Below are 144,179 nucleotides of genomic sequence, written 5' to 3'. Positions count from 1 at the left end.
ATGAAGTGAATGCAAAGAGATAAATAATAGAAAGTACACTTTTTTGATCAAAGAGAAGCCCTTGAAATGGATGGTTAAAATACTGATGCAAAACAATTTTGTGCCCAGAAGATGAAGAAGTAAATAATCATCATAAAACATCTCACACTCCCTCTGCCATTGCACTTAATTGCGCCAGGTAAGCACATACTACAGATATCAAATTAACAAAGGGCAGATGTCGTTCCAGTGGGTCCAAAAATAAGCAATATCACATAAAGCTGGTAAATATTTTTTCTCTCTAGCTGTACATACTTCAAAGAACAAATACAAATAGAAATCCCTTTTAAGTGTGTTCTAGAGCTGATCCATGACTAATACTTAAAGTAAACAAATACAGAATTTGCATTTTAGAAATAAATAAATATGATTTTGTTTTCAGTTCTGTTTGGTATCACGTCCAGGCATTTCCTAACTCTTGAAAAAAACAAGTAAACAGAGTGCTTGACTCACCTAACGGCTTTAATTCCAGTGCCTGGGAGTGTGTCTCAAAGCTGAGTGCTTCACCAGCTTGCTTTATTTAAACAGAGTTTATTTTTTTATTTATTTAATGCATTCTTATAAAGCGCAGACTTTACCCGAAGGTGTCAGAGCACTGTACAATAGAACCAGTTACGTTACATGAGAGAACTGTTACAGGAATGGAACAAAAAAAAATTAGCATGCCATAGAATCAAAGCGACGTAGGCATAAGGCACACAATCACAAGCACAGACTGTACAAGCAAAATTGTGAATATAAATGAAAAATTTTACAATGAATAAAGAACTTCCTGGTGAAAAATAGCAGGCCATAGAATCAAAACAATGCAGGCAAATGGAACACAAAATCAAACGAAGCAAGCACAGGATGTACAACCAAAAATATAAATATGTGTTACACATTTACAATGACTAAAGAACATCCTGGCGAGGTCTAAGAAGGGGGGAATTAGTTCTGAAAGTGTCTTTGGAATAAAAGAGATTTGAGGTCCGCTTTGAAGATCTGGATGGAGGTGATGGCATTGAGCGAAGGAGGAAGCGAGTTCCAGATTCTCACCGCATTACCTGAGAACGATTGTGCCATCAATTTTTCACTTTTGAAGGAGGGGGGCTCAAGAAGGAACTTTTCCGCATTCCGAGACGGTCTTGAGCCTCCAGACAATTTCAGTTTATTTGCCAGATAGAAAGGGGGGGAGAAGGCAAAGCTTTGTGGGTGATGCCTGCTGTTTTGTAGATAGCTCTAGCCTCGATGGGAAGCCATCGGAGAGAAGACAGGATAGGGGTGATGTGGTCACTTCGTTTGGACCCTGAAATGAAGCGAGCTGCTGAATGGAGGATGGATTTGAGGGGAAAGAGGTGAGATTTGGGAAGGCCAGTCAGAACAGAATTACAATAGTCCAATCTAGAGAGAACTAGCGATAGAACCAAGGTTTTTAGGTCATTCTCCAGGAAGAACCAACGAATCCCCCATAGAAGGCGCAGCTGATAACGTGTGCTCTTGGCCATGGAATTGATGTGTGAGATTAGGTTGAGTCTTTTGTCAAGTATGACACCTAAGGATTTAGCGCAGTCCACAATGATGGGTTTACTGTTGAATAGATTCAATGGATCCAACCAGGATTGAACAGGAGGCAGGGAGAGAGAGCTAGATAAGAGGAGGAATTCTGTTTTAGAGGGATTGAGAATGAGTTGGTGCACTAACATCCAGTTGTGAATAGCGTTGAGTGTAGAGCTGAGTAGTGAGAGATCATGAGGGGAAGACACCTTGAGGTATATGTGGGTGTCATCCGCATAGAGATGGTAGAGGATTCCAGATTTGCTTAGGAGATTCCCTAATGGTTCCAGATAAAGATTAAACAGAGTGGGAGCAAGGATAGAACCTTGAGGGACACCTTGACCAACCACCAGTGGAGACAAGAGACTGTTTGCAATCTTAATCATTTGGGATCTGTCCGAGAGGAAAGAGAGAAACCCTTTGAGTACTGTGCCTTCCACGCCCATTCTCTGATGAAGAATGTTCAGGAGGGTGTTGTGATTAACAGTGTCAAAAGCTGCAGAGAGGTCAAGAAGAATCATAAGGCGTGATTCCCCTGAATCGAGAATATGCAGCGCATCATCGATCTCTTGCAGCAGGGCTGTTTCAGTGCTGCAATTTTGAATAAAGCCCGACTGGAACATGTTGAGGAGATTATTGTCCATAATGTGTTGGGACAGTTGTTTTGCAACAAATTTTTCTGTGATCTTTGAAAGAAAACGGAGATTGGTGATGGGGCGGAAGTTATTGAGGTCATTTGCATCTGCAGAGTTTTTTTTTGAAGGGGGTAACCTGTCCTGTTTTGAGGACAACTGGGAGGGATCCTTGACTGAGGAAGAGATTGACTAGCCTGGTCCAGTAGGAAAGGGTGTTAGTATAGAAATCAATGGCGATGCCACTGGGTATGGGGTCAGAAGAATGTTTGGAGGGTTTGGTTTCGCTGATGCATTTGAGGAGATCAACCTCCGAGATGGCGGCAAAGTTCTGCCAGGTGACTAAGGCTTTTCGCTCCTCGATGGGGGTGGGGTGGGTGACCTGTTCCACCAGAGATTTTACCTTTTGTTCGAAGAATAAAGCAAACTCAGTTGCTTTCTTTGAAGCATCCTCAGGCTTGATGGTTTGGGGAGAACAATTTGAGTTTTTGATGAGGTCGAAAAGTTTTTTTGGTCTGTTTTTAGCTGAATCGAGGAGGGATCTGAAATGAAATGTTTTTTCCTGGAAGATGTGCTGGTGGTATTTGGATCTTGCTGAGCGTAAAAGAGAGAGGTTGGGGTTGGATGGAGAATGTCTCCAGTGCTTCTCCAAGATTCTGAGGTTTTTCCCTTTGTCATAGAGAGCTTTGTTGAACCAAGGAGCTGATGGGGTGGGTCTTTTCCTTTTGCTTTGCAGTAGAGCAACCTTGTCGATCTCGACTGCAAGAATTGAGAGGCAAAGGGGAGTGTGATCGTTGACATCCGTATTGGGGTCTAGACTAGGAAGTGAATGCATAGCAGAATCACATAGCATCTCAAGAGCAATGTTTTTTGTATTGCGGAACCACGTAGAGGCTCTTTTAGGTTGGCCAAGAGTTAAAATGTGAGAGAGGTGAAAAAAGTTGGGAATGAGAAAATGGTCAGACCAGTCAACACAGATGGGTGAAGCAGTGGTAATCTGGTCTGATTTGGATATCACAAGGTCCAGAATTGAGCCCTTGGCGTGTGTAATTTCCGAGCAGTGTTGGGCACGATCGTTAGCTGAGAGAAAAGTTGCAAGCTTGTTAGCAGCCAAGTCTTCCACTGAGCCCCATGTGGAGATTGAAATCACCTAGGAAGATCTGCTTGCCGCTTTGTAAATATTGGTCACTAATGAAGTCGATGAATTCCTCTATAAAGGAAGAGCAATTACCAGGCGGGTGGTAGAGGGGGACAATGGGATACAGCTGCAGTTTACAGCTGTGTCACCAAGGCAGCTCTCCTCCACAGTGTCTCACTCTGGCTGGTCGCAGTTTTTGATGAGTAGAGGACCCTAGGCATGTTGTTTCTGGTGGTCTCACCTGAGCAGCAGCCAGCGATGCCTTGGTAGGGCAGCAGAGCACATATAAAATTAATAAAATCTTGCATGGTGCCAGTCATGCACGCTGACGACCCTTTGGAAGCATGTTTAGGGCACATGTAGATGGCCCTGCCAGTTAGGTGCCATGGACCATAGAGCATCATACTCTCTCTCTGCCTGCGGCTTGCACCACTATAAGGAAAGAGCAAGGTTAATCTGCCTGCGATCACCACACTCATCAATCCCAACACAACACACAGGGCAAGGGTGGCATTAGTTGCCAAAAATCCAACAAGGAAATGTGCCTCCCCAAAATTAATTATTGCAGGCACACTGCTAGGTGATTTGGGCACAGTACAGCAAATATAGGAACTCTTTTTGTAGTCTTCTGAGACAGCTTCATCACAGGAGGCTGCGCCACGGCCCTGGCTAAGAGTGAGCTTCAGCTGATTGAATGCAGCCAGCCCCTAGCCCCTAGCATGTATACAGCAGGCTGTGGTTAGGCAGCACACAGTGCTGTGCACTGCACTCACCAGCCTCACACTGCTTAATTTCATGGAACACAGCTCCAAAATACATCTCGACTGTGTCATGCAGCGCCATTGGTCTCAGGAGGCATAATAAATGCATGACTTTTTTCATTTTAGTACAGTGATGCGGACCATCCCACTAAAATCTGTTAGCGTGGTACTTGACAGAGCTGCCAACAGCAGAGCATGTTGCATTGGCTCCACCGATCGAGGTCAAGAGAGAGGCACTGCTCAATGGCAGGCATCGGCGCAGAGATGCAGCTATCTGTTGTCACCAGTGTAGTGGTGGGGGAACGGGCCCTGTTCAAGGAGGAACTTATGGGGCTGGCTTAGGTCTTGGGGACACAAGCAGCGGATATTTTAGCAAGTCTGCACGCTGCTCTTTAATAATTCCCTGACGCTGCATCTGGCGTCAGGATGCATGGGTGAGTGTTGGCGTTGTTACATCAGAGGTGTGACCGTGACACATTTCTGATGGCCAGGAAGGGGATTTATTTTTATGGACAGTCCTCTTCTTATGGTCTACCAGTGGCGAGGGATAGAAATTTCTAGCTGCAGTGAACTGTCTGGGATGGGCCTCCTCCTCTTACTTAAGACCTGGGATGAACATTTTTGATGACTGGTAATTAATCTAGGCATTAGCCGTGTGAGGAGAATACCTCTGGTGCAGGGAACATAACTAAAAAGAAATCAGCACTAGCTATTGTTTGCATTAAAAGTGATATAAGTTTTAGAGAAATGAATGAATGAAAGAATGAATACGCACTTATATAGCGAATGGCTACCCAAGGGCATCCCAGCTTTTTGGTGTGATGCCTCACTCAGCAAGCACATCTCAGGAGAATAGGAAGGTTTTCAACTGTTTCCTGAAACTAAGGTAATTAGGTTCCTAGCAAATATTCTCAGGAATCCAGTTGCATAGTTTGGCTGCATTGTATGAAAACCGCTGAACTCCTGTTCGAACACGCTTAATTATAGACACTATGAGTGAGCGCTTATGCTTAGATCTCAACAACCTGTTAGGGTGATAAAGTTGAACCACGCCTGGATCAGAGGGGAGCCTTTTCCAGAGATGGCTTTGTGAATGATGCACATCACCCAAAACTAATTCTGGCCTGAATGGGAAGCCAATGCAGCCTATAAGAGCAGGTCTGGCTGACCTGCGTTTCAGGATGTTGAATAGTAGGCGGGCACCTCAGTTCTGAACAATTTGTCTGTTGGTAGTTCCCTGGGGAGCACCAAGGTACACTGTGTTTGCATAGTCCAGTTGCGAGAGTATCAGCGCCTGGACTAACACCCATCTTGCGTCGAAAGGAAGAAGAGGAAGAATCTTCCTTATCATCCTTATTAGTCCATAGCAACTAGCTGCGACTTTATGAACCTGTTCTTTTAAATCAAGCTTACAATCGAGCCAGATTCCCAGACTCTTGATCTTATTTTTTGGGGCAGGTGGAGGGCCCAGACAACTAGGCCATAAAGAGTCAATGCTGACAGGGACAGTATGCCCAAGAAGCATTAGTTCTGTTTTAGCTCCATTTAGCTTCAAGAATGACTCATCCATCCATTCAGAGATCTTCCCCAGGCATGATATAAGACCAGGCTCTGACTTTTTCTTCTTACTAAGGGAGACCGCTAGCTGTGTGTCGTCGGCGTAAGTGACGATTTGGATTCCCCAAGGATATACCAATTCAGCTAATGAACTCATGTAAATATTAAACATGGTGGGACTTAGTGATGATCCTTGGGGGACTCCACACTGCAGAGAGATATACTCTGATGCAGCTTCGCCTTCATAGACGCAGATGCTGCCGTTGTCAGTGCAGTTCCTGCTGCACCAACCTCCCTAAGTCTCTGAATCATAAGTTGATGGTTGACAACGTCGAAAGCTGTGCTAAGATCCAACAATATTAGAGCAGAGCAGCCTCTGTCATCCATGATCTTCCTGGTTTCTTCTATTACTACTATGAGGGCCGTCTCAGTGCCCTGTTGGCATCTAAAGCCTGTCTGAGAAGGGTACAGACAGTTATTGTCTTCCAAAAATGAAGACAGAACCGAATTGACATGTTTTTCAGCCAACTTACTAATTCCAGGCAGCAAGGAGATGGGCCAATAGTTGGCCCAGTCCTCAGGGTCAAGATTCATCTTTTTTAAGAGAGTCTTGACCCTAGCCTGTTTCCAGAGAGGGGGCACCACTCCACTAAGAAGGGAGGAATTCAATACATCCCGTATAACTGGAGAGACTATTTCAGGAATTAGATTTAGAATGGACGGAGGGGCAGGGTCCGTGGGCGAGCCAGATTTCAGTTGTCTAAGGAGTTCCTGCGTGCATGATACGGAAAGAGGGGAAAACTCTTCCAGCAAAGTTAGCTGTTTCAAAATAGCACTGTCATTAGTGGGGCTAGGATGTGAGAAGGTCTTATAAATCTTTTGTACTTTCAACGAAAAATAGTCTGCAATTTCATTACACGGCAGCTGAGGATTATCGAGGGCGAAGATAGGACTAGGGAGTGTAAGAAGAGATTTTGGTATTTTTTAAAATTTCGCGAGGGGAATTAGCTGCAGAGACAATCTTCTCATGATAATACCTCGATTGAGCAGTCTTAAGTTCTTTTTTGTACCGTTTAATTGCCTCTTTGTATTAAACTTTTCATCCACAGCATAGTCCACTCTCCATTTCCTTTCCAATTTTTTGAATGATTGTTTGAGTTCCTCAGATTCTGGGAATACCAAGCTTTTTTGTTAATTCCCATTCGATGAAGGGATTCTTTCCTGGGGAGCACCGTATCTAGTGAGCATTCAAGCCAGTTGTTATAATTATTATTGGCAATAATAGGATTGGCCTGAGGTAAAGGTACTGAGTTATTTAACTCCATAATCCACTTTCCTACCGGTAATTTAGACCAGATACAACTATATTTTCTCATTTTTACAGGTGGCAACAGGAGGTCGGATGGCGTCCATGTCATTGAAAGTAAAAAATTATCTGACCACGGGATCGAGATAGGGTCAGCCACCGTATGGTTCTGTACATTAGTGAAAATAGCATCAAGTAGATGGCCAGGTCATGGGTGGGGCCAGTCACTTTTTGTTTGAATTGAAATGTGTCCAGGCCTTCAATAAAATCAAGAGTGGGATTAGACGACAATTCATCAAAGTGTATGTTGAGATCACCCAGGATAGTAAAGATAGATAGAGGGCTTGCCAGATTAGCGACAATATCTGGGAGATTATTACAAAAATGAGATGCTACACCTGGGGAGGCGGTATATTAAAATGCCTGAAAAGGTATTAGTGGGGGAAAAACTAATTGAGAATGTTAAGCTCTCACAGTCAGATAGGGGATTATTGGTAAACCTACACCTACATTTTTTTTTATAGATAATAGCAATACCCCCCCTCCACTGCTATCTCGGTCTTGCCTAATGATGACATAGTTAGGGGGCAGAGCTCAGACAATGGTATAATGAGATTCCTTATTTAGCCAAGTTTCAGTAGGAAACAGTACGCCCAGGCTTTTGTCCTTAAATAAGTAAGTATATCTCAGTGGCATGTTTAGGTAGAGATTGACAATTAAAAAGTAGCATATTAATTTTGTTGTCATCATCCGTATTTCCAAGCCGTGTAAGAGTGGGGCGGAGTTTAAAATCACAGTGAGTGCACTAAGCACTCATACTATCTGGTGATATAACATGTAAACACTCACTTTTAGGCTTACTTCTGAGTTTGACAAGCTGTTCCCTGGTATACATATGGCTGACAGAGGGGGGTTCACCAGGGGTTCTGGCACAGACGGGCTTGCCTTTGGCGTGCCCACTGTACGGAAGTGTCATCAGCGGAATTTAAAGCCGATTGGTGGCGTCAGCGTCTCCAACTTGACGGCTGACCTGAATTGCTGCATGTTAGGTATTACCCCCTCGAGCCTTGAACACAGCTTGTGATCCCCCCCACAAGTTTAAAACACACACGTTGTTCCGACTCGCGGAGGGGGGGCGCTGGAAGTTGGAATAGTATAATTTACTATTCAAACTCCAGTCTGTGCGGACACTAAGGAAGGTGTTGGATTTTATATCCAACACCTCCCCCCCTCCGCAAGTCGTTCTTCTGACTTGCGGAGTAATGGTATGCGGAATCACAACACGGTCGCGGAGAAAAAGAATCGTTGTAAACGCTGTTTACTGTAACTAAAGGTGAGATGTCAAACGAGGGCGTGTCATCGGCAGAATTTAAAGCCGATTGGTGGCGTCAGCGTCTCCAACTAGACCGCTGACCTGAATTGCTGCACGTTAGGAATTACCCCTTCGAGCCTTAATCACAGCTCGGAATCCCCCCCACAAGTTTAAAACACACACAATAGCAAGCGATAAATTAAAAAGAGAAATTAGGGTCTTGAAACAAAATTTTATCTTGTATGGATGTCCACTTGTTTTTCACATCAGAATCAGACCTCCCATGAGTCAGGCATACAGGGAAACACTTTCCTCTGTGTCAGTTCAGTGTCAAACTGAAGGTCGAACACATTTCAAGAAGTGCTGCTGCTCGTTAAGTTCTGAAATAATAAAAGATTGTTACTAGGTGTGCGAAGGACCAGTATAATTCATGGTAAGGATGCAATCTGGTACTTATATGAGACATTTCAAAGAAAGCAGGTTAGTATTTGAAAAAGGCCATTTCAACAAGCTTAACAAAGGCGAATATTCTTGTCTTTCAGTTTGCATATAAAGTCTTTCTCAAATGAGGCATTACTGCAGAAGAAATGTGTCTTTATGTATGCTGCCATTGTTATGCCAGAAGAAGAAACCGAGTTGTTAAATGTCCTTTTTTATTGCTGTTCTTTTAATGCATATAGAACAAGTAGCGGGATCGCATACACAAAGCAATAACTTTAAAATAAGTTAAATAAAAGGTTAAGCGTTTAGTTAAATGTTGATTGATGTTAAAGAGAGGAATTAACTTGGGTGTACTCCCTGAACTGCTTAACTTTAGGAACACCTTAATTTATAAAGACATCTAACAGCAAGCGTGCAAAAATGTCATAAAGTCTCTTCAAAATTCAAAAGTGTATTTCATTAACATTCCGAACCTTTCATCTTAGTAAATCAGATTCTATCAGTGCATTGATAAGTATTTTTTTAAAAGGTGATAGTTTTCAAAACATTCATGCTTCTCCATCATCCTGGCAACAATGCCAATATTGAACAAATAGGAAAGTCAGTTCTTATCTGCACCCTTTGGGTGGCTGGGGTTGCTATCATACATGAACATCATAGTTTATCATATGAAAAATGGTAGAAGTTGTGTACAGTGCACATTCTAAAGTCATGTATTTCGAGGTCCTCTTGTAAGTGAACATGAAGGAAAAGGAGAGAATGGAAAATAAAACAGTTGCCTAGCATCACACAATTTGGTCAAGCAGGAAATCCAGGATTGTTCCAAGTTTTTCTGTTTCCACATTGTGCAATTCAATTCAACCAGTAGATGTACATGCTTCGCTTCCCTTACACCCACTTTACCCTCCCCCATCCGATCACTCCCTGCTGGTATCTCTGCAGCCTCCGATCACACCAGTGACCAAAAAATATTTGCAAGTATTCATGTATTTTAAGCTACTTGATGTGAAGAAAAAAGTGCAAGAGTATGCAAAATGCGTACTTTTTAAAATTTGAAAAAGTATGTTGGCAACATATTATAAAAAAAGTTGATAACTCACAGAAGTTATAGCACACGGACTGCAGTATCTAATGCTTATTTCCACCACACAGCGGATCTTTCATTGCAGCTGCACATGTTTTCGGCGGGGTCTCGGGCTCAAAATTCCACGGACTCAATAATTCTCGTTCCGGTGCCTACTTGACTCACGGGGTCACACTCTGCGACTCTGGGCAATAGCTTGCTTAATCTCCACTATGGCCCCTCGCGGCGGGATGCCTGGCTTTCACCTTGTGGACACCCTGCCGGGGTATCTCACAGGGGAATACCAGGACGGGTTCCCTAAGCAAGCGCTTAGATACCGTGTCGGTGATTTGCGCTATATAAATACATGTACATTTACATTTACATTTACATGTTTTATTTGTCTTGTGTATGTGATGGAACACAAGCTGCTGCCACCTGCTCTGCAATTGTTCTTTTGTTAGGGACACTTGCATTGCTGCTACTCATGCTATATGTTAGTGAAGCTCAGTGAGCTGCTTTAAATATGAACGGGCCAAACAGGATCTACTTTTTCTACCCCAACTGTTGAATGGGACCATGAAGGGGAGCACTACCCATAACTTCTCCTGTTTTTTTCTGTCTGTTTTATTTCTGTCTGTCTAGGCAAACGTATGCAGTACATTTCTCGACTCATCTAGACAGGATCTTGACAGCTGGGCTCCTGTCAGAGTAAAGCTTCCTCAGTTCATGGACCCCAGTTTTGTAGTCAGATGGCGAGGCTGAAGTAAGCTCCCTGTGGGAGTCCACACCTGGCCAGAATCACTAAGCCCTTGTGTTGCCCTTGCACCGCACAGGCAATACACAGGCTTAGGTTAGAGTTACTAAGTCATACAAAGCCTCCTTCCATGGATCTGCGGGCTTAGTGAATCCAGAATGCTGTTTGCTGCCTTGTGTTACTCTGTCGTTGGAGGATGCTCCATGTGTTGAGCATTAGCATTCCCATTCATCCATAGACTTGTTTATCTGGAAATGCATCAAAATGGTACACAACTTCCCAACATAGGCATAACAAGGAGAAATGTCTTTATTTTTCCTAGCTATTTATTCTTTGTATGTGTGCATCTTTATGTGTGCGCGTGCACACACACACACACATACACTGTCGTGTAGTTCCTAAGACCCCCCAGGACCTGCACATTTTGGATAACCTAAACTGAGGGCTTGGTGTGCAGACAGACTCTGGACACCCACACAGGATGAGTCAGCCCTTAGACGTGCTAGCTGTACAGTGCCACTACCACCCTTCTGTACTATAGAGTGGTAGGACGTTTCTGGCAACCACTGAACATGACAAACCTGATTTTTCAGGTATCGTGGAAACAATACAGTATCTTTCGCTCAGTCTCTGGTGCATGCTTTTCTCAGAATACACATAGAATGACGATTGGCACGGTTTCAATAATTATTTATTGGTCAAGCGTCAGTCTTGTATGAAACATGTTAGCTACGACAATCAAAAGACAGGAGCACACAAATGTAATTGCAGTACCAATATCGTAAAAAGTAGATACATTTCTACCATAGTTCTAATAAGATGAATAAAAACATATTATCTAAAATAATACCACACACACACACACCTCTATTGTATAGTCTCAATGGGTTTTAAAAATCACTCTACAGCCATTCTTCTGCCCTTTAAAAATGATGACAGCTCAGCCAACAAATTTAGTTCCTTTTTGGAACTTCACCAAAGCTCAAAAAGAACAAGAAAAACAGATCTGAGTGTGGCTTCCACAGGGACTCGGCTGTCGGTAATTGCCCCACCCCCTTGGTAGCCAGTCATTCATCCATCATTGTGTGTCTCTCAAATTTGTTCTGCCTCTTAGTGCTGTTGACAATGGATCATTGACCACATAAAGGACCATGTATTGAAAAAAGCAAATGGAAGATGTGAAACCTGTTCTGTTTCAATGATAATAAATTAGCATATGTTAATGGCACACATCTCATTTTTTGATGAAAGAAAAACATAGAGAATGCTTCCTAACTCAGCACACAAAAGCTGCTGCAGAAAACAAGGCAAGAAAACTTTCCACCCTGTGAGTACTCAACTCACAGATACACTAGTGAAATTAACTCTACAACCAAACTCTGCATGTCACGAATTACAGTTACATTTAACAAATGGCTAATGAGTGTCACAAATTACATTTAAAAGAACCCATGGCTGAGCCCAAGGTCAATCTCTGTACCAATTATATGCATTCAGTGAGACAGTTATATTCGTCTCTACCAGACCTAAATAAGTATTGGAAAAGCCAATAGTCCTGACTTTCGTGTGCTATTTGTGTTTGATATCACATTAAAATCAGACCTATTGACTTTGCTAATGATTTCTTTTTGGATGGACACACAAAGATGACTGCAGCTTTGCCTCTGCTTAAATGGGATTTAATCAGAATGGATGACCTGTAGGACGTTTAGAATTAGATGTTTAATGTACAACACCCTGCCTAACATGTGAGAGGCATGGTAGAAGTGTCAATTATAGATGAAGGGAGTGCACAGACGGAAATGGTGGAATGAAAGGGACAATAATGTTGGCTTAAGTAAACTTGTGTCTTTGCTGGGAGGTCTGAGAATATCATTTGACTAATTTGCATGGAAGGCAATTCATCAAAATGCCTGGGGTAGCAGAAGTGACATCACACACCCTTTGACCTTTGCTTTCACTCATATACACACACTTATACATAAACACATTCACACATACAGTCTCTCTTACATAAACACACTCACCCACAAGCATGCACACAACATACATTTAAAAGTATTTTTTTACTTACCTCAACTGCAAGAGAATGTCATATTTCAGTTAACTGCACTCCATTTTTTACTAATGAAATATTATTCACAATTAGTATAATGAAGAAATTGTCGGAAAACAGGGAGATTGGACCCCAACCGATGTCCATAAGAACAATCTGCCCCTGTGTTCCTGGCACTGATTTTGCTACCTCTGAGGACAGGGGTCAGTAAAGCAGTGTCAGGGGCAGCCGCGGTCTGTGGAGGGAGTTACGGTGGGGCAGGGAGGCGGCGAGGGGGCATATGGATCATTGCAGGTAAGTACACAATTTAATTAATAAAACGAAATTCGTAGCACGCACAGCATCGCATTTTGCCATGCAGTGCGCGCTACGTTTTATTAATTAAATTGTGTACTTACCTGCAATGATCCATATGCCTGTTTTTAGCACCCTTCACCCCACCCCTCCCCCTCCCCACCTCCCTGTCCCACCGTAACTCCCTCCACGGACCGCGGCTGGTCAGGGGTCACAAGGGGCAAGCCAGGGGGGTCGCAACTACGACCCCTGGAAACCCCTAAATGATGTCCATGCTAACTTGCAATTTCATACTTCCAGTTGTTGAAAGGTTTTCAATATATTTCTCTCTTTTTAGTTCCGCCAGGTTCAAAACATCAACTTTATTTTTTTTTAAATATAACATAAATTAATATACAAATAAACATTAAAAAACTTCATAAATAAATATAGAGCCCCAAACAATAATTTTGGAGGAAGCGCTGAATTTCTTAAGTTTTTCGGAGAATAGTCAATTAACACATGGTCAGGAGAGCAAGTAGATATGGTAGATATGGCCATGCTAATAAACAACTCTCCGTCTTTGCGGAGTCTCAAAATTCTTTAAAGCCCTCTCAATCAGGGGTCAGGGCGGGACACAGTACTGAATCCGCCCTTCTAGGAGACACAGAACAGAACACAGATTGGATGAAGGCGAGATGGCAGCACTGACTTTACTCAATCTCAGCACTGCCTTCGATACTGTGTGTCATGCCTCGCTTTTAGAGCGTTTGGCCAATCTGGGCCTCCAAGAACCAGCCTTATCCTGGATGGCATCCTTCTTTGAGGATTGTACCTTCCAGGTTTCCTCAGTCAGCGCCTTTTCCACACGTCATGCCCTTGCCTCAGGAGTTCCCCAAGGATCAGCCTTGAACCTGGTGCTATTTAACATCTATGTTCGCCCATTGGCTAACTTGGTGGAAAGCTGTGGCCTCCTTTTATTCTACGTGGATGATACGCAAATCATCTTCTCTCTGAAATCTGCCCAGGACCACAACCCTGAAGCCCTGGGTTTGGTAGCCAGGTGGATGAATAATAACTCACTCAAACTCAATGGGGACAAGACCGAGGTACTGGTGCTGGTAAGGAACCCATCCCCCTGGGGTCCACAGCTCTGGCCAGAAACCTTCAGCGCTCTTCCTGTTCCAGCTCACAAGGTTAAGAACCTTGGTTTTCTGCAGGATGAAAAGCTGTCCATGAGGCCTCAGGTGGCGCAGAAGGCCGTTGCCTGCTTCGTGTCCTGAAATATCTGCAGAAAATCACCTGGATACTCCCATTCCCAGCTAAAAGTATGGTTATCCAGGCATTTATTTTTTCAAGACTGGACTAGAGCAGTGTATTCTATCTGGGGCGCACAAAGTTTCCATGACAGGGTTGAAAGTGGCCCAGAATTCTGCCATTACGTTTTTCTACAGACTGCCAAAGACTGCTTCGGCCTCATCCCTCCTCCGGGAGCTTCATTAGTTTGGGGTGGAGAAACGGATTCAATTCACAATCTTGGGTTGTGTGCATATAGCAACATCAGAGGTCAGCCCACGATATCTTCACAAAATGGGGAAACCATATGAGCTGGCTTGTCCCCTCCGTTCCAGTGACATATCCCTGTGCACTGTTTCCAGAGTCAAACGAAATGTATTAGGAGGCCAGTCCTTACCACGCCAGGGCCACAGGCAGTTGAGTGCCTTACTGGTACCCTTGAGAGGTTTAACCTCACTGACAATCTTTCAAAAGCAGTCGAAGTCCTGGATGTTTTGAGTCAGTGGGGCCTGGTTAGACCCTACCTGCCACTAAAGCACCTGGAACACCTGCATGGGTAGCTGAGTACTATATAAGAATTTCTAACCTAATCTTTGACAGGGGAAGTAAAAGGTGAAATGCAGTGGTAGTTATCCATCCATGAGTTTTAATTATTGTTCTTGTAAGAAATGACCATCTTTTACATGGTCTTCCCCCCGATTTTTGCCTTCTGTAGCTAAACTCGTTTTTTGTTGGTATTAGGACTCTGCTAACCAGTGGAAAAGTGCTTGTGCACTCCCTTCCAAACATGGTAAATTTGGCATACACCTGATTGCTACAATTAATTTACTTATAAGTCCTTCTTATATGGTTCTACGTGTGCCCTGTCCCCCTGGGACCAGTGGTGGCACAATTACTCAATTTCTGTGACAGAGTCAACACACTGCAAATAGCCAGACCCACGGGCCCTTGGCAGGTGGAGAACAACTCGGTCACTATTGTTCCTGATTACACGGCAAGTGCAGAGACAGAGTGAATCATATTACTCTAATAAACAAAGGCACTGGCAACTTGGTCTCAAATATGCAATAATAGTCCTGGCAAAATGAACGTGATCTAGGAAGATAAGATATTCTTCTGTCTTTCCTCAAAGAAGACTTGCGATTGGCTGCACCCTAGAGGGGAGATGCTCTCCTTGGAACGTGGAGAAGCAGATGGGCATTGGATGAGGAAGAGGAGCAGGCACCGGGCCACCCACAGGCTCTGCAACCACCCATCCTTGGGGTAGCAGGCGACACAAGAAAAAGAAAAAGCACAAGTAGTTCCAGAGCTTGAGTGATCTGGAATGCCAGATGCTGGGACTGGGAACTTTGATTCAGACACATCAAACTCACAAGATGGCTTACTCCCATGAGGGGGTCCTTGAGGACATCCAGAAAGACCTTCAGTTGGACACTGCTTTGTCTATTGTTTTTGACTGTCACTAGCATCTTTGTGTAACGGCCTGGGAGGGAAGTTTTGGGGATATGTTATGAATGGTTAATCATGTTGTTTGCTGCATGTGTGCACCCACCCTCTCTCACCACTTTGCCGGGGATCAATTCAAAGACGTACATATGACATCACAGGAGTATAGGCTATTCACGTGGAATGTGAAAGACATGGGTACATATGTGAGGAGGCATAGGATTCACGCATACATGAAAAGGTGTCATATACATGTTGCATGCCTACAGGAGACACACTTCATGGAAGTGGAACTCACCAAACTATGGAGGATGTTTGACACAACCTATTCAGGGTTCTCAAGGAGAGCTCTTGTGTGGGCATCCCAGGAGTCCAGTACATAATCTCACATACATAGGGTTGGTATGTGGTGCAGGAGGGGCTACTAGATGACGTGCCACTGACGTCGGTGGCTGTGTATGTGCTCAACACAGGGCAGGCTTCCTTCTTTGCCTCCTGGATGCCATCACTCCTACGAGACAACACTGCAGATTCAATATGGTGCAGGGACTATAACAGTGTCCTGGACCTAACGAGGGATAGATCCATGCCCCCAGCCCCGGGCGCACAATCCTGTGATGCTTCTCAGTAGATATATCTTTGGGCACAGAACATGCAAGTGGGGGACGTGTGGAGGCTACTATAATCTGAAGATCAATCAATCAGTGGTTTGTAAAGCGCTGCTACTCACCCTTGAGGGTCTCAAGGCACTGGAGATAGGGAATGCTCACACTACTTAGCAGTACATTCACTACATTCACCGCTACATATTGTGTATTGGTCCCTCGACCTGGTACATACATTTGTACGGGCAGAGTGTCTGGGGCACTCTCTCTCTGATCACAACCCACTACTGGTCACGCACACCCAGGGGAGGCCCTGCCAAAGATCACAATGTGACGCCTGCTGACAGTGGTTCTAAACAATGAGGGGTTCTGTACACAAATGGACGAGACCATAGGGTAGTACTTCACAGAAAATGATGGCTCAGCATCCAATGCACTTGTGGAGTGGGGTGCCTTCTAGGTGGTTTTGAGGGGGATGTGCATGAAAAGGTGTTGAATTGGGAAGTGCTTAGAACAGAGGGCCATATCAAAAAAGGTCAGTGTGTATCACACCCAGCTGGATGAGCATTACTGACAGAAATGAAGGTCTATATGGCGCTTCTGCATAAATTGTACAACTTAGACTACAAGATATACCCTCAGCATGAAACAAGAGATAAAGCTGGTAGGCTCCTCATGTAATTGCTGCAAGAAGAGCGGGTTGGGCGGAACCTCACTACGCGGAATTCCGCGGAGTTGAATAAAACTCCATGAAATTCCATTCTGCCTTAGTCTTAAATGCTTTTAGAGGTGTCATGAGTGACGTACAGGAGTTTGGAATAATAGGGTATTTAAGGCTAGGCACACGCTTCTCGCTGTATTAGACACTTTATTTGGCTTCTAAAGAAATAACTCATTCCTATTGAGTCTTTACTTCTTAGTGTAGAGGGTGGGGAAAAGATGTGGAGCATGTGAGGGGCAGCGCCCCACCCATGACTTTTTATCTCAACTCTAAGGCAAAGCACAGCAAGATGCGCCTCCACAGGATTAATTTGAGTTGCCTCAAATAAGAGTGGGGCCACGCTCTGTGAAAAGACCCCCCCAGCATGTAGTTTAATTTAAGCCCCCAATCCGGGGCAAGGGAGGCCAAGGATAGGAGGCCATTGTGGGGCACTGGTATGGGGGAGATGGGCTATCCCTTCCCGAGGCTGAGCAGAGATGCTTGCGGATATATCCGGGAAGCTTAGCCTAGGCCTCCTGTGAGACCCACCTCCTAGTGGTTAGCTATTGAGCAGAGGCTTAGAGAAAACAAACACCACATGGGTCCAGCAGAAGTTGTCGTAAGGGCCCCCCTGACCACCCCCAGCAATTGCCACCTACCTGTCAGTTTCAGGCCAGTGCAGCATCTCTGAGTCCTTCTTCCTGGCTGCAGCTGCTGCTCCTCTAGGTTGACGACGTTCTCCTGATGCCTCCTGCAGCCAGTCTCTGGAATGGATTACCTCGACCTGCCTGTTCTTAGGACTTTGAGTTAGCTGCGCAGGAGTACACAGACCCCAGACTGGAAGTTCAGAACAGAAACTGAATCCTGCAGGTATGGTTTGTGACTGTCGCAGCTCTGTGCGTGCGCCCAGCCACCCGACTACTCAATTTCCTCTTATTCCGCTGTAACAACAACAAAAGAGTTTTTTGTTGGACTCCATGTCCCAAGCGGAACACGGAGTGGCAAAACTCCATAAACTCTGCCGGTAGAGCAAAGTTTACTGCCCCCTTCTAGAGAAGAGATGTTCCACAGACCCAGAGCTGCCATCCAGTCGGGATCGAGGCAGACAGTGAACTCCTAACAGTAAGTTAAATAAGGCATTGAAGGTTTAATTTTGGAGAGTTGTGTGGGTATTGCATGGGAGTCATACACGCAATAGCAATGATATATCTAGAGAAAGCATAGGGACTCCCTACAATCAACCCCTCACACAGACAGGAATTAGAGGCTCTCTAACCTTGGAGGAAATCAAGGGAGTTATCATGCAGGGCAAGGTGCTGGGAACGAACTGGGTTCCGATTGAGTTTTACGCCACCTTTCAGGCACAACTGGCAGACTATTTCAGGTATATGAGACAGCACTTGAAAAGGGATGTACGTTGTTACAACGCATGCTTTTACCACGCATGCTGTTACAACGCAAGTTTTACAACGCAAGCCTTTACAACGCATTGCTTTGTGGGGTGCTGGATAGTGAATAGTTTAATTTACTATTCCAACTCCAGTCCCCGTGGAAAGTAGGGAAGGTGTTGGATAGTAAATTAAAACTATTCTCTATTCAAGGGCGCCCCCCAGTGCAATGCGTTGTAATGGTTTTCGTTGTAAAACCTGTGTTGTAAAAGCACTGCGTGGTAAAAGTTGCGTGGTAAAGGATGTTTCCCCTTGAAAAGGGCTCCCTCTTGGACTCAATAAAGGAGGCTTTAACCATAGTGCTCCCAAAGCCTGGATGAGACTCCCATTGAGTGACATCCTATCTCCCTTTATCCTTACTAAATTTGGATTACTAGGCAAAGTGCTTGCCAATCGTCTGGTAGCGATGGTGGGCACATGGGTGCACCCCAACCAAAACAGTTTTATATCAGGTTGCAACAGGTTCCTTAACTTGCATAGGCTGTTCCACAATACGGACTGGGCAAGGCATATGAACAGGTATGAATGGGTCGCATTCCTGGATTTTGAAGAGGCGTTTGATATTGCGGGGTGTCCATATTTCATAGCGTTACTCAGGGGAGTTAGCATGGGACCGAACTTCCTGAAGTGGGTATCACTTCTGCATAGAGCACCAGTGGTATGGGCATGCACGGGGTGATATCAAATCCTATCTGGATTGGTAGGGGAACAAGACAGGGCTGAGCCCTGTTTCCCATTCTCTTTTCCTTAGCAATGGAGCCACTGGACTGGCATACTTACTGAGAGAGCATGCGCCACAGTGAGGCCTAATGGTACAAGGCCTCCCACATTTCATATCACTTCATGCTGGCGCTGCGTTATTCTACCTTCGAGCTGACCCACGGGCTCCACATCAACTGAGACAAATTTTATTTATTTCCTCTGGCCCCATTGACAGACACCATACCATCAGCCCTCCCAGAGTAGCACTGCAATGGGAGTTTACCACTATCAAGTATTTAGGGGTCCAGGTTTACCATGTGGAAGCCAATTTGGTGGATGTTAATCTAGGCAGGGCGGTGGCCTCAATTTACTGATCAATTCCCTTACTGGACAAGATTGCTATTGTCACCGATGGGAAGGGTTGCTGTCTCAAAATTGCTGATACTCCCAAGGATCTTTATTATTTCCCGGCAGTGGTCCTGCAGAAGCATTGTTTCAGGGAGTTACAGCCACAACTGACAGAGCTAGTGTGGGTGGAAGGCAGGCGCTTGGTCCCACTCAGCAAGCTTGACGCCCCTCTAGAGGAGGGTGGTTTGGGGGTATTGGAGGAATTGGGTGGGCAGCCCCTCCTTCATCGGTTACTAGAAGCCACCCCACCCAGAGACAGTGTATTAATGTGCACGGCATCACAGATCTGAAAAAGGTATGTCCATGGGCCCACCAAGATGACACCCTAGGCTCTAAGCCTTCCCATTTGGGTGATGCCAGAATATGCTTTATCCTGCCCTGACCAACGTGTGCCTGCCACAGCAACTGTGTTTGAGGTGTTGCTGACTGGCAGGAGAGTCACAGGAAGGCCATTACCTGAAATTATGAGGAGTTACGGTGCCACTAAATCGGGGGACTAGTGGGCTTAAATAGTTGGGAGTTCTGCACTGGCTACTGATATATCGGACAAGTTATGAGGCCGCTGCTCGAATCCGACCAGTCCAGTACAACAATCTTCACTGCACTTACCTGACCCCTGAGAGACTAGGGAGAATATAGTTAGGGGCAAGGGCACTTGTCCCAGGTGTGGGACAGGCAACACAGGTTTTCTATATATGGTTTGGTCATGTCCAGTGATAACCCATTGTTGATACAGGTGACACAGAGCATATAAGAAGCAACTACTTGTCCCCTCCCACTGGATCCTGTACAATATTTTCTGGATGCCAGATCCACTGCCAAAAAAGCAAGGGGCCTCCTGCATTTCCAGAGCTTGGCCGTGATCTTGGCAAAAAGATGTATATCCATGACTTGGATATCTGATTTGACCCCACCTATGACCAGCTGGCAGGCTGAGATGGTGAATTGGGCAAGTGTAGAGCTCACTGTTCATGGGGCTTTGCATGCAAGGGAGGGTGGGGAGGACTAAGCATGGGCGTAAAATCCGCTCCGCTCGCGGATTTTTCGGATTTTCGGCAAATCCGCAATCCGCGAACGCTCGCGAATTTGTCGAAAATCCGTGAATCCGCTCGCGGCGGATTTTTTGCTTGGTTGCGGCGCGCGGCGTGGTGCACGGCGTTCACTTTCCGTCATTTTAGCGTTTGCCGAGTTGTTTTTCTTTGCGAGTGACGCGCCATTTTAGATCTTGCTGCGTGTTCCCGCGGGAGTTTGTCGCCCGCGAATACGTACTCGCGGCTTGCCACCTTGCACAGCACACCTCGCGAGAGTTCGCAATTGCGAACACGTAGTTGCGGCGGAAAGGAACAATCTCGCACTTGCGAAATAGAGATTTTGCAATTTCGCACAAGAAAATCACCAGCAAACAGGATAAACCTTCAGAAAATTATGATTTTTATCAGAATCACTCCTCAGGTTGACATTTGCATGGCTTTTTTTTTTTGCAAGGAGTCCATTTTGGGGGGGGGGGGAGGAAGGAAGTGCCCCACAGTCTCCAACTTCCTGTTCCTGTCCAGCAGGCTCCTCCCAGTGCTTTGTCCATCTCCTGGTCACTTTCATTTGGATCTGGAGCTGGAAGGATTACTTTTTGTGGGTGCTGCTGGATATTTGGATTTGAGGCCTTTTTGACTGTCTTTGGATCACTTTTGGATTAGAAATCAACTTTCACAAGTAAGTTTGTTTGGGGCATTACAGTTGCTGCAAGTAAAATTTTGGAACTTTTTCAGAACATTAAATAAATTATATTGTGGGTAGCCACAGTATCCAGTAGGACCAGGGTTGGTTAGGGGTGCATGATACAACTGTTTTGTTGAATTTAAACACCATTTAGGCCATGGATGGGCTGGGATTGTGCTGATTTTTGTCTTTTTTTTGGGACTGCTGGTGGGGCCCTTTGCCCAGGGGTGGTGAGTGTTGCATGGGCCTAGTCTTTCTGTGGGGTGTCTTCTTAAATTTAAACATAATTGAGGCCATGGATGGGCTGGGATTGTGCTTATTTTATTGTTTTTTGTCGTTTTTGGGGGGCTGCTGGTGTGGCCTTTTGCCCAGGGGTGGTGGGTGGTGCATGGACTGAGTGTGCCTGTGGTGTGGTCTCACTCTCTTTAATGTAAACATCATGGATGGCATTGGATTGTGGTGATTTCTGGCTGTTTTTCTGTTTTTTGGGGGTGTACTGTTGATGTGGACTGGCCATGTGGGTGGTGGTGGTGGCCATCTTGAGTGCTGGCTGCTACAGGCAACATGTGCTTGGGGTGTAAGGGGCCATTTTGAGGAGAGGCAGTGTCTGAGGCCTGCACTTATTTTGCCTACTTTTCATCCATTATGCCCAGGGGTAGTGAGTGTTGCATGGGCCTAGTGTGTTTTTGAGGGGTGTCTTCTTGAATTTAAACACCATTGAGGCCATGGATGGGCTGGGATTGTGCTGATTTTATTGTTTTTTGTCGTTTTTTTGGGCCTGCTGGTGGGGCCCTTTGCCCAGGGGTGGTGAGTGTTGCATGGGCCTAGTCTTTCTGTGGGGTGTCTTCTTGAATTTAAACATAATAGAGGCCATGGATGGGCTGGGATTGTGCTTATTTTATTGTTTTTTGTCGTTTTTGGGGGGCTGCTGGTGTGGCCTTTTGCCCAGGGGTGGTGGTGCATGGACTGAGTGTGCCTGTGGTGTGGTCTCACTCTCTTTAATGTAAACATCATGGATGGCATTGGATTGTGGTGATTTCTGGCTGTTTTTCTGTTTTTTGGGGGTGTACTGTTGATGTGGACTGGTCATGTGGGTGGTGGTGGTGGCCATCTTGAGTGCTGGCTGGTACAGGCAACATGTGCCTGGGGTGTAAGGGGCCATTTTGAGGAGAGGCAGTGTCTGAGGCCTGCACTTATTTTGCCTACTTTTCATCCATTATGCCCAGGGGTAGTGAGTGTTGCATGGGCCTAGTGTTTCTGAGGGGTGTCTTCTTGAATTTAAACACCATTGAGGCCATGGATGGGCTGGGATTGTGCTGATTTTATTGTTTTTTGTCGTTTTTTTGGGCCTGCTGGTGGGGCCCTTTGCCCAGGGGTGGTGAGTGTTGCATGGGCCTAGTCTTTCTGTGGGGTGTCTTCTTGAATTTAAACATAATTGAGGCCATGGATGGGCTGGGATTGTGCTTATTTTATTGTTTTTTGTCGTTTTTGGGGGGCTGCTGGTGTGGCCTTTTGCCCAGGGGTGGTGGGTGGTGCATGGACTGAGTGTGCCTGTGGTGTGGTCTCACTCTCTTTAATGTAAACATCATGGATGGCGTTGGATTGTGGTGATTTCTGGCTGTTTTTCTGTTTTTTGGGGGTGTACTGTTGATGTGGACTGGCCATGTGGGTGGTGGTGGTGGCCATCTTGAGTGCTGGCTGGTACAGGCAACATGTGCCTGGGGTGTAAGGGGCCATTTTGAGGAGAGGCAGTGTCTGAGGCCTGCACTTATTTTGCCTACTTTTCATCCATTATGCCCAGGGGTAGTGAGTGTTGCATACTTGCATGTCCGTAGTCTTTCTGTGGGGTGTCTTCAATGTAAACATCAAGGATGGCATGGGATTGTGCTCATTTTTCTGTGTTTTGTCGAATTTTTGTGGTGTATAACTGAACTGATGTTCCTCTGTCTTCCATTGCTTTTAGGTGCACAAGAAGACTCAAGAGAACCACCAGTGCCAGGAAGAAGTCCTGCAGCGGTGTGTGCAGCATAACGTCACGCGACGTCACGTCTGGACACAGAACCCTCTGCAACTCGTGCAACTGCTGCCTGCTGACCTGCTCTGAAGAGGATGGCCCCAAAAAAAGTAACCCGTAGCTCCTCTAGCAAGAAAGGTGCCAGTAAGGAGCAGAAGAAGCAAGTTACCAAGGAGACTGGTGTGCCGCCCGCCCCTTTTTTTGGGAGTAAAAAAAAAAGTATGCCTGCAGCAGCAGCAGCGGGATCTGCTGGGGACCAAGCTGGCAGCACCCCCCCCGCTCCATTGGGCTCAGTGCCACCACCACCACCACGCCAACTTAAGTCCAAGCCCTTGAGTGCTGCAGAGGCAGCCAGTATAGTTCTTCAATCACCATCGACCAGTGATGTTGGCTCATCGCAAGAAAGCAGCAGCAATGTCCCTCAATCAACACAGGTTGTTGTAGCTCATCTGACGAGTGTTGAACAACCACAGCCGCAACAACAATCACATGTGCAAGTACAAGCCCAAGTACATGTGGAAGGAGAGGCAGCGCAAGGAGATGCGCAAGCAGAGGTGCATGGAGGGTCACAAGTGCCCACAATAGTTGTTCCTCCCGAAGTAGGGGCACATCAGGAAATCGACAATCAAGGCGAGGTATCATTTGAGGAAGCCACTCCTCCTGCTGATCCTTCATTGTCTTCCACAACCCTAGCAAGGAAGAGATCAAGGGTGGTGTCTACATCCTCTTCAAGCACACCTCCTTCTGATGATACGGATCAAACTTGGGAACCAGCACCACAGCCGTCTGAGAGTGAGGCACACCATGATCCAACAAAGGTACTTAAGCGTAAAAGGAAGCTCGTCCAAAGTCTCAGACTTATGGAGTGTGATGAGGCTCAACAAGAAGTGGCGGATACTGCTGCTGATGAAGACTCTGCCAACGACGACCCAGTCATCATAAAGGTCACTGCAGCCCCAGCGGGCATGCAGCAAACAGACATTTTGACCCTAGCCCGAAGAGCTGCTGCGCGTGATGATGATGATGATGATGTTGTCGATGAGGAGGCAGTGGAAACACCACAATCATTGGAGTTAAGTAGTACACCAACTCGTCCCGCTTCCATATTTCTTTCTGGCAAGAAGAGACCTGCGTCAACCTCGACCTTAATTAGTGGCGGTGAAAGTGGAAAACGTACAAAAGTTGGCCAATCCAGATCCTCCACTTCATCTGGCATTAGCTTCATGACCACCACCACCAGTATCGCCGCCTCCTCCAGGTCCCACAGACACTTCAAGTCCCCAGTTTGGGACTTCTTTACTGTTTGTCCCAAAAATCCAAAGTTTGCCATTTGTACCCTTTGTAAGCTTGCAGTTAGTCGTGGTAAGTCAGGTAGCAACTATGGTACCGGCGGCCAGAGTGGTCATCTTGAGAGAAAGCACGCTGTCCAATGGTTTGCGCACCTAGCTGCGATCAAGAAAGGCCAAAATCAAGGAAACGTTGATGTTTCATCTGATGTTGACGAGCAGGAAGAAGACGTGTCAAACACTTCCCTTACACCCAGTACCCCTGTCAGCAGCACACCCAATGTGAGGCACACTAAGAGTGTTGGAGCGAGTGAGACACCAACGCACAAAAGTTCACCAGCGAGCAAAATTGGGTCAACGAAGTCATTATCAGCCCGTAAATGCTTGGTCCAGGGCAACATTAGAACAATGCTTACTTCAGACGTGCCATATGAACGCAACCACCCACTGACGCGTCTGTATAACACTAAGCTGGCTAAAATGCTAGCTGTGGACCTTCTACCTTTTTCTTTTGTAGAAGCGGTAGGTTTTCTTGAATTAGTTGCAACGCTCTGCCCTAAATGGAAGGTTCCGAGCCGGTTCTATTTTGCCAGAGTTGCGGTTCCAGCACTACATGAAGATGTGCTGCAGGCGATTGGGGCAGCTTTGCAGAAGAGTGCTGTTCACACAATACATCTGACAACAGACATGTGGACCAGTGGCCCAGGCGATGATTACATGTGCATCACTGCACACTGGGTCTCTTTTTCAGGTGTTATAGCAAAGCTAAACGCAGGTGTTGACCCGGACCAAGTTTTCAAAGCTGCTCGGAAACATGCAACACTAGCCATGTTTGGCTTGGAGAAAAGTCACACAGCAGAAAACCTTTTGGAAGAGTTTGACAAAAAGGTCTTGACAATGCTATCCCCCCTAAAATGCAAGATTGGTTATGTTTCCACGGATAATGGCGCCAATGTAGTTAAGGCCATGTTGAAGGGTGACCATGTTAGAGTGCCGTGTTTGGCGCACTGTATCAACCTGGTAGTTCAAAAATTCTTGAGTGATAAAGAGAGTCCAGCGTTCGAGGTAATGGCCACCTGCCGCAAAATGTGCAACCATTTCAGCCATTCTTTTAAGGCCCGGAAGCATCTGCGGAGACTGCTACTTGAACGTGGAATGACAGTGAAAGCACTCATCCAGGAGGTGGCAACACGTTGGAACTCAACCTTCTACATGCTTGAGCGTCTGTATGAGCAGTATACGGTACTCAATCACTATTTCTTGACAGAGGCTACATCTCAGAAGGAGGACCTGCGGATGAGTAAGGCGCAATGGGCCATAGTTAAAAGCCTGACAGACATGCTTCGTCCTTTTGAGTTCTTCACGCGTGCAGTCAGCCAGGAGGACTGTAATTTGGGAAAAGCTATCCCATTGTTGTGCATACTGGAGCACCAACTGATGGCGGTTTCTTCTGAGTTTCAAAAAGATGAAAAAAAAAAACCATTTCATTTTGTCTGAGAAATTATTACATCGCCTACGTGGTGATGAACGTCTTAAAAACATCAACTCAGATCAGCATTACATTTGTGCTACTATTCTGGATCCACGCTACAAAAAGGCGCTGGCAGACAACGCATTCTTTCCTTTCGCTGATGCAGATGTTCAAAAGTACAAACATTGGTTAGCCTGGTCAGCCAAGAGGTTTGAAAAAGAACGGCAGGTTATTGAAGGAGAAGCCAGTACATCAGCATCAGCATCAGCAGGCCATCCGCAGTCACAAGAATCCACTTCTGCACCTGTGGCTGGGGCACAAGTGACCTCTCAGCCGTTAAAGACACCGGCAACTGGATCATCTGCACCACACACAATGACAACACTAACAGTGGCTGGGGAGGAGGATTGGCTAAGTTTGATGGGGTATGGTTCTCGAAAAAATGTCACAGGCACAGCAAAAAGTAAGCAAAGTGGAGGAACAGTTGATGACCTTGAGTCGATGGTGCAGGACTATCTGAATGACTCAACAGAGGTCTTCCTTAATGATGAGCCATTGCAGTATTGGCATGGCAAAAAACAATTGTGGCCACAGCTCTTCAACCTGGCTATAAACTATTTGTCTTGCCCACTCGCAAGTGTGTCTTCTGAACGTGTTTTCAGTGCTGCTGGTGGCATTGTAACTCCCAAACGGAGCCGCCTCTCGCCCAAAAATGTGGAGCGGCTGACAATGATCAAGATGAATCAGCACCTCATACCACCAGATTACAAAGTACGAGAAAGCACGCCGCATGAAGACGAGGAGGACAGCAACGTAGATGAGGGGATTTTTTCTCTGTTCGGTGCCACTGACCTCATCCAGCCTGAATTCGCAGAGTTTGATGACGAAATCTTGTTCTTATTCCCTGACACCGAGCCCTGAAAATGAGACAATCAATCAAGAACTTTCTTTTTCGTCCTTATTCACTTTTATTCCTGTGTGCTTTGTGTCTCTCTTTCTTTGTTTTGCACAGTTAATTTAATTCAAACTTTAATCACCTAATCCCAAAAACAAGACCATCATCAGAACTGTCTTCACTTGTTTGCTTATTGATTTGAAGGTGCCGCAGTCTACATTCCTCAGGTTCACAAGTTCTGAAGAACATGCTCCTCTATCCTCCTCCTCCAGACTGCGATTTCCCTCCAAGCAGAGTGCTGGATTACGCACAATGAAGAAAGACTCAGCACTTGTGGGGGTGTTGTACTTCTTTGCGGGTGAGTTGACGGTTTTGGGCCCATTGCTGTGAAGCTCTAATAATGGACAAAAGTGTTTTGGACCAAATATGAGGTGGAAATTTCTTGCCGTTTTTGCTGACTTGCTTGCCTTTGAGGTGCTCTTTGGCGGGGTTCCGGGGGTTTGTGTGTAATTTTTGGTGTCTGTCGAAGCACTGCTGCGACAGTCTAATCTTGATTGCATTTGCTTTTCAGGAAATCCGTGGTGGAAAACAGGAGTTATGATGATTGATGATGATGACGACCTAGCTGCACAGCGCCGCGTTTGGACCGAAGGCCGAGAGACATTGTAAGTATGAGATTTAGCTTTTCCGCTGTTTGGGGGTGTTGTGTCGGGTGTTTTTTTGCGGGTGGGTTGGCGGGTCTTGCCTGGGGCATTCCTGGGAAGGTCTAATACCGGATACAAGTGTTTTGGACAAAATCCATAAGGAACAGCCTTTTTTTTGCCATTTCTTCAGACATCTTGCTCAATGTAGCGTTTTGGGGGGCTTCCTGCTGTTCGTGGGTGGGTTGCGGCCGGGGTCTCTGTCGAAGCACTGCTGCGACAGTCTAATCTTGATTGCATTTGCTTTTCAGGAAATCCGTGGTGGAAAACAGGAGTTATGATGATTGATGATGACCTAGCTGCACAGCGCGTTACTTTGGACCGAAGGCCGAGAGATATTGTAAGTATGAGATTTAGCTTTTTCGCTGTTTGGGGGTGTTGTCGCGTGTTTTTTTGCGGGTGGGTTGGCGGGTCTTGGCTGGGGCATTCCTGGGAAGGTCTAATGCCGGATAGAAGTGTTTTGGACAAAATCCTTAAGGAAAAGCCTTTTTTTTGCCATTTCTTCAGACATCTTGCTCAATGTAGCGTTTTGGGGGGCTTCCTGCTGTTCGTGGGTGGGTTGCGGCCGGGGTCTCTGTCGAAGCACTGCTGCGACAGTCTAATCTTGATTGCATTTGCTTTTCAGGAAATCCGTGGTGGAAAACAGGAGTTATGATGATTGATGATGATGACGACCTAGCTGCACAGCGCCGCGTTTGGACCGAAGGCCGAGAGACATTGTAAGTATGAGATTTAGCTTTTTCGCTGTTTGGTGGTGTTGTGTCGGGTGTTTTTTTGCGGGTGGGTTGGCGGGTCTTGCCTGGGGCATTCCTGGGAAGGTCTAATACCGGCTAGAAGTTTGTTGGACAAAATCCATAAGGAAACACCAGTTTTGGCACTTTTTGTAAGTTAGGGTTCGTTAGGGTTAGCCCTAGCAGCAGGATTGCATGTGTTTAGGGGGGTTCTATTGCAACGCGGTTCTGTTGTTGTAGAGCACTGTTGGAGCGATGCTGGCTATGGATACTTTTGCTTGCAGGCAAGTGGTTTGAATACAATCCACGGTCTGTATTTGGGTCTACTGTTACTTTCAAAGTACGTTTTGTAACCATTTTTCTGCTAGGCATCGTTTTTGGAGATATGATTGGGTTCTTCTACATTTTTGCGACTGGCTTTAGTAAGGGTCTTGGTGGGAGCATTGCTGGGAAGGTCAAATTTTGTTCTAAAACACAGTAGTACACCCACCTTGAGGGGAAAGATCCGCTATAATATTTTGGCCATACTTATTGATCCTTAAAAAGGTGACTCAGACAGAGCACGCAATTTCAAAAATATTGTACTGTCTATTAGGGAAATCAAAGTGTCACTTTTTGAACCACACAGCGTACATACCTTTTATTTATTTATCAGTGGTATTGTAATAGCACTTCCTGTTTTCCGTTCAATAATTACAGGCCGGGTTTCAGTCAACATCCGCCAGGCAGGCAGTGGACAGGGTGTCTCTTCTGTCAGTGGTCACCACCACATTGATGGACGAAGCGTCAGCTGGAATGGAGGAGTGCCGCCAATAAGAGGAATTGTTTGCTGCATGCAACTTACTTACCAATTTCAACAGGACAACTCCAACAACATACGCAATACAGATACAGTATCCATTGTTGTCTTTTATTCTATGAGTGTGACTGCATGTGCTTACCTTTAGTTTGTAACCAAAGATTGTCTGTAAACTCTGTATCTTCAATTATTGTTTGTCCATGCTCTGCTTTTTTTTTCTTCTCTCAACAAAACCTACCCAAAAAGAAACCCCCATTCCCATCCATTTTACAAACCCTAACCCTCTTCCCCCGGGCTGTGTTGTTTTGCTTGATGTCTGACTAAAATGACATCAATAATTCCACACACTTGCTGGGGAGGATAAGGTGATAGCAGCAACAGGCTGGTGAAGGAATACGAGGATATCTTCTAGACTTACTCAGCTTCAGTACTATATCTTCTAGTAGTAGTAGCCAATGTCAAATAAATTCAACGCAAGTACTAGTTATACTTGCAATACTTTACCATTTGTTAGGCTACATTATGGCACTGTTCTAGTGTACTGTCACCTGCTATTTTCTCGATCGTACCGTAACCGTTGTAATGCTACAGTAAGGAGTACAAACAAGGTTTCGTTTTCTTTTTTTCCATAGGCATGCAACTGCCACTGTGTCACACCACTAGTACCACCGCAATGAGGAAATGTCACCCGCCCAGGAATGACAACGTTAATCCCCATTTCACCTGGAGCCAGCCCTGGGCCTAGCCCTAATTTCTAACACAAATTACAGGTAAGATAAGCGTTTGGTGGGAGGTAGTATAATGGAGTATTATTTCGGAGTAGACAAGAGATTGACGGTTGTACTACTAAAGTCCTACGACTGTTCAGGAAAACAAAGTTACTGTTACACCCCCGCCCCCCACCCACCAGACTGAAAAGCAGTAAAAAACAGGTATGGTCAGATAAAGTTGAAAAATATATTTATTTATCCCTAACAAAATAATCTCCCTCACCCACCCTAACCCCAACGATTGTCTCTGAAACGTCCCAAAACGATCCCAACTCCCAAATCCCACCCCCCAAAAGTCTATAAAAAAAGGGCAAGGGACACTCCACTACTGGAGGGTGCTGGTGCTGGTGCATGATGCGGCATGGGCATCATACTCCTTGCGGAGGGTGGCAAGCTCGGAGCGGAGGCCCTTAACCAAGGTCTTATACCTCAGGACCTCCTGCTCCAGGTTGGACATGCGGACTCGTAGGCGGCGTTGGCGTTCCTTGCAGCTCCTGTGGGGGGCAGCTGGTATTTCGGTTGCTTGGCGGTGGCGGTCGGCTTTCTTAGCCCGGCTCGGTCCCGCTGGCTTAGTCACGGAGGAGGATGCAGTGGTCACAGTCGAAGATGTTGCCCCGCTCGACTGCGTGTCCTCCTCCTCCTCCAGGGCCACCAGCCGCCGATACTCGGCGACTGTGGCCTCCAGCCTCCGTTGCCGGGCCAATCTAGCCTGCTCCCTCCTTGTTGTTGATTTGGAAGGAGCAACTATATGAAGAAAGAAAGACATAGTCTGTAACCAATGCTCCTTATTAATAACACAAAGTGATTGAGCCGAAAGTTGGGTCACAGAGTACAAGTAGCAAATTGAAAGCACAGTACATAACTATTGAGGACAGTATCTATGTAACCTCCCACTTCTGCATCCTTGCTCTAACAGTAGTGGTAGTTTAATGAACTAATTCTACGACCACTATGGACTTCCATTACAGTCGACTATGACAGTACACCAGTCTTATTCTTCTTCTTCTCTCTTGTTTAGGGAAATGGGTACGTTATCTTATGCAAGCCGGCAGAATGACATGGACACAGCACAGTGAAGTTGCACCCGAGAAAAAAAGTTGCACACCATGATGATGGAGACAGACTTGCGTTACTGTACCGGTCCAGTACATGCAGGTGGTGAAGCTATTACTTTTCTATTACGGGTGGCACTGAGAATACTCTGTTACAAGGGCTACTGCTTAATTAATTTACCTTTCACCCTACAGTGCAAATGAGTACTAGAAAAGGAAACTGAAGAAGCTAACTAATTTGATTATCTATCACTTCACATGGGACGTATTTAATGACAGATGAGATGACTTTAGGTGCTTTGCTTAATATTGAGTGAACAGTGATACACCCACACATGAATGACGTACTACAAGTAAACTAAAGTTATTAAGAGAGGTACGGAGTGTCCACCGTAATAACCAGATATATGCTGTGAATGCAAACGCAATACAAAGTACTGCTACTATTCATGGTAGTATTGGACACATTTACAATTTCTTTTCCTTGCCTTCCCTGCACTGGGACGGACGTGCGGGTGCGGTGGTACATGCTCTTCAAGGTAACACTTACTTCACCTGGCGACCATCTACTCTCTCTAGATACACATGTGCTATGTAAGAGTCAGAGAATACCATGCTCCAGGCATCCATTCAGTCAAAGTATACGCACACATACAGTTTCTGTTTCACCCACCCAGGCTGCTGTCCTTCCACCCATCCTTGCTTCATCATTGACCCAGCCATGTACCATACCATATTCTTTCCTTCCCAGCCACCTCTGGGTCCAAGCAAACACATATCGTTCTTCTTTGCCAGCCATCATACAAGTTCGCGTCCCACTTACTTACACCCTTCTTTCGCTTTTCGTTCATCCCATCCATCACGTTCGTCTAAGAACTTATTGGGATTCTTCTCACCAAAAACTTCACAGCTAAGTCGAAGTACATTTCGAGGAGGCTACTACCTGGTTGATTTGTAATTGTAATACACCCGTGCAGAAAGCACACTATGCAGTCTTCAATCTCAATAAGTAAGGAATATATAGCTTACCTGTTTCCGCCACCACCGTTTGATCCCCCACAGGAACGGCCACCAGCTCTTCTAACGCCGCCTCCTCCCCAGAGGCCTCCGAGTCCAAGTCCAACACAGCCACCTCCGCGCTGGCCCCGTCACCAGATGTTACACCTACAAAGTACATTTAAGAATGTTAGAATTCACCACTCACTACTATATAATATTTGGTCTAGGAGAAATGTTAAAAAAACAGAATACAATGTAATAATTTGTGACTGTCTACTCCATAGTAAAAATGTCCCATTTTCCAGGGAAGGCTGTTGTCTTGCTGCACTTTTATGCACAACTGATGAATGCTTGCTTTTGATTTTTAACACGCACCACTTTTTCTCCTAACAGACAGAAGCTTGACTCCTGAGTCCTAAGAACACGACCAGGATCAAGTTCAAACTAGGTGAGAGTTCGGCTCGACCACAAGAAATGTGTCCAATTAATCGTCAGCACTAACCACTTTTCCGTTTACAGTTAAATAGTTTTATGACAAAGTAGATTTTAATAAATGTGTTTACTTTTAATAAAGCTTTTACACTTAAATAGACTCTGTGGTTTTTGTTCCTCTAGACTAGAGTGGATGAGCTAAAGGTTTTGGAATTTTTGCAAGCATGAGTGCCTCTGACACTTCTTGACTGTGCTGTGACTCCGTACTACTCTCTTGTCCTGCGTACGATAATCTAGAGATCATTGGGGATCTATAATCGGTGACTTCGGGAGCTGAATGACTCTGCCACACTATCTAGTCAGTAAGGAGACAGTGCATAGAGGTATTGCTGAATATAATGGGAGTCCAATGGAATTGCCAAATGTCCAATCTTAGTTAGCTACACAGACAGACTAATTAGAATAGTCTAGTAATACCACAGGGAGTCATATTCGAGGCAGGATAAGAATTTATATCCAGTCTACAAGAAGATCAAAGACGATTTAGAAAAAATCGAATGAGGAACGCTAGGAAAAAATATGTACTGTTTATTAAAATGTAAACTTACTGGGGCCAGCAAAGGAGCCCTCGCCTGCCCGATCCTGGCCTGCATCCTCAGCACCCTCCTCCTGTGTCCTCTTGCCCTTGGGGGGAGCTGATGTACAACATGAAAGAAAGAAAAACCAGAAAACATGGATGAGATTTTTCAACCAAATCAAACATTTCAAAAGAACAATAACAACATATTTTGGAAAAATAGCAAATAGATAGACAACTATTCCACGGGATCTATCTCATGTGGTATACTACGTTATTCGTATTGCCTGATTTGCGGAACGTTGACTTAGAAAGTTCCTATGTAACTCAATAAACAGACTACTAAAGAGGTTTGCCTAGGCCTGGCACTGCAGGCAGCAGTGCGCAACACGTGACAGACAAAGTCCATCCTGCTTGCAGATGAGTGAATACTCAAACTATCAATCCACCCGCCACCACCGCCACTATTTCTTCTGATAGCCATGTGACTGTCTAAAGGAAGGACTGGACTTCAGTCTGTTGGGGCTGATTTATAAGTCCCTTGCGGAAGTTGCGGCTGATTTTCCTCCATTGTTGCGTGCCTTTTCTGACGCAGCGGCAGAACAAAAGACTCGCCATGGTGTTGGTGCGGCGTATATATATTAAAAAAAAAAACACATATGGGCATATGGGCGATGCATCACGTTGTAAAGCCCTGCGCCATCAGGGGGCGTTCCGGCGCAAGGGAGGGCGTACCTGCGCAGGAACGAATCCTAAAAGTGGCTGAGGGAAATCTACAAGATGTCAATCAGTCACTTTTAGGACAATGATGCATGACTCAAACCCTGCGCGCTTGAAGCCGACGTACGGCTTGATGCAGCATTGGGGAGATAGGGTACCCCAGAGCATTGCTGGAGCTGCGCCATCGTTGGCACGCAACTCCAGCAATGCGCTGCCTTTACGGCACAGATGCGTAAGGCTTCTGTGACGTTTTGGGCCAATGGGTGGTGGTGGCATGGCACACAATTACTGCCGCATCCCTGCTACTTTGCAGGGATGCGCCGGTAATTGAAAATATGACCCTTACTGTCTAGCATTACGCAGTTCTTTTCTTTACAGTACACTCATACATAATTTCTCAGGCCAATGAAATGCTTCTGAACACAACATACAAAACAAAGAAGCATAGTAGCAAGCAAGGCTACTGAGAAGGAGAGCAGTGCACCTGAAAATGAAATGCATAGAAGATTTTGAAATATAATTTACCTCAATGTAATCGGCAGCATTATTGCTCTTGGTAAAGAACAAAGATTTGCAAATAACAGAGCAGGATAAAACAGAGTAGTAAATGTACTACTACTACTACTCACCAAGCCCGGGGACCTCTACGCCGAGCGCGTCCAGCAAGTCCTGCTCCCGGTCCATGACATCGGTCCAGCGGTGGGTGGCCTGGTTATATGTGCGCCGGACCCCAGAGATCTTGTACATGGCCCGGCACACCTTCTCCCACCGCTGGCGGCGCTCCCGGATGCCATAGCCGGTCGCGATCTTGCCGCCTCCCAGGATCGTCTTGGGGAGGCGGCGCTGGACGTGGAAGATCAGTGCCGCCACTTCCTCCGCGCTGAAGATCTCCCTCGGGACCACTTGCTCCCCCCTTAAACGCCCGCACGGGAGCCGGGCACGGGGTGCGGGACCCTTCCCCTTCTCAGGGTGCTTCCCGGCTCCCTTTACCATGGTCTGGGCCGAAATAAACTTAAATGATAAAGAAGAAATAGAATAGTGAAGAAGAAAAGAAAAGAGTTTAAAAAAGTAGTTTAAAAGTAACTAAAAGCTGCAGAAAACACAAAAATATAGAGCTAGAAAAATAGAGGGTTAGATAATAAGTAAAATTAGATCAAAAAAACTTCAAACAAGCAAAGGATGGCAGAGATTGAGAGAGGATAGAGAAAGCATGCCCAGAACCATAGCAATGAATGAGAAACAAGATGGCCGCGCCCGTTCACGACCGCGTGGGTAAGTTCGCGCGAGATTTTCCTTGCGAGTACGCGTGAAATTGTACTAGCGAGCAGCACACTTTGCGAGATTACACATAGCGGGCGGAAACGGAATTACGTCACGCCAACAAGATGGCCGCGCCCGTGTACGACCGATAGGGTAACTTGGCAAACGAATAGCTAGAAGCGCCTCGCGAACACGCGCAAGATCACGCGAACATACACGTCGCAACAAAAACAATTTTGTATTCGCACGTATTCGCGGCTTCCGAAATCGATCTCGCACGGATTCGCGCCCCAAAAAACGCGCGAAATTGCAGAAAAAACGATTTTAGCTAAAATGAAAGCAATGAGCAGGTGCAAAAGTTCAAACTTAACATTAGTAACATTCAAGGTAGTGCTTCCTGATGGGCCCCTCCAGAGTTTGCAACTATTCTATGACCCTGCTATGACCCAAACAGCAGGCTCATAGAATAGCACCATAAAGGTCCTGTGAAAAAAAAATGTCACTGCAACAAAAAGCAAATTACAGATAAGGAAGGAAGCAGGTGCCAGCCAGACTGGAACTTTCAAAATTACTGACACATTAATGAAACACAAATTAATTGATGGCAGTTGAAGAAGGGCAGGTGTGCTTGCTTTTTTCAACCACCATAATCTACAGTGATAAATAAACCTAATAGGTGCCAGTGAGGATGTACTAGAGGGTGGCATGGGTGTCCCAGAGGGTGGCAGTGGTGAAACAGAGGGTGCTGTGAACCTGTGATGATAAACCAGACGTAGAAACAACATAGTCGCGGCCGTTGCAAGCCGAAAAGTAAGTTCGCAATTGCGAACTTGTCCCAAAATCGGCGCGAACACGCGCCAACACAAAAAACGGAAAAATCCGCAAATCCGCTAGAGTTCGCGGATCTTCGCGGATTGCGAATCCGTAAATACGCAAGTTCGCGGATTGCCAATCCGCAAAATCCGCCCATGCTTAATAAGCATGGGCGTAAAATCCGCTCCGCTCGCGGATTTTTCGGATTTTCGGCAAATCCGCAATCCGCGAACGCTCGCGAATTTGTCGAAAATCCGTGAATCCGCTCGCGGCGGATTTTTTGCTTGGTTGCGGCGCGCGGCGTGGTGCACGGCGTTCACTTTCCGTCATTTTAGCGTTTGCCGAGTTGTTTTTCTTTGCGAGTGACGCGCCATTTTAGATCTTGCTGCGTGTTCCCGCGGGAGTTTGTCGCCCGCGAATACGTACTCGCGGCTTGCCACCTTGCACAGCACACCTCGCGAGAGTTCGCAATTGCGAACACGTAGTTGCGGCGGAAAGGAACAATCTCGCACTTGCGAAATAGAGATTTTGCAATTTCGCACAAGAAAATCACCAGCAAACAGGATAAACCTTCAGAAAATTATGATTTTTATCAGAATCACTCCTCAGGTTGACATTTGCATGGCTTTTTTTTTTTGCAAGGAGTCCATTTTGGGGGGGGGGGAGGAAGGAAGTGCCCCACAGTCTCCAACTTCCTGTTCCTGTCCAGCAGGCTCCTCCCAGTGCTTTGTCCATCTCCTGGTCACTTTCATTTGGATCTGGAGCTGGAAGGATTACTTTTTGTGGGTGCTGCTGGATATTTGGATTTGAGGCCTTTTTGACTGTCTTTGGATCACTTTTGGATTAGAAATCAACTTTCACAAGTAAGTTTGTTTGGGGCATTACAGTTGCTGCAAGTAAAATTTTGGAACTTTTTCAGAACATTAAATAAATTATATTGTGGGTAGCCACAGTATCCAGTAGGACCAGGGTTGGTTAGGGGTGCATGATACAACTGTTTTGTTGAATTTAAACACCATTTAGGCCATGGATGGGCTGGGATTGTGCTGATTTTTGTCTTTTTTTTGGGACTGCTGGTGGGGCCCTTTGCCCAGGGGTGGTGAGTGTTGCATGGGCCTAGTCTTTCTGTGGGGTGTCTTCTTAAATTTAAACATAATTGAGGCCATGGATGGGCTGGGATTGTGCTTATTTTATTGTTTTTTGTCGTTTTTGGGGGGCTGCTGGTGTGGCCTTTTGCCCAGGGGTGGTGGGTGGTGCATGGACTGAGTGTGCCTGTGGTGTGGTCTCACTCTCTTTAATGTAAACATCATGGATGGCATTGGATTGTGGTGATTTCTGGCTGTTTTTCTGTTTTTTGGGGGTGTACTGTTGATGTGGACTGGCCATGTGGGTGGTGGTGGTGGCCATCTTGAGTGCTGGCTGCTACAGGCAACATGTGCTTGGGGTGTAAGGGGCCATTTTGAGGAGAGGCAGTGTCTGAGGCCTGCACTTATTTTGCCTACTTTTCATCCATTATGCCCAGGGGTAGTGAGTGTTGCATGGGCCTAGTGTGTTTTTGAGGGGTGTCTTCTTGAATTTAAACACCATTGAGGCCATGGATGGGCTGGGATTGTGCTGATTTTATTGTTTTTTGTCGTTTTTTTGGGCCTGCTGGTGGGGCCCTTTGCCCAGGGGTGGTGAGTGTTGCATGGGCCTAGTCTTTCTGTGGGGTGTCTTCTTGAATTTAAACATAATAGAGGCCATGGATGGGCTGGGATTGTGCTTATTTTATTGTTTTTTGTCGTTTTTGGGGGGCTGCTGGTGTGGCCTTTTGCCCAGGGGTGGTGGTGCATGGACTGAGTGTGCCTGTGGTGTGGTCTCACTCTCTTTAATGTAAACATCATGGATGGCATTGGATTGTGGTGATTTCTGGCTGTTTTTCTGTTTTTTGGGGGTGTACTGTTGATGTGGACTGGTCATGTGGGTGGTGGTGGTGGCCATCTTGAGTGCTGGCTGGTACAGGCAACATGTGCCTGGGGTGTAAGGGGCCATTTTGAGGAGAGGCAGTGTCTGAGGCCTGCACTTATTTTGCCTACTTTTCATCCATTATGCCCAGGGGTAGTGAGTGTTGCATGGGCCTAGTGTTTCTGAGGGGTGTCTTCTTGAATTTAAACACCATTGAGGCCATGGATGGGCTGGGATTGTGCTGATTTTATTGTTTTTTGTCGTTTTTTTGGGCCTGCTGGTGGGGCCCTTTGCCCAGGGGTGGTGAGTGTTGCATGGGCCTAGTCTTTCTGTGGGGTGTCTTCTTGAATTTAAACATAATTGAGGCCATGGATGGGCTGGGATTGTGCTTATTTTATTGTTTTTTGTCGTTTTTGGGGGGCTGCTGGTGTGGCCTTTTGCCCAGGGGTGGTGGGTGGTGCATGGACTGAGTGTGCCTGTGGTGTGGTCTCACTCTCTTTAATGTAAACATCATGGATGGCGTTGGATTGTGGTGATTTCTGGCTGTTTTTCTGTTTTTTGGGGGTGTACTGTTGATGTGGACTGGCCATGTGGGTGGTGGTGGTGGCCATCTTGAGTGCTGGCTGGTACAGGCAACATGTGCCTGGGGTGTAAGGGGCCATTTTGAGGAGAGGCAGTGTCTGAGGCCTGCACTTATTTTGCCTACTTTTCATCCATTATGCCCAGGGGTAGTGAGTGTTGCATGGGCCTAGTGTTTCTGAGGGGTGTCTTCTTGAATTTAAACACCATTGAGGCCATGGATGGGCTGGGATTGTGCTGATTTTATTGTTTTTTGTCGTTTTTTTGGGCCTGCTGGTGGGGCCCTTTGCCCAGGGGTGGTGAGTGTTGCATGGGCCTAGTCTTTCTGTGGGGTGTCTTCTTGAATTTAAACATAATTGAGGCCATGGATGGGCTGGGATTGTGCTTATTTTATTGTTTTTTGTCGTTTTTGGGGGGCTGCTGGTGGGGCCCTTTGCCCAGGGGTGGTGGGTGGTGCATGGACTGAGTGTGCCTGTGGTGTGGTCTCACTCTCTTTAATGTAAACATCATGGATGGCGTTGGATTGTGGTGATTTCTGGCTGTTTTTCTGTTTTTTGGGGGTGTACTGTTGATGTGGACTGGCCATGTGGGTGGTGGTGGTGGCCATCTTGAGTGCTGGCTGGTACAGGCAACATGTGCCTGGGGTGTAAGGGGCCATTTTGAGGAGAGGCAGTGTCTGAGGCCTGCACTTATTTTGCCTACTTTTCATCCATTATGCCCAGGGGTAGTGAGTGTTGCATACTTGCATGTCCGTAGTCTTTCTGTGGGGTGTCTTCAATGTAAACATCAAGGATGGCATGGGATTGTGCTCATTTTTCTGTGTTTTGTCGAATTTTTGTGGTGTATAACTGAACTGATGTTCCTCTGTCTTCCATTGCTTTTAGGTGCACAAGAAGACTCAAGAGAACCACCAGTGCCAGGAAGAAGTCCTGCAGCGGTGTGTGCAGCATAACGTCACGCGACGTCACGTCTGGACACAGAACCCTCTGCAACTCGTGCAACTGCTGCCTGCTGACCTGCTCTGAAGAGGATGGCCCCAAAAAAAGTAACCCGTAGCTCCTCTAGCAAGAAAGGTGCCAGTAAGGAGCAGAAGAAGCAAGTTACCAAGGAGACTGGTGTGCCGCCCGCCCCTTTTTTTGGGAGTAAAAAAAAAAGTATGCCTGCAGCAGCAGCAGCGGGATCTGCTGGGGACCAAGCTGGCAGCACCCCCCCCCGCTCCATTGGGCTCAGTGCCACCACCACCACCACGCCAACTTAAGTCCAAGCCCTTGAGTGCTGCAGAGGCAGCCAGTATAGTTCTTCAATCACCATCGACCAGTGATGTTGGCTCATCGCAAGAAAGCAGCAGCAATGTCCCTCAATCAACACAGGTTGTTGTAGCTCATCTGACGAGTGTTGAACAACCACAGCCGCAACAACAATCACATGTGCAAGTACAAGCCCAAGTACATGTGGAAGGAGAGGCAGCGCAAGGAGATGCGCAAGCAGAGGTGCATGGAGGGTCACAAGTGCCCACAATAGTTGTTCCTCCCGAAGTAGGGGCACATCAGGAAATCGACAATCAAGGCGAGGTATCATTTGAGGAAGCCACTCCTCTTGCTGATCCTTCATTGTCTTCCACAACCCTAGCAAGGAAGAGATCAAGGGTGGTGTCTACATCCTCTTCAAGCACACCTCCTTCTGATGATACGGATCAAACTTGGGAACCAGCACCACAGCCGTCTGAGAGTGAGGCACACCATGATCCAACAAAGGTACTTAAGCGTAAAAGGAAGCTCGTCCAAAGTCTCAGACTTATGGAGTGTGATGAGGCTCAACAAGAAGTGGCGGATACTGCTGCTGATGAAGACTCTGCCAACGACGACCCAGTCATCATAAAGGTCACTGCAGCCCCAGCGGGCATGCAGCAAACAGACATTTTGACCCTAGCCCGAAGAGCTGCTGCGCGTGATGATGATGATGATGATGTTGTCGATGAGGAGGCAGTGGAAACACCACAATCATTGGAGTTAAGTAGTACACCAACTCGTCCCGCTTCCATATTTCTTTCTGGCAAGAAGAGACCTGCGTCAACCTCGACCTTAATTAGTGGCGGTGAAAGTGGAAAACGTACAAAAGTTGGCCAATCCAGATCCTCCACTTCATCTGGCATTAGCTTCATGACCACCACCACCAGTATCGCCGCCTCCTCCAGGTCCCACAGACACTTCAAGTCCCCAGTTTGGGACTTCTTTACTGTTTGTCCCAAAAATCCAAAGTTTGCCATTTGTACCCTTTGTAAGCTTGCAGTTAGTCGTGGTAAGTCAGGTAGCAACTATGGTACCGGCGGCCAGAGTGGTCATCTTGAGAGAAAGCACGCTGTCCAATGGTTTGCGCACCTAGCTGCGATCAAGAAAGGCCAAAATCAAGGAAACGTTGATGTTTCATCTGATGTTGACGAGCAGGAAGAAGACGTGTCAAACACTTCCCTTACACCCAGTACCCCTGTCAGCAGCACACCCAATGTGAGGCACACTAAGAGTGTTGGAGCGAGTGAGACACCAACGCACAAAAGTTCACCAGCGAGCAAAATTGGGTCAACGAAGTCATTATCAGCCCGTAAATGCTTGGTCCAGGGCAACATTAGAACAATGCTTACTTCAGACGTGCCATATGAACGCAACCACCCACTGACGCGTCTGTATAACACTAAGCTGGCTAAAATGCTAGCTGTGGACCTTCTACCTTTTTCTTTTGTAGAAGCGGTAGGTTTTCTTGAATTAGTTGCAACGCTCTGCCCTAAATGGAAGGTTCCGAGCCGGTTCTATTTTGCCAGAGTTGCGGTTCCAGCACTACATGAAGATGTGCTGCAGGCGATTGGGGCAGCTTTGCAGAAGAGTGCTGTTCACACAATACATCTGACAACAGACATGTGGACCAGTGGCCCAGGCGATGATTACATGTGCATCACTGCACACTGGGTCTCTTTTTCAGGTGTTATAGCAAAGCTAAACGCAGGTGTTGACCCGGACCAAGTTTTCAAAGCTGCTCGGAAACATGCAACACTAGCCATGTTTGGCTTGGAGAAAAGTCACACAGCAGAAAACCTTTTGGAAGAGTTTGACAAAAAGGTCTTGACAATGCTATCCCCCCTAAAACGCAAGATTGGTTATGTTTCCACGGATAATGGCGCCAATGTAGTTAAGGCCATGTTGAAGGGTGACCATGTTAGAGTGCCGTGTTTGGCGCACTGTATCAACCTGGTAGTTCAAAAATTCTTGAGTGATAAAGAGAGTCCAGCGTTCGAGGTAATGGCCACCTGCCGCAAAATGTGCAACCATTTCAGCCATTCTTTTAAGGCCCGGAAGCATCTGCGGAGACTGCTACTTGAACGTGGAATGCCAGTGAAAGCACTCATCCAGGAGGTGGCAACACGTTGGAACTCAACCTTCTACATGCTTGAGCGTCTGTATGAGCAGTATACGGTACTCGATCACTATTTCTTGACAGAGGCTACATCTCAGAAGGAGGACCTGCGGATGAGTAAGGCGCAATGGGCCATAGTTAAAAGCCTGACAGACATGCTTCGTCCTTTTGAGTTCTTCACGCGTGCAGTCAGCCAGGAGGACTGTAATTTGGGAAAAGCTATCCCATTGTTGTGCATACTGGAGCACCAACTGATGGCGGTTTCTTCTGAGTTTCAAAAAGATGAAAAAAAAAAAAACATTTCATTTTGTCTGAGAAATTATTACATCGCCTACGTGGTGATGAACGTCTTAAAAACATCAACTCAGATCAGCATTACATTTGTGCTACTATTCTGGATCCACGCTACAAAAAGGCGCTGGCAGACAACGCATTCTTTCCTTTCGCTGATGCAGATGTTCAAAAGTACAAACATTGGTTAGCCTGGTCAGCCAAGAGGTTTGAAAAAGAACGGCAGGTTATTGAAGGAGAAGCCAGTACATCAGCATCAGCATCAGCAGGCCATCCGCAGTCACAAGAATCCACTTCTGCACCTGTGGCTGGGGCACAAGTGACCTCTCAGCCGTTAAAGACACCGGCAACTGGATCATCTGCACCACACACAATGACAACACTAACAGTGGCTGGGGAGGAGGATTGGCTAAGTTTGATGGGGTATGGTTCTCGAAAAAATGTCACAGGCACAGCAAAAAGTAAGCAAAGTGGAGGAACAGTTGATGACCTTGAGTCGATGGTGCAGGACTATCTGAATGACTCAACAGAGGTCTTCCTTAATGATGAGCCATTGCAGTATTGGCATGGCAAAAAACAATTGTGGCCACAGCTCTTCAACCTGGCTATAAACTATTTGTCTTGCCCACTCGCAAGTGTGTCTTCTGAACGTGTTTTCAGTGCTGCTGGTGGCATTGTAACTCCCAAACGGAGCCGCCTCTCGCCCAAAAATGTGGAGCGGCTGACAATGATCAAGATGAATCAGCACCTCATACCACCAGATTACAAAGTACGAGAAAGCACGCCGCATGAAGACGAGGAGGACAGCAACGTAGATGAGGGGATTTTTTCTCTGTTCGGTGCCACTGACCTCATCCAGCCTGAATTCGCAGAGTTTGATGACGAAATCTTGTTCTTATTCCCTGACACCGAGCCCTGAAAATGAGACAATCAATCAAGAACTTTCTTTTTCGTCCTTATTCACTTTTATTCCTGTGTGCTTTGTGTCTCTCTTTCTTTGTTTTGCACAGTTAATTTAATTCAAACTTTAATCACCTAATCCCAAAAACAAGACCATCATCAGAACTGTCTTCACTTGTTTGCTTATTGATTTGAAGGTGCCGCAGTCTACATTCCTCAGGTTCACAAGTTCTGAAGAACATGCTCCTCTATCCTCCTCCTCCAGACTGCGATTTCCCTCCAAGCAGAGTGCTGGATTATGCACAATGAAGAAAGACTCAGCACTTGTGGGGGTGTTGTACTTCTTTGCGGGTGAGTTGACGGTTTTGGGCCCATTGCTGTGAAGCTCTAATAATGGACAAAAGTGTTTTGGACCAAATATGAGGTGGAAATTTCTTGCCGTTTTTGCTGACTTGCTTGCCTTTGAGGTGCTCTTTGGCGGGGTTCCGGGGGTTTGTGTGTAATTTTTGGTGTCTGTCGAAGCACTGCTGCGACAGTCTAATCTTGATTGCATTTGCTTTTCAGGAAATCCGTGGTGGAAAACAGGAGTTATGATGATTGATGATGATGACGACCTAGCTGCACAGCGCCGCGTTTGGACCGAAGGCCGAGAGACATTGTAAGTATGAGATTTAGCTTTTCCGCTGTTTGGGGGTGTTGTGTCGGGTGTTTTTTTGCGGGTGGGTTGGCGGGTCTTGCCTGGGGCATTCCTGGGAAGGTCTAATACCGGATACAAGTGTTTTGGACAAAATCCATAAGGAACAGCCTTTTTTTTGCCATTTCTTCAGACATCTTGCTCAATGTAGCGTTTTGGGGGGCTTCCTGCTGTTCGTGGGTGGGTTGCGGCCGGGGTCTCTGTCGAAGCACTGCTGCGACAGTCTAATCTTGATTGCATTTGCTTTTCAGGAAATCCGTGGTGGAAAACAGGAGTTATGATGATTGATGATGACCTAGCTGCACAGCGCGTTACTTTGGACCGAAGGCCGAGAGATATTGTAAGTATGAGATTTAGCTTTTTCGCTGTTTGGGGGTGTTGTCGCGTGTTTTTTTGCGGGTGGGTTGGCGGGTCTTGGCTGGGGCATTCCTGGGAAGGTCTAATGCCGGATAGAAGTGTTTTGGACAAAATCCTTAAGGAAAAGCCTTTTTTTTGCCATTTCTTCAGACATCTTGCTCAATGTAGCGTTTTGGGGGGCTTCCTGCTGTTCGTGGGTGGGTTGCGGCCGGGGTCTCTGTCGAAGCACTGCTGCGACAGTCTAATCTTGATTGCATTTGCTTTTCAGGAAATCCGTGGTGGAAAACAGGAGTTATGATGATTGATGATGATGACGACCTAGCTGCACAGCGCCGCGTTTGGACCGAAGGCCGAGAGACATTGTAAGTATGAGATTTAGCTTTTTCGCTGTTTGGTGGTGTTGTGTCGGGTGTTTTTTTGCGGGTGGGTTGGCGGGTCTTGCCTGGGGCATTCCTGGGAAGGTCTAATACCGGCTAGAAGTTTGTTGGACAAAATCCATAAGGAAACACCAGTTTTGGCACTTTTTGTAAGTTAGGGTTCGTTAGGGTTAGCCCTAGCAGCAGGATTGCATGTGTTTAGGGGGGTTCTATTGCAACGCGGTTCTGTTGTTGTAGAGCACTGTTGGAGCGATGCTGGCTATGGATACTTTTGCTTGCAGGCAAGTGGTTTGAATACAATCCACGGTCTGTATTTGGGTCTACTGTTACTTTCAAAGTACGTTTTGTAACCATTTTTCTGCTAGGCATCGTTTTTGGAGATATGATTGGGTTCTTCTACATTTTTGCGACTGGCTTTAGTAAGGGTCTTGGTGGGAGCATTGCTGGGAAGGTCAAATTTTGTTCTAAAACACAGTAGTACACCCACCTTGAGGGGAAAGATCCGCTATAATATTTTGGCCATACTTATTGATCCTTAAAAAGGTGACTCAGACAGAGCACGCAATTTCAAAAATATTGTACTGTCTATTAGGGAAATCAAAGTGTCACTTTTTGAACCACACAGCGTACATACCTTTTATTTATTTATCAGTGGTATTGTAATAGCACTTCCTGTTTTCCGTTCAATAATTACAGGCCGGGTTTCAGTCAACATCCGCCAGGCAGGCAGTGGACAGGGTGTCTCTTCTGTCAGTGGTCACCACCACATTGATGGACGAAGCGTCAGCTGGAATGGAGGAGTGCCGCCAATAAGAGGAATTGTTTGCTGCATGCAACTTACTTACCAATTTCAACAGGACAACTCCAACAACATACGCAATACAGATACAGTATCCATTGTTGTCTTTTATTCTATGAGTGTGACTGCATGTGCTTACCTTTAGTTTGTAACCAAAGATTGTCTGTAAACTCTGTATCTTCAATTATTGTTTGTCCATGCTCTGCTTTTTTTTTCTTCTCTCAACAAAACCTACCCAAAAAGAAACCCCCATTCCCATCCATTTTACAAACCCTAACCCTCTTCCCCCGGGCTGTGTTGTTTTGCTTGATGTCTGACTAAAATGACATCAATAATTCCACACACTTGCTGGGGAGGATAAGGTGATAGCAGCAACAGGCTGGTGAAGGAATACGAGGATATCTTCTAGACTTACTCAGCTTCAGTACTATATCTTCTAGTAGTAGTAGCCAATGTCAAATAAATTCAACGCAAGTACTAGTTATACTTGCAATACTTTACCATTTGTTAGGCTACATTATGGCACTGTTCTAGTGTACTGTCACCTGCTATTTTCTCGATCGTACCGTAACCGTTGTAATGCTACAGTAAGGAGTACAAACAAGGTTTCGTTTTCTTTTTTTCCATAGGCATGCAACTGCCACTGTGTCACACCACTAGTACCACCGCAATGAGGAAATGTCACCCGCCCAGGAATGACAACGTTAATCCCCATTTCACCTGGAGCCAGCCCTGGGCCTAGCCCTAATTTCTAACACAAATTACAGGTAAGATAAGCGTTTGGTGGGAGGTAGTATAATGGAGTATTATTTCGGAGTAGACAAGAGATTGACGGTTGTACTACTAAAGTCCTACGACTGTTCAGGAAAACAAAGTTACTGTTACACCCCCGCCCCCCACCCACCAGACTGAAAAGCAGTAAAAAACAGGTATGGTCAGATAAAGTTTAAAAATATATTTATTTATCCCTAACAAAATAATCTCCCTCACCCACCCTAACCCCAACGATTGTCTCTGAAACGTCCCAAAACGATCCCAACTCCCAAATCCCACCCCCCAAAAGTCTATAAAAAAAGGGCAAGGGACACTCCACTACTGGAGGGTGCTGGTGCTGGTGCATGATGCGGCATGGGCATCATACTCCTTGCGGAGGGTGGCAAGCTCGGAGCGGAGGCCCTTAACCAAGGTCTTATACCTCAGGACCTCCTGCTCCAGGTTGGACATGCGGACTCGTAGGCGGAGTTGGCGTTCCTTGCAGCTCCTGTGGGGGGCAGCTGGTATTTCGGTTGCTTGGCGGTGGCGGTCGGCTTTCTTAGCCCGGCTCGGTCCCGCTGGCTTAGTCACGGAGGAGGATGCAGTGGTCACAGTCGAAGATGTTGCCCCGCTCGACTGCGTGTCCTCCTCCTCCTCCAGGGCCACCAGCCGCCGATACTCGGCGACTGTGGCCTCCAGCCTCCGTTGCCGGGCCAATCTAGCCTGCTCCCTCCTTGTTGTTGATTTGGAAGGAGCAACTATATGAAGAAAGAAAGACATAGTCTGTAACCAATGCTCCTTATTAATAACACAAAGTGATTGAGCCGAAAGTTGGGTCACAGAGTACAAGTAGCAAATTGAAAGCACAGTACATAACTATTGAGGACAGTATCTATGTAACCTCCCACTTCTGCATCCTTGCTCTAACAGTAGTGGTAGTTTAATGAACTAATTCTACGACCACTATGGACTTCGATTACAGTCGACTATGACAGTACACCAGTCTTATTCTTCTTCTTCTCTCTTGTTTAGGGAAATGGGTACGTTATCTTATGCAAGCCGGCAGAATGACATGGACACAGCACAGTGAAGTTGCACCCGAGAAAAAAAGTTGCACACCATGATGATGGAGACAGACTTGCGTTACTGTACCGGTCCAGTACATGCAGGTGGTGAAGCTATTACTTTTCTATTACGGGTGGCACTGAGAATACTCTGTTACAAGGGCTACTGCTTAATTAATTTACCTTTCACCCTACAGTGCAAATGAGTACTAGAAAAGGAAACTGAAGAAGCTAACTAATTTGATTATCTATCACTTCACATGGGACGTATTTAATGACAGATGAGATGACTTTAGGTGCTTTGCTTAATATTGAGTGAACAGTGATACACCCACACATGAATGACGTACTACAAGTAAACTAAAGTTATTAAGAGAGGTACGGAGTGTCCACCGTAATAACCAGATATATGCTGTGAATGCAAACGCAATACAAAGTACTGCTACTATTCATGGTAGTATTGGACACATTTACAATTTCTTTTCCTTGCCTTCCCTGCACTGGGACGGACGTGCGGGTGCGGTGGTACATGCTCTTCAAGGTAACACTTACTTCACCTGGCGACCATCTACTCTCTCTAGATACACATGTGCTATGTAAGAGTCAGAGAATACCATGCTCCAGGCATCCATTCAGTCAAAGTATACGCACACATACAGTTTCTGTTTCACCCACCCAGGCTGCTGTCCTTCCACCCATCCTTGCTTCATCATTGACCCAGCCATGCACCATACCATATTCTTTCCTTCCCAGCCACCTCTGGGTCCAAGCAAACACATATCGTTCTTCTTTGCCAGCCATCATACAAGTTCGCGTCCCACTTACTTACACCCTTCTTTCGCTTTTCGTTCATCCCATCCATCACGTTCGTCTAAGAACTTATTGGGATTCTTCTCACCAAAAACTTCACAGCTAAGTCGAAGTACATTTCGAGGAGGCTACTACCTGGTTGATTTGTAATTGTAATACACCCGTGCAGAAAGCACACTATGCAGTCTTCAATCTCAATAAGTAAGGAATATATAGCTTACCTGTTTCCGCCACCACCGTTTGATCCCCCACAGGAACGGCCACCAGCTCTTCTAACGCCGCCTCCTCCCCAGAGGCCTCCGAGTCCAAGTCCAACACAGCCACCTCCGCGCTGGCCCCGTCACCAGATGTTACACCTACAAAGTACATTTAAGAATGTTAGAATTCACCACTCACTACTATATAATATTTGGTCTAGGAGAAATGTTAAAAAAACAGAATACAATGTAATAATTTGTGACTGTCTACTCCATAGTAAAAATGTCCCATTTTCCAGGGAAGGCTGTTGTCTTGCTGCACTTTTATGCACAACTGATGAATGCTTGCTTTTGATTTTTAACACGCACCACTTTTTCTCCTAACAGACAGAAGCTTGACTCCTGAGTCCTAAGAACACGACCAGGATCAAGTTCAAACTAGGTGAGAGTTCGGCTCGACCACAAGAAATGTGTCCAATTAATCGTCAGCACTAACCACTTTTCCGTTTACAGTTAAATAGTTTTATGACAAAGTAGATTTTAATAAATGTGTTTACTTTTAATAAAGCTTTTACACTTAAATAGACTCTGTGGTTTTTGTTCCTCTAGAGTAGAGTGGATGAGCTAAAGGTTTTGGAATTTTTGCAAGCATGAGTGCCTCTGACACTTCTTGACTGTGCTGTGACTCCGTACTACTCTCTTGTCCTGCGTACGATAATCTAGAGATCATTGGGGATCTATAATCGGTGACTTCGGGAGCTGAATGACTCTGCCACACTATCTAGTCAGTAAGGAGACAGTGCATAGAGGTATTGCTGAATATAATGGGAGTCCAATGGAATTGCCAAATGTCCAATCTTAGTTAGCTACACAGACAGACTAATAAGAATAGTCTAGTAATACCACAGGGAGTCATATTCGAGGCAGGATAAGAATTTATATCCAGTCTACAAGAAGATCAAAGACGATTTAGAAAAAATCGAATGAGGAACGCTAGGAAAAAATATGTACTGTTTATTAAAATGTAAACTTACTGGGGCCAGCAAAGGAGCCCTCGCCTGCCCGATCCTGGCCTGCATCCTCAGCACCCTCCTCCTGTGTCCTCTTGCCCTTGGGGGGAGCTGATGTACAACATGAAAGAAAGAAAAACCAGAAAACATGGATGAGATTTTTCAACCAAATCAAACATTTCAAAAGAACAATAACAACATATTTTGGAAAAATAGCAAATAGATAGACAACTATTCCACGGGATCTATCTCATGTGGTATACTACGTTATTCGTATTGCCTGATTTGCGGAACGTTGACTTAGAAAGTTCCTATGTAACTCAATAAACAGACTACTAAAGAGGTTTGCCTAGGCCTGGCACTGCAGGCAGCAGTGCGCAACACGTGACAGACAAAGTCCATCCTGCTTGCAGATCAGTGAATACTCAAACTATCAATCCACCCGCCACCACCGCCACTATTTCTTCTGATAGCCATGTGACTGTCTAAAGGAAGGACTGGACTTCAGTCTGTTGGGGCTGATTTATAAGTCCCTTGCGGAAGTTGCGGCTGATTTTCCTCCATTGTTGCGTGCCTTTTCTGACGCAGCGGCAGAACAAAAGACTCGCCATGGTGTTGGTGCGGCGTATATATTTAAAAAAAAAACACATATGGGCATATGGGCGATGCATCACGTTGTAAAGCCCTGCGCCATCAGGGGGCGTTCCGGCGCAAGGGAGGGCGTACCTGCGCAGGAACGAATCCTAAAAGTGGCTGAGGGAAATCTACAAGATGTCAATCAGTCACTTTTAGGACAATGATGCATGACTCAAACCCTGCGCGCTTGAAGCCGACGTACGGCTTGATGCAGCATTGGGGAGATAGGGTACCCCAGAGCATTGCTGGAGCTGCGCCATCGTTGGCACGCAACTCCAGCAATGCGCTGCCTTTATGGCACAGATGCGTAAGGCTTCTGTGACGTTTTGGGCCAATGGGTGGTGGTGGCATGGCACACAATTACTGCCGCATCCCTGCTACTTTGCAGGGATGCGCCGGTAATTGAAAATATGACCCTTACTGTCTAGCATTACGCAGTTCTTTTCTTTACAGTACACTCATACATAATTTCTCAGGCCAATGAAATGCTTCTGAACACAACATACAAAACAAAGAAGCATAGTAGCAAGCAAGGCTACTGAGAAGGAGAGCAGTGCACCTGAAAATGAAATGCATAGAAGATTTTGAAATATAATTTACCTCAATGTAATCGGCAGCATTATTGCTCTTGGTAAAGAACAAAGATTTGCAAATAACAGAGCAGGATAAAACAGAGTAGTAAATGTACTACTACTACTACTCACCAAGCCCGGGGACCTCTACGCCGAGCGCGTCCAGCAAGTCCCGCTCCCGGTCCATGACATCGGTCCAGCGGTGGGTGGCCTGGTTATATGTGCGCCGGACCCCAGAGATCTTGTACATGGCCCGGCACACCTTCTCCCACCGCTGGCGGCGCTCCCGGATGCCATAGCCGGTCGCGATCTTGCCGCCTCCCAGGATCGTCTTGGGGAGGCGGCGCTGGACGTGGAAGATCAGTGCCGCCACTTCCTCCGCGCTGAAGATCTCCCTCGGGACCACTTGCTCCCCCCTTAAACGCCCGCACGGGAGCCGGGCACGGGGTGCGGGACCCTTCCCCTTCTCAGGGTGCTTCCCGGCTCCCTTTACCATGGTCTGGGCCGAAATAAACTTAAATGATAAAGAAGAAATAGAATAGTGAAGAAGAAAAGAAAAGAGTTTAAAAAAGTAGTTTAAAAGTAACTAAAAGCTGCAGAAAACACAAAAATATAGAGCTAGAAAAATAGAGGGTTAGATAATAAGTAAAATTAGATCAAAAAAACTTCAAACAAGCAAAGGATGGCAGAGATTGAGAGAGGATAGAGAAAGCATGCCCAGAACCATAGCAATGAATGAGAAACAAGATGGCCGCGCCCGTTCACGACCGCGTGGGTAAGTTCGCGCGAGATTTTCCTTGCGAGTACGCGCGAAATTGTACTAGCGAGCAGCACACTTTGCGAGATTACACATAGCGGGCGGAAACGGAATTACGTCACGCCAACAAGATGGCCGCGCCCGTGTACGACCGATAGGGTAACTTGGCAAACGAATAGCTAGAAGCGCCTCGCGAACACGCGCAAGATCACGCGAACATACACGTCGCAACAAAAACAATTTTGTATTCGCACGTATTCGCGGCTTCCGAAATCGATCTCGCACGGATTCGCGCCCCAAAAAACGCGCGAAATTGCAGAAAAAACGATTTTAGCTAAAATGAAAGCAATGAGCAGGTGCAAAAGTTCAAACTTAACATTAGTAACATTCAAGGTAGTGCTTCCTGATGGGCCCCTCCAGAGTTTGCAACTATTCTATGACCCTGCTATGACCCAAACAGCAGGCTCATAGAATAGCACCATAAAGGTCCTGTGAAAAAAAAATTTCACTGCAACAAAAAGCAAATTACAGATAAGGAAGGAAGCAGGTGCCAGCCAGACTGGAACTTTCAAAATTACTGACACATTAATGAAACACAAATTAATTGATGGCAGTTGAAGAAGGGCAGGTGTGCTTGCTTTTTTCAACCACCATAATCTACAGTGATAAATAAACCTAATAGGTGCCAGTGAGGATGTACTAGAGGGTGGCATGGGTGTCCCAGAGGGTGGCAGTGGTGAAACAGAGGGTGCTGTGAACCTGTGATGATAAACCAGACGTAGAAACAACATAGTAGCGGCCGTTGCAAGCCGAAAAGTAAGTTCGCAATTGCGAACTTGTCCCAAAATCGGCGCGAACACGCGCCAACACAAAAAACGGAAAAATCCGCAAATCCGCTAGAGTTTGCGGATCTTCGCGGATTGCGAATCCGTAAATACGCAAGTTCGCGGATTGCCAATCCGCAAAATCCGCCCATGCTTAGGGAGGACCCACTGGGACATTGAGATGTTTACCTGTTAAAGTAAGGCCCAAAGTCAGACGAGCGACCCGGTGAATGTAAACTTGGAGCTTTAGCAGACATGTGGAGGAGGAAGGAGACGCAGGTACACCCTGCAGGTGTCCAACATCAGTCTGCCTTGTAGACTGGTGCAAATGTTGTAGAAAGCCTGTCCACTTGCTGTGAGTAAGGTTACAATTGTTGTGATCTTTCCGCAGAGCGATCTGATGGATTATCGGGACCTGGGGAGGCGAGGTGGGGGGGAATGGAGACCACATGCACTTTCTTTATTTCAAGTCATCTTTATGAAAAATGCGGTCATTGTTACTGTTTTCGCTTCTCCCTGGTCAGATATGGTGTCATTATATTGAATGCCAGGATTACCAGATATCCCCTTAGGAGGGAATACACACATTGGAGGCGAGGCCTTCAAATTCCGCCCTGTATTTATTGTTTTCTGGGCACAATAGGACTACCAATAGTTTCCCTATTGTCTAACAGTCAATAGCCTTGTGACATTAAAGTGGACTCTGTAAACGTAAAAACCAATAAAAATGTTTGCAAAAAAGGACATGCTAGAGACACATGCAGATAACCATGCACTGGCCACATGTGCTGCCCTTAGGACACACTCTGCAGGATAGTAGGGAGCATCTGGACCCTTGATGCAGCTATTGACAGTAGTAGGCATCCAGGCCCATTAAGCACACGTGGAGAGGAGCATGGCCACTGACCCCCCCCCTTGAGTTTGTGCAAGACTTTGTCACCTATTCCTGGACCTGAGCAGAATCTAGTGTTCCTTCCTTTTGCATGCATCATTGACATTGACTAATCAACCAGATTAGGGATGAAAATTGGGTTTCTGTAATATTGCTGCTAAAAAATAAACCTTCCTTTTTAATACGTATTTTCCATCCCTAGGGTATGCCCTACATTCCCTATGGGCAGGGTATTTAAGGGAAGGGTATTTAAAACATTAAACATGTATAATTGATTTTCTACAGGTCCTGCTAGTGAAACATTTCTAAAAAATGTTTTCACTGTGGCAAGGCTGCCCTCCCATAGTCTAACACTGGTTTACCCTATTACATGTAAGAATGGCTAAAATAATTTTTGGAGCAGCTAGAAAAATATTTCAAAGACTCATCTTAATAGTAATTATAAGTCCAACTTAATGATGAAGTCATATTTTAATTTACTATTTGGAAATTACATTTTCAGAAAGCTGACATATTCCTGCCTAAACCTAAAACTAGCCTACTGCCAGTGTCCAGGTGTTACTTTACGCCTGGTGGCTCCCTAGAGTGAGATGTGTATTTACTGCACACAGTGGACAAAGGTCCTGGGTGTCGGGTTGTGTTTGTTTACCAGACAGGATGGCTGGGAAGGAGCTATGCCCCTGCCCTGGTTACATTTGAGAAAGGGCCTGCCCTGGCACACAGGGAAGAACCAGGCACCAGGCCTGATCCTGCCTTTATTTTTCTTGTTCGGCTGGAGCCAAATCTAGAGGAGAGTGGGCAACTGACCAGAACCAGTCAGGAGACAGAAAAAGGATTGTCCCCCACCCACAGACTGGCACTGGGCATAAACATGGCATCCCAAGAAAAGTAAATCAGAACATTTCTGGACCTGTGAAGCCTCAGAAGAAAGTCTGTCCTGCTGCCTGAAGCTTGGAGGAAGACTGGACCTGCTTGTCTTCAACCCAGGACCCCGGAAGTGACTACATGGGTTGTTTGTCTGACATGCAGTGTTAACTACAGAGATCCAACAAGGTTCCAGAGGCCTTTTTTGCTTCCCAGCTGACCAAGTCTAATTGGACTTGATCTAGTCCCCTTTGCTGGCGTCTGTGGAGTGTGTCCGGAGGCCTGACCTCCAAAGGCTGTCATCAAGTATCTGGACCCCTGACTGGAGTCAGAGTGTATTCCCCTCTGCCTGATTGAAGGTTTAACTGAAACCTGTGTAGGGTGATGCAAAGCCCCAAGGAGCTGTGTAGCTCCAAACTGAAAACTTCACCAGACCTGATGCAGAGCAGTGTAGAGTGATGCAGAGCCTTGCTGCCGTTCGCAGCTCCCGTCTGAAAGCTTCACCAGGTCCAATGCAGAGTGTCGCAGAGCTCTGCAGGGAAGCACCACGCAGTTCCCGCACCAAAGTAAGAAGGTAAAAACTCCAACAAAACAAACCTGGTCCTGTATCTGGCCCATGTTCCATTGTGGTAGCCTAAACTTGTGACTTTTTCCCAGTCCTGCAGGATCAGATAACAGCAGTTGCCGCTTTACGCCCCTTAGTCACATTTTTACCTAAAACTTTAAAAACTCCTATCTTCAGTTCTACTTATTGGATTTGGATCATGTTGTTCTCATGTACTATATCTTACAAAAACATTAAGATTTTTCTTGTACTGTGTTTTCACTTTCTTACGGAATGAGTTCTGCACAAATATTTAAACATTGACTCCAAAGCTTTGATCCAGGCTACGAGAGGCTTCTGCACAGGTATATTTAGTGACTTTTCTGATTCAAGGATTGTGATTATTATTTCCGGTGGGTCCTCACTTGCTCAACTAATACTCCAGTTCTCATCTCCTGTATGATACTGGCCTGTTGGTCTATCCAGAACTTTCGATTGAAATATAATCTGAATGGTTAGTAATACAACAGTAACACAGTTATGATGCTGAGATGGGAAACAGGACCTCAGAAATGTAAACCATGCACGCTTTCACTAAGGTACATGCAAATAAGTCTTGTAAATCGCTTTTATGAAACATTATTTTACATTCACTAGACTGTCACGTCACTTCCGTTCCTGTCTGAAAACAAGCATTGAGGGGGAGGTGCCTCTAAAACAAATTTTACATGTGTAATGAATCATAATAGCGCAAGGCTTTTTGGTGGGCAAGGGTCAGCATATGTGTACAGTGCTCAGTGCTTGTTCTGTACTGGCAGGTAAAAAAGAGGCTGTTGGGAGGGTGCTCTATGTGGAGCGGCAGCCAGCCAGCATGAGCTGCAGCTGGTGCTCATAATATGCTTGATGATGCAAACATGCCAGAACAACACCCTATGGGAAGATGTCAGCTTCAAAGCCCGCAGACATTTTAGCATTCCCATGGTGCCATGGCAAAACAGTATGAATATCAGAAATGGACAACTTTAGAGCTAAGCAAAACCAAAGGGGATGATGGACGGAGTGTTGAGCATTGCAAGCACTCACCCCCAGTCAACTGATCTGGGTTTAATCCAACATCATTCTTTAGCTCACTCTGCCACCCCAGTTCAGACATGGCCGTATGCAAATCAGTCTGACGCTGTGCCTCATGGGAACAGTCCAGCCCGAACTGCCAAACCATGTCTTCCCTGGACTGGAAACAAGCATCCTGGCAACTTTAGAGCTAACCACAGTGAAAAATAGAGCTGGCACAAAATACTGACAGTTAAGGCTCTTCTCCCTAGGCCCTGTGCATTTCAGGACCTTGACCTTATGTTAGAAAATGTATTTAAATAATTAAAAAACAGGCCTGGTCTGTTCAACATCCACTCATACCACATAAGCCGGACGTGCGTAAAAACAAACAAACAAAAAAATTAATATGACCTTGTGTAATGTAACTGGTGCCGATGTAAAGCGTTACAATACCTTCGGGTCAAGTTCTAAAGCGGCAACAAGAAAATAAAATTTGAAAGATTTGGCCAGTTATGTGGTACAGTGCTGCAAGTCACCTTGCTGTGCTGCGCTGCATCACAGGGAAAGGGCAGGAATGCACAATATTTAAAAGAATACAACACATTCCTTTCCCTCCGATGGTACCATTTTGGCTGACTAGAGCCAATGCTGGCCACCAAGGGTGCCTGCATTGCATGCAGGATTGTTTTTGTGCAGAGAGGGGCGCTTTCCTGCACAAAAACAATCCTGAGAGGCAAATTCCTCTTTCTATGTGTGCTACAGAATGCACATATTTCTCCTCATTAGGCCTCCCTTGGGAAAGAGAATCTTTTTTGCGTGTTTCCAGGTTTACCATTTCTGGTAAATCTCGAAATGCATCAAAAACTGTGAGAGTTGCGTGGGAAGACCCACCCAACGTCCATGGAATGCTTCCCTAGGACACAGTAAGGCAACGCAGCAATTTGCGCTGCGTTGCGTGACTCAAGGTTTATGTAGCCACTCAGGACCATGCAAGGTGGCCTTGTATGGCTTTATAAATCTCATTTTTGAGTTGCACCGCTCTTGCATCACGTTGCATGGTGCAAGGGCGATGCAACTGGGCTCGTAAAAATTGTCCTTTTGTTTCCCAGAAATTATTTATTTTGCATAGAATGAGTTGCTCCTTATAAGTACAAGAAAATCAATCCTGCATAAAGTTTTTGCTTTGGGCTACAGACAAGCCTCAAACAACGTATCCATCCATAAAATTCGGTGGAATGACTCAAGTATGGAGGACATTGCAAACCTGCCATTGCGAAAAGGCGTGTGGTCAAAACCAGCCCACTTGTGTCTTCATTCAGAGCAAGTGACCTTGGCTACTCCAGTTTTTGAGAAAGGAAAAATAAATAAAATAAAAATGAAATTGGAAAAAAAATCTTTGTGTGCTTTGAGTGACAAACAATGCTGCTGAATGTACATTGAACAATGCAGCCTGAGCAAAAGGGGTGACGTGGGATAAAAGTTAATAAAAAGGCTGTGCCTCTAGAGACATTCGAATATTCATTGCTTTAAAAGTGCATTCATCACAACCCACAAACTCATAAGAATGCCAGTGGTGCATGATCACACAACAGGATAAAATAAGGTCTTTAACATGGCTGCTGACCCTGATCATGGCTGGAAAGATGTCGCATATTGATTTGTTGAGGAAAAATAAAAGGCACTCTCTCCTCCCGTTTACTTTCATCTTCTGTGCCATAAATCTATCTGTAAATGTTTTAGCTGTGTTTCTTTCAAAGGCAGGAAAAAGAAGGTTACCCAGGCATGTCGGCATTGGGAATTACTGGGTCTTTTACATAACATGCCTCCATGCTTTACATCTGATTTGATTGTTCTTGACAATCGTCTTTTACCTTTTTCTTTTAAATTAAAATACTTTAAAACAAAAGAAACGTGAATAAACAGAGCAATAGTACAATATGATTCGGCTCAATTCATTACACTATGGATGGGCACGTGAAAATTGAATTTTAATATTTGTTTATCCTTCATTTTTCTCTACCCCCTTGTGTTTTCATAATGACCCTATTCCATAGAAACTGAAGTTGTGTCAAGATCAAGTACACAAGTGTGCACATACTCCAGAAATAACTATGGGTGCTCTGTGAAAACGTAAATCCTGTTTCTACCATGTGTCTATATTCCCATGCAATATTGTGTTAATATTGCTGTATATAAGGAATGTGTAAACATTTTACAATCCAAAATAGATGTTGTTTTATAGTAGCTTGAATCGTCCTGTTTCTTTGAATATGCTGGCTATGTTTCATGGTTCAAGTAGGGCTCGGGTAGCCAAGATACTCAGGGCTGTACATACACACATTTCCTAGAAGCGCAATCTCACGTTCAAATCTGGCAAGTGGGAGCAGGATTTTAGGAGAATAATGAGGCTAGTATAATGAGCCTGGGTGAAGGATATCTTCTCCCTAGGATGATCAGTGGTTCCTACGGAAGAAGATCTTGCCATATGCTCATTAGATAGGTGTTTGCTCAGAATAAGAAGTTTCTGTCACATGATTAAGTTCTATTGAGTTGTGTTGAAAAATATTCTATGTATTTTAGTGTCACTGGCCTTTTCTAGTAAGAGTTCTGATCAGCTGAAATGCCACTTGTCTTTGATTCTTTTTTTGTTCTGCTTACAATGTTGCATTACATGGTAGTTGGACTTTAGGCTTCTCAGCGTGTTTTATTTTTAATAGCTGGCTGCAAACAGCTTCCGATATCAGATACCACATGTCAGCACACAACACACATAATACAACATACACAACACTTAAAATTCAGAAAGGGGCCTTGGGGCAACCCTCTTCAGCAATTGACTTGATTTAAGTGATCACCCATTAGGCATTGGCTCATAGTTTTGGATTAGCCCAACACATTCTGTGGATGTTTATGTTTTGGCTGTTTACGTTTGAAATGGTGGCTAATTCCGTTTTTGACTCTTCCTTGAAGCTGCAGCAGTCCCTGGACACAAATATACACCCATGTTCATTACTAGAGCACTGGGAGGTGTGAGTGATCGGCAGAAGCAGCAGGCGACCACTGTAAAAAATGCACATATGGGCTGGCAGCCATGCATTTATGGTTGTAAATAGGGCTTGCCTTGCCAATCACAATAGGGTTTCCAGCCCCTGGCTCAAAAAACATTGCAAAATCCTCCAGCTATCAATAGCACTTTGATATGTGGACAAGGGTTCACTCGAGAGCTCCCTTTTTTTGTGCGATGCTCGAATCCCACACTTTGCACTGCTGTGGGCCACACTAGCCTACCTACAAACACTAAGGGGCCCATTATGATGTCGGGCGGATTGCCCCCGCCAGGCTGGCAATCCGCCCAACATCCGCATTTGTTTTCCCCCCCGCCATATTAGTATGGCGGGGGGACTTCGGCGGACGGAAAGACCGTCCGCCGCTTTTCCGCCCCGGTCGCCTTGCGGCTGGGGCGGAAAAGGAATAATATGGTGGCGGTGTCTATCAGACACCGTCAGCCATATTATGATGGGCCCCCAGGGACTCCGAGGGTGGGGGATGCACATGAGGGTACCTATGGTACCCCCCAGCAGTTCCATGCACAGCATGGCAGGCACCGCGCGGTGCCTGCCATGCTGTGCATGGAAGTGCACAGCATGCTTTCCTGCCATTGTGGCGGGCGGTGCTAAGTGCACCGCCCGTCACAATGGTAGGAATGCGGGAGGCACCCGCCACTGTGGCGGGCGCATCCTAATGCTGCCGACGGGACCCCCGCCGTTATGGCGGGCGGTCCCTACTACCGCAAGGATGGCGGGCAGGCAAAGTCCGCCCGCCATCCTAATGAGGCCCTAAGCTTTACTTTCCGGAATCAAATAATTGGAGGGGAGGATGAAAGGGAGGGGAAGGACCAGGACAGGAGAAGCCTCTCCCACTGTGACTACTCTTGCACTGGCCTTTACAAAAGATTACATCAGTGGCACAATCTGGAAGTTTGTGAAGAAGAATCTCCCCCCCCCCACACTAAACATTTTTGGCAGAATTGCCTTTCTTCCAGCTTTCTCCCTTATTGTGAAATTCTGAAACCAGTCCACAATAGTCGAGGTTGTGCTGATTCTTTCAGATGAGAAATGGGAACTCTCTGTGCCCATACAATTGTAAAATCAGACTGAGGACATATTTTGATAAAGCTCCGCTCTGATCAGGGGAAATCTATTCACCAACACCGGTCCCGTTCGCATGGGTGACTGGGGTGTCCCAGGTGCTCACCAACGGGCAAAAATGCCCCACTGAAGAGAGAACAACAGACTGAACGCTGGGAGTGCAGCAGTTTCGGATGTGGGAACTTCTGTTGTTTGTTTTTTGCTCACCTGCCGCCCAACCAAGCCAGCACCCGCACAGCCAAAGGAACCCCTGGTGAGACGAGGGTCACAGGGGCAGCGCGCGCACCATGCACCGTCTTGCACGGTGCACAGTCAAAATATTGATTCCTAATTATCGACTTACATTAATATCGAGTTTAAAATATCGAAGGTGAAGAATATCGAGGTCAAGAATATCGTTAGATAGAATATCGACCCTAAGGTAAGTAATATCGATTTTTTTTATATCGAAGTTAGTAATATCGATATCAATTATATCGATGTTACTAATTTCGATGTTACTAATATCGATATTTGTTTGTTGTTATGTATTTTATTATGTATTTTATATGTATGTGTTATATATTTTTTTAAGTATTTTATTTGTTTTGAATTATATGTGTGCTATTTTTTGTATATTAAAAATGTTATTTTTAATTTAATTTTATGTTTTTGTACTGGAGCGGGTTGTGGGTTTTAGGGGAATTGGGTGGGAAGTAATTTAACTGTAATTAAGTAATTATTTATTTTTTATTGGTATTGATAATTTTTTTATTTCTAATTAATTATTAATTGGTAAATACTTATTTAAATTGCTAATTCATTTTTTTAATTGGTAATTAAGGTTTGTAATTGGTAATTACATTTTGTAATTGGCAATTAATTTTTTTAATTGATAATTAAGGTTTTTAATTGGAAATTACATTTTTTATTTGGCAATGAATTTTTTTAATTGGTAATTAAGGTTTTTAATTGGAAATAAAAAAATGTAATTGCCAATGAATTTTTTGAATTGGTAATTTTTTTTTACAATTGATAATTGATATTTTTAATTGTTAATTACTTTTTATTAATTGAAAATTTATTTTATTAATTGGTAATTAATTTTTCATAAAAAATGCTTTTTATTTAAAAAGAAAGTTATTGTTTACCATTTTTTAATTGTTAATCAATTTTTATTTATCAATATGTTTTTTGTTTTTAAAAATATTTTAGTGTTCAATATTTATTATTTGGTCATTTATATTTATTAATTCATATTTATTGGTATTTATTTTTAATTTAGTGTTAATTAATTCAATTTTAAATATGTTTTTAGTAATTATTAATGGGTATTTGCAAATGATGTAGAGTTATTTAAAAATTAAATTTTTTAATATTTTATTTACAACAATTATTTATAAGTATGTTATATTTAACTTCTACGCTATCCAATGCTTTCCCTACTGTTGCACTCTCTGGAGTGGGAATAGTAATTTTTACCCCAACGCTATTCAACGCATCCCTACTTTTGCACTCTCTGGAGTGGGAATAGTAAATTTTACCCCTACGCTATCCAACGCTTTCCCTACTGTTGCACTCTCTGGAGTGGGAATAGTAATTTTTACCCCTATGCTATCCAACGCTTTCCCTACTGTTGCACTCTCTGGAGTTGGAATAGTAATTTTTACCCCTACGCTATCCAACGCTTTCCCTACTGTTGCACTCTCTGAAGTTGGAATAGTAAATTTTACCTCTACGCTATCCAACGCTTTCCTACTGTTGCACTCTCTGGAGTGGGAATAGTAATTTTTACCCCTACGCTATCCAACGCTTTCCCTACTGTTGCACTCTCTGGAGTTGGAATAGTAATTTTTACCCCTACGCTATCCAATGTTTTCCCTACTGTTGCACTCTCTGGAGAGGGAATAGTAATTTTTACCCCTACGCTATCCAACGCTTTACCTACTGTTGCACTCTCGGGAGTTGGAATAGTAAATAGTAATTTTTATCCCTACGCTATCCAACGCTTTCCCTACTGTTGCACTCTCTGGAGTTGGAATAGTAATTTTTACCCCTACGCCATCCAATGTTTTCCCTACTGTTGAACTCTCTGGAGTTGGAATAGTAATTTTTACCCCTATGCTATCCAACGCTTTCCCTACTGTTGCACTCACTGGAGTTGGAATAGTAATTTTTACCCCTACGCTATCCAACGCTTTCCCTACTGTTGCACTTTTTTGAGTTGGAATAGTGATTTTTACCCCTACGCTATCCAACACTTTCCCTACTGTTGCACTTTTTGGAGTTGGAATAGTAATTTTTACCCCTACGCTATCCAGTGTTTTCCCTACTGTTGCACTCTCTGGAGTTGGAATAGAAATTTTTACCTCTACGCTATACAACGGTTTCTCTACTGTTGCGCTCTCTGGAGTGGGAATGGTAATTTTAAGTTCTATGCTATCCAACATTTTTATTACTCTATTTTTTTACTGATGGATTTTGAATAGTATTTTTATTTATTTAGTTATTTAAATTTTTTTGTATACATTTAGATAATGTAGTATATAATTAATTTTAAAAATATTAAAGGTATATATCTTTTTTTATTTAATAAACGTAATTCTTTACTTTTTATTTATATTTTTGTTATATGTTTGTAAATATATTTGTAATTTATAATATTTTTTATTAATTTATAAATTATTAAATTCATTATTACAACTTATTAAGTATGTATATATTATATATTTTATGTATATGTTTAATTAATGTATTATTATATATGTATTATTTATTCATTTTAAACATTATTAGATATTTTTAATTATGTTTATTTTATTTATTAGTGTTATTTACTTTATTTTACATTTATATTTTTACAGAAAAAACCCGATATTTTTAACATCGATATTTTTAACATCTATATTTTTTTCCCATATTTTTGTACTTACCATGTTGTAGATAGGATGTCGATATTCTTGCCTTCGATATTTCTGCATCGATATTCCTGTAGGTCGATATTTTGTAGGTCGATATTTTGACAGTGATTCGTCTTGCACACTCTGGGGGGACTACAAACCCCGGAGTGCACTGCTACTTTCACCAGCAGCCGCGAGTGAGGGGGAGGCGTGGCCAATGCGCTTATAGCGCAGCCTCTCCCACTGCGGTGTGGGACGCGCACAGGATGAAGCCCGGACGAAGCACTGACCAAGGACGGGCCAACCCTCTGTCATCTTGTATATTCCATCAACTGATCATTCCCCCTATGGTCAGTGCGCATTTATTCTTTGCCGCGCACTGGACATTATGGGGAAGCGAGTGGGAGCACCCCCACAACGACCTGTTACCTCCAGCATAGATAGCATGCTGGAAAGGGCTGTAAGTATTGCAGCTAACGAGATTGAATTAACTGAGAGGCGCCTTTCGCTTGGCATTGGGGTTCATCCGATGATAGGCCCCAAACCAGGGGGGGATCATGCTACCACCTCACTTCTTTGTAGTTCCAGCGCTCGTTTGCACAATGGCTGCATTAATGACTCTACTATTGACATTGAGGTTATTGATGGTGTAGACACTGTAGCCCATCCCACAAAACTGGCTCCTAATTCAGCATTGTGGGGACTGAGTCAGTTTCTGGGGCAAAGCAAAAGAGAAAAACAGCGAAAATGGTTACTGCAAAGAGGAAACAACCAACTCACGTAAGCTCATCCCGTGCTACCTTGAGCTCTTGGATACATACCCCAGCCTCTGCTAAGACTCCTGAAGCACCTATCCAAACATCAACCAAAGAGCCTGGCAAATCCATTGGAACACAGACTGAGGCAGGCTCTCCATTTTTAGAGAGTAATAGTAACCAAGGGGACCCATTTACTACTCTTGTTATAGATAGAGTGTTTGGACGCATCAGAGACCTACTGGACAGTAAATTTGAGGTCTTGTGGAAATGATTGGAACGTTTGAACATGTTTAGTGTTAATTTAAATACACAGTGTAATTCTATTGAGCCGGCTAATAACAGGTTGGTGCCATTGACCAATGTATCTAATTCTAACTCTGATATCTTGATCAAAGCTCCAACCACTGCCCCTACTATCGGTACCTGTGTAACCTGCGATAAAGTAAACAGCGAAAATGGTTACTGCAAAGAGGAAACAACCAACACACGTAAGCTCATCCCGTGCTACCTTGAGCTCTTGGATACATACCCCAGCCTCTGCTAAGACTCCTGAAGCACCCATCCAAACTTCAACCAAAGAGCCTGGCAAATCCATTGGAACACAGACTGAGGCAGGCTCTCCATTTTTAGAGAGTAATAGTAACCAAGGGGACCCATTTACTACTCTTGTTATAGATAGAGTGTTTGGACGCATCAGAGACCTACTGGACAGTAAATTTGAGGTCTTGTGGAAATGATTGGAACGTTTGAACATGTTTAGTGTTAATTTAAATACACAGTGTAATTCTATTGAGCCGGCTAATAACAGGTTGGTGCCATTGACCAATGTATCTAATTCTAACTCTGATATCTTGATCAAAGCTCCAACCACTGCCCCTACTATCGGTACCTGTGTAACCTGCGATAAAGTAAAAGATTGCTTTGCTCCAAAGCGTAGCAGAGTAATAAATAACGTAGCTGCCACTGGTCGTATTGGTAGCCGTGGCCATAATCGGTCAGTGACAAATCCACAACTGACCTGTGATCCCCCTACTAACTCTACTGGTGCACTAGCCTTTGGTATTCTTAAAAGCACCAGATGAGGTGAGGGTGGTTTAGACCCAGAGATCATTCTAAACACAAAGTGCAGTCAGGAGTCATTGGACCTACCACCACCAGCCTGTCCCTTTGTAGTGGTCCTGGCATGTGAACAACGCCTTAAAGAAAATCAGGTCGAAACACAGGACCAATTTTGTAATAAAAATATTGACTGGCTGTCAAAACATAAGGGATTTAGAACATCATGTACTAATAACATCATTCTGATGCGAAGAGTGGGATGGGTGAATGAGTCCCCAAAAAACATCGAGGGGGCCTGTGTAATTCTTAACTTCCGAAACCCATCCTTTGTGAAATCCATAGTAATGGCTCAGGAGACCCACCACAAAGTTTCAACCCAGAATTGGGCTTTGTCTTTGGGTTATTTTTACAAGCCAAATCTGGGAACCTTATACACCGTAGCTCCAGTCTCCATGTACAACAGGTTTCTGGCCCTGTCTGACATGGATAATAAGGATTGACTGCGTCCCATTGCGGTGTTTTCCAATGTAACTCCTTTATCCTCTGACCCTCTAGCTTGGGGCCCCTGTATTCACATTACGCCCACTTCCCGATCCCAAAATCTTAGTTCGGCCCCTGTTTTCCAATCGCGCCTACCCCTGACCCTGATTTCGACTTAAAAATACTAAATTGGAACGTCGCCGGCCTGGCTTTCAAAATTAATTTACCAGACTGGATAGAATTTTTCCAAAGATATGACATCCTAATGTTTCAGGACACATGGGCAACCAGAAATTTATTTCTGGGGGAGTTTGAGTGTCTCAATTCTCTTGCTTCTATTCCAAATCTGGGTCGCCCGTCAATTTGGATAAACATCGCTGCAGGTGGAAGTGTTAAGACCTTGGATACCAATAACGACAAATTCCAGGCAATTATTTATAAAAGAGTGGCTTCCACATGTTTATCAATTTTTATAATGATGACTTTCAGAATCTACCAAATGTAAATGTTGCTAATTTATTCAAATATATAAGCACTATACAGAACTCAAATGGTTTTCCCAATTTGGCAGGGATCTGCCTGGGGGGCTTTCAAAATTAATTTACCCGACTGGATAGAATTTGTCCAAAGATATGACATCCCAATGTTTCAGGAGATATGGGCAACCAGAAAGCTATTTCTGGAGGGGTTTGAGTGTCTCAATTCTCTTGCTTCTATTCCAAATCTGGGTCGCGCGTCAGTAGGCTTGTCAATTTGGATAAACATCACTGCAGGTGGAAGTGTTAAGATCTTGGATACCAATAACGACACATTCCAGGCAAATATTTATAAAAGAGTGGCTTCCATATGTTTTATAATTTTTTATATTAATGACTTTCAGAATCTACCAAATGTAAATGTTGCTAATTTATTCAAATTTATAAGCACTGTACAGAACTCAAATAGTTTTCCCAATTTGGCAGGGATCTGCCTAGGGAAAGATTTCAATACCAAGATCCTTAACGGTAGCTAAACTGCCACCCATCAACTTAGCAATACACCTATTTGTAACAGGGGGATTGAATTAAGGAATTATTTGTGTATGCACAACTTTGTGGACGTAATGGAGAATGTGAGAATTACATCATACCTACCTACATGCAGAGGCAGGGGCCCCTCCTCTATTATTGACTATGTTTTTATATCCACCTTATTAGAAGACTGTCTATCCAAAGCTGGGGTGGTCGATACTATTTATGGAGATCACAATCCTGTAAATGTAACCTTGAGACTCGTCCCTGACCAACATTTAGTAAAGAGTGTGCGCAAGAGATCTGTCCCCCTCTACTGATAACCTTAGATTGATTTGGTGTGGCGTTGATAACACAGTTTTATTTGGCAAGTTGGTAAAAGTGCATTCGGATCTTGTAGACATTTGTTTGACTTTTAAAGAATATAACTTTGTTGTATTTGGCGCCTTCACTTAATTATGTGAGGGCATTAAACACATGCTCTTCAGGCCCGTAAAGGAAACACCCTTAGGCCCCAGATGGTTCAATAGCGATTGCTCTGCAGCTAACAGAGACCTTAGAGGTCAATCGCAAAAATTCCCAGAGACCAGGTGGCTTTTAAATTGTGTAGACCGCGATACAGGGGTGCTATTAAACTAAGAAAAGATGACTTAGTTAAAGAACACTGGAACAAACTAGCATGTGCCGCTACATTAAAGGATGGGAAAGGTTTTTGGCAGGCAGTCAAAGCCATGAGGTCTATAGGACACCCGTTGACTCCAACTAGTTGTAATATCAGTAGCGAGTCATGGGAGAATCATTTCTCTAAGATCTACTTAGCTCCAGCCCAAAACATGGTTTTAAATGAGAAGTTGGCAGCTATTAGGATCCAGATAACCCTTTCCGAAGTAGAGGAAGCAATACATCAGAGTCTAGGCAATAAGGCGCCAGTACCAGACGGCTTGCCAATTGATCTTATTAAACATCAGCCTGAATTTTGGGCGCCTCTTTTATTGAATGTATTAACAATTTATCGGTTTCATCAATCCCTAAAACATGGTCGACTAGAATCATCGTGACAATTTTTAAAAAGGGCGACCGTTCTAATCCAAGTTGTTATAGGCCGATCTCCCTGATCGACAATACATTGAAAATTCTAGGGAGGATCCTGTTTAACAAGATCAGGGTATGGGCCGAGGAGGGTCACATTCTCCATCCTTGTCAGTTGGGGTTTAGGAAAAAAGTTGGCCCTGTTGAGCAGTGCCTCAGCCTAAATCTGATTATAGGTAAATATACAATAGCTAAAAAATCTTCTATTTACCTGGCATTTATGGATACCTCGGCCTTCGATTTTGTTATTAGGTCTCAGCTTTGGTCTATCCTTCTAAAATATGGCCTGGATGATGTTTTAGTGAATTTTTTAGCCTACTTACATAAGGACATGCAAGCCAAGGTGCGAATCGGGAAGGGCGGAGAGGTATTGAAGGCCATCAGAGTTGGCAGAGGGGTCAGGTCCTGGCCCCCCGCTTTTTATCCTTAATATTAATGATTTGAGTGAATCATTGATATCACTCATCCCTGATGTTCCTATTATTAATGGTAACTTGCTCCCGACCCTTCTCTATGCCGATGATGCGGTTTTAATGGCACGCACCCCGAACGCCCTACGCATATTGGTGCAGGGCTTTGTAGATTTTATGGCAAGCTTGGACCTATGCACTAATTTTAAGAAATCGTTTTTAATGGCTTGTGGATCAAAGAAGTATTCAAATAATGCCATCGTTTTGGATTCAAATTGTTTACAGAGCACTTGCTCTTTCCCCTATTTGGGGCTGGTTTTCGCAGGGAACGGTCTATGGGCGGAGCACGTAACACACTGCGGTAAAAATTTCTCTAGATCGATTAACAACATATTCACCTTGCCCCAGCCTGGAAAGACACAGGTCGTTTCTGCCATCACCAAAATGTATAAACTACAATGCATCCCCACTGCCACTTATGGCACAGAAGTTTGGGGTTTTAGGCAGTGTGATAGCATACAGGGGGAAGAAAACTGATTTTGTCGTAAATTATTGGGCGCCTCTTTTTCCTCATCACAGTACGCTTGCCAAAGTGAATTGAAACTTCCTTATATAGAAGATTATATTAAAGCTCGACATGCTTTATTTTGGCTCGCGGTTTGGAAGAACCCCGCGGCGCAGCTAACAAGGGAAATAATAATTGATTGTCTTACACTGGCTTGCTGCTGTTAGGAAGAGTCTGATTAGCATAAACCATGAGCAGACATTTTTAAATCCAACCGACTCAGATGGTATAAGCAAAAAAAGCCTACAGAAGGCTCTTTATACGGTATACAGCAAAATTAGACCTGAAGCAGAGGTACAAAAACCCTTAGTAGCTAGATATATGACGATTGAGAAAACATCCCATCTACCCTGTAGTTATCTTTTAAGACCAATAGGCAGATGGGAGAGGGGTCTGCTGTTTAGACTAAGGGTTGATACTGTGAAATGTTTGCTCTGTTTCCCATTGGGGTTTAATTCCAATCTTGACCAACTCTCTTTCCCCTGCAATGCCCAATGTAAACAAACAACAAGGCACTTTATATTCTTCTGTCGTTTTCATTTAAAATACACTAAACAGTTTCTGATACCATTTTTTAAGACCATACCGATGATCAATTAAAAGGTAGCATATGGACACATTCTTGCTCTGGAAGACGAGGAGCTATCCTTTCCGAGTAGGAATCATTCCTGAAAGTGGCAGTACGTTCCCGCAACTCCATGTATACCTACTGATTTACATTCTTTGCTAAATTCACTTGTTTATATTGTATATATATCCAGTGAAGTTTCTCTTTTTTAATGTACTTGTATATATGATGAATTGTTGTATGTATTTGATGAAGGTAATTAATGAATCTCGCCGTGTTTTTTAATTTAATTGCTTTTCCCACCCCTCTTCTTTTAACTGATCCTAAAATTGTGATATTTGAGATTCTGGACTTGTGCTTTTATGGATATTTATTGTATCCGAATAAAGATTTTGAATTGAATTGAATTGATAAAGCTCCTGTAATACCCAAAGACATTTCAGAGTTCTTTTCAAAATGTATAGGAACCCCAAACAATCTCAGATTTGACCTAAAGGAACAATTTTCCAAGTCTTCTATTTTTACCTTAGTAACTTCCACAATTTTTGTAATAGAAAGTCAAGACCTTGAAGGCAAGTCTGGGTATCCTTTAGCAAAGACACTCTCTGATTCTGCTCTGTGCACCTCTGTCTTAAAGTTTGATGCTTTTTATCAATATGTTCCAGTTTCAGCTCCATGTTGCCACAATGCCCCTCTGTATTGTGTTCATATCTTGTATTTGAGGAACGATCTTTAAAAGCAGTGCATAAATCACATTCATTGCAGGGGTTGTATCCAGGGCAAGTTTTCTCTTCTCCAAGCACGAGATGCCTATGCCGGTGTATACATCTGGGTAATATGCGGAAGAGTCCAATACAGACTTTTTGTTGAAGCTCAGCCCCGACATGACTATTCGGAGGCTTCCAGGAGCTTATCATTTACAGGCACCATCGCTGCACTGTGGAAAGGTTGCTCAAATAGTTTTGCTTCTAAAACATTTCCCAATTCTGAAGTTTTATTGTTTTCAGCTGGTAACAAATTCTGGTTATTGCTCTTTCATTTACCAATAAAGTATTGTGAAGAAGGTTGCACAAAATTAGAAGTGATGTCATGCACCTCTTTATTCCCATCAACTGAGTTTAATTCAAAGCAATACTTTTTACTCGGCAGAGAGGTTTGAGACAGAAATTGAGCTGGGTTGGCCATATCCTTTAATCAAGAATCTGCTTCCTCTAATAGGGAAGGCTCATGAGTGCTTAATGCCTAAATAGTTTCCTGCTCTAAGTAGGTCTTCTTCTCGGTAGTAGTTGTGAATGCAAGTAATTGAGCCCCTGAACATAGAGGTGTAGCAGATATTGATAAGGGCAGGGGCTTTGCCTTCATCATAGTTGCAGGTGGGAGGCATCACCTGAAAAGTCAGAAGGTAGGCTTAACAGTTTGAACCAATTCTGCTTGGGCTTAGAGACAGAAAAAATAGCCTTGTAGTTATGTTTCCCCATGGCCTTACATACGCTACGTAGGCAACCAGATGTATCACCCAACTGCAGCCACTGGGCTGAGTCTGAGTTTACTTAAGTATTGCATTTTGGACTGGAAAAAGATTGAACTCCTCTGCCTGGTTTAATCCCCTTTATTAAAAAAACTGCTTTTATTTTGGGCAAGAAAAGACAAGATTAAGTACCTGTGGGTTTGGGGGACGTGGCTAAGTCACAAAACATGGCAGATGCACCTAGCTGAGCTCGTGTGCCAGCCCGGGCCTTACTAGCCTTTATGCCCAACTGACTGCCCCTGAGCCACTGTCAAACATAATGCGGCGACTTACAGAAATCAGCATCCCTCCCTAAGCCCCCGCCTGGTTCCAGCTGTGTCGGCCCTATGACCGACATCAGTGACACCTACAAAATGATGGCCAGGTGCTGAGGCAGTTTTCTACTGCGACAGCATCACCTCTGGTTGAACATCTGGGGACAAAGGGGATTGCCAGATGGCTCAACCCAACTCTGCGGGGATCCCGAGGGTGCCTGCATCACTGCTGATCCAAGATGCTGTTGGCCTATTTGTCTGAGTTGCAGGTGAGCAGGATGGACAGGTTGCCCAAACCATCCCACATGAACTCCTGGTCAGAGCTATGAATGCAGCCTAGCTGCAGCATGGTGTGAAACTGACCCTTGCTTGTCCTATGCCTGCTCCTCTTTCATGGACCCCATACCTGTGAAGGCTGTGAGGGGTGTAGCAGGTTAAATGACCCTTGCGATGTGAGCTATAAACAACCAGAGTGCCTCTGATGTCGCTGGGCAAGGCATCCTTAGGCCACCACCCCTTTTTACTTGGTTGCACAATGGTGAATCTCCTCAATGAGGAAAGCTGTGAGCACACCTACATGCTGACAGGCCCCATGGGATGGATCATTGGGCAGACACAAAATATTAGACACAGCATCATACCACTTTTAAGTACAGTCGGAATCAAGATCCTTGTAGGTACTTTATACCCATCAACCCATGACAGCGGGCAGCCTGCATTTATGTTCATTCATTCCAGCTGCTTCTGTCCCCATCCTCGGGGTGATGCGAGTTGGACTATACTTCATGGATCAGCTGCTCTAATGCCCAAGTGAAGCCGGGAGCTCCTTCTGTATCATCTGGCACTGCCTCTCCTGATGTCCTCTTGCCATTGGTTGGATCAGATGCCTTAACCAGCCCAGACCTTAGAGCCACATCCTGCAACATTTGAATGAATTCTAGCAGCTGTTATGGATACAAAAACGACCTTAGAAGCATGGCCCTCCTCAGAGATGATCAACGTAAATTGTCCAACACACTACAGACAGCAACAATGAAACTTTGAGACCTTCAACCACAAACAATAGATCCCTGAAAACAAATTGAGGGCCTCTCCTTTAGAGTTCGCTTTCTGAAAGGACTAGCTGAAGACATAGAAGAAAGATCCTGAAGGAACAATATCCACATAGTCGGATTACCTGAAGGAATGGAAGGAGACAACCTCACTCAGTACATTGAGAACTGGGTTTTATAGTCTGTCACTCTTAAGTTCCTCTCAAGCTGGTAAACAGTTAAGAAGGCCTATCACGCCATTGGCTACGGCGCCAATGTAGGTGGAAGCGGGTCTCCGGAGCTCCTCCGCGCCCGCCTCGCACCACACCACATCCTGCACCCCGACCCGGACCCCGGACCCCCAGACACGCGGGGGAGGACCCACGGAGCACGAGGGGGTGACACCAGGGACCCGAGAGTCCCACTACGGGGCTGTGGGGAGAGTTCCCCGTGAGGCGGAGGACCCGGCGCGAGGAGCGTCCAAAATGGCGGCCATGGTCCCGACCTGAGGTGCCTGACGGAGGGGTGCTGTTGGCGACCGGGGGCACACATTGCGGGAGTTTCTGCCTGACCTAGCGGCGGAAGGCCCCCGGGGGCTGTGTTAGGTGAGCGGCGCCCCCTACAAGTGCATCGCGGCTGGGTCCCGAGAGCGGAGGCCGGACGGACTGCCAGACCCCAAGATGGCGCCGACGGAGCCGCGCTAACAGTCGGCAAGGAGGTCCCTGAGGCAGCGAGGCGCGCTGTGGTCGCCCTGCGGCGACGGACATTCCCCTGGCGCCCCTCCCACCCTGACCAGCGGGGCGACCGAGTTCCAGGTGGCCTGGGGGTGAGCAAACTCCGGCGGAGTGACCGGCCGACCGCCCCAGGGGGGGGGCACCCGAGAGACTGGGAGCCGGGGGCACTGCTGAGACCCTCGCGCACTGGCCACTGCCCTGGGCCTGACGCCGATGGACGGGCGGAGGGTCCGTGGCGCCCAGGTGGAGGAGGGCACATCAGGCGACTGGAGAGGGGGTCCTGCTGCCCCACCATCCTGACGGGGAGAGGCTTGCTCCCTTCGGCGTCTGAGGCACTGGATCCTCACCTGGCGGAGGCTCGGGGCACGGCGGGGCCACAAGGCGGAAGAGGGCCAGGGAGAAAACGGCGAACACCCTGCCTGGCTGAGACCTCTGTGGTGACACCTGGACCAGGGGTAGTGAGGCACTGACTCTTGACCGGATACGCCTGGCGCTTGGGGGTGCGAAGTGAACCAACCTGAGGCACCCTGGTGGACTGTTGCTACCTGTCCAGAGGTGCAGGGACCCTGAGCCCCGGTGTCCTGATGACCTAGTGGAGGGGGACTCGCCCCCTGTAGTGAGCCCCAGCTGACGAGGGCGAAGAGGGGCAGTAGCGCTGGGGGATCGGAACTGGGCCGGAGAAACACCCGGACGTGACCCGAATCACTGGTGACCACAGCGGGGACACACACGCCTTGCAGCCCGGCACCATGACGCGGGGCAGCAGAAAGAAGGGCTTCGACGCCTTGAAACTGGACGACCCGGGCCATCTCGTAGAGGAGGATGCATCGACGTCTGGAGCGGGAAGCTCGACCTGCCCACGAGATCCGTCACTGGGCGACATCATGCAGGCGATAATGGCGTCTCGAGAGGCTCTTGAGAAGCGGATGGACACCATCGGATCAGACCTGCCCCTGTTGAAGGACGACCACAGGAAGCTGAAGGAGCGGGTGGCGACCTCGGAGGTAACCCTGAAAGACCTGCCCGGGGACGTGGAGGCACTGAGAGCATCATTGGCCGAGGTGGCGCAGAAGGTTCGAGTACTGGAGCTCAGGGCCGAAGACAGTGAAGGGCGCTCCAGACGTAACAACCTCCGCCTCATGGGGGTTCCTGAAAAAGTGGAGGGCCAGGACGCGGTCACTTTCCTGGAAGATTGGCTGCGGACGGCGGTGGCCCCTGAGGGTCTCTCCCCTTTCTTTGCTCTGGAGCGGGCCCACAGAGTACCGGCGCGTCCCCCCAAGTCAGGAGGGCCTCCACGACCCACAGTACTGCGTCTTTTGCACTTCAGAGACAGAGACCACATCCTCCGAAGAGTCAGAGACCTGCCAGACCTAAGGATTGATAACAGCAGGGTCATGATCTTCCCGGACTTCACCAGGGACGTGCAGAAGCAGCGAGCATCCTTCCTGGCGGTCAAGCGAAAGCTGAGATCACTACAGCTGCCCTATGCTATGTTGTTCCCGGCTCGACTGAGGATCATCGCCTAAGGCTGCACACATTTCTTCCTCACACCGCAGGAAGCCTGGAGTTGGTTGGATGCCAGGGGGGAGTCGAGGACAGATGCCCTTCCGGAGACCTCGCCTAGGGGACATTCTACTCAGACGACGCCGACGCGGGGAACTGGCTCCCCGACAAGATGGCAACAGGAGAGAGCTGAGGCGGTCCTAGTAGTAGTGGCCATCAGCCAGGGAGACGCCTGCCCATCCGGGAGCGCATCGGAACAGTCGAGGGCTAGTGCTCCCAGTCCTGGCTCCAGTAGTGAACACGATCTCTCAGAGTCAGACCTGCCGGTGGTAATTCCCCAAACAGCAGACGGAGTGCTTGGCTGAGGCGAACAGAGGGACACTGGACTCGTGTGTAAGGTACTGGGTGCGACCTGAGACTGCTGTCATAAGCTGAGCGTAAAGTCTCGGGACGTCCCCTAATTGTTAATGGGCAACCGGGGGGGGGGAGGGCCGGGGGACTCCTCCTGAAGGGTCCGAGGGGGGGGTGGGGCGGGTGCAGGGGGCTGCGGACCTGTTTGGGTCGGTGCACTGGCCACCCTAGCCCTATTTCATTGAAGCAGACTTCCTAATTGAGTTTGGATGGGGTTCCCATGTTGGTTGTCTTTCCTGGGGTGTGGGAGTTGGGGAAGTTTAGTTGTTCGGGTTGTTGGGGGGGGATGGGGGGGGGGATCCAGGCGTGCCAGGGGAATTGCTGAGAGAATGGATGAAGTGCGATGGGCTCTGCAATGGGACCCGACCTAGGTTACAAGTGTCTCACGTGGAATGTAAAGGGGATGCACACGATGCAGAGGCGCTACAAGATCCACTCCTATTTAGTCAGGCGGGGCATTCACTTCGCCTTCCTCCAAGAAACACATCTGCTAGACAAGGAGGGTAAGGCGCTACAAAAGAGGTGGAGGGGGCAGGTCTACCACACTGGATACTCTGCATATGCCAGGGGGGTGGCCATCTGGGTACGGGCGGGGGTTCCTTTCCACCTAATTGACCCGGAGGGGAGGTATGTCATGGTGAGGGGCAAACTAGATGGGAGGGACCTTACACTGGGCTGTCTCTACGCCCCGAACGTGGACCAACCTGCATTTCTCTCCTTGCTGTCCAGCAAACTGGCCCAGTTTCTAGTGGAGCCCTTGCTCCTTGGAGGGGACTTTAATAGCGTCACTGACATTGCCCTGGATAGGTCACCCCCCCCCCCTGCCCACTGCACCAGCTGGCAAACTAGCACTTGCGCGCACTGCTTGGCAGCACCACTGGGGTCTGATCGACTCCTGGAGGGCTAACCATCCTTCGGTCAGGGACTATTCGTTTTTTTCCGCTCTCCATGAGCTACACGTTCGCATCGATGCCTTCCTGTGCTCTCAGGGCGTGCATGCTGAGGTTTGCCACAGTGAATACCTCACACGCACGATCTCGGACCACAACCCGTTGCTTTTGGAACTGGGCTGGTCCCAATACCGCCCGCGAATCCCTGCCTGGAAGCTACGCCCGGAGGCACTGGAAGACCAGCTCTTCCGCACTACAATAGCCTCAAGCATCGAGGAATACTTTCAGATCAATGAGGGCACAGCGGGCTCGGCCACGATTGAGTGGGACGCCTTCAAGACGGTGGTGAGGGGTCAGTGCATTGCGGCGGTGTCGGGTGTTAGGAGGACGTTGCTAGCAGACATCACGAAGGAGGATGAGAAATTGAGAGACCTAGAGAAAGCGAGACCTGAGAGGCCAGACACACATGAGACGCTGCTTGAGGCACGGGAATCGGTGGCGGCAACAGTGGAGCGCCTCAGGTGCTTCGACTACAAGACCTACCTCACACGCGCGCACTCGGAGCGCGACAAGTCGGGAGCTCTTCTGGCCTGGCTGGCCAATCCGGCTTGTCGGAGCTCGGTCATTCTTGAGCTCAGGGACCACTCGGGAGTGGCGCGCTTTGACCAAGGAGGAATTAATGAGGTATTCTACGATTACTACACAGAGCTCTACCGCAGTAGGATCCTGCCATCGACGGAAGAATTCCAGGGTTTCGCAGACGGCCTAAACTTGCCCGAGTTGGGTAGGGAGGACGCGAAACTGCTCGGGGGCAAAATTGAGGAGAGGGAGGTGAAGGTCGCCATCAAGGGCATGGCGAGGAACAAGACGCCGGGCTCAGACGGGCTCCCAACGGAATTTTATCTAGCGTATATCGACCTCCTGGCACCCAAACTGACGCGGGTTTATAATGAGGCGAAGAGGCTGGGCAGCCTACCGACGTCTGCTGGCGAAGCACTCATAGTCCCCCTACTGAAACCGGGCAAGCAGCCGTGGGACAGGACAGCATATCGCCCGTTGTCCATGCTCAACCTAGACTACAAGATCTTGAGTAAGATCTTAGCGACGCGCCTACTCCCCCACATGGCCTCACTGATCCACGCGGACCAGTCCGGCTTCGTCCCGGCCCGCAACACGGCGCTTAATGTGCGACGACTCCTACACGTGTTGGAGGCTGACACCTATGACGGGGATGAAGCGGCGGTGTTTGCAGTCGACATGGAAAAGGCCTTTGATAGCCTGGAATGGCCTTATCTCTTCCATGTTATGCGCACGATGGGGCTGGGGGACGACTTCGTAGATTGGACGGCGCTGCTATATCGAAATGCGACGGCGAGGGTCAGAACTGGGAGAATCGTCTCTGACATGTGTGCAGTGAGCAGGGGCACCCGCCAGGGATGCCCTCTCTCTCCCCTATTGTTCGCCATAGCTGTCGAGCCACTTGCGGCGAGGGCCCGACTGGGACGGGCGTATCAGGGACTAGATGTCTATGGACAGGTCCACCACATAGCCTTGTATGCGGACGACCTGCTAATGTTTCTGGCGGACTCGGCTGACTCTCTGCGGGGTGCTAAGGCCCTCCTACAATCACTGAGCAGGGTGTCAGGCCTTCGAGTAAATTGGGAAAAGTCATACCTGTTCCCAGCCCGACCGCGCAGACTATGCCAACAGCCCTCGGAGGGGGTGACGTGGGAGGAGAGGAGCCTGCGTTACCTCGGGACCTCGATATTTCATGACGAAGCGGATATTCTTGAGGGGAATGTCGGGTCGGCCATTAGACACACCAAAGAGAACTTCGAGTTTTGGAGTATGCTCCCGTTGTCACTCATGGGGAGAGTGGCACTTCTTAAGATGGTGACCCTGCCACGGCTGCTTTATTTCTTTAGGACCCTCCCGATCTGGATACCGGCCAGCTTCTTCCGGCGGTTAAGATCATTGGTAATCGACTTTCTGTGGGGGACAGGTAGACGCAGAATGGCGCTCAGCACACTTCTCCGCCCTAGAGAAGAGGGTGGGCTTCCGGTACCTGACTACGAGCTGTACTATCTAGCGGCTCAGCTGCAGTGGTTGACGCAGTGGGTCGCACGAGCCAGGAGAGGAGGTGATGGCTCCGGAGAACCGGCGGGCCCGGTTCAGGTCTTATCCTGGATTGTTCTGGGGCTCCCGATGGGAGATTTCCACCTTACGCAAGAATTTGCGACAGCCCGGAAGTGCTGGAATAGATACCGCCAGAAGGGCCGCATTGGGGTGCCGTACGCCCCTGAGATCCCGCTCCAGCTGTGCGGGGCACTGCCGCATGGGGGCTCGTGGCACGGGCTGGGGGATTGGGAGCAGCAGGGACTCAAGTGCATGGGGGACCTCTATGAGGAGGGGACGATGCTGCCTTTCGACCTACTGAGAGACCGCTTTGAGCTGTCAGGGGGAGACTTCCTCCTTCACGCGGCGCTAACGTCGGCAATCCGCAAGCACTGGAAGACGGGTATGACGGAGCCGCCACTGTCTCTAGGATGCCAGTACGTGGTGATGATGGCGGGGACGGTCAAGGCAGTCACGCGCCTATACAGACGCATGCTCTCGGAGACTGTTGCTCCTCTGCTGGCCCTGAATGCAAAGTGGGAGGCGGATCTGGCGATGGAGATCCCTGACGAAGCATGCACTGGCATAGTGGCACGGACCCGAAACGGAACGCGCAATGCTAGATTTCAGCTGATGCACTTATATGTCCTACACAGGGCCTACCTGACACCTGACAAATTACATAAATACTTCCCTACCCACCCGGCGGCCTGCCCGCGTTGCCCAGCACCCTTGGCTGATTTCCAGCACATGTTCTGGTCCTGCCCAGAATTGGGTCCCTTTTGGCGGGAGGTGGTAGATGCCCTGAGGGAGGTCACGGAGAGAGACTTGAACCTATCCATGGCACACTGCATCCTACACTGGTTCCCACACACATCAAAGAACAAGATTACTAGCAAGTTCTTAGACCTGGGTCTGCTCCTGGTGAAACGGCCCATAACATCCCAATGGAAGGCTAACAGGGGCCCTGTGGTGGAGAGGTGGAAGGCTGACCTGCTCAAATGGGCCCGGTGCAAGGGAGAACTATGTATGCAAGCTGCGCTTAGAGCAGATAACGACGCGGCACTAGAGAGGGCCAGGGCGTGGGAGGGGCTGACCTTGGACCTCGCACTTTTGGGCCTGGAGGAGGAGGACACCCCGGCACATAGCCCTGCCCCGACGGCTCACTTGCCCAGAGAGGTGGCGACCTAGGCTCCCTCCCTTGCTCCCCTACTTCCTGAGTGAGGACTACGAACCAATTGTTAGTTACTCCTGAAGACCTACTTCGGGACTGCATTAGTCGGGATGACTGACCTCGCATTGGTGATGAGCTGGCACGCCAGGGAGGGTGGGGGGATGGAGTTGGGAGAAGGGGGGTTAGTTCTGGAGGGGGGGAAGGACTGGTGGGGGGCAGGGTGGGTTGGGGGACTGTGGAGTTCTAGATCAGCCGTGTAGGAAAAGAGTACATACTGATTTCACTGGACACCGCGATTCGGTGGGAGAGCAAGAGGATTGACAAAGCAGCACTGTCTTACCCCAGAACACTGATGTCTACTGCTCCGTGTTATTCCAACCTACGCACATATTTACCTACTGTTCTGCTGCTCGACCTCCGGGGTGTGAGCTGAAGAGCTGTGTAGCATGACTGTTGTACATCTATAAGGGGAATGTTCACCAGTAGAAATGAAGCATACGATGTGATTGTACCAATAATGTTGCTGCAATAAAAAGATATTTACAAAAAAAAAAAGAAGGCCTATCACATGCTGGCCAAGTCCACCCCTCCTGGCACGACTCCAAGACTGATAGTGCCCATGATCCTCATTTACAGAGACATCCAACAATTGTGCCAAGAAAGGCACTTCCTCTTCAGATTTGAAAAAGCCATGATCTTTCCAGATCACACCATAGCCGTATGACACCACAGGTCAGTTTCACGGGGGGCACACATAGACTGTGGGAGATGAGACTTTGATACACTCTCCTATTCCATGCTAGACTTATTTTGTGGCTAATTAACAGATTTCTTTTTCTTCCTTACCTCAAAGGAGGCTCCGACTGGGCTGAACACTTTAAGGCAGCTGACCCACCCAAGAAGTGTAAGGGATCACAAAAATCCTCATCCTGGTTCATGACACATCAATCAAAGAAATGTGCAGAAGATCCCACAGACCTGACTTTCCCTTAAATGTTATATGTCCTCCAATAACAGCGAGAGGCCATAACCCCTGCACCATCCTTCAGAAGGTTGCTCGCCCCAGGTATCTCGGAGCTTCACAACCTCACCCTCATGAATTCGACTCCAACTCCAGCAGCAACACCGTAACGATTTTGCCCGCTGTCACACAACAAACATCAGATAAACTGCTCTGACTGATTTACATACAGTGCAATTGCCTTGGTAAACTCGACTATACTAGTGTGCACCAGGTAGCTCACAAAGTAGCATCAAGATATACTCAAATTCAGCTGTAATATAAGGTAGCCCCAAAGGGAGATTAGCTGTCACCATTGACACCTCATCGACTTGGAACTGGGCCAACAGGAGGCAAGCTCTACATTCCATAGGTCTTCGACCCTACTACCAGATTGGTCACATTAACCACTCCACATACATATTATTTCCAGCATGGATTCCGCCTTACGGCTAAATTCTGTGTGGCATTAGCTCCCTAAATGATGTTCTACTTTAGTTGTGGTTTGTTCAGACTTGGTCAGAGAAATTTGTTTCAGGTCCAAGTCTGAGGGAAGGGGGCAATGGCCAAGCAAGAGTTGCCACTATCTAATGCTCACATGAATCTCACAACCGAAGTCCTATCTTGTTCACAAGTGGCTTGACCTAGATATGTCCATATAACATGGAGATTATCATATATAAGTTCTTGTCCTGGAATATTAGGATAATATCCACCATCACTAAATGTTACAAAGTGCACACCTACTTGCGCAGTAGAAGAATATATATTGTCATGATGCAAGAGACTCGTATGACTCATTAAAAGAGGGCAGAAGATGCAAGCTAAATAGTGTGGTCAAATTGCAGCAATGAGGCGCTCCTCCTATGCCACAGGGACTTTGATATGGTTTGGGCAAGGGGCCCCATTCAAGATCTGTAATCAAGTCATAGTTGATAATGGGAGGTATGTAGGTATAGAGGGTAGAGTGAATATTAGACCTCTACTCTTAGTCAGTATCTATGCACCCAATAACGGCCAGATAGTTTTCTATGCCTCCCTTTCTTCAGTACTAGCATTGTAGCCTAATTTCCCTCTGATCTTGAGAGGGGTCTTTAATAAGATATAGGACCTACACCTAGATTGCTCTCACCCCTCATTACCAAATGCATCATCCCACAATATAGCAAAAGTCTAGCTATGATAAGTCAAGACCCTCACAATTTTAGAAAAAAGGGCCATAGAGATATCTTGGGCTGATGTGGCTTATATTGCAGCAAACACTCTTTAATAGCCCTGCTACGTATTGGGATAGATTCTTACTTAATTGTAGGCATGTGATTATTTGCCTATCTTTGTAACTCCATAGAGTGGCAGGAGGCCAGCAACAAACGTAGACTACATTTAAAGTTCTCCCTCCAACGTCAAGCGGTTTCTCTGTCTTGTTTTTATATTATGCTCCATTAGTGCTGCTGCTCAGACAGGAGCTGTCTGAACATCTTTAAATCATACAGACTTGCACCCGAGTAAACAGGTGCACTGCGAGGTGTATGTCACATGAACTGGAATACGGAGGAAAAGAACGCCATGTCTGTCATGTCGTCACCGGACCTGTAACTAATTAAACATCTTTTTTTCAAAACTCCCCATGAGGCTGAATGCATGCTTCGCAGCACGTCTTGAGCATGGTGACCTCTCTCTTTTACAATACCTCCCCTACGAGTTTTTGTGCTGCCAGCCGCACCCGAGAACTTCACAGGTCTTTAGGAGACCAATCACTTATTAACAAGGCTTTGTTTAAATACTGATAACACCTGAGGCGATTGATCTGTGTGCAATCACCATGCCATCCTGTTTTTTTCCCCAACTCTCTGCTGGAGCAAGGCAGCGCCGCAAAATGTGCTAGTGTTTTCCCGTTTTTACATATAAATACAGACTAAGGGAAACTTGTTTTCCGTCTGTATTTATATGTAAAAATCCGTTTAAACGGAAAACCGGGAGCCCTAATAATAAACCCTTTTAGATATGTGGCACAAAAAATATCCTCAACCCTGAGTATACTTTTATTACTCAGCAATGCGCAATATCCATTTCCGTTTAGACCATTTTGTAGCACACACTAGCCTTCTTCCTGGCATACACATAACTGATTACCTAGGTCTCACTATATCGGATCATAAACCGTTACTGATCCATGCTAATTGGATATGAGGTACTACACCCATCCCTCCGTGGAAACTACAAGGCAACATACTTAAAGACCCAGCCTTTCAGGAGTCACTTAGGGCGTTTTTAGACTCATGTTTTAGAAAGAATGTGTGTTAATACATAAGCATGACAGCGGACCCCCTAGCACAGATCACACCTAACCTGTATATCTCCAAATACTGAAATATGAAATATACCTGAAATATGCACTCAATATCAACACCTGTTGTCATGTCAGGGTGTGGTCCAAAACAGAGGACTATACAAATGTAAACACACAATAAGGTGCAACAAATTATGTCTGTAAACAAATAAACTTGTCCACAGGAAGAGTTTCCAATATATGTACACATCTTCTTTTTATTCTGTATGTTGTTTCAAAACTGTTGTATATATGTTAAAGTGAGTGATTTGAATTCTTATATAGATTGATTTGAAATCTTACATATCGCACAAATGCCCAAGGGCGTCTAGGCACTGGACGAAAAGGTTGCCAGAGGAAGAGTAAGAGTAGAGGTTTAATTGCCAAAGAGCCATATCTTTAGTGATTTTCTAAAGGAGAGCAGAGTTGGGCTGTTTTTTTTATGTCAGTCAGGAGCGAGTTCCAAGATTTAACTGCCCCCAGAATAAATCTTTTTCCGCCCCAACAAGCTTCCTTGAATCTGGGGGTCTGTAAGAGTTTGCTCTGCGATGATTGTAGTTTTCTGACAGGTAGATTCCTGGGTAGGTGTTGCTTCAGGTACTGAGAACCAACCCAGTTCAATGGCTTGAAGGCTAGACATAAGGATTACAATTGTATTCTTTTTTCAACTGGGAGCCAGTAAAGCGTTCTCAGTCCATGGAGGATTGGCTGGAATTTTGAAATGGCAACAGCAGTCTGGCCACTGCATTTTAAAGACACTACAGCTGAAGTAGATGCTGTTTTTGGAGGATGTATGACATTACAACGCATGCTTTTACCACGCATGCCTTTACAACGCGGTATTTACAACGCATGCCTTTACAACGCATAGCGCTTTGGGGTGCTGGATAGTGAATAGTTTAATTTACTATTCCAACTCCAGTCCCCGTGGATAGTAAGGAAGGTGTTGGATAGTAAATTAAATCTATTCCCTATCCTAGAGCGCCCCCCAGCGCAATGCGTTGTAATGGTTTGCTTTGTAAATACCGCGTTGTAAAGGCACTACGTTGTAAAAGTTGCGTTGTAAAGGTTGTACACCGTTTTTGGATGCCCACGTAAAGAGTATTACCATAATCAAGTCTGGACAGATGCTGTCACTAGTGTTTTCATGGAATTCAGTAGTATGAAAGGGCGATTTTTCCTGATTATCTTTAGGATAAAGAAGATAGTAGAGGTAATATTGCTGATCTGGTGTTTAAAGGTTAGAATATCATTGAATACGACCCCCAAATTCTTCACCTTTTTGACTGGGACTGGAAGATCTACCAAACTAGCTGGTCGCCACCTATGCAACCATAAGGAGGTGTCTGAACCCAAGAGGAGTACCTCCGTCTTTCCCCCATTCAACTTTAGGCAGAATCAAGCTCATCCACTTGTTCACCTGGGTCATACAACAGTTAAAACGGTCTGCTGTTTCCTCCACATTATCATCCACCTAGGTTGGCACAGAGAAGCCAAACTGCCTGATTATTTTAGCCAAGGGGGCCACATAAAGGTTGAACAACGTAAGGCTTAATGGGGAGCCTTGTGGCACACTGAGGAGGAGGTTCCGATCTGAACACACTGAACCCTGTCGCTCAAATATGATACAATTAAAATAAAATAGACGAGTATGTGCGGAACGCCATCTAATCCTGCCTTAAATTCTCCCACCTCCGCTCACCTTCCAGTTAGCGCCAGGATGCTTCTTCCGAAGCGACAGTCGCGCTTTATAAATACCGATTCCAATTCCAATTCCAATTCCAATTAGCTAAGGGCTGTCTCTGAAAGCCTTTTGATCAGTACATCATGGTTCACGGTGTCAAAAGCCACAGATAAATCTAATAAGATCAGTGTGGTCTTGCCACCAGTGTCAAAGACTTCTCCGAGCTCTTCAGCTGCCATGAACAAAGCAGTCTCTGTGCTATGCCATCCCTCTCATATTGAGAGGGATCTAGCAGATCCGCAGACGAGATGAAGGCTGTGAGTTGGGAATTCAGTACTTTTCCCAGTATCTTTGCTGGGAAAGGTAACCTGGAGATTGGTCTGTAGCTGCTGGGATCACTTGGATCCAGATTAGGTTTGTTTAAAAAGTGGCAGGATTGAGGCTATTTTCCAGGAGTTGGGAAAAATACCTCAGCTGGTAATCTCTTCGAATACTGTCCCCAGTTGTTCAATGATACGATCAGGAGCCAGGTGTAATATTTTAGGGGGACATGGATCCGATGGACTCCAGAATTTGATTTCCTAACCACCTGGGATATCTGTTCTACATTAGGTGGACCAAACGAAACAAACAAATTAGACGGTAAGGAGGATGTGACAGCAATAGTGATTCCATTTGGATCCGTATCTCTATCAAAAAGGACCTGTACACAGTCTCCACCTTGTTCTTAAAAAGCTGTGCTAATGAATTACAGAATTCATCACTGCTCTGCATGCTAATGGTTTCTGGTAAATTGGCAAGGTTTTTTACTGTTGCAAAGAGTTCTTTACTAGAGTTTTTAGCCTGCAAGATTTTTACTGAGTACTTGCTTTTTTCTGCTACTATCTGTTTCTTGTAGTCAGACAACGTTTGTGTATATTTTATTTTTTCCAATGAGCTATAATCAAGTTCAAGTCAAGTCAAGTTTAAATTTGTATAGCGCACTACTCACCCAGAGGGTCTCAAGGCGCTTGAGGGAGGGGGGGGAGCTTTACTTGTCAAATATCCAAGTTTTTAGTTGTTTCCTGAAGGAGAGGTGGTTCTGTGTAAGGCGGAGGTGGGTGGGGAGAGAATTCCAGGTCTTGGCCGCTAAGTAGGAGAAGGATTTTCCTCCCATGGTGGATCTATGGATGCGTGGAATTGTGGCGATGGCTTGATTGGACGATCGAAGTTAGCGGGTCAGGGTGTAAAACGACAGGCGCGTGTTGAGGTATTCGGGTCCTAGGTCGTAGAGGGCTTTGTGTGCGTGGGTGAGGAGGCGGAACGTTATTCTCTTGTTGACGGGGAGCCAGTGGAGGTCTTTCAGGTGACCAGAAATGTGAGCTTGGCAGGGGATGTCTAGGATGAGTCTGGCTGAGGCGTTTTGGATGCGTTGGAGTTTTTTCTGTAGTTTGGCTGTGGTTCCGGCGTAAAGGGTGTTTCCGTAGTCCAGTCGGCTTGTGACCAGTGCATGGGTGACTGTCTTTCTTGTTTCGGTGGGGATCCAACGGAAGATTATTTTGAGCATGCGTAGGATGTTGAAGCATGATGATGAGACGGCGTTGACTTGTCTGGTCATCGTGAGGGAGGAGTCCAGAGTGAAGCCCAGGTTACGTGCGTGGTCCATTGGTATGGGTGCGGTTCCCAGGGCCGGTGGCCACCATGAGTCGTCCAAGGCGGAGGGGGATGATCCTAAGATGAGGACTTCCGTTTTGTCCGAGTTCAGTTTTAAACGGCTGTTCTTCATCCAGACGGCTACTTCTTTCATCCCTTCGTGTAGGTTGGTTTTGGCGGTGTTTGGGTCTTTGGTGAGGGAGAGGATCAGCTGGGTGTCGTCTGCGTAGGAGATAATGTTGAGGTTGTGTTGGCGCGCAATGGATGCGAGGGGACTTATGTATACGTTAAAGAGGGTGGGACTAAGTGAAGATCCTTGGGGTACGCCGCAGATGACTTCGGTGGCCTCTGATCTAAAAGGGGGGAGGCGGACTCTCTGGGTTCTTCCGGCGAGGAACGAGATTATCCAGTCCAAAGCTTTTCCTTGTATTCCGACGTTGCTGAGGCGTTGTATAAGGGTGGTATGACAGACTGTGTCGAAGGCTGCGGAGAGGTCAAGTAGGATGAGGGCAGCTGTTTCTCCGTTGTCCAGTAGAGTTCGAATGTCGTCTGTTGCTGCGATGTGGGCGGTCTCGGTGCTGTGTTTGGCTCGGAAGCCGGACTGTGAAGGGTCGAGGGATTTGTTGGATTCGAGGAAGGCGGCGAGTTGACTGTTGACGGCTTTCTCAATGACTTTGGCAGGGAATGGGAGGAGCGAAATGGGGCGGTAGTTCTTAAGTTCAGTGGGGTTTGCTGTAGGTTTCTTCAAGAGGGCGCTGAGTTCGGCATGTTTCCAGCTTTCCGGGAAGGTAGCGGAGTTGAGGGAGCAATTGATGACGTCTCGGAGATGGGGTGCGATAATGGAGTCTGCTTTGTTGAAAATGTGGTGGGGACATGGGTCGGTCGGCGATCCTGAGTGAATAGTGTTCATCAGGCGGATGGTGTCTTCAGTGGTGATTGGTTTCCAGGCGCAAAGGTTGTTGGAGGGGGGTTTGAGTTCAGAGGTGGGTGGGGTGGACTGGTCTCCAAAGCTGTTATGTATGTCAGCGATTTTGTTGTGGAAGAACGATGCTAGAGAGTCGCAGAGGTCTTGGGAGGGAGTGATGTCGTTGGTGCCGGCGGTGGGGTTGGTAAACTCTTTGACGATGTTGAATAGTTCTTTGCTGTTGTGGGCGTTGTTGTCGAGTCGATCGTTGAATGTTGATTTCTTGGTGGATCGGATCAGTTGGTGGTGTTTGCGGGTGGCGTTCTTGAAGGTGGCCAGGTTGTCAGTGGTTGGCTTTTTTCGCCAGGCTTTCTCGAGGGTGCGACAGATCTTCTTGGATTTCTTAAGTTCATCATTAAACCAGGGGGCTTTTTTGCTGCCTTGCTTGATTTGATGGTTTTTCAAGGGTGTTAATTCGTCAGCGCTGTGGGTGATCCATTGTGTGAGGTTGGTGGCTGCTTGGTTTGGGTCCGATGATTTTGCAGGAGGGTTTTGGTGAAGCGATGTGAAGAGCTGGTCGGTGGTAATTTTGTTCCAGTTTCTCCGGGGAATTGGTTGTGGGTGGTTGTGGGTCGTAGTCTTTTTGTAGTTGAAGTGAACGGTGCACAGACATAATATCGACTCCAAAATATCGTTTGGACAGAATATCGAGTTTTAAATATCGTTTGGACAAAATATCGTCAGTCAAAATATCGTTTTTAAGGTAAGTGAAGTAATATCGACTGTAAATAATATAGAAAGTGAAAATATCCAAGTATATAATCTAGATAGTAAAAAATATCGTTTTTTAAATAATATTTAATTATTTATAGTGTTTTTATGTTATAATATGTGTGAAAAGTGTCATTTTATGTTATAACTATTTTTAATTAATGATTTTTTTTTAAATATTGTGTAATTTTATTCTGTAGCGGGTTGTGGGTTTATAGGGGAATAGGGTGGGAAGTAATTTAATTATGATTAATTAAATATGTAAATTTATTAATTGGTAGTAATAATTAATTAATTGGTAATTAAATAATATTTGTTAATTATTTAAAATGTAATTGGTAATTAATTTAATTTAATTGATTAATTGCTAATTATGTAAATTAAAATAATTTATTTCCTGTAGCGGGTTGTGGGTTTATAGTGGAATAGGGTGGGAAGTAATTTAATTATAATTAATTAAATATGTAAATGTATTAATTGGTAGTAATATTTAATTAATTGGTAATTAAATAATATTTGTTAATTATTTAAAATGTAATTGGTAATTAATTTAATTTAATTGATTAATTGCTAATTATGTTAAATTAAAGGGGTATTTTTAGGGTTCAGGGTCAGTTTTTGGTTTTTGGGTAAAGGGGTATTTTTAGGGTTCAGGGTCAGTTTTTAGTTTTTGGGTAAAGGGGTATTTTTTGGGTTCAGGGTCAGTTTTTAGTTTTTGGGTAAAGGGGTATTTTTAGGGTTCAGGGTCAGTTTTTAGTTTTTGGGTAAAGGGGTATTTTTAGGGTTCAGGGTCAGTTTTTAGTTTTTGGGTAAAGGGGTATTTTTAGGGTTCAGGGTCAGTTTTTAGTTTTTGGGTTAAGGGGTATTTTTAGGGTTCAGGGTCAGTTTTGGGTTTTTGGGTAAAGGGGTATTTTTAGGGTTCAGGGTCAGTTTTTAGTTTTTGGGTAAAGGGGTATTTTTAGGGTTCAGGGTCAGTTTTGGGGTTTTGGTTAAAGGGTTTTTTTAGGGTTCAGGGTCAGTTTTGGGTTTTTGGGGTACAGGGGTACAGTGTAAAAATAAAGTAAAATTAAATTTACATTAATTTAATTTAATGAAATTGAATTAAATTAAATTATATTAAATTAATTTTAAATAATTTAAATTATAAAAATTATTATATACTTACCAATACTTACGTTGTAATGGTAGTGCGTTGTAAAAGTTGCGTTGTAACGTCATATATCCACTGTTGCACTCCTTGGAGTGGGAATAGTAATTTTAACCCCTACGCTATCCAACGCTTTCCCTACTGTTGCACCCACTGGAGTGGGAATAGTAATTTTTACTCTATTGTATTTGTACGTTAATAATATTGGCTATTATTTAATTAAATTTTGTTACTATATATATATATATGTTTTAAGAAATATGATTAAAAAAATATTATTTTTTTACTTTCATTCATTATTTAATTATTAAAAGTTATTTTAAGTATTGTTAAGTATATTTTAGTAATTAATTTTTTATATTAATGTAATTAAACATTGTTTTTATTAAAGTCGATATTTTTTACAACTATATTTTTGTAAACGATATTTTTAACTCGATATTTTTGTACTTACCTGTTTGTAGATAGAAACTCGATATTTTGTCTCTCGATATTTTGTCAACGATATTTTTGTTGGTCGATATTCTGTCCCTCGATATTATTTCAGTGATCCGAAGTGAACGCAGCTGTGGTCCGTCCAATGGAGAGTTGTGGTGTGATTAAAGGAGATGTGTTTGCTGGAGGTGAAGATTGGGTCGAGCGTGTGCCCGGCATAGTGGGTGGGGGTGTCAACAAGCTGTTTGAGTCCGAGATTGGCGAGGTTGTCCAAAAGGGTGGTGGTGTTGCTGTCGTTGTTCTTTTCCAGGTGGAAGTTGAGGTCTCCCAGTAGAATGTAGTCCTCAGAGGGGAGGGCATGTGGGCTGATGAAGTCTGTGATGTCTTCGCTGAATTGTGTGCGGGGTCCGGGTGGTCTATAGATGAGGGTGCCTCTGAATGTGGTCTTAGGGTCGGTGTGGATCTGGAAGTGAAGGTGTTCGGCAGTTGTGAGGTTATCGTCGGAGCTGGTTGTGATGCGGATGGTGTTCTTATGAACGATGGCGATTCCTCCTCCTGTTTGGTTGATGCGGTCCTTACGGATGATTTTGTAGCCGTCCGGGATGGCTATGGCGATGTCGGGCATTGATGAGGTGTTCATCCAGGTTTCTGTAAGAAAGGCGAGGTCCGGCGATGTGGTGTCAAGTAGGTTCCAAAGTTCAATGGCGTGTCTGTGGACCGAGCGGGTGTTGAGCAGGATGCACTTCAGGTGGTTAGTTTCGGAGCTCTGTTTGGAGTTCGTGGATTTGGAGTGTGTCCTGATGCAGTCGAACTTGCAGGAGTGGCAGGTGAAGGATCCGTGGGTGTGTCCTGGGGCGGCTTGGTAGCAGTTGGGGATTCTGCCGGGGTTAAGTGCAGAGAGGGTAGCGGCGTCGTACGTTAAGCGGGCGGAGTGGATCTTGCGGGGGCCAGGGGGTCTGGCGCTGGGCACGGTCCAGGCGCGGACGGGCGTAGACGGGCTTAACTTTGGCGTGCCTTCGGCGCGCATAGGGCGCGCTCGCTGCGCGTAACAGCTGCGTGTATGTTGCTCTGACATAAGTGGATAGTGGAGGGGGCGGAGCGAGGGAGGAGCAGCTGGGAGGCGGGAGCGGGGTGGAGAGCCGGGCTGGGAGGCACAACAAACAAACAACAAAATGGCAGCAAGCAAAAAGTGAAACAGGACGAGTTTGGGGCACAACCTGAAAATCGCTAAGTAAATGGGCTGTGGCACTGGCACAGTCAGGCACAAGAAATTATAATAGGCAAAGCGAGCAGTGCACAGAAGAATAATTAATTAACAGCAGTCTAGCAGTCAAGCGCTCAGATGAATAATTAATGAACAGCAGTCTAGCAGACAAGCGCTACGGAGACGACATAATCAGGCATAATACAATGCAGGAAGCAGTGCGCACTTGGAATGAAAGGCTATGAGCAGTCTGGCAGTAAGCGCTACGATACCAATCAAAAGGCAGGGAGCAGCGTGAGGAGCGACCACTTCTGAGAAGTCAGGACGGTCATAATTAGTTCTCCACTGTCTCTCTATCTTTCTGCATAATTGTTTCTGACTTTTTAGAGTATCAGAGAACCAGGCTTCTAAAGGTTTTCCCACCTAGTAGAGAAGTTTTTTTCCGAGGCAAGGGTATCAGCTGCTGCTTTGATCCAGTCAGGAAATCTAAAGGCAGCTGTGTTTGCATCTGTTGTCAGGTCGGGTTTTGAGTTGGTTAAGGACATCTGTAATGCCCGAGGGTCAATATTGCTCCAATCGCGACCTTTTAGTACTATACCGGGATTGTGGGGACGCAGTACATGATGTGAGGTATTTACCGAGAGGATTATGGCTTTGTGGTCTGACCGGGTGATCGGCAGCACCTCTGAGACCTTCAGAGAGGGGTTTGATGTGAATATGCCATCTAATGTATGTTCTGCGACATGCGTATTGTGCACAACTATCTGTCTCAAAGAGAAGCTGGTCATCATGTCCACTAGAGAGGCTGTATTATAGTCCTCCTGTTTTTCTAGGTGATAGATTAAATCTCCCAAAATTGAAAAATCATCAGATTAAATGCTAGATTCTATGAAGGGGCTGATAGAGTTCCCAAAATGTTTTTTGGTCCAGGGGTCTGTATAACAAGAGTCCTTTAAAAGTATAAGTTTTGCTAAGCATAATCCTGAATGACACCACCTCGCAGTCTGGGCTGCTTCCAATTGTGGATCTCTTGACTGACAAGTTATCTTTGCAGTAAAAGGTTAGACCCCCACCCCACTTGTCTGTTCGATCTCCTCTAAAGATCGTGAAGCCAGCAGGAATGGCTAAGACCATATCCGGGTTGGACGTTCCATCTGCCCAGGTTTCGGTAACAAACGCCATATCAATCTTGTGCATGACCACCATTTCAGCAAATTCCAATTTTGTGTTTTATAAGTGACCTGGCGTTGATCAGCATTCCGAAAAAGGTCTTAGATGTTAATATTTGTAGAGGTCTCTCCTGGTTAGCAATGGAGCAGGCTATAGTTTTTGTAAACCTCAGATTTAGCAAACAGTCCTTGCACCATTTAGGCTCATTTTGTACGTCCAGCAGGGGGCATTTATGGGTTTTGACTCAGAGACGTTTAAAGGCATGGGCAAAGTGGGCTGTGGCCCAGGGCCCCCGCCTTTCGGGGGGCCCCTTACAGGTCCAGCTCTGTCAGAGTCTTGCCCTAATGACCCTAAATAACTCTTTAAAAAAATTTTTTAAATACTGTTTTCCTTTAATTTATGTTTTAATGTCGATGATGTGTGAGCTCCTATTACAGGAATATTGCAGAGAAATGTGTTTATGTATGTTTCATGCAACATTCATAAAAAGTTGCTTTTAGATCAAAACAGGGCCTCACATATGAGAAATGGGTAGGCATTACAGAGATTGTTTGCAGTAATATTAGTGAGCTGCTGATGTGTTACATTATTAAACGCACAAGTCACTATCCCTGAATATTAGATGTAAACACAATTAAAATTTGAAAGAGTGTGTCTGAGCACCATCAGTGACCTGGCCAAAGAGGGGACGAAAGAGCTGAAATTGGAGTATAAATTCAAAGCTTTCCTGAACCGGGGCCCCCAAAATCTGTATGGCCCAGGGCCCCCAAAATCCTTAAGATGTCCCTGTTTTGACTGTCCTGTTTAGGCTCATTAATATATCCCTGGAGTATTTGATAATCGGCCCCCCACTTGGGGTAAAATGGACAGGGGTTATGGCACTGGGCTTGGTCTAGGCGCAGACGTGTGCAGACTGACTTGCCTTTGGTGCGCTTTCGGCCCGCTGCACGTCCGCTCTGGCATTCTAATTAAGTAGGTGGATGCAGTGGGAAACTTGCCCACAATCACCGGATGCCCATGGTTTAACCGGAAGTGTAAATCAAGTATTTCCGTTCCAAAGCGTCCTCCGTGCAAACGTCATAAGCAGCGACAGAAACAGGGCTGGAACTGGATCCCCTGAGCTGCGTGGGAACTGCAGAGGATGCTCCTAGTCCAGCTGCACAAGCTGTGGCTTATCACCACTATAGAACCATAGCTCAGGTCACAGGTTAATTACATGGTAATATAGATAGCTGCTAACACTTTACGCTTCCCCACTGACCAAGCTCAAGCCTCACTGGGAAAGAAACTTAGAGCACCCACTGCAACACAGAATGGGATAAGCAACACAGAATGGGATACATTCCTTAAGTACTTAAATATCCTAGGAAAGTCTCTCGCAATGCCAGACGTTAACAAATCCAACACTATCAGTTCAACAGAACTTATTTTCCCCTACATACTCGAAAAATTATATCCTGCAGCAATAACAACTGCCGTCGGTGTCACAGATACGCAGCAGACTTTTATCACATGATGTGGAGTTGCCTTGTTGTAACTCGGTTCTGGCACACCGTCCAAACTATCATTAACAATGTAACTGGTAGGGACTGTTACACTAACCCAGAAAATGGCCCCCTGGGTCAAACACTCCTCTCCCAGCAGGACAAAGTGGGCACTAAAATTGCTGACCCATTATTGATTAAGAGCGCCAATATCCCACACTTGCAATCCTCCATGGGCCCACACAATATAGCTGATCCCATAGAGATGAGATGAGTGTCCAAGATGCCAGATCCCAATTCCACTGTCAAACATCTGTGCCCCCTAAAAATGGTAAAGTGGTACTTGTACGACCCCGGAGAGTTTGAAAGGGGAAAAAGAAGGATTTCCAGCAGACAATGTCACTTTTCAGTTCAATAATAATTGGCTAGAGAATTAACTTTAATGCCAATATGGGATTCAGAGCACTGTTTTTAGTGAATTGATTGGATGTATCTTTTTTAGAAGTAATGTGTTTGATTGTGCTGATGTATGAGTTTGATCTCTAGTTTGATAGGGAGCCTGAAGCAAAAAATTAAGTTGATGTGTAATGGGAAGTAGTATATATTAAGTAATAAAATATGTCTGTTTCTTGATATCGTTTATTTATTGAGCTATACCTACTTTAAATTGAGTGGAGAATTTTCTTTTCATGTATTCTGATTGCTTATTTCCCCCTGGTGTTGTCTTCTCCTAGTGTTTAGCACTTCGCAGTTCACTTTTAGGTTTCCTAGTGGTAGTGACGGACTGGATGGATGATGTTTTACGCCTGCTCTTGGCTGAAAATATAATAAAGGTTGCGAGTGGCTTCAAACAATGTGTGCCTTGCTACTGCTACTGTTTATTTGTGATACCTTTCCTCATCTTTAAATACCCCCTTCCCGTTGTATTGAAAAATGGGCTCCCTCGCTCTCCCTGATGATGATTCTAGACAGGGCTTGTTCCTACATAAATGAGAAATGCATTTGACCTGCTCTTAAACACAATTCCCACCAATCAATGGGACTCATTTTTAAAAAATATATATTTATTATTTTCGTCAGCAAAACAACCATATCGCTTCATTTACACAGTACATTTAAACATAATTACAAATATAGCAGTAATTCAGCAGTACATTAATTCATATCCAGTTGGCTAGAGGAGACCAAAGTTTCTGCCCAAATAGCTTTTTCCTAATTCCTTTTGCTTTATACGCAGCAGTCTCTAAATAAAATATAGAAAGTAATCTAGATTGCCAATTACTAAAGACTGGTGGATCTACATCTAGCCTTTGAGTTGTTACACACAAGCGGAAAATTGACATACAAATAAATAAGAATCCTTCCTCTGCTAACGTTCTGTTTCTGGTTGAATTTGTCTGAAGACCCATAATTATAATTTCCGCTGATAACTGAACCTGCGTCCCCAAACTTGACATTCAATAAATATTCAACATCAATAATAAATTGATTCAGTTTAGGGCACAAGAAAAACATATGAGCGGCATCCGCAGCAATAAAACCACATTTGTCACCTTTCACGGATTTCCATTTGGCCAATTTCGCCGGCATATGATATAAATCAAATAGTGACATAAAGTGTTGACTTTTTAAAGGGCCATTAAATAACACTTTCCTTGATAATTCGATTACTCTCACCAGATCTATTCCATCAATTAAAAGTTGTATTTGCCATTTATCCTCACAAGCCTCCAAATCATCATCTAGCTTATTAACCAAAAATTGATAGATTGGACCAATTTTAATTCTTATTCTGATTGCTTTAATGATGCTCACTTTATCAGTCATCACTTGATTTTGTATTTTCCTTTGATCCAAAAAAACTTCGTAATTGAAGATATTTAAAAAATTCTGTCCTGGCCAAATTATATTTCTGCTGCAGAAAAAGAAAAGAAGCTATCTGATTTCCTTGAAATAGGTCTCCTAATATACGTATCCCTGCTGAATACCGCCTGGCCATCACTGATCCCTAAAAATACCCGGTAATAGAGAGCAACTATTAAGAGGTGTAAAATAATTCAGGTTTAAGCTCAAACCTAATCTAGCTTTAACGTTCCTCCAATTTTCAAAAACAGCCCACAAAATTTAAAATTTTGTCTTTTGATAGTAGCTGGGCTCGATTTTCTCGAACTAGACCTTGCTTAGCCTCTTTACCAAATACCATTTCATAGATTGACGGGCTAACCGCTTCTTCTATTACAGCATTGTGAGAAATCAGGACACCCATGTGTTTTAATAGTGCAGCCCAATAATACAAACGGAAACTGGGAATCCCCCATCCCTCTCTCTCTCTGGGCAATATGCACCATTTCATTGCTCTCCTAGATCTATGATAACTTAAGAGAAACCTGGAGCACATTCTATCGGTCTTAACAAAAAAAGATGTGGGGAAAAGGAGAGGGATTGTACGAAATAGATACAAAAATTTCGGAAAAATTAGCATTTTTAAAACATTACTCCGCCCATACAACGATAGATGAAGATTATTCAGCCTTTCCAGAGTTTTATTTACTGAGCCTAATATAGGGTCTGTATTAAACCGTACTATTTCATCCACTTTTGCAGAAATTTTAATACCCAAATATAGGGCTTCGGATACGAAGCTCCTATCCTTTAGACGTCCGGCTTCTGAGTGAATTAGCTGAGTTTTAGAGATGTTTAGTTTATAACCCAAACATCCCCCAAATTTTTTAGCAGCCTCTACTATATTTGGTAAAGAGGTTTTAATATCTGATGTCACAATGGCGATGTCGTCCGCATAAGTGAATACTTTATATTCCACTCGATGTATCTGGACTGGAATAATCCCTGCATCTCCTTCTAATTTATTTAAAAAAGAAAAAAAGGTTCGATATATAAAGAAAATAACAAGGGGGAACAAGGACATCCTTGCCTCGTCCCCCATGTTATTATAACATTTTTAGAAAGATTCCCAGCAATACGAATTGACGCCTTTGGTTTGATATATAATGCCTGAATCGCTTTGATGAATTCCCCCGAAAATCCCTTCCAAACTAAGATGGACCATAAAAAACCCCTGGAAACCCTGTCAAATGCTTTTTCCGCATCTAACAGGGCAACCGCGACAGGAGAATTAGTAGCTTAAGACCAATCAAGAAGAGAAATAATCCTTTTAACATGATCTGTAGTATCACGTTTAGAAATAAAACCATGTTGTCTTTTTGAAACTAAATAAGACATCATATTATTCAATCTATTGGCCAGTACTTTTGAATAAACCTTACTGTCTGCATTCAAAAGTGAAATTGGTGTATAGGACCCCAGCTCAATTTCCTTCTTCCCTTTTTTCTTAAAAATAACAAAGGTAGCTTCGGACCAAGAGACTGGAGGGTTGCCCAAAAATGCTTGTTGACACACTTCAACTCACTCTTTTTTTAAGTGTCTTTCTGAAGGTACGATAAAATTCAAGTGGGATGTTATCCGGTCCCATAGCTTTGCCGAGATACAAACCTAATAAAGCTTTTTCAATTTCATTCCAAGTTATGGGTACGGATAGCAATTCTGTTTCAATTTCCGTAAATCTAGTAGTTTCCAAAATATTTAGGTAATCCACGACCCCAGTCCCTACTTCTGTTGGAGCCGTATATAGTTCTTGATAGAATTTGTCAAATGCTTCCAGAACCCCCTCTTTGGTTTCTTGTAAAATCCCATTTAAATCAGCGACCTTTTCGATATCATTAAAGACTGTTTTCTGGTGTAGTCATTTTGCTAGGATTCTCCCCGTATTTTCACTGAATTCAAAGGCTTGTTCCTTATATTGATGGTATTTAAGGGCAATTTGATCTGCAATATTGGAATATGCTATGGCTCTTTTAATAGTTAGATCTCTCTGTGCTTTATCGATATCCTGACCTAATCTAATTGCATTGGCTAAGTTGTGTTCTGCCTCCATAACCAGATCACAATCTCCCTTCCGTTGCACGATGGAATAACTAATGGTTTACCCTCTAACTATCCCCTTAAAGGCATCCCAAACAATCTCATTCGGTGTGGTCTTTTTATTGAAGTTAACAAATTCCTGTTTGACTTTAACAATATGTTGACAATAATCTTCATCCAGTAGTAAATTCCTTTCAAAAGACCATGACCGATTCTTCTCAATTGCGTGCAGACCTAGAATTAATTCCAGTATTAAGGGATTGTGATCAGATACGAGCTTAGGAAGAATTTCTAAATTCAGCTTGCCAACTATTTGCTGCGAAACAAAACAGTTATCTAAATGCACATATTTTTTGTGAGGGGCTGAAAAAAAAGTATACCCAGGATCTCCTGCATGAAGCAGATTCCAAACATCCTTAAGCCAATGTTCTACAATTAGATCCCGCAGCGCGCTGAAGGTCTGATATTTCCTTCCTGAATACCCCTTGTTTCCCCTAATATCTAGATTCGCTTCCAAGTGTATGTTCAGATCCCCACACATAATTACTGGTTGGGGCCATTGAGCTAGTTCAGAATTAATGAAATTCATAAATTCGGCATCATCCAGGTTCGGACCATATAGTGCACACAACGTAAATCTATTCTGATTAATCTTAAATTCTGTAATGGCCCACCGCTCCCATTTGTCTGCCAGGCTCTTTATACATGTCCCTAACACCCGTCTAATTAAAATAGCCACCCCTCTCTTAATCCCCGTTTGTTTTGAACACACCACTAATTCTAATCCTAAATTTTGCAGCAACCCTCGTTTTGCCCAAGCGATATATGTTTCTTGCAAACATAATATATCAATTCGGGATAGTTAAACAATCTTAGCCAATACATCTCTCTTCTTCCTATCATTGAGCCCACAAATATTAAGTGTACAGATCCTTAATTTCCTATCCCTATTTCCAAAAGAAAAAAATGCGAAAACACAAAAAATTTACAATCTTGGTATGCGCACCTCTCTTTTCCTCTTTTATATGACCATTCTTCCTACAATAAAATTCAAAAACGGCCAGAACATTTTCAACAAAAAACATGGCTGCTGCTGACCTTTCACCCCCCCCTCCACCAGCCACCCATCCCCTGCACCACCCCTGCCCCAGCCTCCCCCCACTTCACCCAACCCACCATATGAGGCACAAGGACTGTCAGTCCCTGAAAATATGGAGTGCTGCTCCCCCCCCCTTACTGGGTAGGAAGGAGAATATCATCATGTTTTAAATCACGTATATAGCAAATTCCTTTAGACAGTTGCTCATGCAGATGGGACAAATAAAGACATTGAATACTTAAACCATCAGTACTTATAAGGACAACAAAAATTCTTTGGCTTCAATCTCAGAAAAGAAAAACCTAGTTTGACTCTTTACTATAACCTTTAGTTTGGCCGGGTTTTGGAGATATACTGTTGCTCCTTTTTCTTGAAATCCTGGTATAAGCTGGCGGAGGTGCCAACGTTTAGCCTGACAAAAATCAGGTCTAACAAAAAAATTACTATCTTTCGCCAGTCAGGACACAGTTTATCAGGCCTAGCTAATCCAAAAACTGCTTTTCTTGCAAGGAAATTATTAAATCGCACAAGAATAGCTCTTGGACGGTCTTCCTCTCCTTGCCTAGCTCTTCTCACAGTGAATGGAAACCTATGAGCTCTTGTTATCTCCATTGTCCAATCCCAGAGAGTCAATTCTGGGAAAGCCTCGGCAAAAGGTTTGCAGACAAATTTCCGGACATCCGATTCTTCCTTTTTCTCTGGGATACCTAAAATGCGCAGATTATTTCTTCGTGCTTGGTTCTCCAACTCGGAGAGTTTAAAGCTGATATCATCCTGATAAGCTCTAATAGAATTCATTTCCAATTTCTGAGCGGCCAAGTCCTCTTCTAATGTTGAAATTCTAGACTCTGCTTCAGTTACTCTGAGAGCCGTATCAGAGCAAATTTTAATCACTCGCCGGACCGCATTCTGAACCTTACGACATGTTGCTTTTGTGCGAGTGTTCTCCTACTTTATTTCTGCTCTTTGCTCCAGCATAGTATTATAGATCATAGACAGAGTTATCTCCTGAACCGGGCTCTGTTCCACCAATCTCAATCCTACCTCGAGCCTTGGAGTTTCGTCCGGCTCTGGCCCCGCCATCGTATTCTCTAGAGAGATCACACCTACTCCCAAAAGTTTGTTCTTAGAGTTTGCGTGTCGAGTTCCTCTAGTTTTTCAATTTTTTAACAGTAGTTACAGCTGTGCTTGGGGAGACCACGTTTAATCTTAATTCGTCGTCCGTACTGCTGCCCTCTTCATGATAATCAATCCAGTATTTACTTAAATTAGTGCTTTCATTTGAAGTGTGATCTGACATAGAATAGAAATTATCATCAATTTCTTGAGACCCTGTCAGGTCCTGTGAGGAGGCACCCTCATTTAACACAAGCAAATCTATCTCCGACACAAGGTTGTCCAGAATACCGGTCATTCCTTCCATAAGAGAGCTCTCAGGGACCACAACTCCCAGAATGCTCCTCTCTGTACTTATATTATTCTGGACTTCTTTCCCTTGTTCTTTCGCTTGCTCTAAACTGGTAATTGGTAACTTTGTAGTCAGGCCTGTAGAATCCAATGATACAATGTCTCGGGAAGGGGAGGTACTGCCAGTTTCTTTATTAACAGTATCAATGATATCCGAAACTGTCTCCTCACCACACACAGGCTGTAATAGAGCATTCTTCGATATGTGTCTTTCAAACAAAGCTGGGAGAGTTTGTGTCCCCTGTTTTACCAGATGTGTAATAGTATTTACTTTTCCAATACGTTCACCCTTCTTTTGCCTTGCATTGGGGGGATTCTGAGCAGCAACATTTCCACCTTCCCTCCTCTCACCGTCTCTCCTACTTCGCTGCTTTCGATGTCCTCTGCCGACGCTGACTGCATTTTCGTTTTACCGCTACGGGTAGTCACTTTCGGTGGCATTCTTCTGCGTGCAACGCCCTGCACACCTCCATTCCCACGAACCACTCTCCGGTGAAGTCCAAAAAGGAAAGCGGGTAATCAGCCGGAGAAGCAGGAATCCAGATACCATCCGAGCGCTGCAGGCGCAGCCAAAGCAGGGCAGCGCGGTCCACCAAAAACTAACGACTCCTCCCCAAACACCAGCGAGCAAGCAGAGATATCATCCGTCAGATTTGTAGAAAATACGAGGTGCCTCTGAGTTTTCTAACACACCGGAATCAGACCACTACTCCGGAGCAAATCCTCTCAAACTGCATGAGGAAACTTCAGATACCACTTCTCTTTCCAAGACCCGGAGCCGGGGACCGAGCTGCTCATACAGCCCACACCACGGCCGCCATCTTGCCTCAATGCCAATCAATGGGTCTCAAATGTGAATGATACCCACCTACGCTTTCTTCATTCGACTTGTTGGAAAAAACAATATCACAATTCAGAAGTGCATAGACACTGCCTTAAACATACATCTTTCTCAGTCCTTACTTCAGGAGTCTCATGCTAGACACTTTTACTTCACAATTATATGGTATCTCACAGGTATTCAATTAACACAATTGCTTAACACCCAAAAAGTTTGAAAAATTTGCTGTTACACAAATGTTCCTATGTGAGTTTTTGCACAGAAAAATATACAGTTGATGCTGAGGGAGTGTCAGTCTCCAATTGTCCTAAGCCCGAGTGTGTAACTAGAGGAAAAGTGGGGGAAATTAACCGATACCAATTAAGATCGAAACAAGAGTTAAAAAAGCAGGGAATCTGGGATTGGGATTCCGCTGGGACTATTGAAAGAGGGGGGCCGGCACCTATTACTCCACGCAAGCAAACAAGGAAAGGAGGGGCGAGAAAGGGTGGAACAGCGAAGATTGCAAAGCAATTACAGCTTCAAATACCAAAAAGTACTCCATCACTCAAAAGTTATTTTAATATAATGGAGAGGGCGGTTAAATCTAAGGAGAGATCAAAGCATAACGAAGGAACTAATTTAAGTCCTAATGGGGCAGACAAGGCTCCACCGAAAGAGCTATTTTCTCTTCCATTTACTCAGGTACTACCCCTCTGCAATAAGTACACAGTGTTGGAGTCAGTTAATAACGACGGTAATGGAGAGCTGGGGGCGGCAGCACAGACCACTCTTACCCCCGAGCATGAAGACGAGGATGAGCACGAAAATGGACCAGGTTTAAGGCATGAAGTTGATTTAGAAATAGAGGGAGGCTTAGCAGTGGACGCAGACCATCCAGTTGCCACGGTGAGCGAAGCTCCTGCCCTACATACCACTCCACATATTGCTCTGAATATGAAACTATTCGGTCCTGTGCTGGTCCCTTCTCCTCCTCCTCCTCATACCGCTCATGTTGAGTCTCCCCTCCAACCACAACTAATATCGGACATACGCAGTGGGGCCTCTCAACCTGACGGAGCTGATGGAGCTAATGGACTGGATGGAACTGGATTTAGGATCGAATCAGAGACTGAGAGTGACCGACTCGGCTCTCTGTTTAAATCGCTTAGAGAGGACCTGTGGAGTAAATTTGAGATTTCCGAGAGGAATCAAAAGGGTTTACATGATAAGTTTGACACTCTAGAGACTAAACTAGAAGAGATCGCAGCAAGGACTACTACCCTGGAGGGCAAAGTCACTACGCTTTTAGAGGTAACAAGAGGTAACTCTAAAGACATAGATGCCATTAAAGCGCAAAATCGATCACTCACGATGGAGCTGGATGTAGTGAAGGAGTCAACAGGATGATGTAGTTATATATATTTATTTAAGTTAAATAAAGGTAACAGGTGAGAGCCAGGGAAATGATGTCTTGCCTTCAACTTCTCTCTATCTACTTCCCGTGTTCCACATGGAACTACCAACACTACACGCTCTATATTCTAATTCACGAGCTAATTAAAGAGAAACATACAACATAACACATCCCCCCCCCCCCTATACAATAAAAGAATTAAATTTACAAAGAAGAAAGATTGACAATGTATAAAAAAAATAACAAGATAATACATTGTAGAATCTTAATATGGTTACATAGTAAAATCTTTAAGCCAACTAGGCAAAACTCTTGTTCTTTTGTCAGGTAAAACATCAACCTTATCCTGAGTGCCGCTCGAATCCAAACGTGTAGTGTCATTAACATTATTCTGAACATTAGAACTGCCATTAGTCTGAACATTAGAACTGCCATCCTCACCCACTCCCCTCTTAAAACACGAAGGTGGGCCGGATTTCCTGGGTTCAAAATTAAAAGAAGTAGAAGCAGACTCATTACCCAGTTGAGATTGAAGATGACTATTCTCAAAATGGTCTTCCACCCAATCAAAACTATTTACATCAGGATTGGAAAATAGTTCTATACAATTCTGATCAGTCCTCGTCGCCAATTTGTAGTGAAGGAGTCAACAGGATGATGTAGTTATATATATTTATTTAAGTTAAATAAAGGTAACAGGTGAGAGCCAGGGAAATGATGTCTTGCCTTCAACTGCTCTCTATCTACTTCCCGTGTTCCACATGGAACTACCAACACTACACGCTCTATATTCTAATTCACGAGCTAATTAAAGAGAAACATACAACATAACACTGGAGAAGCTGGAAACACAGACAAGATGCAACAACCTTAGAATTCTTAAAATTCCGGAACGGGCAGAGGTCGAAGACATTAAGGGGTTTGTTTGTAGGTTACTCCGCGTAGACATATTGAAGGATCGGCCAGATATCGACCTTGAAGCTGAAATTCAGCGAGTACACAGAGACCCCTATAGACTTCATCCTGAACGTAAGGCACCGAGGAAGATTCTGGTCTACTTTCAAACATATAGTGTTAAAGAACTAATTCTTGGGAGGTGCTTGGCACGCACCTCTCTCCACTACCGAGCAAACCCATACCAGGTTAGATCTGACATCGGGGGTAAGACTGCTCAGAGACAATGGGAGCTGGGCTCTAGGATGCCAGAGCTACGCTCATTAGGGGCCCAGGTCCAAATGAAATTTCCCGCATTATTGAAGATAATGTGGAACAATAAGATGTTTACCTGCCACTTCCCAGAAGAAGTAGATGATGTACTAGCAAAAATGAGAAGTAGTTAATTTTTCTTTTCTCTCTCTTCTTTTGTAGAACAGTCCACTTAACCCCCTTTTATCACTTTATTGTTACCCTGGTAAATTATTATTTAAGAACTAAAATAATCGCAAATAATAATTGTAATTTGTTAAAAAAGGAGGGAAAAAAAGGGGGTTTGGTGTTGTGTTGTGTTTAAAAACTGTTTTGGGAAAAAAAGCACCGTAGGTTAAATTACACATAGAGGGTGTCCAGGGGTACGGAGGCTCCAAACGGCGTGAGTACGCCAAACAGAAGGGTTGGGTTCCTCGGGGGGTGGGAAGGGAGGGACACCAAGTGGGAAAAACAAATAAAAATGTCCTCAACAGCCATAAGCTTATTTTTTTCTAAATTGAAATTTGACCACAGGCCACTATCACCAGCAGTTGTAAAGGTACTAGTACATAATTCTAGATATGGCATTATATAGCAAAATCCTTTCCTGGAACTTAAATGGTATTGGGAGCCCAAAAAAACAGCAAAGAGTCTGTGATTTTTTGAAAGATTCAGAAGCATGCATATTTTTTTTACAAGAAACACACTTAGGGGCGGAAGAGTGCAAGAAAGTATTTATGACATTTAATTGGGTACAGGAAGTTCTTTGCTCTAAGCAAATTGGTTCTACTAGAGGGGTAGCCTTAGTACTACGATCTAACAAAGGAATCAGGATTCATGACTGGGGAACAGATCAGACGGGTCTATGGTTAGCAGCTGTTCTTTCAATTGATAGCCTTAAATTCATGTGTGCAGTTTACTACGGTCCCAATGAGGATAATGCATGCTTCCTTCATAAACTGGAGCGATACCTAATACAATACACAGTACCAGTTATATTGGGAGGTGACTTTAATCTTCTATTGGACCCGCAACTAGACCGTACCTCCAAAACTAAATATAATCCCCCCAATAAATCCCTCTCGGCCTTAAAGAATATCATGAAAGACTTTTCTTTGCGAGACGTTTGGAGAGCCAAGTATGGAAATCTTAGAGAGTATTCCTTTTATAGTAAAAAGTATCGCCAATTCTCTAGAATAGATTTTTTTTTGGTAGATCAATCTTTTTTTTTCAATATAGACTCAATTTCACATATTCCAGTAGGACTGTCAGACCATTCAGCGATCGAACTAAAACTATCTCTCAAAATCAGTCATTTAGAATACAGATGGACTTTGGATAGGACCATCCTATTAGATAATGAGACTAAAAATAATACTAAGGCCAGTGTGGTGGAATTTTTCTTGTTTAATGAGGGAACGACCTCAGACCAAATACTATGGGACACACTTAAGTCATATTTAAGGGGGACTTTTAGTTCTCAAATGATCCTAAATAGGAAACTAAAGAAAGAAAGAGATACTCAGGAGTTGAACTTAATAAAAACAAAGGAACTTTTACTGCAGCAGGCGGTATTAAATGATAGGAATAGAATACAGGGTCTCGAAAAAGAATTACTAGATCTACAGGCAAGATTCAAAGCCCGAGCGGATAAAATAATTAAAGACAGGTGGGAAGTGAGTAAGTTGCGTAACTTCGAGTATGGAGAAAAGTGCGGTTCTATGTTAGCTTGGAAGGTAAGGTCAGAACATAGTAGGAATAACATCAGCTTCCTAACACAGCGGAATACGGGGTTACCTTTAACAGAAGATACAGAGATAAAAGAAGAGGCAAGAGCCTTTATGGAGGAACTATATCGTGAAAAGAATACACAAGGGGTGGAAGAGTTAGAAACCTGGTGGGCTTCGAGAGACCTTCCTCTTCTTAGTCAGACAGACAGAACTTTTTTAGCTGCTGAGATTACGGAGGGAGAAGTAAGATCCCAACTGAAAAAAATGGCTGGAAATAAGGCCCCCGGCCCTGATGGGTTGCCAATAGAGGTCTACAAAGACAACATAGAGGAAATGATAGTTACGCAATTGAGGCTTTTCAATAAAATATTCTTACAGGGGGACAGCATTCCAACCTCATGGTCAGAGGCCACAATTTCTCTAATAGTCAAACCAAACAAAGACCCCAAAAAAATAGAATCATACCGACCCATCTCTCTCTTAAATTCAGACTAAAAAATGTATTCCGGAATTCTGGCATCTAGGTTGGCAAAAATCATCAAGTCCATTATTCACCCAGACCAAAGGGGGTTTATTCCTGACCGTCAATTGAATGAACTAACATTCCAAGTAATAGGCGCAATTGATGTAGCGATTGAAAAGAAGATACCCCTCACCATAGTGGCCATAGACGCTGCAAAAGCATTCGAATAAGTCAACTGGCGATTCCTATGGAAGACTATGACAAAATTTGGGTTTCCAGAAATTTTCATTAAAGGGATCGAAACCTTATACAGGAGCCCACGGGCTAAAGTTCTAGTTAATGGTAGCATGTCTGAGTGGCTTAATATCTCCAGGGGAACAAGACAGGGTTGTCCCCTGTCTCCTCTCCTTTTCGATATCTACATCGAACCCTTTGTTTGCTCCCTGAGACAAGATCCAATAATTAAACCATTTGTAATGGGAGATATGATCCTTAAAACTGCCCTCTACGCAGATGACCTCCTCCTTTACACATCTAATCCTATTGAGGCTATTCCAAGGCTTTTTGAATTAGCTAAAAATGTTGGTTCAGTATCAGGGTACACCATAAATGAAGACAAAACTGACATAATGAGTTGGAATAATCTAGTTCATATCCCTGAAGCAAAATAAAAAATAAGATATTTAGGGATCTATCTCACAAATAAGTTGGAAGAAATCCCAAAAACGATTTGGTCAATGGTTATTAAGGAAATAAATAAGCTCTTGACCAGATGGAATACTCTGCCTCTTAATATCTATGGTAGAGTTAACCTAATAAAAATGGTTATATTACCAAAGGTCTCTTTCCTTTTTAACTCTATCCCTTTAAAATTCGATAAAAAAGACATTTCTAAACTGCAAGGGAGGATTGGTTCGTTTATATGGTCCACAAAATCCCCAAGAATAGCTTTGAAGAAATTGAGGAGGGGGTTGAAACTGGGGGGGTTGGCTCTTCCGGATTTACTTTTTTACTGTTATGCTTTTCAATTTAAAAACTTCAGACTCTTGGCTAATAAATTGGACTCTTCACCGCATGGTAAACTTTTTCGAGCAATGACATCAGACCTAATATACGGCCCAGATTTTTTTCTTTATAAATTTGGAGATCAGAAGTTTTTTAAGAAAGTTTGTTTGAAGCTTTTACGGGCAGCCTTGGATAATTGGCAATCAATACGCAGAACTTTGGGTATTTCATATTACCATTCTCATGCACCGATATGGGATTCTCCTGGCACTCCGGAATGTTTACAGGATCAACTTCCCTTCGGTTGAAAACAGCTGATATTGCTAACTGGGGAGATTTATGTACTAACTCCTCTTTATTGAGCTGGGAATCCCTATCAAATGTAACAAGAGGAACGATGACTAGATTTAAATTTTATCAACTATCAGCTTGGTGGGGAAATCAGATCTGGTCTTGTGAGGAGGAGAGTCCCATTTTCGAATCAATTAGTAGAGACAAGGGATGGAAAGGTGAGATTGCACTATGGTATAGGATTTTAGTGGGAAGAAGGGATAACTATGAAGTGGAAATTATTAAGTTATGGGGTAATTCTTCTGTACAGATCGAAGGTGACCTGCCAAAAGTTTGGAAAGATTCCTTTTCCCTATCCCAAAAAATCATAAAACCTTCAAACCTGCAAAGAAACCATCTCTTTACGTCATACAGGGCATATTGGTCACCTGCGAAACTTTCTAAAATTGCAACGGAAGAATACTTATGTCCAAGATGTAAATCTTCAGCAGCGGACGATGGTCATATGTTTGTGGAAAGCTCAGAAATAGTTACGTATTGGAGGCAGGTCTGTGAGTTTCTCGAGGAAGTGTTATTAATACCAATAAGCTACAGCCCTAGATTAGTTTTATTCGGTCTCTCACAAGATTACAACATAAACAGTCGCATTACACAGTTTATTTTTTACGTTATTGTTATCGCTAGGAGAGAGATCTGCAGGGAGTGAAAATCTGAATGTCCTCCAAAATTTGCAGACTGTTTAAGGAATATTATGGAAATAAGTTGTCTAGATTTGTTGTGCGGTGGTGTTAACTCAACAAAACTGTGGTCAGCATTAAACGCATGGTGTGAAAAATGAAATCCATAAGTCCAATGATTATGCCAGAGGTTAAATGGTCCGATCCTCCCAAAGAGGCAAGCAACATCGAAATCGGGAGTTGGATTGGAATTGACCTACCTCTGGGCAATCTCCAAAGGCTCTCCATAACACACGGGCGGAAAAGAACAGTAGTGTTGGTGGCCGGGAGTAAGCTCATCTAGAGATAACATCTACTGGTGGCATGTATGAGGACACACAAAAAAAAAAAATATATATATATATATATACTGGTAACAATGTTTCCTTGCAGAAGTTGAAATATTTTTGTGAGTTTTTTGCATCTAATACTTTTACTTGTTACTTGTCACTAAGTGTTCCCTTTTGTCTCTTTTGCAGATGCGGTTAGGCCAAAGCGATGGGTGTTTTACAAGCACTAGCTCATTACCAGCTTGATAGTTCCAAATGTGATTCTGGGTTTCTTGACTGGATGTCTGTGATGCTGGATCCTGATGCAGAAGCTGGAGTGCGGCAGCGGTGCTGAAGAGGGAGTGCGGCTGAGATGCTGATGACAGAGTTCAGACTGCAAAACAGGAGCCATAACACTGACTGCTTCCTCCTTCAGGTAAGCTTCTGAATAGTAAACACTTGCCTGCGGTTGTGAGGAGTTTAAATAGCCAACCACACCAAACTGCACACAAAGACAGCCACGTCCAACTACACCCAAGCTAGGCACGCCCGACCACACCTAAGAACAGACCATTGTCTCAAGTATTTTATTGAGGATTACATAACGTTACAAGTGCCAAGGCACATTGCTCACAAGTTAGAATTGCATAGTGCAGGGAAATGGAGACACAATCAACTTGATTGTGCACTGATATCCTTTAAGGACTTTGGCCCTAAGAACCGTTATGGCACTCCCGACAGTACTCCCCTCCCAGGTACCCTCCTGCTGGTTTTGTTGGAGATCTTTGGTGGCAGGAGTGCACCAAACGTGGTGCATGCACATGGCCTGCTGATTCCCACATTCCATCCTCTGTACCAGAACGTTTCTAGTCTATTAGGTAGAGTACTCTCTTGTAATCTAGAGTTTTCTTTACTTCAAATTCTTCATAACCTTTTACTTTAACTGGAGGGGGAGGTTTGGTGAATGGGTTCATTCAGACATTAGCTTTAGTAACGACACCTGGCATACTGGAAGTATGGCCACAGTTGCTGGTAACACAAGTTTATAGGCCACTTCATTGACCTGTTTTAGAATTTCAAAAGGCCCAAATTCCTTCATAATCCATGAGTGGGGTGTCAGCAGAGAGACCAGTCCCTTTGCACGCCCTACTATGCACACCTGTCATCCAAAAGAGAGAGCACAAATGAAAGACCACACTCTCTTTACACCCTACTTTGCACACCCATCATCCAAGAGAGAGGTCTAAGAGGAGAGGCCAGCCTCTCCCCAAACTCTAGTGCGCACTTCTGTCAACCGAGGCAGAGGTCTCAGTGTAGAGGCGAGTTACTTCTGACACCCTGCTATGCACACACCTCATCCAAGAGAGGGGTCTCAGAGGAGAGGACAGTCCCTCCACATGCCCTACTATGCACACCCTTAATTCCAGAGCGAGGTCTCCGGTAGAGGCCAGTTTCTCCATACACCCTACTATGCACATTTGTCATCTGAGAGAGAGAGGTCTCAGCAGAGAGGTCAGTCCCTCTCCACACCCTACTATGCACAACTGCCATCCGAGATAGAAGTTTCAGCAGAGAGGCTTGCCTCTACTCACACCTTACTACGCACACTGCCATCCAAGAGGGAGGTGTCATGTAAAAGGACACTCTCTCTCTCTTTACCCTAGTAGTCTGAGTGATGAATCAGTCTCTTCAGTTCAGTCTTTTTTTATATATTAGGATTATTAGTCTAGCGGGAATCAGATACATATATGGGTGGAGTTAGCTGTTTGGGTGCTCCCACTCTTGTGAGAGTCTTGTGGGTGTCAATATACTAATAAAATGGTAATTATTATATGAATGATTTATTGGTGAAATACTCTCAGTTTTGTAAAGGAGTATGGTATTCATTGAGTTTGCAATTCTGTTGTAATCCCACAAGAGTCTCACAAGAGTAGTTTGCATGCTTCCGGGAGTGAAGCCTGCCACATGAGTCTATTGCATTTTCGCGAGAGTCATGCGAGACCCGCATGGAACATTACTGAGTTTGCCACAAAATGTTTGACGATCCTGCTAGAATCTCGCTAGATTGTTTGGGGAGAAGAAAAAAAGGACCAGGTTATTATTTTTAGGTCAACCAATAGTTGACATAGGGCCAGATGTATGACCTGCAAAATAGCGCCTCGTGAATTGCGACTCGTATTTTGAGAGGCTCTATTTGGCATGTACAACAGTGTGTTTAACACTGTTTGCAATTCCCAATGGTGTTCCAAATTGCGATGCTCATGAATATTAATGAGTGTGTCTCAATTTGCGAGCCCTTTGGGAATGAAGCAGATTCTTTTAAATACAGCCCGTTTTCCTTAAAGGATAACGGAATGCATTTATTTAAAAAATTAAACATTTTCATTTCATTGTTTAAGGGCAGGTTATGGTCCCTGCGACCACTGCCTGCCCTTAAAAATATTTTTAGAGATAGTCACAAAGTGGACCCTTATGTGAGGGTGTCCTCCCAGGTATAAAGCCAGATTGATCGGGAAGGGCGATGGTGGGCATTAATAGGAGAAGGCGAGAGGTGATCAATTTAGCAAAAAATTTGTTGTCTATATTAATAAGGGAAAGGGAGCGGTAGGAATCCCGAAGGTCAGCAGGCTTGTCAGGCTTAAGGAGCAGGTTAATCAGAGCCTCCCGCAGCGACTGCGGGAAAAGACCGGTGTCAAAAGACTCGTTGTACATGGCCGCCAAATGCGGCTCCTGGATATCAGCAAATGTCTTGTAAAACGAGGTGGGCAGGCCATCTAGACCCGGGGCCTTGTTGCCGGGGAGGCTGCTTATGGCTGCAAATATTTCTTCCCTAGAAAGGGGCTCATCCAGAAATTTACGATGATAATCTTCGGGCCAGACCAGGGCAATGGACTCGAAATATTGATCAAACTCCTCCTGTGGCAGAGGAGTACTGGCCGAATAAAGTTGTGAATAAAAATTGATAAAGCGGGATTGCATATCCTCCGGAGAGGTGGTACTATCCAGACCACCATCGCTGAGGGCGGTAACATAGGAGGCTGCGCGTGGTGGGCGTAAAAGGTTAGCAAGGGTACGTCCCGGGCGGTCTCCCTCACCGAAGCGACGCGCCCGACCCTCTCTGCCAAGAAAGGACAATTCACGGCCGGCCTCATCTGAGAATTCGATGTGCTTTTGGCAAAGGAGGCAAGTGGGACACGCCGCCTGGGCGGCATCCAGTTCCCATATTTCCCTCTCGAGCTTTGCCAGCGTGGAGCGGATAGCGCGAAAGACGCCCACCTGCCTGGAAATACACTCACCTCGGATGACAACCTTGAATCCCTCCCATAAGGTATAAGCGGAAGCGACGGAGCCAGCGTTGAGCTCAAAATAATTAGTGATCACCGTATGAATGTCCGAGCAGAACACAGTATCCCAAAGGGCATTGGTAGGGAGACGCCACGTAAATGCCCGACGCTGGGAGAGAGGAAGCCTAAGACGAATCTGGACCGGCGCGTGATCGGAGACGGTACAGGCCATGTGCTCAGTGAGTCAAGACAAGACATCCGGCGAGGTCAGCCAGAGGTCGGTTCATGACCAGCAGCCTCTCACCCCCGTCACGCAGGTGCCCTCACGGGCATCAGGTCGGAGATGGCGCCAAGCGTCGTAAAGTGCATTATCGGTTGCAAGAGCTGAAACAGCATGCGGGTGAGATGAGTAAGAGCCTGAGCGGTCCAAGGTCGCTGAGAGAGCAACATTAAAATCACCACCCCAAACCACTGCCGCGGAGCCACAGGAGGAGATAAGATGCCAAACATGATTAAAAAATTCCGGGTCATCCGAGTTGGGGCGTATACTGCGGCGATCATGACAGGCTCAGCTAGGAACAGGCCGTGGAGGACTACATTTCTACCCTCTGGATTGAGGAGAACCCGGGAGGTCTTCCAAGGAAGGTCACGGCGCAGCAAAATGGAAATTCCCCTAGCATAGGACGAATACGTGGAAGAGTGGGATTCCCCCCAGTAGTGGGACTGGAGTCCGGAGACGGAGCCTGGCAGCAAGTGTGTCTCCTGTAAGAGACAGATATCTACTTTTTGATGCTGTAGGTGTGAATGGATCAGGCGAGCCTTGTGGAAGTCATTCAGGCCACGGAAGTCCAGCAGACTAGCCATAGGGGGACGGGATGGGAAGGAGCACTAGGCGGGGCAGACAACAGGGAGCGCAGACCAGCAGAGTGCTCAAATGGAGCAGGGGAGATCGCCGGTGGCGAGATGGAGCAGGTGTGGGGAGTAACACAGGTGAGTAAAAACAGTGGAGATCAATGGGAGCAGCCTTCTGGGCAGCGCGGGGAGGGCGCTTGGCACACGACCTTTAGAGGGAGGGAGAGACTAGTGAAACAGCATGTGCAGCTGTGAGACGTGTCGGGTAAGTACAATCAAAACAAATTGGAGGATGGTGTGCTGTGCAAAAGACCAAGCAGAGCAGATTGCGGATTTAGGTAGACTTGCGACGGTGCTGTGCAGGGGACACAATGCAGTGACAAAAACCAAACAAGAAGGAATCCAACATCCAAGCCACCCCCTCCCCCAACCACCCCCACCAACCCAAACAGAAAGAAACCCAACCACCCCACACCCACACCAACCCCCCAATCAGGCTGAGAATACCACCCACTCCACCCAGGGGACCCACAACTTGGAGGGGGTAACACAAAGTAAACAAAGGGAATCATCCCGGTGGGGGTATGGCAGGACTCTGCGGACACCCTTGCAGAGGAGCAGGGTGGCCAAGCTTGAGTAGAATAGCGACATCAAAGACAGTTCTCAGGTGAAACAAGAAAAAACATTGTCCCCACTATTAGTTATTGTTACTTAAGCGGTTGGCAGCTTCGTGTGGCGATTTAGGAGGGGAGGATCTGGATTCTTTGTCAAGTCTCTTAGCAAAAGCAAGGGCCTCTCGTGGATCAGGAAAGACAAGTGTCTTGGAGCCCAGTCCGATCCTCAGCTTCGCCGGATAGGCCAAAGTGTATGAAACCTCATGCTTCTGGAGGATGCACTTGACCGACAAAAACTCTCTCCTGGTGGCTTGAACAGTCAGGGTGTAGTCCGGATAGAAAGAAAGGGTGTTTCCCAGGTGCGTGATGGTGCCCTTATCGCGTGCCGCCCCGAGAATGGAAAATGCAAAAACAACAGTTGATGGACAGAATGCAGAACAATGTCATATATTCACCCTAGTACAGAGATCTGGGCTTAAATCCATCGTTTTGTTGCACTCCACACCACCTCAGTTCAGACATGGCCATATGAAAATCAGCCTTGACCCTGTGCCTCATGGGAACAGTCCAGCCCGAACTGGCAAGCCATCTCTTCCCTGGACCGGAATGAAGCATCCTAGGACCGGTTTCTGGCTATCAGCCGTCATCAGCCAGGATAGCTTGACTCCAGTGGTGTGGAGAGCACGGGACTCACGTCTGACCATACCCGTCCCACTCGGGGGGACAAATGCAAAAACAACAGTTGATGGACAGAATGCAGAACAATGTCATACATTCACCCCAGTACAGAGATCTGGGCTTAAATTCATCACTTTTTTTTGCACTCCACACCACCCCAGTTCAGACCGGCATCGCGATCTCAGAAGCAGACCAGGACCAGGACGCTGGCCAAGGAAACGATGGGCGCATTCCACAACAAAGTATGGAGATAGGATATCCCCAAAGATTTTCTTGATAAGTTGCTTGACAAAGTCTTCCATCTTGGAGATGTTGGTGAACTCGAGAAGGCCCGTGATGCGAAGGTTACTCCAGCGGGAGCAAGCCCCCAAATCTTCATTCTTCTCCCGAATTACGGCCAAGATCTTATCCATCTGGAGTAACTTATGTCTGTCCTGGGTAGCCGCGTACTCGGCGTCAGAGACCCTGGATTCCACATGGAGAAGTCTGTTGTCGTGGGAATCAACGCGAGCCTTCACAGAGTCGAGGCGAGCGGATAGATGATCAAGCTGGGAAGCGATGCCAGTGACGGTCGACTTGACCTCAAGAATTATCGCCTTGAGGTCGTCATCAGGGGGGGGTCCATCATCACAGCGGAGTCGGCTACATCTGAGCCCACTCCATCTTGATGTGCGGATCTCCAGAGTTCAAAGGCGATCTTGGGCTGCTTTGGACTGCTTTGGATCTGATTTCCCCATAGCGATGCACAGTTCTGGTGGGCACCAAAACACGAGGGAGGGGAAAGAGCCGGCGTAGCGGGATGATTTACAAGCAGTTAGCGGCCTTTGGCGTAGAGTCCATCAGGGAGCACGTTCCAGGAAATCGGAGGGAGACAGCACCAGCAGGCCTGCAGACGCGTCCCCCCCAGCACAGCGCAGAAAGCTCTCGGCAGCCAGGGATGGATGAGAGGAGCTTGCAGAACAGTTCTTTGCTCAGCCGCCACCAGCAGTAGAGGAGAGGAAGAAAACTGGGGTGCAGCGCTGTGTGGGGCACCCCGAGCCAGAGCAGCATACAGTGGGCACCAGGGCCAGTGCAGACACCGCAAACCAGGATGCTCCTCTGGGTCGGAAGGAGAAGCTGTGCTCAGCAGCTGTCCCAGGGAGCATCTGAGATGTGAGTTGCAAACCGTGGAGGGCGCTGCGCCCCTGTATTAAGCTGGAGGGGGCCCCCGGCCGGCCACGGGCAGCTGCAGTTGGGGGGCCCAGGCACACACCAGCGGGCCATGTGGCAACGCACCAGAGCACCCGGGAGCACTGAAGCAGAAGCGGGTGAGGAGGGGCCCCAGCGGTCACCCACCGGGCCCAGTGGCTACCAAAAGTCCACCCACGAGGGAACCAGCCCCTAGGAGGCCTCACACAGAGGATATGGCCAACCCAGCGCAGCAGCAGAGCACCAAGGCGCCACCAGGTCAGCAGGGCCCATCCATGGGCGGGCGAATGCCCAGCAGGCGGGAGCTCTAGATTGTTGCAGGATGGGGAGCAGCAGCAGTCTCTCCGCCTCACCCCCAGGCGGAGGCCTCGAAGCTGGGTGTGGCAGGTGAGCCTCATCAAGGCACAGATGAGAAGACGCCCGGGGTGGTGCGGTCGCGATGGCAGGCGGTCCCCACAGCGCCGAGCAGCAGGGCCCTGGCAGGGCGCAGCGGGCGGCACACACCGAGGGGAAAGCACCAGCGAGGGAAGTGAGGAGGGTACACCGCTCCGACACCCCAGCCCGGGCAGCGCCGCACCTACGTGAGGCCGGGGAGGAACACTAGGCCGCAACCAGGCCGCAGTGCCACTAGACCAGGCTGTATAGCCCCCAGCCCCACCGGCGATGGTGCAACTCACCGCGGCAATCAGCGTCCGGTCCTCGGTGCCAGCACCGCTGCACAGCGGCCCCGCAGACAACAGCAGCTCCAGCGGAAGCGCAGGCGTCCACCCGGTGCAGGAGCCCAGCACCAGCCACAAGGTGAGGATCTCGGCCGGGGGGGCACATAGGAGCACTAAAGTGGAACAGGTAGGTGGCCGGTGCACCCCCGAGTCTGGAATCAGTAGTGTGGTGCGGTGAATGTGATGATGCCAGCAGGATTCTTTAGGCTAGAAGAGCTTGGCCGGAAGAGCCCACTTAGAGTGCGGCCATCTTGCAGCCGGCCAAGCCACGCCCCCGCTTTGCGGACACTCTTAGGAAGGGAACGCCCCTTCCTAATAGCGACTCACAATTCCTAAATAGCAAATCACAAACAAATTGCGACTCGCTATTTAGTAATTGTACATGGCCTTGGGCCATTTTGCATGCGCAAACGGGTTGCAAACCCGTTTGCGCATGCAATTTAGGGTCGTACATCTGGCCCGTAGTCACTACATGGTTGAAGAAATGCTGTGATGTGATTAACTGCACAACTAGAAATAGCTGAGATTGTGCTCGGTGGTTTGAAGGAGAAGGAAGCCTCTTTGACTTGTGCTCAGCAGAGGTGATTTATTTGGAAGTAAAAGAGTGTCTTCAGCTGCCTTTAGGAAACAGCTCCAACTTCCAAAAGCTCCAAATTACAGTTTAATGCTATTTATATACATATATTGTTATTGTTAGTTATTTAAGGAAGTGGTGATTATTTGATAAATTTAAATTGTGAACAATAAGAAAATTAGTAATGAACATCTTGAAAAAAACAGGGGCAACTTTTTCTCTGAAATACTGAGCACGGCCCTTTACTTTGTTGAGAAGTGTCAGTGGGTGCTCTACTATTTATAAATGTAATCTACACCAGGCTTACTGAGTGAAAAGCTGTCTGTAGAGATGCAGTTTCCTAAGTATAGCTTTTTAGAAGTAGACATTAGAATGCAGCAGGTGTTGCACGTGGAGTGAAAAAAATAGGTGTTCAACCATGAATGAATTTGTATGTAAGTAGTACACTCCATACCAACATCGTCTTTACAACTTTGGGATGAACCAAATAAGAAATTCTTGGAGGATACACTCATCACTTTTCACGTGGTTTGTTATAAACCCTGGGACCAATTCACAAAGGTAAATTGAGACTAAAGTCTAACTTTACGAATTTCGGCATTCACAAATGGCATTTATGAGTAGTAAAGTTAGACTTTTGTCTTAGTTAAATTTAAGTTTTGGTCTTAAGTTTAACTTAGACCAAAACTAAGACAAAAGTCTAACTTTACTACTTGTAAATGCCCTTTGTGAACACCTAAAGTCATAAAGTTAGACTTTAGTCTCAGTTTACCTTTGTGAATCAGGCCCTCTGTTTGGAATGAGCCATGACTGACAGCTTTGGCGTCGACCTTAAAGGCATTGCTGGTCAGTGGATCAAATAACTGAAGTGCTTGCGCCACCAGATATTCATGGGACCAGCTTCCACTGCTAACTCGCGGGGACGGTGTTTCTTTGAGAAATTATTTCAAAGTAGGAAAACCCGCATCCGGGCGACTACTCTTCTCCCCGTCGGACCGCATCTTGACACCGCCCCCGCGAGTCCATGAAGCACAGTTCTGCTCACAGATAAACATACTACGTGACATAGTGATCGTATGTATAAACACACATGCTTTATTAGTTGCAGCATTTTGTTGATTTAATTCTTTATTTTCCACATTTAGGTTTAATAGGAGTAGCAAACATAGGGCTGGTCCCTGTGTGATCCTGATGAAGAGCTAGGGGTAGGCTCGAAACATGTTGATCTTACGCTGAACATCTTACCCATCATAGTTAGTTTTCTCCGTGTAACACCCCCTTTCAGATATACCAACCTAGGAGCAAGAATAAAGTATTTTAGCCCACTAGCAGGGTATTTGTAATCACCTTAACCCACTCCACCACACTGTGCACTGCACATAGTCTTCCATTTAAGGTGCTCCTGCATATTTTCCGCAAGTCGCAGCATGCCCCAGTTCGTAGAGAAGTGGGATGACCCCAATGATAAAGCATGTCATGGTGGGGCAACCCTGATGAGTGAGGGGACTCAAGAAAGACCTTTTTCATTCCTGAAGGCAATCTCTGATCATATTGATTGGAAGCCTTTTCCTTTGAGTAGGTCCTTGAACCCGATATCTCAGGTTTCATTTGGAGTATTACCCTCGGCATGCATTACTATGAAAAGTGCTCTCTGTTTCTACATACAGTACTACACACTCATGTCACCTTTGGAGAACATCTGAAGAAGAGAACACACTTGTATAGCCATTATACAAGGGAGAGGTCTGAGCACAGTAGCCAGTCAGTGCCTGCTCCATTCTCTGTGGTACTATTGCCAGATGATAACTCAACACTTTTCTGTAACTGCTCCAGCCAACTTACTGGGTGTTTTGAAAGCACATGGCAGCACATTCCAGTGGTGCCAAAACATTATTGTCTGCGTGTGCCATGCCATGTGAAAATTCATTTTAACACAACATAAATATCACTGTCCTTGAGACCTTCTTTTGCTTCTTTCACTATACAAATAGTCCTTGGTGGCCTTTGGAGGCTCATATGAATTAGATGGTTTGGCTCTTGATGTTTATCAGTAGAAGAAGACATGATTTTGGACAGTTTTTCCACAGGAAAAACACTATCCTGTAAATAATGTAATGAGATATTGAAACTAGAGGTAGATGTGAATACACACAAAATCTTTCCCAAATGAGAAAAGTAGAGTCTATACATCTCAAAAATGTAAGACATTAAAATTAACAAAACAAATTCCTTTTATGGAGTGTATCTGCTCCTGCTGACCTCTCAGAAAGATTATTGTAGGTCTGTGATATTGTCTATTATAGTTTCTTTATGTCTCTTTCATCAATCTTCCTTAGTTTTTTCTATTACATAGTATTATAAACTCCAGTACCAAATTACGGTCTAACGAATGGTCTGCAAGAGTGAAACTAGAAGTTTTACCCCCTCAGACTGCATGTGCGGGACTGTGTGCCTGACTCTCTTGAGCCTCTTGTGAAAGTCATTCATTATAATGAAATGGAAATGAAAATAATACACATAGATAAATCACACCCTTCTTCACTATTGGCATTACATACACATACAGTTAATGAATAGCCTCTATATAGAACAATATAAAAGTGAATTAATGAGTAGCAATCCCACACGTGTCTTGTGAGAGTAGAGGCTCACTAGTGCTTCGCAAGAGAAGAGACATACCCAGAAAAAAGATTTCATTGTTTAACAATATAGCTATGAAGTAATGAAGTATTGAAGAGAGTGGTCAGCCTTCTTTCCGTATTTAGGAGCAGTACTTTGATGTGGAAGCATCTAAACAAATCTATTGTGTGGCAATTCTTCGAGATTGTACCTGGAGGGAAGAAAGTGTCCACAAAGCACATGAAGTGTGAATTGTGCCTAAAGAAATTTAGCAAGGGCACCAAGAAATAGTATAATATGGGAACAATGGAGATGTTGCTCCACTTAAAGGCAAAGCATCCTCAACATCTAGTTTAAGCAGAGATGCAGAGGAGTGCCGAGCTAGATGCCTTATCATGTGCCTCTATATCTGTTCAAGCAGGCCAACCAGCACCATCTCAGGTTGTGATAATTTAGGCAACCAATAACCCAGCCTACTTGAATAAAGAACTTTTCTGTTGTCTTTGTAAGACAACAATTTTGTCTTTGTCAATGCCGCAGACTAAGGCAAGCTGGCAGAAGAGCACAAATGCCCTCTGACAAATTACATTTTATTGTTTACCCATACTTTATTTTCAAGTTTTGAAATCTTTATTTGTTTTAAATCACCTCACTTCTATTTTCTACAAATTAAGAAAATATAGTTCCAAAATATGGCTCTTGTAAGAGCCACCTAATATGGTAAAGATAAAGACAAGAAATAAAATATAATATCTATGTACAGTTCATTGGCATCTCTAGCTCTCACAAGACTCTTGCAGGAGTTATTTTTCAAAGGGAAACTTAATAGTAAAATGGTTGACAATGGAACTAAAGGGTAGCTCGGAATAGAGCCTTTTTCCGTTTGTTTTTTAATTTATAAACTATTTTGTATTGTTTACCTTTATAAATATTTCTTGTCTTACCTATTTTAAAATAGGGCAGACCTAAAACATAATGGGGCATATTACCAAGCAATAGCGATAATTATCACTATGCATGGTTAGCGGCTAAAATTATATCGCCGCGCTCCGACGATTTTTACCGCTGAGATACCTTGATATTATCAAGGTTAATCTCAAAAGCGGTAAAAATCCTGCGAAATGCATAAATATCGCTGAAAAATCAGCGATATTCATGCATTAGCGTGACAATGCTCTTAGCCATGTTATCCACCGTCCATTGGATAACATGGCTAAGAACTGCTCTGGGCAGGCGTTAGCTTTTGGAGATATTCGCGCTTAGCGCGAATATTTCCAAAAGTAAGGCTTTGTTAATTGGAGATAGCGATATTAGCGACTGTTTCCAGTCGCTAACATCTTGGCACGCCCACTTTGCCTGTCATTAGCGGTCTGGGTTCCCCAGAGTTCTGCCGAGATGCCGCCACTGGGAGTCGGGGTTCCACAGGGTTCTGTGTTGAGCCCCACGTTGTTTAACATCTTCATGTCCCCTTTGGCGGCCTTGGTGGAGGCATACGGGGCCCAGATCGTCTCCTATGCCGACGATACGCAACTCCTCTTCACATGCGGGAAAGACCAAGAGTTTGATGGAGAGAGAATTCGGGACTGTCTTGCATTGGTCTTCGACTGGTTCCAGCGGAACAGTCTGAGGGCCAACTCAAGTAAGTCTGAGGTTCTATTCTTTGGTTGCGCTGCTGATCCAGAGTGGCAGCAATGGTGGCCGTCCGACATGAGCCATCCGGCACAGTCCTCCTTGGTGGCTAAAAATCTGGGTGTCAAGCTTGACAACCAGCTGTCGCTGAGAACTCACATTCTTGGTCTGGCTGGCACCTGTTACGGAATCTTGAAAATGCTCCGTAAATTCCTGCCTCTGCTGTCTGAGGAGCACAGGAGGATTACTGTGCAGGCTCTTGTCGGTTCAAGGTTAGACTATGCTAATGCCCTCTTTCTTGGCCTCCCTGACTACCTGGTTCAGCGCCTACAGGTGGTGCAGAACTCTGCCGCCCGGGCTATTTTTGGCCTGCGCAGACGAGCCCGAGCTTCCGGGCTGCTACAGGCGCTACACTGGTTGCCTATCCGGAAGCGGATCCAGTTTAAATCCCTGACTTTGATGCATAAAGCCTTGTTTGGATCAGGGGCTGGATATCTGCGGCGGAGACTGGCTTTCTATCGACCAGTCCGTTCCTTGCGCTCGGAATCCCTCTTTAAAGCGGTGGTCCCGCGGGTGAGGAAGGCACGCGCGGGAGGGCGTTCTTTCAGCTGCAGGGCGCCCCAGTTGTGGAATTTGCTGCCCCTTTCGCTTCGCAGCACTGCCAATTTGCTCCAGTTCAGGAAAAGCCTGAAGACCTGGCTTTTTAATCTTTAGTCTGTTTTCACTGTTTATTGTTTTTATTGTTTTCCCTTTCTGTTTCCTCTCTTATTTTCGCTGTGTTGTGTTATTTTTACTCTGAGTTGCAGGTGGAAAGCGCCGGGACACTCATCTTGAGTAGCCGTGCGCTATATAAAAGTCACATAACATAACATAACATAACATAAATATCGCTGACATGCAAAGCAGGCCCCAAGATGATCGCTATCTCCTACTAGCTGTCGCTAACTGGTGTTAGTGACAGCTAGGTAATAGGGCGATAAAATTATCGCCGCTTTAGCAGGAAAAAGTCCCGCTAAAGCGGCGATAATGGCCCTTGGTAATATGCCCCAATGTTTGGCAAAAACAAATGTAAAAAATTAAACAATATTTCCTTTGAGACAAACAGGAGAAAAGGAGGGGAAAAAAGTAAAACTATTGCATTGGAGGGTCTTTATGCTTTTGCCTGAGCTTATCCAGTGAAGCTCTACTGGTCTCAGGTGAAAAAATTATCTGCTTACACAGGCAGCAATTAAAGAGCTTTATTCAAGTAAGCAGGCTTATTATCTGCTTGAGCTGAAAGTACCTGAGCAGGTACAATGTCCCCAGGTTTAAAAATGTTGAAGTTCCTGCGGACCTGTCCATTTCTGTAGCATGGGCCAATTCTGCACAAACTAGCCTTTGTGGTTGCATTGATAATAAATGCCTCCACATTTCAGTTGTGGTCCTACTACACTGCTTACCCTGCTAAACTCCTTTTTACAAAGTTTGCATGTAACAATCTTAGCAGATACTTTCTTCCCTCCATGTCTTATTTAAAAAAAAACTGCCAAACACGATATTATGTGGCAGGTTGAGGAGGGTGAGGTGCAGGAACACCTCCTGTCTGCTCATCTGAATCACATGAAGATATTTTAGAGTTTGAAAAAGAAGATTTTCTGTAAGGAAACAGAACAACTAAACAAGATCTGCCCACACCAAAACCCAAAGCACAAATGAGGCAGATTGTTCATTTTCCAAGTAATGACATTGATATGAACCAATCATAATGCCTTCCTTTGGGTATGTTTCCTCTCACCAGTAGTTCGTGAGTGTCTTGCAGGATTGTAAAATAGTTCTTGCTTTAATTGTTAAATGGTACAATACTTATTAATTTCTGTAGGTTTATCAACATCCCTAGTGTCTTACTTTCTTCAGAATTACAAGAAAACACTGTTTTAAAAAAAGTTACAAATGTACCACGTCAGGATGGTTCGTGAGAGCTGAACAGGAAGTACAGCCTCCTCTGACTCCATGCAGGGCATTGTAAGTTTGACTGTTGAAAGACGCTTGCAGGAGTCAATAATTTAAAATAAATAAATATAATATATTAAAGACATTTAAACGACATCCGTATTATAGATTACTATTAAAAACAAAGGGGGTCATTAGGATGGCAGGCGGACATTGCTCGCCCGCCATCCTCCCGGGGATTGGGACCGCCCGCCATAAGGGCGGGGGTCCCGTGGGGGGAATTAGAATACGCCCGCCACAGTGGCGGGGGCATCTCACATTTTAAACATTGCGGCGGGCGGTGCTGAAAGCACCGCCCGCCGCAATGTTGAGAATGCATGGCATTCGTGCGGTGCCTGCCGCATTGTGTATGCAAATGCAGGGGGTACCACAGGTAACCCCCATGTGCACCCCCACCTTGCCTTCACAGCCCCCAAAGTAAAGACCGCCTACCTTTCGGCATCTCCCAAAGCCCATCCTAATATGGCTGCCGGTGTCTGCTAGACACTGCCACCATATAAACCCTTTTCCACCCCGGCCGCAAGGCGACCGGGGCGGAAAAGCGGCGGACGGTGTTTCCGTCCGCCACGGTATCCCCCGCCATAGTAATATGGCGGGGGGAAATGGGTGGCGGGCGGGCAAAGATGTTGGGTGGATCGCCACTGCCCGCATGCCCCTTAGTGACCACAAGAAAAAAATTCTATGCAATACTTTTAAACAAAGTTTATGACTCTTCCATCTCGTGAGATTCCACGATTTAAATGGTCAAAACTAATACTATACATTCTTGGAATAAGTGATCACTCGCTTTTTTTCAGAATTACAATTACCTTTTTAATGTAAAAACATGTACAAAGTCTTTAAACAGTCTTGATTAAATTATTAATGAACTTTCTGGGTAGATCTCTTAATGTGACAATAACAAAAAGCTGAGGAGATAAGCAACCTCAACTGAAATGTTGTCTTATTACACACTATTACACTAAGAAATCATTTATTACAAATATTTTGCAAACAGTGCTGTCTTTCCTGTTTATGTTACAATACAAAGACATACCCTTCCAAAATGATGTGTGCAGACAGGATTCATTCTTCAATCATCCTATTATATGTACATTGAAAAAAAAAATTACTTTAAAATAAACCTTTTGAAATTCACTGAAAAAACAAAGATTAACATATTCGATGCTCATGACGGCTCCTGGCCGTCATGAGTCACAGTAGGCTTGTGCTCATGACAACCGGGAGCCATCAGAACGTTGACGCTCCGCCCACGCGTGATTAATTCCACGCCTGTGCTGGCGAATTATTCAGTGAGCGGAGTCCTGATGGCTCCTGGCCATCATGAGCACACACCCACCGTGCTTTATGACGGCCGGGAGCCGTCATGAGCACCGTGGCGCCACACCCACCCCTAGCCACGCCCGCACTGTGGCAAAATTAACACCACAGTAAAGGGGTTAAAGTAAAAGTATAGTTGGGTGTGATAAATAGATCTGATTTTGTTTAACAAATACCTTAGAAATTCAGTGAAAAAAACAAAGGTTAAAGTAACATTTTAGTTAGGTGAAGATGTTATTGACAATGTTAACATGTTGAACTAAAAAAATAAATTCACCTGTCATATTTACTAGAGCTAACTATAACTCACGCCCCCAACATTAACTGCTTATCACCTCACATATAATATCACTCATGACATGTTCTAAGACATCTCTAAAGACATTTCAAATGACATCATTGATAACGTCACTCATGACATCATCCAAGGTTTCCTTATGCACATTTCTCCATAAACAGGTACAGAATTAAAGCTATGCTAGTGAGTGCAAAATAACTCAGAATAAAAGGAAGCACCATTACTACTAACATGCACACAACCCCCATAGGTAAAGCAAGGTTGTGTTATGTGCAACATTGTCCTCATAAAGTACACTTCACTGGTAGGATAGTGCACATTAATACTCAACCACAGACATATGAGAAACCCTCATTGTACACTGTGTTCAATATGTATACAACTGTTCAGAAAAAGCTAGTCCCTCAAAATACTCAGTCTGTTCAAAAATTAATGCCCTACTACTGACAGTGTTTATTTATATCAAACCCCTCACAGTCACGCAACCTACATTGAGAGATGGAGTTGATATGAGTAGAAAAAGGGGGTATTGTAAACAGTATTTACTCTATGGAGAGCGTTTACTTTGTACCACACTGTTTAAAGACAGAAACTCTCACCTTATGCAAAATACACCACACAATATTAAAAAAGTATCTACTAAGAACAGTGTGCACTCCAGAGGTGGTTTCTTTTAAAGGGCTTGGGGGCTAGGCTCCCCATATTTTGTGCCTCTTTCATTTTTTTTTTAATACATGAATCCTACCTGCAATAAGTCATGATTGCTCAACAATCAGCATAGCTTCTGACCATCCCTCTGCATGAGGGTCAAGCAGTCAAAGCACTGGTAGGCTCATGCGCTTACTGTGCATGAGCATGTCGCAAGGTTTTTAGGGCTTGTCTGATTCAAGCCCTTGATTCTGCAGCCTGCAGGAGCATAGGGCCACTACTCTCACTTGATGAACCCCACCCTCTCTGCCTGAGTGCACTTGGGCACTTCAGGCTGCAGCCTGGGCTTCCCAGAACAGTGTGTCAACCAACGAGGGTTTGGATTGGAAGCAGTGTATGTGACAGGCGTTGTCACTGATGCCAGGTTACATGCAGTAAACAGATACAGTGCGCATGTTTCAGTTTGAAAGAAACATGCATGCTTGAGGTTTTGTAGAGTACTGCCTGTGAGATTTCTCCATTAACCGCTTCAGCGCTACCGTGTTTTCCCGCTGTGCGCTGGAATTTCAAAAATGCGCTGTTTATGACAAAGCCAGCTCGTCATCCGCGTAGCGCAGGTAACACCCATGACGAGCTGGCTTTGTCATTAGCGCGGAAGGGGTTAATATAAGCACAGAGAAGATCAATCACTCTGATGCGGTGAAGCGATCCTCTCTAGCGCGCTAAATCTCCGTTATCCAAACCATCCCCATGAAGTGTCATAGTTCACGCCTCACGAGACATCGCACAGTTCTGTCAAGAGAACGTGGCAAAGATAAGGTGAAGACTTCGGTTCTTCTGGCTGGATGGTTTGTCAATGTCCATTTACTCTTGTTCAGCAGCTCCTGGTGGCTCTCCGAGGGTTGGTGAGGAAACGGTTATTGTTTTTTAACTAGTGTCATTCCTTCTCTTACTGACCTCTCTTCCATCTTGCTCTTCCATGGTCTCAAATTAGAAGTGGGTGAGCCTAAACATTAACAGTGAAAGCTTAGGGCGTTCTCTGGCTCCTACAGTCTGGCACAAGAGGAGCTTCAGCAATATATTTTGCATGTAAATGAGTTATGTAATAAAAAATACCAGCTATCAATGAACTCAGGTCTGGCAACATTCTTAATGCCCGGCTCAGTGGTGAATGTTTTGATGAGACTGATAAGATGCTGTCAAAACTCAGAAACTGTATTTCTTTAACACATGAAAACATAGTATGTCAGGTTATATTTCTCTATTGTGAAGTGTTAAAGTGAGAGTTTTTAGATGCAACAGTGTTGTCTGCGAACCAGGAGGGAGTCTTTTACAACAAACTAAAGATACTTTTATTTACAGTGCACATCTTGAATGCAAGTATTTGAAGGTACTCTAATATATGATATTGAACAAAAAAGTGTCTCGATGAAAGAAAGTGTTTGCTTAGGATTGCAGACTTTGGTCCAGCAGAGCAGCCAGCATTGACCCCAGATTTCCCAGCTTCATTCTGTGCAGTACAGCCACTAGAGTGCATCTCTCTGACATTTTAGATTCATGTTTTTTCCGTAACTCTTAAAGGATGTGATTGGAGCATGGGGTGACAGGCAGACATTTTATTGTTGGCAGCGTTAAATAGAAACACAGGCCTTCCCTAAGGCCATAACAATGCTCCGAAGCAGTCGCTGGCTATGTTACATGATTTTTTCCCACAGAGATTTGGCCACAGAGATTTGCCACGAGTCACACAATGCTAAACTGAGGCCAGGATTTATGTGACCCTGGGTCCCCATGTTATATGGTCAACAGATGGAGCCATTAGACCCGGTTGCCTCCTGTGAGCTCATCTAAGTTTAGGTTAGAGGGTCCAAAAAGGACCTCAAACTGATCCAAAGCCAGCCCTCTGGCCTGAGCCTGGCTCCAACTTTCAGTTGCTTGCGCTTCTTTGTCTCCTATCCTTTCTTTCTGACAACCACAGACCTTCACCCCAAGTCTGCTTTTATGTGCTTTAATTATAAAAAAAAATAAAAAGCCTTTTTTTACATTGTGCTGAGCAATTAGACATGGACTGTCTTTTGGTAGATGATGTGTTGTGAGTTTGTTACTTATGGGGGGGGGGGATCAGGGCTGTTGAACCCAGTGTTCAGTCTCGCTGGAAAGCATAATTATGCTTTCTGCTTCATTTCACACTTTTCACTTCATGTGGTATGGAGTGTATATGTCCCTATTTCCTCAAAGCATGTGTTTCTCTGGCTTTGTTTTTCATGCATAGTACAAGATTTTACGGAGCATACTGCAGGGTACAATGGAGAGCGCTATAGTCAGAGCTGAAAGCTGTAGGGATTGCTCATAATGCCTGTCACTATCACACAGGGGTTCAGACTACTGGCTCTTCCAGAACTTGCAAACTGTATTTGGGTAACAGAATTGCAGTGGTATCGTTGAGGTGAGTGAGTTGATGTGAATGATGCACAGTTCTAGTCCAACTGGTCTCCATCCCAAGGAAAATGTTTTTGTCGACGCAACATGCTTAATGCACTGCTCGGTGGTAAATGTTTTGCTGAGACTGCTGTAATTTTACAAACATTTCAGCCAACCGCATTATCCAGAGTCATGCTAATTTTCATAATAGAAAATATTACAGAAAAGCTGCATAAAAAAACAGCTCAGGAAGTTCCAGAGTACAATCACTGGGATTTCAAACAAATTAGAGCCTGAACACGAGGACTGGACATAAAATAAAGCATTGCTTAGTGTGATGCATCCACATGCCTCTCACATGTTTATATATTAGTGGGGCTACATTGTGCCTTGAGTAAGAGTGCCTGGAGAAGGTGATATTTAACACGCTTGGTGAAAACCGATACACCTGGGTAGAGAATTTAAAGTGTGTGATAAATTTCACCTATTACAAATTTGTGCCCTCTAAGTTTGGGTATAGCTTGCGGGGTTGGTCTTACACCCCCACCACCTTTAACCACTGGTGCACTCTATGCACCACTTGTCAAAGAAGACATTATTCCCTAAAAATAACCAAGGTCTGAAGGTGCTAAAGACCATGCTACCTGCATCATGTAAAAGAAGCACATGTACATAGGTTAGTACCTGATGTACACAGTCTTTAATGTTATGAAGAAATAGTCATTCTGAGATTGTTCTGTCTAATAACTCAAGACTGCTTACAATACTTAGTATTCACTATGCAGAATATCTCCCCTGTTGGAAACTTTTCCTGCAAAACACAAAAACTTGTCTGGAACATACAAAGAAGTATAACATGTTCAATACCTGTACACACCTATGATGCATTAGGAGCACCTGTGTCTTGTAAGCACTTACACACATTGGCTGGACACAGGTTGCACAATATTAGGTAGAAAAGTAATATGGCAGTTACCTGCCACTATGTAAACTATAAAACTAACACACTCTGTGGATGATGTCATCAGTGATGTCATCAGTTATGTCATCAACGATGTCACTTGAGATGTGTGTGACATCATAAATAATCAAACACACAAAAAGAAGGGTGAAGAGGACAAATTCCTACGCCAACAATCCCAATTAAATGTCATGCACACACAAGAGAGGTAGGAATGTAAACTTCACACTTATTTAGTTCAAGTGTGGCATGTGTTATGTGTGGAAAAACTGCCCTCACCCAAAATTTGTGGCAAGCTTCTTCATAGGGCTTGCTAACTGACGCCCCTGTGCAGACCAACGCCTTGGATCGAGCAAAGGGAAAGGGAAGACAATACATACATGAAAAAAAGGGATCAAAAAATTATATGTGCTGATTGTGAAATCTAAAACTGACTCCGGTATATCCGCCTCTATGCTTTATTCCTGGATTACCTAGCCAGGATTAAAAAAGAATAATAGGATGGTGATGGCAGGAATTATTATTAGCCCCTCACCTCTCCTCACTGCATACTCGTCAACATGTTTCAGACGGTTCTATTAGCCCTCACAAGGGTCTATATGGCTTTCTTCAGGACCTTTGATCCCATATATGCCCCTTCTGTCCTACCTTGATTCTGTAGGTGTTGGGGTATGTCCTTTGATTCAGGGGTTATTCAAAACACACTTAATTGATATCTGTGGACATAAGTATAGCCAACATGATTCAAAAACCAAAACAAAAATCGAACACATTTAAAATTACTGGATGTGTAAACTCTCCATCCAGATCCCTTCCATTGTCAATAACAAGCACATTGATCATTCTCATATATACTTTGCATAATCCATGAATCTAGGGATCCCAATATGTCCCTCTAGGGATCCCAATATGTCCCTCTATTTGTTAGCGGTTTAGTCAACCCTGATATTTCATTGGTTAATTTACTACACGTAGCTGTCTACTTTGAACGAATGAAATGAAATGAAAATTGATTTGTAGAGCGCATGGCTGCCCTAGAGCATCCCAGCGCTAAAAGAAACACAAAGCTACTCACAGTGTGCACCAAAAAGTCAGATGTCAAGAGGAAATAAGTGGGTTTTCAGGGCTTTCCGAAATTTTCCCAGACTCTGTTCCTTCCGAATCGCAACTGGGAGGGCATTCCACAGCTGACCGGCATTAACGGAAAACCGGCGGCCACCAGACCGTGCCCTCTTCGATCTCGGAATTGTCACTAGATTGCCATGGTCGGACCGAAGGGAGCGCAACGACTTGTAAGGGCGGATCAAGTCCCTCAGGATAGGGGGGCCGACACCCTGAAGTGATCTGAACACAATGCAGAGGGACTTGAACTTCACTCTTGCTCGGATCGGCAGCCAGTGAAGGGCCTTAAGGGCAGGTTTGGCAGAAGATCTTTTTGCCGATCCGGTGAGCAGCCTGGCAGCCGCGTTCTGGACTCTTTGGAGCGTATTGAGGGTTGACTCTGGGGCCGCCAGGAATAGGGTGTTGCTATAATCTAGCCTAGATAGAATGAGCCCCTGTACCAGAAGTTTCCTGGAGTTGGGCGGGAGTAGCGGAAGAATTTTCCGCACTGATCGGAGCAGGCCATAACAGGTCCCCGCAACCCTTTTGGCCTGTGTTCCCATTGACAGCTCCGGCTCGAACCAGACCCCCAGGCTTTTTATTGCATCCTTAGGGGAGGGGGGGCACCCAGACAGGGGGGCCACATGGTTTTTGGGAGAGAGGTAACCTAGTTGCCCAGGAGCATCAGCTCCGTCTTGGTGCCATTGAGTTTTAGTCGGGAGCCTGACATCCAGGACATAATGCCTGATAAACGGAGGCAAACATTTCACCATGACTTTCTGAGAGAGACAGCGAGACGACCAATTGTGTGTCATCTGCGTAGGTCACTATTTTCACCCCGAAGGGTGAAACCACCTCCTCCAGTGGGGCCATGTAAACGTTAAAAAGCGTAGGGCTCAAAGATGAGCCCTGCGGGACTCCACACTGAAGGGGGATAGGCTCAGATCTAGTGTTACCTTCGCAGACCTGATAGACCCGCCCGCTCAGATATGAGGTGAGCCACTTGAGAGCCACGTCCCTCACTCCCATCTCGGCCAGACGTTGAATCAGGATACGATGGTCACAGTATGGAATGCAGCGCTTAGATCCAGGAGGACCTCCTGAATCTAAGATGCATCTGGCCTCCTCCACCATGGCGATTAGGGCCGAGTCAGTTCCCTGCCCGGGACGAAAGCCCGTTTGAGACCGTCGCAGCAGGTCATTGGACTCAAGGTAAAGTGATAGCTGCCGGTTGATGCATTTCTCAGTGATCTTGCTTAGGCCCGGCAGTAAAGAGATGGGACGAAAGTTTGACAGGTCCGCGGGATCGAGGCCTGCATTTTTTATTAGCGCCTTTACCATCGCCTGCTTCCAGCTAGGTGGTACTACGCCCTGGTTGAAAGAGGCATTTAGCAGGGCCGTTGCGGGGGCGGCAATGGTGTCAGTAAACCGCTTGAGGACATGAATAGGCATGGGATCAAGGGGAGAGCCGCTCTTAAGGGCGGACAGCTCGGCACAGAAAACCTCCCTCGAGATAGGTGTGAAGCTGTCCAACACTACCCTGTCAGGAGCGATGTCTGGCTCAACTTTATCCAGCCTGGGGGCACTCTGGGGAAGACTGGCTAGAATGTTACGAATCTTGATGTCAAAGTAATGGGCCAGTTGGTTACATTTGTCTTTGCTTCCATCTTGTAATACAGGTGGAGTGGGGACTTTAAGCAGCTCCTTAACAATCTTATACGTTTTCCTCGAGGAATTAGAAGAGGTTTTTATTCTTTCCTCGAGGAAGGCAGCTTTAGTCAGATTGCGAGCCGCCTTATAGGATCTCATAGCTTCGCGGTAATCTGATCTAGTGTTAGACGCCCAGTTCTTACGCCATTCTCGCTCGAGTTTTTTGCACTTTTTCCTCATCATCCTCAGTTCAGGCGTGTACCAGGAGGACTTAAGGCCACCATTCTTTTTGTTCACCAGTTTCATGGGCAGAACGGCATCTAAGGCAGAGCATATCCAGCTATGGAGGTTAACATCGGCCTCCAGAGGATTGACTTCAGGTATGGGGACCGTATGTTCAAGTGCTGTGGTTAGGTCCTCTATTGACAGTTGAGACCATAGCCTTTGAGGGGTACGTGAGGACGTTGCGGGGGGAGGTCTAGGTTCTATGGTGTGGTTAAGCTCGAAAGGGATCAGGAAATGGTCTGACCAGGGGAGGGGGAGAGGGGGTAAAGACCTAAGTTGGGAGATGTTAGAGAACACTGGATCCAACAAATGGCCTTTTACGTGGGTAGGCTCGGAGTTATGCAACACAAGAATGCCTGCCCCGAGCTCAGATCTCAGGTCTGAAGCCACTTTATCATCTTGATTATCAAAATGGAGATTCAGGTCTCCCAGCAGCAAGAAGTTTGAAGAAGAGGCTGCCAGCGCCAACACGATGTCGAGAAGGGAGCTAGTAAATTGCTTTATTCCGCCCGGAGGGCGGTAAACAAGCATGCCTGAGAGCGAGTTGATGGGGGAAAGTTGTATCCTAAAATGAAGACTCTCGGCATCCAGAATGAGACCCTTATCTGCCCTACACGTGAATTTATCCCTGTAGATTATGGCTAACTCCCCCCTTCCCTTGAGATCTATGGAGGCATTGGATAAAATAGCCGTCCGGAAGGGCGTTTACAATATCGAAATCAGAATTGACAGATAACCAAGTTTCAGTGAGAGACAAAATGTCCAAGTTGTTATCCTGGATTACATGGTGGATCTGTAGAGAGTGTTTGGGCAGGGATCTGCAGTTAAATAGTGCCATAGCCAGCGGGACCCCCGCGTGAACTCCTATAGTAATGCCCTGGCCCCTACTGTGGCAGAATTCACACGGCATGAATAGGTCATTTGATCTCATTTCGTGCGAGCAGTGTTGCGAGTCAACCGGTCGTCGGAGAATAAGGTCCTTCTTAGAGTATTTATCCCCGTGGTGACCTGACACGGACGGCATCCCTGGCCCTAGGTCCGTCCTGGCCCGGACGGGCCCAGACGGGCTTGCCTCTGGCGCGCAATCGGCGCGCCCGCTGCGCCCGCCCGCTGCGCGGACGGACATGGACTGCCATTTATGAAGCGCGTGGGCCTGGAATCGCCTGAGCACTAGAGCGCTAAGTGGCAGAATTCCCCCAAGATGGCGCTTACAGAGATCGCGCTGGGGAGGTAAGCCTACAGCCAACCCGAGCCCTAAATCGGCCCTCAGGTAGCAGGTAGCCACACAGAAAACAATGTACAGATGTACTAATAGTGCACAGACTACAATAGCAAGTTAAAAACGAACGCAAATAAATCGGTAATTTTCGGTAATATTCTATTAAAATCAATAGCGAAATGTGTGCAATATGTGGATGCAGCCTAACTCCCAGTAACAGCCAGGGGAGCTTTGTGTGTCAAGAAGAGCGCCAAATGAGCGAAGCAATTTATAGCGCGGGGGCCTTTGCATTCTTCCCTGAGACATTTGAATCACTAATATATATGCACCTGAATGCATGTATGCCTAGATTCAAGCCTTTCCTTCATATCATTTGTCACCCCTTACACCACGCAAGAAAGTATCCTAAATAAGGTACTAGGTTTTGTACCCACAAACATACTGAATGGTTTTCAATTATGTCAAGAATTTGGAGAATTCTTTAGGAATATAAGACTTAGAATATTCTTTGACGGGAAGGAGGAAGATAGAAGCAATGAAGGAGATACTCCTCTGGGTCCAAAATCGAAATTGACCCCTTCTATCTCTACACTACCCCAAGAGGTAGCAACCTTTGAGCAGGCTGTGATACATGATATTGAGGAATTGAGTAAAAAATAATTCACCCCTTTCAAGAACCTAATGAGAGAAGAAGGAGAGGTTCTGGAGCTACTGAAACAGAATACAGAACTAGATATAAAACCAGCAGACAAGGGAGGAGTGATTGTTGTTCAAACAAAATTAGTCTATACCGATGAAAGTAGCAGACTCCTTTTGGACAGAAGGAACTATAGCATTCTCCCTCGGGATCCCACACCAGCGATAAGAAAGGAAATAGCCACCCTAGTTAAGAAAGGGGAAAGTGAGTAACGATTGGATCTCCCAGTAGGAAGGGCTCATCCTGTGTAACAACAACCCAGTGATCTAATATTTTTACACACTTTAAAAAATTCATAAACCCACTAGACCACACCCACAGAGACCTAAAGTCTCGGGGATTGCTTCCATATTCGAATCTTTATCACAATTTTGTGATTTTTAATTCAAACTTCTAGTGTCATAAATAATGTCAAAGAACATGTCACACATAATGAAATATGTGATGTCATAAGCAGTGCATGGATGGGACGCATGTTATAATTAGTTTGGGTAACTATGACTGGTGAATTTCTGTGTTTTTTTTGGGGTCAAAATGTTAATGTTGTCACTGACATATATTTGCCAAACTATAACGGTACTTTAACCTTTGTTTTTTTCAGTGAAATAAGACAGATCGACAGACAGACAGATAGTAGATAGATAGATAGATAGATAGATATGGAATTTCTACCAATCCTTCAATGTACTTCTAACCTGCCTTTACCACTGTCTACCCATAAATCCCATAAATACCCTCACCTCCATACCTACCACTATCCACCCCTAAACCCTAAACCCTAAACGTACCCTTAACTCCCTCTACCACTACCCACCTCTAACCCTAAAAGTATCCTTACTTCCCTTTATCCCCACCCACATCTAAACCATTTTATTCTACCAAATAGCATAATCATGATGTTACTTAAAGAAAAGGTACACATTCTTTACCTGGAAAAGGCTGCTTGGTAAAGGCATTGAATGGTAAAGACTGCATTATAAAGGCTGTTTCATGTGGAAAAATGCTCCTGGATGAAGTCAGCTTTAGCTGTAAGAACAACATGATTCTACTTTTTACTAATCACTTTGAGTCTAAAATGAACAATCTGTGAATTTGTGCAGTGCCAAATACTTTCACCATTCCCAAACTCTCTCCATAGTGAGTCAGTCATTGAAACGTGGTTGACTCAGCTGGCTGCATTTGGCATAGCTGTTTATACGTGGTAGATCTTTGAGTTTGCAGAACCATTGTGAATTTGGATTTCATCACTTACTGTTATAGTCAACCAAAAAACAATTATTGGAGGTTGAGGGATAAAAATTAGATTTCTCATACATACGGAGTATCGGACTTATATTATGTTAGCATGATGTATCTATGCACCCTCTTTTTGCTTGATATACACATATCATAACCGTATATGCTTCTGCTGGGAGGAAAACGTTTATTCGTTCCTTGTATATCTACTGCTAACAGAGTAGGCCGAGAACCATACAGACGCCATTTTCTAATCTATGCTCGGACACGAGCTGTGATCACGTGTTACTCTCCGGCAGTTGTCAAGCCCCAGTTCCTCTGAGTTACTGAGAGCAGCTGAACGTAGACAGTTTTCTCCACTGTCCTGGGACTCAAGGTTGCATCTGGCTTTGGGTGCGATAAGCGCATTCCTGTAGGCGTCATGCCTATACCCCCGGACACCGAGACAAAAGGGAGTCACTTCTCCTGACCTTCCCAGTAATAAGTAGTTAAGCTTTGAACTAATCATGTGTGCCATATATGGTCAATCCCTGGAGTTCGAGGGCCAACTGGTGTTTTTCCTTTTACAGTGAATATGTGTGTTGAACCGAAAAGTATATAACCTCGTGTTTGAATAAGAGCCAACAGTCTTCTCCGCGCACCTGATGGGTGAGGGTTGGAGAGGCTCCTCTATGGAGTATTTTGCTTAATAAACAATTGAACTTTCTTCACTGCCAACTGACTGATTATTTGGTAATGGTATTGGGGCTATTGGTAGATATAGCCCTTCATGGTATTTTTACTGTACTTCAGAGGTGAACAGAATCATATCATACTCTACCAGTGTCCTTCCTACCCATCTAATTCCCTCTCTTAACTTTCCTCTCTCTCAAGCTACTTTTGGTCCAGAGCCCCTTGTGACCCTAGACACTCTGCAACACACAATGCTGAGTATGAGATAAGAGGGTGCTCAGAATCTGCAAGATATGTATCTGGTTGGTTCACATTTTCATTCATGGAAAGGGTTCTTCCAGACGTGGTTGAACCAGATCCTTCAGGATGCCTGTGTTGGTTTAAATCAAGATATTTCTTTTTAAGTGCATTAGGCTGTAATGGCACATCTAGCCCACGGTGAAGCTGGAGAAGTTGAAAGGCAGGAGAGAGCTTCCCACAGCTGAATATGGGTATCGCAAATTTGTTTTCCAGTATCCACAGCTCAAGAGCAGCTTTGTGCTACAAAGCTTGTCACCAGGAAAGGAAGTGCATCACCTTGCTGGAATACTGTGAAAAGATGATGCAGATTATTAGAGCAAAGTGATCTCTAAATAGTGAGTCTTTTAAAGGTCCAAAATCTAATAACATAGACAAACCTCTTAATACAGCAATGCACCTTGGGGCACATGCATCATTCATAGGTTTTGCGATTCTTAATTTGCGAAAATTACCGAATCGCAAATTAACAATTGCAAAATGCTATGCATCATTTTTTTCGCTATTTATTTGTGATTCGGTAAAAATCGCAATTTTTACCGAATCTCAAATAAATAGCGAATTCCTAAGTGCATTTTCGCAATTCCCATTGATTCCTATGGGCCAAAAGGCCCATAGGAGTCAATGGGAAGGCATTTACGAATTCGCAATTTGTTGATGCATTCCAAGGGTGCGGGGGGGGGGTCCAAAGGACCCCCCCCTGCACCCCAGAAATGTATTTGGAAGTGCATGTTTCAAACACACATGTCCTAAGGACATGTGTGTCTGTAACATGACAGTGTAAAATATGCATTTTTTTGCATTTTGAAAGATTTTCGCAAATTAACACGAGGGTCAACCTCGTTTTAATTTGCACTTCCAATTTCAAAATTCGCATTTTTTAAAATATTGATGCATTGCATTTAAGGAATCGCACAAATGCGATTCCTTAAATGCATTCGCATTTTTTAGAAATGCAAAAAAATGCGAATTTTGAAAAGGTGTTTGATGCATCCCAAAAACGTATTTAGGAAGTGCAAACGGCCGAATTTACCGATTCGCACCGTTTGCACCTCCTAAATAGGTTGATGCATGTTCCCCCTTGTGTACTGTTGAAGAATTTATGTCTCTAAAACCACATTACCCTTTTCTCTAAAATGTTCCTCCAACTTCTTCAAAGTGAGTTGATAAATATCCATGTCTGTGACCCCATGTGCTCTTTCCTCCAGAGTAGGTTCTGGAGGATTTTTAAATACCTTCCTCCAATGTATACTTAGGCTGAGTAGTGGGATGTGCTGTTTGTGCAAAGGGGAAAGTTTATAGCTCCCCATGGCTATAAGGTAAGACTAAAAAATCTTTGTGTACCTCACTCCAGGGAAGTAGTGGTTCCCCTGCTTCATTAAAACGGTGAAGGTTGAGACATTCCCGCTGCAGCCATAATGAAAAAGAAAATGAATGAAAGAGTGGCAGAAAAATACTTGAAATCCCACTGTGGGTAGGACGGTATAAAATCTAAGATTCAGGTCGAATTTATTCAAAAGATGTTCAGCCAAACAACCAGTGTAAATATTATGACAGAAATACAACCTCATACACACCATGGTCAGTCGTATGTCTATAAAACTGGATTGCTAGTCGTGGTGGAAAGCGAGTGTGCTTGAGTTGATGAGATTTTGTGGAAGGGAGAAGGATTCCTCAATTGTCAGAAGAAGCTGAGGAACAAAGGAAGGCTCTTCAATGATGCCGCAGAGGAATACAAGGTAAGAGCACCAGTTCACCAGTTCTGAATATATATGAAAGTGCTTGATTGACTTGATCAGTGCATGGGACAGACGATCAGTATTTTGTGTGTATCAAACTGAAACATGGTAAAGCAAATTTTGCACAGTCGTCTTCCCGCTCTGTCAATCACGGCTCCTTTAAATGGGAGTAGACAGCAGTGCCATGGCTTTCTCCATCCTGGGCAGTATACCTGGTATGCCTCTAGTGTGTTTTCAGAGGCAGATAAGAAGGTACGGGAACCTCAACCTTCTCAACAGATGTTGGGGTACAGACCAGAATGGCTCCACAACACATCTGGAGACAGCTCACATTGTCAGATTAACTCTTCATCAGAACACTTGGTTGCAGCTCCATCAAAGAGGAGTAGACACCAGTGACACAGCTCTCTCCATCCTGGGCAGCACACAGGCATGACTACATTGCTTCTCCCCACAACTTCTTGAAACCTGGATCAGGACTATGCAATTGGTTATCTGCCAATCTCAAGATGATGATTTACAGATTTAATGTTACCGTCTCATTGGTGACACAAAAAGAGTCTGAGTCAACACAAGGCAATATGTGTGGCACTAAGGAAGAGAATCTGTAGGCACTCACAGCTTATAAGTGAGCAAATAACCACCACATCACATCACTCCCTACTTGACATCTCGGGAGAGGAAGGGGAGGTGCAGCTCAACACAGTCCAGAGGCAAGGATCAATGGAACATGGATGAACATGAACAGCTGTCCCCTGCACAGAATCCCATAATCGTCGCCAGTGAAAAGATGATGCTGACAATGTGTGAGGTGAGGTAAATTTAATCACAGGTGTCTTCGGCTTGCCTCAACACAGCATACCAGATACATGACAGGAGAGTGTCAACATTCCAATCGATCTCTTAGTGGAGCATACCAAGAAGGAATGAAAGAGGGGGACAAAAAATTGGTATTTAGGGCCTGGAACCTAATCACAAATGAATAGCTAGTTAGTTCTTTAAAACTTCATGCTTGACATACTCCAAATATGGAACGTGCCAGGAGATGAAGTAGAAAATACAAATGACCATCTTGTTATAGATTATAATTCCTGGCGGACTGTCTGACAACTAGAGGTAGTTGCCTCCACCTCTGTTTTAAACTTCAATATCCAGCTTTCTTCTCCTTAACTTGTAGTGCCAGTTTCTTGACTTTGAGTTCAAGGTAGACGTGGTCCATTTCCTGAGAAAAGCCTGGCTGCTAGGGGAACTTGCTCTAAGAAGCATGGGCGGCGAGGAGAAGAGAAGAGCTTGCCTGCTGGGGACAGGGCCCCTGGGGATCCAGAGTGCTGAGAGGACCGAGGTGAGCCTGTACCAAAAGGAAGCAGTTCCAGCTGCCTGCTTATGCTTTAAGCGGGTGTCTTTTCATTTGTGAGTAAATCTCCTTATAGAGGTGGGTGTGTGCATTCCAGAACATGGAAGAATAAAAATGTTGGTGAGACCCACAAATGATAAGCCTGCTAATATTCACAAAACGATTGCAGGTGGATTCAAATTTACAAAATAGTCGAAGATTCACTCTTCTTAAGGTCAGTATTAAACCCATGTTCCGGGTGTGAAAGGAGACAGACAAGCTGGCAAAATGGGGGCGGGGTGGTTAGTTGAAGAGATCTGCCCACAAGAAAAAAATCTTTTTCCTCTTGATGAAAAAAGCTGATCAAACTTAAACACATTTTTCATTTTCAATTTGCCATTTGAAAATGTTCATCTGTTAAATTTCCGAATGAGGAACATGTTTATGCATGAGAGTACCACTGGGGTGCTCAAGAACATGGAGACAGTCCCAGCATCCCAGGAGTTGTGCTGGAATTATTTATGATTTCCAAGGAATGTGCAAATGTGTTCTATTGGTAGGAGTAACCTTGGGGAATAAATCGCAGACTTTCATTGTGAATCAGGCCAGGCGTCATTCAAGAATCATTCCATGCCCATGCAAAATCCGGTAATTTGCACCCCTTAATTGAAATTAAGTGTAGATACGTCTGTTCCTTAAAGGTGGAACTCATTCAACGAAATTATCTTATTTATTCGGCTACATTAAAATGTGTACACTCGATCTGCGGCTCAGGGTATAGTGGTATACATATGGCAAAAAGTAATTTTTGTTATAAAAGAGTGAGTTACACGTTTTAACTCCGCCATATATATGAACTGGTAACCTTATCGTTTATCGTACAGAAATTCCCAAACAGGAGAGAATACAATGGCTGAAATCAATGCTATGTCGGCATATTTTAAAGCAAATATCACGTACTTCCTGCTCACACACAATATAGTAACTCGTGCTTAGTTCTTCTCTGCATGCTTTCATTATTTCGTCTTAGATATTCCAAACGAAGTGAAAGCTGTAGACTAATAGAGAACAGCACTCAAACAGCAATTTTAATCACTGATACCAACACCTTACTATTAAAGTTATAATTTGAAACATTTCTCAGTCTCATCCATTGTAATTGTTATGCTACTTCTGGACATAGATGCTTTCATTTCTCCTGACCTATAGAATATAAAATGTGGTGAATTCAAGTATGAAATTGGCGTTTTAGAAATTAATTATTTTTCCTGATTAAAGCACCCCACAGCTCTCTAAAAAGGTTTTATGATTTTTCTGTAGGTGCAGCGTGGTCAGGGTTAATTAAATAGACAGACCATTTCGCTCATTCAGCTCCTGGGCCCTGGAGTGTCTGTGGTTAGTCATTTGATATTGCTTTATAAAGTGCACTTTACCCTGTGTTCAGGGGAGAAGGGATGTATATATTTTTTAAATGTCTATTTAAATGTACAAGCACATTTATTTCCTACCTACCAAGTGTCGAAATTAGGAGCTTTCCTAGAAAAGAGTTGTTGTACGTCACCAACAGGCTGAATGATGTCAGTTCTGGTCAGTCATATCCTGGCACACAGTGAAGTGCCGTTGTCTTCACTGCAGATGTGGCAGGACAAAAGGATGGCTCACCTCCATTTGCATACATGATATCGTGGTTTGAATCGACTTTTTCGAGTCTTGCTGACGTTTGTAGCTATTTTAGAATATGAGCTAACTTTCATCCTATTGAGGCATTTAGCGACCACTTACGATGCTGGCTTGAATAAACGAACATCAAATGTAGGGGCATATTATCAAGAACGGCGTTAAAATTATCGCCGCTTTAGCGGCAGGAAACTGTCGATTCAGCGGCGATAGGGGTCTTGATAATATGCCCTTGTGAATTGCCATAGAAACCCATGTTTACACCAGAACTTGGGCTTCTATAGCAATTCACAAGGGCATATTATCAAGCCCCTTATCGCCGCTTTAGCGGCAGTTTCCTGCCGCAAAAGCGGCGATAATTTTAATGCTGTTCTTAGTAATATGCCCCGTAATTTTTGCACAGATCTGCAATGCGCCCTGAACAAAATCCAAGAACGCTGGAGGAACAAATCATATACTCGGAGTATAGTTTTTTTCTTTTGAAAGCATCGAAGGAATGCCTTGCAGCTGACAATTCTCTCACTTAAATGCACACTGCCCACCCCAAAAACACAACACCTCCAATCCAGGCCCGGACTGTCCGGACCGGGCACTGGACGTTTTCCCGGGAGGCTGGAAGGGTGGGGGCCGGTTCTACATTGGGGGGCCGGTTTTGTAGCGGTGCTGCAATATCAGCCCCCAGTAACAAAAACAGCAAGCAAGCGTTTCCAGCCTCCCAGGGTCAGGCCGTGCTTGCCCACAGGCTGGCCTGAGAAAATTGCCAGGGCTGCTTTGGGTTCCGAGTCCGTCCCTGCCCCAATCTACCTTCTGCCCTAATAATTAACATATCAATTAAGTGCCTCAGTTGTGGCCTTGGACCAGTCAACTTCGGTAGAATACGCTATGTGGAGACCTTCCTTTCTTAACAGATAAGCATCGAGGTTTGGAGCTCACATTATTTGAAGACGCCCCTTTGCTTGCAGATGGACTTGAGCTCAGGTCACTTGTGCATTGTCACTCTCCTCTGACTTCCACTTTTCCATGAAATGAGACATCAGCCCGCTTGCAACCATTACTAATAGTCTCCCTCCCGATCAGGGTTTAATAATCACCAGAATCGGTGGCTTTCCCTTTATTTTTAACACCAATTACTCTCCAGTAGCTCCGGAACCTGTTCCTATCTCCTCTAAGAATAAGTTCAGCATCTCCACACATCTCATACAGTGATATGCTGTTAGACCTGTCATTCTTAGGGTGTTCTTCCCCCAACCTTTTGCCTGCTTCCCTCCACTTTTTGCTGTATCTTTTTGTGGGCCTTAGGACTCTGAGCACTTTACGACTGCTAACCAGTGCTAAAGTGCACATGCTTTGCCCCTAAAACAAGGTGACATTGGTTTAGACCTGATTGGCATATTTAGTTTACCTTCAAGCCCCCTGTAAAGTGGTATACCACATGCCTAGGGCCTGTAATCTGAATGCTACTAGTGGGACTGCAGCACTGATTGTATCATCCACATAAGTAGCCTTTCAAACAGGCCTCAGGCCTGCCAGTGCAAGGCATGTGTGTGTGCAGTTTACTGCCACATCGACTTGGCATTTAAAGCCACTTGCCAAGCCTCAAACTCCCCTTTTATTACACATAGGTCACCCCTAAGGTAGGCCCTTGGTAGCCTAAAGTAAAAGGTAGGACATGTGTAGGAAGGTGGAATCTGACTACATGGTTGCCCCCACTTTTTTTTCCTGGTGTTCTGATGGTTTTTGACTTAGTTTGGCTGGGATCCTCCTACCCAGGACCCCAGCCTAGCTGCTTCCTCTCTAAAATGATTGCAAGTACTTTAGGTACACTCCAGTTTGGATACTGGGGTACCCTTATGAGTCCCCAGTATACGGTACACCAGGTACTAAGGGAATAGGTACCCCAGAGGCCCAGGGGCCGAAGCATGTATTATGCCACCGCTGGGAAGCCTTCCAAAATGACACCACAGGACTGCTATTGCAGCCTGGGTAAGGTGGTGCATGTACCCCTTACTAAGATATAGGTTACCTATATCTACCTTTAATCACTGCACATAGAAACTTATCAGTCACCCCTATGGCAGGCCTTATCATTCCTGAATGCAGGGTGCTTGGTTTTGTGTGAGAGGGTGCCTATGCATGAGCAGGGCCCCTCTGCAGCGTTCGGAACCTATTCTCTGGGGCTGGTCTGTGATGCAGCCAGACCATATACTCTTAAGTGCAATATAACCTCGCGGTAAATGCTAACTTTGGAATGGCTGCACGGAAACATGTCATGTTTGGTGTCAAACACTTTGGAATCCTTTTAAAAAAGCCCAGGCATCACTAAAGGGATGCTGCAGCCACAGCCACGAGTCCGGCATCCTGCAGCTGACGGTTACTCCAGCAGGGGAGGCCTGGTCAATAGGTTTCCTGTCACAGGAAGGTGTAACCACCTCCTAGACAGGCTTTAGTGTATTGGGGCTGGGGGGTGCACCCTGAGAGTGCTTTGAAGTCTGAACTGGGTGGCACATTTGGTGTCCCTGTGCATAGCCCAGTTCAAACTGGTTGCAGGGGCTATCAGCCCCTGCTCTGGTGAGTAACTGGACAAAGGAAATGGGTGTAGCCACCCCTCCTTCCAAACCGTGCCATAGGTGGGTCCCCAGAGTTAGTCCAACCCCTTTCTTAGGTAAGGAATCCCTGGCAACAGGATTTTAGATATCCCTGGATGAAACTCTGCACCTGAATCCTGGAACTTCGATGCTCTACTCAAGACTATAGGACGGAAGAAATATCCCTTGGGGTCAAGGAGTGACTCCCCTGCTTGGCAAGCACCAACAAAGCAATTGCCGGTCTGCATCTCCGAAGCTCCCGCCAGACTCCCAAGTACCTGCAGCCCAGGAAGAGGATTTCCAGATTCCTCAGAGGCCGACAAAGCTGAGACCCCCAGCCCTCGTGAGTGACATAGAACCGGAATTCCTTGATAAGGTGCATATTTGCAAGTGCATTGACTTCTCGACGTCTCTTGAAGCCGTGCTTTAGGTTACTTGTAGCCCAGGCCCTGAGCACCTTTTTCACTGAAGATTGTGGGCCTACACTCCAGGAGTGTTCCATGAGCCGACTTCTTGCATTTCCGCTTGAGGCCCCTTTGCGATCCCTGATCCCGCGACTGGTGGGTTCATACTAAGGCAACTCTGATTTTCCTTGGGCTTCCCTGGTTGCTCCAGACATGCCCTGACTCCCCACCATGTGGTGAGTCACTTGGACCTTGTTGGTCCTCACCGAAGCATTTCTTTATCTTCTACGTGGGTTCCTGGTGCCAAGACTTGTTGGGTCCAATCCGGGGACCGACATGGCAGCACTCGACAATCTTTGTGGGAAAGCTAGATTCCAGCTCCTTGTCATTGTTGACACCTCCTGGTCCTCGTGGCTGAAGAGTCAAGCTACACCTCCTTCACCTGAAATCATCCAACATTGGTGGGCTTTCGACTATCATGCCCCTGGTCACTGGCTAGTGACCCAGACTCTGTCCCCTCTGCTTTCAGGTTCATCTCATCTTTGATACAGGCTTGGATCACCCCGGACATTTTCCACTTTGCAGCAGATCACCATTGAAATCAATGACGATTCCTGACACCAAAAGACACCTATGCACCCTGCTTCCCTAGGTGAGGTAATTTGAGTACTCTGGTTCTCCCGTGGGTGTTAGCCCTAGAACCCCTTTAGTCAAAAGCGGTTTGCTCAAAGCCCTCTTCCAAGTGTGCTTTATTGGTAAATTTCCAACCGCGACTTTCTCCAGAGAAGCTAACGCTGATTTGCGGCTGTGTTCTCACACTGCACGCGTCCCCTATGGGTCCCCTAGGTCACTACCTTGGGTGGTTCCTTGTGGGCCCAGCAATTCTACAGGCTCTAGGCCTTGTGTCTAGTCAAGTCGTGGTTCTTATACCACTTTCTTAATATATGGTTTGGTACGCTCGTAGGGCTCAACGTATATTGAGCTAATTTACTGTGTGCTATTAAGTGTAACTTATGTGCTTTTACCTCTAGCCTCATAAAGAGACTAGTAGGGTGTGTTTAGAAGAAATGCATATATTTTATATATACACCTGGTGTGGCTCTCCTTTCATTTGGTCATTCAAGAGATTATAGACTGGTAAAAACTGCTTTACATTCCTTCAAGACTTAGCCTGAAGGCTGCTCTCCATAGCTACCACTAGGATAGTTTTCAAATAAGGTTGTCTTTAACCTATCACCTCTAAGGGGTTGTTTGGATTGGTGCAAGGTTCCCACTATAACTAGTGGACAGCATATGCCAGGCCAACTTCTCACATGTACATTTAAGTTTTACATGTCCTGAAAGTGACAAACAGCTAAATTAGTTTTTCATTACTTTGAGGACTACTCCTCTCAGGGGCTAGCATTGGGAATTCCTTAAAACACTTAAAAACTGTAATTCCTGATTAGAAAGGAGTAGATAACTCATGTTTCAAATCTTTGGAATGGTAATGATAAATCCTCTTTAATGGTAAAGTTGGATTTGACATTACTATTTTAGAAATTGGGAATTTCTCTTCCCTTAACTTTGTTTTGTGTGTCTGCAGCCTGTCATCAATGCAAGTCTGGGCTGGGTGACAGCTACACTTTGTGCATTCCCTCTAGACAGCCACAAACACAGGAAGGGTGGGTGTGACAGAGGACTCATCTGAATTCATCTGCATTCTGATAGCCTACCTGGGCAGGAAGGAGGAGAGGGGTACCATATTTACATCTGAATAGGCTGCATCTTATCCTCACACAAAGGACTGATTACCCCCCACAGATAGCCTGGCAGACAGGGCTGGGATGAAAGGGGACCTGTGCTCTTCAAAGAGCTTCTTTGAAGTCTGGGTATAAGTACTAGGGCTGTCACCCTTCCAAATCAGTACCCTACTGGACCTGGGAAGAACTCTGCTGCAGTAAAGACTTCTATGCTGTAAGAATTTCCACTTTGCTTCGATGGACTGGTCTGAGAAGCTGCTTCTATGCTTTGCTGAGCTGCTCTGCTGCCTGCTGATCTCTGCCCTACTGAGGACAAGGACTGGACCCATCTCACCTGAACCCAGAGTGATTCCAAAGACTTGCTGGCTTGCCTCCAGTTTTCTGGAGTCTCAGGGGCACAAAATACTTCCTTACTGCAATCTTGCTGGTGCTACTGGACTCTGCCATCTATGAGTTCTACCCTTGCCTCAGTCCTGGGCCTCAGAAGTGGGTTCTATGAGGGATTTTTTACAAAACCGACACATCATCACCACTGCGGTAGTTGTAACCGACACATTAACCTTCGATGCCGATGCAGAGGCTGTTCGATGACAGTGGTTCTACATCCTGCGTAGCCGAATGACGGTGCTCTTCATGGCTTGATGATGACACATTGCATGTATCTCCACGAAACGCGATGAAGCAGTGAGTCGACTGTGTGGGAAAGATCAATGCCTCGTGCCTTGAGCATTGACGCTTTGCTGTATCCAAGGAATATTTTCAGTGGAATTTTCGCAAGTGTCGTAGCCAGCCTGCCCTCCATCGTGGTTGGCCTGAACCTTGGATTTACCGCGGTCCATTGGATTTAAATCTCTGACTTTGGCTGAAAAAATATGATATTTATACCTAATAACTCATCAGCATCAACACAAATATTTGCCCTAACTCTTGGTTTCTTTTATAGACCGTTGACGTATCAGCAAGGTAGAAACAGAAACAATGCTCACAATTTCACTTTTGCCGTAGTGGAGGCCCAATCACAATCACAGTGCAGAGGAAATACTGCTTCTTTATTACCAACCTCAAATCGCTTTATGGCATTAATGGACCTGGATGCCTGTGATTGACTGTGTACTAGGGAGGGGTCTCAAAATGCTGTAGTGATTGAGGTTCCGTGGTGTTCAGATGATGAAGCCCCTCTACTAAGAGACATGGATAATTTCACAGCCATCACATGGAACATTGCAGGTTTGGGACAGAAATTGTTGGATCCAGATTGACTAAAGTATATCTCCACTTTTGACCTAGTATGCAGTGAGTCCTTTAAATATAGAGGGCTATAGGTCATACTATTCCCCCGTAATTGCCTCAAATGCTGGTAGGGCGAGGTGCAGGAATGTGACATTTTTAAAGAACACTTTGGGATTTGAAATATTGTCATCTCACAATGATTGTCAATATTTTAGCATGTTACATCTTAAAGGTCCGGAAAGCAATACCGTATTATTGATCAATTTTTTATAACAATCTATTTGGGGGTGAGATGCACATGGCTGCCTCTATAGTGGAGGAACACATGAATAGGCTAATTAGCTTGTGCAAAAAAGATCTAGCAGTGTTGTGGATGGGCGATTTTAACGTACACCCTTGCCCTTTTGCACTAACCTCAATCTGTGGCTGAACAGACGAGGGTGGAGAGGGTAATGTGCATTTCTGCCACAACCGTTATGGGAACGTACTAAATAAACTAATTATAACAAAAGATCTGGATATAATGAACCATCTGTCGGAATCTACCAGCTTCTGCTAGAAACTTTCCACTCCATCTCAAATAGCTCCACAATCAACTCTACAATAGTCTCTGCTACATTCTGAGGAGCTTTTAGTAACAGGAAAGCTCAATTCCTGGCTTTTAGTGACCACCCGGCTGTGACCTGGCACATGCAATGGGTAGGTATCCATGGCACTAAC

Source organism: Lissotriton helveticus, chromosome 8 (genome assembly GCF_964261635.1).
Source record: "Lissotriton helveticus chromosome 8, aLisHel1.1, whole genome shotgun sequence".
NCBI lineage: Eukaryota > Metazoa > Chordata > Amphibia > Caudata > Salamandridae > Lissotriton > Lissotriton helveticus.
This window is presented reverse-complemented; position numbering follows the sequence as displayed.